Source organism: Mobula birostris, chromosome 30 (genome assembly GCF_030028105.1).
Source record: "Mobula birostris isolate sMobBir1 chromosome 30, sMobBir1.hap1, whole genome shotgun sequence".
Classification (NCBI taxonomy): Eukaryota; Metazoa; Chordata; class Chondrichthyes; order Myliobatiformes; family Myliobatidae; genus Mobula; species Mobula birostris.
Window position 1 is genome coordinate 8,352,578 of NC_092399.1, and position 144,179 is coordinate 8,496,756.

Genomic DNA, 144,179 nt, shown 5'->3' on the forward strand with positions numbered 1-144,179 from the left:
TTATAGACGGTGCACATTGTGCCGTGGCGGAGGAGCAAGTCAATGTTTGCGATTGTGGACCGTGTGACAATCACGCAGGCTGCAGGGGGCAGGTAGACCTGAGTGGACCAGTGGATTTAGAAAGGGTAAAGCAGGTTCATACTCGAGATTTTAATTGCCAGGGCAGGGTTCTATCATGACTGGAATAAACAATATGCAAAGAATGGGAGTAACAGAATAATTTTTAGGATGTCAGTCCAAGTCAGTGAGACTGTGTATTTATGAATAACTAGAGATCTATGTGATGTAGCATTTTATTGACAACTAATAGTTTAATTCAAATATATACAGTACAGATTTATATAAATTTACATTAAACCAAGCTATCTGTACAGCTTATTTGTAAGCTAGAGCAATACACCCTGTACAAACTCAGAATGGATAGATGTAAACATATTAAACAGTGGAAAAAGTTTGCTTGAATCCATTTACTGTATATCTGGACGTCAGTCTTATTCGGGCAATGTACTGCTTTCACATTTTAAAACTATGTACACTGTACACAAATATGGGATTTTTAAACCTGGAAATTTTTGTTATACAACACTGCAAAGTTCATTTCCATTTGCTCGAGAGTGTTGGTCATTATCTCTGCAAAAGAAGGTGAAACAGCCATTATTGCAAATGTTCACACAGTATCTACTGTAGCTAGAGAATCTTTTATTGCGTAACAGACTAAGAAATACAGATCTGCCATAGTGAAGGACCCTTTGGTTCTTGTGCAAATCCTGTCTCCCCCCTCTTTGCAGAAAAGTTTCGGGACTTGCCCTTCTACAGAAAACCAGGCCAGCTCTCAGCTGCTGAAGGGCGGGTCAGGGAAAGTGCGGGATATGAGGGACACACCAAGTGGGACTGCGGCTAGCCAAGTCAGTGCATCGTCCCTGTGTGGAACCCCTGACTCGAGACATCCATATGTGGCATCAGCTTGACCACTCGCTCTGCCTCAGCTAAAGTTGCTGTCCAGATGACCGATCTGTTCAGCGTTCTATGACCTTTGCCCCAGCTATATGGTGTGTCTGTGTAGCACGTCATGTCAAAATACTATGAAATATTATTCCATTTTACTGCTTTTAAAATCTGTGCTAATATCTGCTGGCATATTTAGTGGGTATCTAATGTGTATATAGTTGAGTGACAGGGTGAAGAAATGGCTCTACCAAAGGAGGTGTAAGGTGCTCCTTCCCTCCGCTATCCTGCAGGTCACCCTTGGGCAAGGTGTAGCACCTGCTTAGCCCCCACCACCCCCACCCCTGATTAAGGCCAAGTGAAGCCATGGGAGCAGGTCATATGAGCAGCTGGTGCATATCACAAGGCCTGGTTATGCGACCACTGACACCAGGCAGACAATCTCTGAAGAGTATTTACAATGGCTGGGGTCCCCCGTCTTCTAAAGACACTGCCCAGAAGAAGGCAATGGCAAAGTAGAAAAATTTGCCAAGAGCATTCATCGCCCACATCATACGATTTGGCACGTAATGAATGAATGAAATGTCACAACTTCACACCCCCTCAACGTGTTTTTAATGCCAAATCTTTTTGGTCAGTTCTCAAGTAACAGGGAAATTCCTACAGCAATTTCTCAAATGCTTTGTCTAACTCTTAGGTGCTAACATTGGAAGCTTCCACCCAATTTGCTTTTTTTATACTGGTGAATGCTGATGGCCCCAGTTATTTATACTGCAGAGACCTAGTCTTCATCTCATGGGCAATGGCACGGGTAAAACAAGGACTTTGCTGTCCTACGTTTAGGGGAGACTGAAGCCTTCAGTCAAGAAGGCTTAAAAGCAAGGGTGAAAATGAGCTGCCTTCATAAACTCACCGCAGATCTTCAAGTGCTTTCCTGTTCTTCATCCTGACTTCCTCATCGATTGGGTACAATTTAAAAAGAATCAGTCCAAATATAATTAGGGAAATAGGTGCTGGTGCAACCAACATCTTCAGGGTAAGGTGTACTGCATCAGGTTGAACACATCCCCGGGTCAGGTAACCTGCAAAACTGGAGGAGGAGAATTTAATGAGAAAACTATTCACTTAACTGCTGACGACAGCTGCAGGTCGAATATTGCAGGAAGCATCTTATTTGTAAAAATTGAGTGGATTTGCTGTTACAGAGTCATAGGCCCTTCAGTATGTCTGGTTTCTGCTGGTGTTCCATCAACCTGCACCCCTCCCATCCAAGAACTTATCCAAACTTCCCTTAAACGTTACAACTGAACCTGTGCCCACCACTTCCACCGCCCTCTGAGTGAAGCACCTTTCCCCTCATGTTTCCCTTCAACATTTCACCTTTCACCCATGACCTCTAGTTGTAGTCCCACCCAGCTTCAATGGCAAACACCTACTTGGATTTACCCTGTCTAAACCCCTCATGATTTTGTATACCTCTATCAAATCTCCCCTCATTCTCCTATGCACCAGGGAATAAAGTTCTAACCTATTCAATCTTTTGTTAAGCACCAATTTTCTGGAATAGCACAATCCAAGCAAAAGATTGTTGTAAAACGGTGGCGTCTGAAAAGAGGATGCTGTCCAAGTTGCATGCCATCTTGGACAATGTCTCCCATCCACTACATAATGTACTGGTTGGGCACAGGAGTACATTCAGCCAGAGACTCATTCCACCGAGATGCAGCACAGAGCGTCATAGGAAGTCATTCCTGCCTGTGGCCATCAAACTTTACAACTCCTCCCTTGGAGGGTCAGACACCCTGAGCCAATAGGCTGGTCCTGGACTTATTTCCTGGCATAATTTACATATTACTATTTAACTATTTATGGTTTTATTACTATTTAATTATTTATGGTGCAACTGTAACGAAAAACAATTTCCCCCGGGATCAATAAAGTATGACTAGGGACTAATCATATTCCATTTTAGGGTAGGGGTGGAGAATCTATTTCATGCAGATAGCACCAAGGGCAAAACAAAAAGCCCGACTCTATAGAATTTCTAGGCTGTAGAGCAGGGGTACCCAACCCTTTTTATGCCTTGGACCCCTACCATTAATCCAGGAGTGCAAGACCCCAGGTTGGGAACTGCTATTGTAGAATGAAATCAAGAAGACTTGTTCAATGTCAAGCCTTCCAGAGAAACTGAAATAAATGGGAATACAATTAAAAGGGTGATTCTGTTATATTGCTTAATTATATGATGGAACCAGAACTTGCCTGGAAACACATAGCTTTAACAAAGCTTTGTCTTTAAACCAGAACAAGTTAGAATAGGGCTAGGTTTTTCTTTATTGTGTAATTGGTTTTGCATAAATTAAAACACAAAATGCAGTGTCAAAGACAACGTATTCAAGGGTGATTAAAAATAAGTTAAATGAAATTATGTATCTGATTCTATATAGAACATTTACTTTAATGAGGAGGGGCTTTAAATTATCGTGAAGTGGCTAATTTCATCATCATATCCCCCACAGTGAATGGTACAATGACACAAGGGATATTGAAACATTATAAATACATTTCATAATGACTCATTTGCAATCTTTCCACAATACATTTCAGATTCTTCAGAATTACCCCCGGTAATATTAAATTCACCCAAGTCAGGCTCTAAATCGCACTTAACTGTATGTCCGTGTACTAACTATTATGTCAGTCTGCTATTTAAAAAAAATTTGGGGTGCAAGCACTGTTCCCTCTTAGCTGCGCAGGTGCGTGGCCACGCAGTTACTGAAGTGCTCCTGTGCACATAGCCTTCGTTGCCACGCACCTGACATTGTCTTTTAAATAATATTAATATAATTTTTAAATTATGGACGGTTTGCTCAGGGAACCACCCACACTATCCATTAAGCCTCTGTCCCACTGTGTCTGTAGGACAATTCATCTGAGCACTGCCTGATGGGCTTGTGGTATAAGGTGCTTGCATGGAAGAACTCTTCAACAAAGGACGGATGATGCAGCAACGTCCAAATTAGAGGGAACATTGGGTGCAAGTTAATCTAGCAGAACCTACATCCTCAGAGACTCATCTAATGCTGTTATCTAGTTTCCTTCATCTCCCCATCATATTCTTAATTAGGAAAGTAAATCAGAGCTACACACTCGAGGCTCAGCGTGGAGATTCCAAGGGACACCCCAGATGCAAATTTGGTGAAGAAGACATAGAAAGAATAAAATATCGCTTCATGTCCTACGGACTCTGGATTCTTCAGTTTGAAGTCATCAACAACATCAGGTAACATGGACCTGTTAAGAGAGCAAATAGGGAGTATTTACTGATACCACAGGTTTTCAATTCTGCAGGATATCATAGCATTTGTAGATGGTGAAATTCTTCTTGCTTGACTATGAATTGAAAAACAGACAATAAAAAAGGGCGGCACAGTAGAGTAGTGTTAGCACGACGTTTTACAGTACCAGCAACCCGGGTTCAATTCCCACCGCTGCCTGTAAGGTGTTTGTACGTTCTCCCCGTGACCGTGTGGGTTTCCTCCGGGTGCTCTGGTTTCCTCCCACAGTCCAAAGATGTATGGGTTGGGAGGTTAATTGATCATTGTAAATTGTCCCATCATTAGGTTAGGATTAAATTGGGGGGTTGCTGGGCAGCGGGGCTCGAAGGGCTGTATCTCAATTAGTCAATCAATAAATAAAAATGATATTTTGCACATTCACTTAATCAGATTTATCACATTGAAACATACAGTATCTTGTTAGTGCTAACAATCTACACACTCAAGTATGTGCTGGGGACAGCCCGCAGATGTTGCTACACATTCCAGGGCCAACCTAGAAGGTTTCCTCATTCATTTTCCAATATATATCACGAGGAGAGGCAGACACACATTAAACAATTAAGACTGATCAACGGCTGTTGCGTGTGTCTGTATTTTTTTTCCCAATTCCTGTGCAAGTAGACATCTTCCCAACGTGGAATGAAATCTGCACTTCTGATTGAGTGTTTGGTTACGGTCAGGCACAGTAACGATACTGTCCCGGAAGAAGACAGGAATCACTTGCATGAATCTGATACTTTGTGATTAGGCTAGGGTTAAATCAGGAGTTGCTGGCAGTGTGGCTCGAAGGACCAGAAGTCCTATTCCGCGCTGTATCTCGAAATAAAAATAAGAAAGTACATTTTTTAATTTGCCATTATGCATGAACTGTTAGGTTTTTTTTTAGAATTTATGTGGAGTATCCTCTAATTTCTCACCATAAATGTAGGGGCAAATTATTTTTTATATATATATATGAACTTAATTCATAATAAAAATATTCTATGCAAGGATAAACCACGCAATTCCTTTCACTCTTACATTCATAGTTAATGCGTTACATAATGTTCTATTACATTTCTGAAAACCAGTAAGATTGTTGCCACTTATGTGGCCCCCGGGGTGGTGAACTACTACAATAATTGAAGGGCTTCCTCCCCAGCAGGAGAAGGACCCCACACCGAGTCCTTGTGGGGGCTGCACCAAGCTAGAATGCGTCCCTTGGCACGTCCTCCTGCAGCCTGCAATGCGCCAATCGGCAGCCTTCCCTGACGGACACAGGGGAGAAACAGGAGCGGGAGTAGGTGATCCAGCCGGTCGGGCCTGCTGCACCATTCAATAAGATCGTGACTTGATCTGGCCATGGACTCATCTCCACCTACCTGCCTTTTCCCCCCATAATCCTTAACTCCCCTACTATGCAAACATCTATCCAAATCTATCTCGATGTGCTGGCAGACTAACAAGTCTGGGGCAGACCAAGGGCGTCTTTCCCCAAGTTTATGATCTGCTGGCAGCAGCTGATGTTTGGTCTCCGTAGATCGGAGAGCTGCTTTGGGTGAATCGTGGCACGGCTTCAGGCACCTTTCTCCACACCCTCTTCGAGAAAACAGTCTGCAGAGAGCAGATTGGCGAGAACTTGGAAGAGATTGCACTAAATGCTGTTTCCTAGGAGCGAAATTACTGCCACCTGCTCTCCCATGTACCCATTCTTCTGTGAGTCACTGTTAACAGCAGAATCCCCTTGAGAACAGAGAACGTGACAGCATCTGTTCTGTCACTGATCAAGAGCCTGCTAGTCATTGACAGAAAATGAATTAACCTCACATCCCATAACGCAGTCTGTTCCACCTGGTGTCTTCACTACTCAGCTCTGCCGCAATTCTTTCCCCCCTCACAGACTTCAATGTGGCAGGGCCCCTGCTTCCTGAAAAGCTGTGCAACCTGTTTCGCAAGACACTCAGAACTACAGAGCCGGCAAGGACGGTTGGGCGTTGTTGAGAAATCCTGACTTACCATGGCAACAGGAAAGCAGCGGCCACACTCATTCCAGAGGCAAACGACACAATGTAGGCCACAATTAGGTTCCCCTTCACCAGAACGTTCAAAATAAGAAACGGCACTGCTGACTGCAAAAAAAAAAGAGGGGGACAACATGCTCAAATTAAAATCCTGCTGGTGATTGAAACAATACAATGAAAATTAACTGAGATCACAGCCATAGAGCCAAGATCCCAAATCAACTGGAGTATACATGACGAGGTCCCACATGGGGAGGCTGATCAAGATGGTTCAGTCGCTGTGCATTCAGGATGAGGTAGTAAATTGGATTAGACATTGGCTTTGTGGAAGAAGCCAGAGAGTGGTAGTAGAGGGTTGCCTCTCTGACTGGGGGCCTGTGACTAGTGGAGTACCACAGGAATCGATGCTGGGTCCATTGTTGCTTGTTTATATATCAATGATCTGGATGATAATGTGGTTAAGCTTGCGGGTGACACTAAGATTCGGGGTGCAGTGGACAACGAGGAAGGCTATCATGGCTTGCAGAGAGATCTGCATCAGCTGGAAAAATGGCAGGTGGAATTTAATGCAGTCAAGTGCAAGGTTTTGCACTTCAGTAGGACCAACCAGGAAAGATCTTACACAGTGAACGGTAGGGCACTGAGAAGTGCTGTAGATCAAAGGCATCTGGGAATACAGATCCATAATTCATTGAAAGTGGCACCACAGGTAGATAGGGTCGTGCATTGGCCTTCATAAATCAAAGGATTTAGTACAGGAGATGGGGTGCTTTGTTGAAGTTGTACAAGATGTTGGTGAGGCCTAATTTGGAGCATCGTGTGCAGTTTTGGTCACCTATCTACGGGAAAGCTGTAAATAAGCTTGAAAGAATACAGGGAAAATTTACAATGATGTTGACGGGACCGGAAAACTTGAGGAAAAAGGAAAGATTGAAAAAGTTAGGACTTTATTCTTTAGAACAAGAAAATTGAGGGGAGGTTTGATAGAGGTATACAAAATTATGAGGGGTATAGATAGGCTAAATGCAAGCAGGCTTTTTCCACTGAGGTTGGGTGGGACTGCAACCAGAGGTCATGGGTTAAGGGTTAAGGGTGAAAGGTGAAAAGTTTAAGGGTTCATGAGGGGAAACTTCTTCACTCAGAGGGTCGTGGAATGAGCTACCAGGGCAAGTAAGTGGTTTATGCGAGCTCAATTTCAACATTTAAGAGAAGTTTGGATAGGTACATGGATAGTATGGAGGGCTATGGTCCAGGTGCAAGTTGTTGGGAGTAAGCAGTTTAAATGGTTTCGGCATAGACTAGATGGGCCTAGTGGCTGTCTCAAAGCTGTACTTCTCTTCCTTTTAGTCTTGAAAACAGACACAACTGCGCAAATTTTTAAAAATATTCATTAAGGGACATATTGGACAGGTTGAGGCAGCATTTAATTGCACATTCTCTAGTCGCCCTTAAGGTGGCAGTGAACTTTTTCCTTAACTTCTGCAATGGTAAAAATGCTACAATGCTGACTGTGTGTCCTTTACCATTCATCAAGGTGAACTGATCTGATTATCACCATCATGTGGCAAGCTTGGGCTGTTATCCTAGAGCCCAAATGAATTGTGCAATCAGAATATAAACAATTCGTCTTTCACAGTGATAAGAAAAAACGTTGATTCAGATCATTTCTGGGATTTGAAATTGAAAAAAAAGTTTGACCTGGCAGTTAAACACTGACTCAGTGACTGACCGGTTAAGGCTGGGGTCATAACATTGAAGAGTACAGCACAGAAACAGGCCATTCGGCCCACAACGTTCTACTGAACCAGCTAAAAAGTAAATCAAAAACACTCAAACACTAATCCCTCTGACCTACTCAATGCGCATATCCCTCCATCTTCCTCACATCCATGTGCCTATCCAAACGTCTCTTAAAAGCCTCTAATGTATTTGCCTCTACCACTATACCAGGCAGTGCAGGCTAGGGTTATAAGCTCTAGTTAAATTTAGCTACACTGCAGCTGGAAATGCTGGAGGAACTCAGCAGGTCAGGCAGCATCCATGGAGGGGAATAAGCGTTGACGCTTCCGGCTGAGTCCCTCTGTCAGGACACCGTCCCAGCTGGGTTATACACCTTTAAGGCAAAGTCACTACCAAGCCAATGAGGCAACTTCAAAACCAGCAAACTGATCTGATAAGATTTTGAAAGAGGGCTATGAGGAAAATCGATGCTTTCAGAACACTGACCGCCATGTGGGCAACCTTGAATTGCTGATGGAACAGAACACAATTCAGATCATTGACTGCAGAGTGCAATCACTCTGTGAAGACGATACATTTTTGGCTCTGTATTGCTGTTTATCTTGATGAATACCAGGGTCAATGGCCCTGTTATTGATACTTTGACCAATGTCACGATTGGGCAATTGTAGATTTGCTCAAAGTACATTAGAAAAGGGAGCTAATTTAATTTCTCATCGACGTCTCATCACTGTGCTTAACCCAAGAGTGAGAATAACAAAATTAGATAGGGCTTCAAAGGGGAATCACGTAACTCTTTTGCTACATGCAATGGCCACTGTTTCCCGGAGCAGCTCAAAGTTTAGAAGAAAAGAAAGATTCGAGTTGTTGCTTCGATCAGGTGTTGGATATTTATTATTTACTCTTTTAGGGAAACAGTTCGGAGTTGGCTCTTCTGGCCTTTCGAGCCGCACTGCTCCGACAACCCCTGACCAATTCGCTGAACCCTAACCTAGTCACGGGACAGTCTGCATCGACCAGTTAGCCTACCCCGTACATCTTTGGGCTGTGGGAGGAGACCGAACACCCAGGGGAAGCCTCACACACTCCACCGGGAGGACGTACAGAGACTCTCCACAGACGGCACCGGAACTGAACTCACAACTGTGGCGCAATATCTGTGTTGATAGCTCATAAAGAAATGTAATAGAATCCATAAATAGCAATGCAGAGCCAGAGATGTATTACTGTTGCCAAGTGGCTACTCTGTCAACACAGCTGGTATCTTGTGCTGTTGTTAAGCTCAGTAATCAAACATGCCAATTGCACTCTGTCAACATTTGATCAGACTTTTATCAGTAAACTATTCTGTTTCAGACTTATCAGATAACCTGCTTTCGGATGAAGGTTCAAGAGTGAGAACGATGGAAGGGACAGTCCTGAAAAGCAGCTTTCTATTGCCTTCAATGAGGGATGAAGGGAAACGGTGCCATCGGCTAGGTTGGGCTGAGGACAGAAGACAGCAGTAACTGGGAGACGGCACGACTGTGTGACCTTGAAAGGTGTTTTTTTTTCCGGGAAAAGGACGGGATGATAATCACCACATGAGAAGAAGAAATCCTGGGGCAAAATGAGAAGGCCCAAAACTGATCGGATAGTGGGTGTCTGAGCTCATATGACTGGCTGCTCGCTCACAGGGGTATAAGGGCACCATTACTGGCCATCCTCAGCTGGTCCTCTTTTGGGTCTGGTCAGTGAGAAACAATAGCCAATATGGTTTAGGCTTCGGGGCCTGCACTCACCGGAATTCAGAAGAATGAGGGGTGACCTCATTGAAACCTACGAGACAGTCTCAAAATAGAGAGGCGTCCTTTCAGAGATGAGGAGGAATTTCTTGAGCCAGAGAGTGGTGAATCTGTGGAATTCATTGCCACAGGTGGCTGTGGAGGCCAGGTCATTTGGTATATTTAAGGCAAAGCTTGGCAGGTTTTTGATTAGTCAGGGCATAAAGGGATATGGGGAAAGAGACTGGGGCTGAGAGGGAAAATGGATCAGCCATGATGAAATGGCCTGATGGCCTGATTCTGCTCCTATATCTTAAGGTTTTATATTAATTTAGCAGGAGGTGCAGGAGCCTTGGGTCCCACACCACCAGGCCCAGGGTCAGTTGCTGCCTAACAACCATCAGGCTTCTGGCCTGGTGTGGATGCCTTCACTTACCCTGCCTCAGTGCTGAAGTGACTCCATGGCCTGTGGACTCTGCAGTATTTTCTCAGTATTATTCATTTACATTTTTATTATCTGCACAATATGTCCTCTTTTGCATGTTGGATGTTTGTTTATGTTTGGCTTTTCATGGATTCTATTGTATTTCTTTATTTTTCTGTGGGTGCCTGAAAGAAAGTGAATCTCAAGAGGTGCACAGTACTGTGCCAAAGTCTTAGGCACATATAGGCAGCTAGGGTGCCTAACACATTTGCACAGTACTGTATTTGTCAACGTGGACTGGAGAGTGAATTTGTAAACCTGGTAGGAGCAAAGGATGTTGGGAAAGGCGAGGGTGTGGGACACGTGGCAGAGAAGGAGTGCCTGGGGCAGGGGTTGGCATGGTTGCAGACACACCCAGCCCTGAGACACTAGGCAAGATCATTTGTTTCCAAATAATTGGTTTATTGATCATTACAGAATGTCTCTCTGGTGCCTCCCGCTCCCTCCCCTCTCCCTTCCCTTTTCCCAACCATGATTTCCCTCTCCCTGCCCCTTTCCCCAACCATGATTCCCCTCTCCCTGCCCCTTTTCCCAACCATGATCCCCCCTCCCTGCCCCTTTTCCCAACCATGATCCCCTCTCCCTGCCCCTTTCCCCAACCATGATTCCCCTCTCCCTGTCCCCTTCCCACTTTCAGTCCACAATAGACACCCATATCAGAATCAGGTGTATCATCACTCACACGTCATGAAATTTGTTTTTTTTGCGGCAGTAGCAATACAGTGTAATACACAAAATCACCACAGTACTGTGCAAAAACCTTAGGCGTCTTAGCTATATATGTGTGGCTAAGTCTTTTGCACAGTACTGTAACTAGTATTCATACCTTGATAAAAATTTTACTTTGAACTTTTTCACCCAGCCTGATCTGGTTTATAGAAACACCTGCCAGCAGGGGGTGATAGTCAACAGTGCTGAGCAGGAAGATGGCTAACTTGTCCCACTTGATATACTGTTGCTGTCTGATGCAGCAGTCTTGACTATCTATACTTTCCCGTCTGGATTTTATTTTCCTTTGGATAACTATTTTGGGAAGAGACAATTGTCACCCAGGTTTTCAGCCAGTAGTCTAAACATCTCTCCCCTTACCAAATATGTTTACCCATTTTCTAATTTCAGCCGTTGTGGCTTTTATTAATAACCCTCATCTGAACCTGCAGAAGCAAACATACTGACATTTCTCACCAGCCCATTCCACATTAACCACCGTGGTTAAACTTACTGACATGCCGACATACACAGCAGTCTTCTTGCCAAATCTGGTCAAAAACCATTGCCAAAAAGGGATGGTCAAGGTCGCAGAAAGCTGAAAAAGAATGAAGTTATTTCTTATTGCATTGCAAGACTGGATACATGGACCCTGAAGCTGCTAGCCGGTCAAATGTAAAATAACTCAGCAGTCTTTAAATGACTAATTCAGTTGAAGAGCACATTCTTCAGAAAGTGCCAAAGTGCTTGCAAAAATGGCAAATGAATAGAGTTCTTTCTGCACTATTGTCTTGTATATTTTTGGATGTCATTGTGTTGCCTGTTATGGTGTTGTCTTGTGCTTTATGATTGGCACCGATCCACAATCGATTCTGGGAACTACGTCTGTGTGAGGTGCATCCAGCTGCAGCTCCTTGGAGACCGTGTTAGGGATCAAGAGCAGCAGCTGAATGACCTTCGGCCTGTACGGGACAGGAAGGAGATCATCGATCAGAGTTACAGGGAAGTAGTCGCCCCGAAGTTGCAGGAGGCGAGTAGTTGGGTGAGTGTCAGGAGAAATGGAAAAGTGAACAGGCAGCTGGCGCAGAGCACCCCTGTGGCCATTCCTCTCAATAATAAGCATACCATCTTGGATCATATTGTGGAGGTTGACCGCTCATGGGAATACCATGGAGATCAGGTTACTGGTATGGGTCCGTGGTGCGGAAGGAAAGATGGGGAAGAGGGGAGTGGTAGTGATAGGGGACTCAGTAGTCAGAGGAACAGATAGGAGATGCGGTGGATGGGATGCCCGAATGGTATGTTGCCTTCTGGATGCCAGGATCAGGAACATCTCAGATGGTGTTCACAGCATTTTGGAGGTGGAGGGAGAGCAGCTAGGTGTCTTGGTATATATTGGTACCAATAACATAGGAAGGACAAGCAATGAGGTCCTGAAAAGATAGTTTAGAGAACTAGGCAGAAAGCCGAGAAGTAGGACCTTCCGGGTAGTAATTTCTGGATTGCTGCCTGTGCCGCGCGCCAGGGAGCAGGGCTTCAGGTTGTTGGATCACTGCTGGGGGAGGTATGACCTGTTCAAAAGTGACGGGTTGCACCTGAACCCCAGGGGAACCAATATTCTCGTGGGCAGGTTTGTTAGAGCTGTTGGGGAGGGTTTAAACTAACTTGGCAGGGGAGTGGGAACTGGAGTGAAGGGACTCAAGATAGACAGATAACATGCAGTCAGACTGTCAGGACGGGCAGGCCGATGGTAGGACAAAATTGCCGCCGGAAAGGTAAGTATCAGTGCATTAGGGATGCCGAATCAAAAAAGGTAACAAATACAGTACTCAAAGTGTTATATCTCAATGCATGGAGTATACGAAATAAAGTGGTTGATCTTGTTGCACAATTATAGATTGTCAGGCATGATGGTGCAGCCATCACTAAATCACGGCTGAAGGATGGTTGTAGTTGGGATCCGAATGTCCAAGGTTACACGTTGTATCGGAGGGATGGGAAGGTAGGCAGAGGGGGTGGCATGCCTCTGCTGGTAAAGAATGGCATTAAATCAGTACAAAGGTGTGACATAGCATCGGAAGGTGTTGAATCCTTTTGGGTTGAGTTAAGAAACTGCAAGGGTAAAAGGACCCTGATGGCAGTTAAATACAGGTCCCCCAACAGCAGCTCGGATGTGGACCATAGATTACAACCGGAAATAGAAAAGGTGTGTCAAAAGGGCAATGTTACGATAGTCATGGGAGATTTCAACATGCAGTTCAGTTGGGAAAATCAGGTTGGTAATGGAGTTTGCTGAATGCCTACGAGATGGCTTTTTAGAACAGTTTGTCGTTGAGCCTACTAGGGGATCAGCTGTACTGAATTGGGTGTTACGTAATGAACCAAAGGTGATTATAGAGCTTGAGGTAAAAGAACCCTTAGGAGGCAGTGATTACAATATGAATGAGTTCAACATGAAATTTGATAGTGAGAAAGTAAAGTCTAACATAGCAGTATTTCAGTGAAGTAAAGGAAATTACAGTGGTATGAGAGAGGAGTTGGCCAGAGTAAATTGGAAGGAAATGTTGGCAGGGATGACAGCAGAGCAGCAATGGCATGAGTTTCTGGGAAAATTGAGGAAGGTGCAGGATGTATGTATTCCAAAAATGAAGAAATACTCAAAGCTAATGTAAAAGTCAAAGAGACGGCATACAACAAACCAAAAATTAGAGGGATTGGGAAGCTTTTAAAAACCTACAGAGAGCAACTAAAAGAATCATTAGAAGGGAAAAGATGAAATATGAAAGCAGGCTAGCAAACAATATCAAAGTGGATAGTAAAAGCTTTTTCAAGTATGTAAAAAATAAAAGAGAGATGAGAGTGGATATAGGACTGCTAGCAAATGAGGCGGAGAAATAATAATGGGGGGCAAGGAGATGGCAGATGAACTAAATGAGTATTTTGCATCAGACTTCACTGCAGAAGACACTAGCAGTGTGCCAGATGTTGAAGGGTGTGAGGGAAGAGAAGTGAGTGCAGTTACTATTACAAGGGAGAAGGTGCTCAAAAAGCTTAAAAGCCTAAGAGTACATAAGTCACCCGGACCAGATGAACTACACCCTAGGGTTTTGGAACAGATAGTGGTAGAGACCTTGGAGGCATTAGTAACGATCTTTCAAAAATCACTGGACTCAGGCATGGTGCCAGAGGACTGGAAAATTGTAAATGTCACTTCACTCTTTAAAAAAGGAAGAAGTCAGCAGAAAGGAAATTATAGACTAGGTAGCCTGACCTCAGTGGTTGGGAAGACGTTGGAGTCAATTTTTAAGGATGAGGTGATGGAGTACTTCGTGACACAGGACAAGATGGGACAAAGTCAGCATGGCTTCCTTAAAGGAAAATCTAGCCTGACGAACCTGTTGGAATTCTTTGAGGTTACACATAGGATGGATAAAGGGGATGTAGTGGATGTTGTATATTTGGACTTTCAGAAGGCCTTTGACAAGGTGCCACACATGAGGCTGCTTACCAAGTTAAGAGCCAATGGTATTACAGGAAAGTTACTGGCATGGTTAGAGCATTGGCGAATGGGAATAAAAGGATCCTTTTCTGGTTGGCTGTCAGTGACTAGTGGTGTTCTGCAGGAGTTGGTGTTGGAACCATTTCTTCTTTTTATACTGTATATCAATGATTTAAGATGATAGAATAGATGGCTTTGTTGCCAAGTTTGCATATGATTCAAGATTGGTGGAAGGGCAGGTAGTGTTGAGGAAACAGATAGGCTGCAGAAGGACTTAGACAGATTAGGAGAATGGGCAAGAAAATGGCAAATGAAATACAATATTGGAAAATGCATGGTCATGCACTTTGGTGGTAGAAATAAATATGCAGACTATTTTCTAAATGGGGAGAAATCAAAAAATCTGAGATGTAAAGGCCCACAACACGCTGGAGGAACTCAGCAGGTTGGGCAGCATCCGTGGAAACCATCAGTCAACGTTTCGGGCCAGAACCCTTCATCAGGACGGATGCTGCCCAGCCTGCTGAGTTCCTCCAGCGTGTTGTGAGTGTTGCTTTGACCACAGCATTTGCAGAGTATTTTGTGTCTGAGATGTAAAGGGACTTGGGAATCCTTGTGCAGAACACCCTAAAGGTTAACTTGCAAGTTGAGTCGGTGGTGAGGAAGGCAAATGTAATGTTAGCATTTATTTCAAGAGGTCTAGAATACAACAGAAGGGATGTGATGCTGAGATTTATAAGGCACTGGTGAGGCCTCTCCTTGAGTATTGTGAACAGTTCTGGGCTCCTTATCTAAGATGAGATAATCTGGCATTGGAGAGGGTCCAGAGGCGGTTCACAAGGATGATTCCAGGAATGAAAGGGTTATCATTCGAGGAACATTTGATGGCTCTGGGTCTATACTCGCTGGAATTTAGAAGGATGAGGAAACCTTTCAAATGTTGAAAGGCCAAGACAGAGTAGATATGGAAAAGATGTTTCCCATGATGGGAGGATCAAGGACAGGAGGGCACAGCCTCAGGATAGAAGGGCGACCATTTAAAACAGAGATGTGGAGAAATTTCTTCAGCCAGAGAGTGGTGAATTTGTAGAATTTATTACCACAAGCAGCTGTGGAGGCCAGGTCACTGGATGTATTTAAGGCAGAGATTGCACACGGCATCCAAGGTTACAGGGAGAAGGCCGGGGGATTGGGGCTGAGGAGGGGAAAAAAGGATCAGCCATGACTGAATGGTGGAGTGGACTTGATGGGCCCAGATGGCCTAATTCTGCTCCTGTGTCTGCTGGTCTTATGCTTCACATGCTGGCAGTAAAGTGACTCTGATTCTGATGTGCAAGAGCACTATTCTCACACTCAGCTCAAAAGTGAAATGGCTTTCTCCGAACAGATAAAGGGCTCTTTTATTTCTATTTTTGACCAAATTATCATTGGGGAAAACAAAATGTCAGGATGTATAAATGTAATGTGTCAATTCTGGCTTTTGAAAATAACACACTCCATTCAGGGCTATGATTATATTTAGTGGGAATACTTGACATTCTATATCATCTGAACCCGTCACATGCTGCCAACACAACCTCCAGTCAAGCTGTTTGTGTATTTGACAGAGTAACCATAACTGGATTATTTAAACTGTCCTTAGCACCGTTAGGAAAGATTGTGCCCATAATAACTTGCTATAAACCTATCTAAAAATGTAGAGGTCTCAGTAGTTTTAATATTCTGTGCCTGCTAATATGAAGAACTGATAAGCAAAGTTTTGGGCCCACTCTGGGGTTCGGACCGGAGGACTCAATTTTGGTTCGGAATGTTGTTGCCTGCCTCAATTTTTTGCATGATTTATATACATTTTTTTCTTCCTCTTAAGCATTGAGTAATTTTTTCTTTAATTGGGTTCTTTCAGGTTCCTTGCTTTGTGACTACCTGTGAGCAAGCAAACGTCAAGGCTGAGTAATTCATACATTCTTTGAAGATTAATGAATCTTGAATTGATTGAATAAATATGGCTCTGTTTAAAATAAAAACCTAATTTTCTCTTCAGCCTGGTGATCATTTGAACAGCAAAACCTCAATCAGTTCACTACAATTTCCTCCTCTTTCCCATGACCAATGTCTTTGCATCATGTCTTAGTACAATCACGGCCAGAATCACAATCCTTGGTTTCAGTGAAATGCGTTTTAAAAAGGGACAAACCCACTGTATTCAAAAAGGGGGCACAGCCTCCTCCCCACCAGTCTCCCAATCCTCCCACAACCCGCAGCAATCCTGGTCTGACAGTTATGTTGTGGGTTTAAGCAAATGCACACTTATCTGTAAAAGGCCCTTTGAGAAATAGCTTCCCTTTCCAAAATGCGTTGCGTGTGAACTGACCCATTATAAAACCTCTGCTTCTGAGAAATGATAATGAAGATTAGAATACTGGAGGAAGGCTGAAAAGGGAAGGTCTCCAATACTTTCCCCAAAGAGCACAGGCACTCCGAGGGCAAGCGACTCCCCCCGACTCAGTGTCCCTTGCTCTGAATTTGAATGAACTCCAGGGACCTTTTATTCAACTTGGAATTTCATCAGACACTTTTGAAACCTTTATGTTTACTGAAGAAAGTGTCTCTCGCTCAGTGGGGTTTGTATAACAAAATACATATGCATCTCTATATCACGCTGCCTGAGAAACAGCTGAACAAAGACATCACTGTTCAGCTCAAGAACACCCACATGCTCCCTACTATCTGCTAGGTACAGATGCTTCTAGTTTTGACCAAAAGGAATGGGTTTTGCCAATGCAAAGTTGCTCAGTATGATCTTATAGTACTCAAACACATTTAGTAATTACAGACATTTGCTTAGCCCTGTGGGTTAAAAGACTAATGAAGCAATACTTGGTGTCTGTGCATTTTTCTCTGCTATGCAAGTAACGGTGATGCAGTAGCTGGCAGCTGTTTTTAACAAAAAAAAACTGGATAAAGCACCTCTTGTGTTGAGGATATTTTTCTCCTTTCGATTCTGTGCATCAACCCTGGAGTAATTCATGTCCACAGGAAGGGGCTCCAAAAGCAGGGGCCAGGTTCCCTGAATGGAGCACCTCCTGCAGCCTTTCTTGGCCCTCCTACCATATAACTATATCACAATTACAGCACGGAAACAGGCCATCTCGGCCCTTCTAGTCCGTGTCGAACTCTTACTCTCACCTAGTCCCACCAACCTGCACTCAGCCCATAACCCTCCATTCCTTTCCTGTCCATATATCTATCCAATTTAACTTTAAATGACAACATTGAATCTGCCTCAACCACTTCTGCTGGAAGCTCCTTCCACACAGCTACCACTCCCTTATGTTACCCCTAAACTTTTGCTCTTTAACTCTCAACTCATGCCCTCTTGTTTGAATCTCCCCCACTCTCAATGGAAAAAGCCTATCCACGTCAACTCTATCTATCTCCCTCATAATTTTAAATACCTCTATCAAGTTCCCCCTCAACCTTCTATGCTCCAAAGAATAAAGACCCAACTTGTTCAACCTTTCTCTGTAACTTAGGAGATAAAACCCAGGCAACATTCTAGTAAATCTCCTCTGTACTCTCTCAATTTTATTGACATCTTTCCTATAATTCGGTGACCAGAACTGTACACAATACTTCAAATTTGGCCTTACCAATGCCTTATACAATTTCAACATTACATCCCAACTCCTATACTCAATGCTCTGATTACCATTTTGAACTTTTCTGATCTCACACCCTGCTTCCTCTGAGTTGCAGGGCCTGGCTCCAAATGAGTCAACGCTGGCCGTGTGCTCCCTACACCCTGTCCTAATGCTTCGATGAGTTTTCGTGCAGGGTTTGGAAGGAGGCATTCTTCCTACAGGAGATTCACCACCTCACACAACAAAAAACTGATGGAAGCACAGTATACCAAGGGACCCTTCAGAGAACAAATGCACAGATTGTTAAAGCCTTTCCAAACAATGTTGCTTGCCACATCTGAGGGACGGTTTCCACTTTAAACAATAACTCTAACAGGCGATTCCCTCCAGTGCAAACCACTCTCTGAAAAACATTTTATTATTTTTACTTACTTGATGGGCAAAGATCAGAATAAATCTGTTTCTCTTCCTTTATTTGGTGGGTGGGTGGGTGGGTGGGAGGGATGGGAAAGGGGCTGTTTTGTAGTTGTTGACTTGTTTTGTTTTTCTGTTGTTGCTCTGCTGAGCATTATGGGCATGCTCTGTTGTGTGGCCCCCAGCACATCGTCGTGTGTTCCGGTTGTCTGCCCAAACAACCATTTCACTACATCTTTCAATGCACAGTGGATTCTGGTTAATAGGGCCATCAGTTAATCAGGGGCAGCCACTTATTTGGGATGATTCTTAAGGAACAGCTTTTCGTTTATTTGGGATATTATGCCAATTAATTGGGGCAGCAGACTGTTGATGGACAGTTTCTAACTAGCATCAGTCGTGTGCGCTTGCAGGGCCATTAGACGCAACACCATGTTTACAGCAAAGTCAGTTGCATGAGTTTGTGTTCAAAAAGCAGCAATTTTTTTTGTCACGATAGTTGGTGAGAAATAAGCAGAAAGACAATTCAGTTTTGCTCACGCTGGTTTTGAGCGTTCCAGCTTGGAGATGCCAGAAGTGGCCGGGAGTGGAAATGAAATGATTTCACTACTTCAACAAGTTAGGAACTACAAAGAACTTGAAGGTTTTGATAATCATTTTGAATGTTACAATGAAAATGAAGATTTGGAGGATGCAATCATTGACAGCACTTTACAAAGGCAGTCTATTATCTACACTAGGTGTCTGCACTGATTTTGTTCATTTACAGTCAAAAGAATGCAATACGGATGAATTCCTCTGTTGATAACTATTAGGAACTAATACAGCAGTAGTATTGGTGGTGTTCTAATTAGTTCGTTATTTCATTAAATACATAATTTGCTATTCAGATTATCTTTTTTATACCTTTTTAACTATTTCCATGAAACCTCAGCTAATTGGAGCAGCTGCTTAATTGGGCCAAAATGTACTGGTCCCAACGTGTCCCAATTAACCGGAATCCACTGTACATTCGAATCGGAATCTTTCCTACAGGTGGCGCTGGTGAGCCGCTTTCCTGAAGCATTGCTGAGCCAAGATGGTCGCCGTGCCACGGGGTTGTGATTTTGACGCAGCAATGGAGGAGTAATGGAGATGCATTTCCAGCTGGGGATGGCATGAGAGCTTGGAGGGGAACCTGCATGCACAGTGGAAGGAGAAATCAATCTTCATGCCATTAGGTTAGAGGCTACCCAGACGAACATAAGGTGTGGCTCCCCTGCACAGAGGGTGTCCTCATCGTGGCACAAGAGGAGGCCACGGACCGACATGTCAGAGTGGGAATCGGATTTAATATGTGTGGCCACTGGGAAGTTATTTGTTCTTTTCATTTTGGTTCCAGCTAAGATATAATTTAGCTACCTTGTGATTTTCACTGACCACAAGTACTGCGGGATAGTCACCATCTATATTATGCTGAGGTGAGTGAAATTCCCTGGAGGAAAGAAGCTTGCTGTTGGATACAACTCAAAAAAAAATTGTGACGTGACTGTACCTCTGACATAGTTTCCATTAAAAAATTTGCATCTGGGATTAGTGTATTATAGTAGTTAACTGCTTACATTACATCATTCATTTCCTTCCTGCACATAACTGTAGGCTGTAACTCTTACCATGATAACCAGCAGAATATTCTGGAAGTCATTTGGGAATCCCAGCGTGTAGGAACAGTACAGCGCATAATTTCCTTCCAGCAACTAAAAGAAGAACATTTTCTGGTAAAACAATAGCTTGCTATAAATTACGATATAGAACATTAAAACAAGACTCTTAAGCAGTATATTCCTTTGAGGAGGATCAGACATTGGCAGAAACTGTAATTTAAAATCTCCCATTTTCCTCTCATTTTCCCTTCCGCAACGAAACACCACACCATCATTTGCCAGGCAAAACCTAGATATCCTTGCTTCTCGTACAGTTTTTGAGAGGATCTACCTCCTCATTTCAATGAAGAGTTATTGTGATTACAGATCAGTTAAAATTGAACAGCCAAGAATGGTCATAATTCATCTATATATAACAGTTTGTGCTACTGAAGATGGGTACTTACAGTTTCCGGAATATTCTACAAAATCAGAACAAATGGTGTGTCAAACTTATTGCCACTAATCCATCTGCATCTTCTGATCATTGAGGTTCTGGAACCAATTATCACAATAGTCCAAACTGGACATCTCTCCTAATGGGTGCCATGGTAGTGTAGCCGTTGGCACAACGTTATGACAGCTTAGAACATTCTGGAGTTTGGAGTTCAATTCCTGTGTCCTATGCAAGCAGTCTTGGTACATCCACCCCACGAAAAGCATGGATTTTCTCAGGGGCCTCTGGTTTCCTCCCACAGTCCAAAGACGTAAAGGGGTTGGCTAATTGGTTATTGTAAAATTGTCCCCTGATTAGGTTAGGGCAGTGGTCCCCAACCTCCGGGCCGTGGACCGATACCAGGCCGTGAAGCATGCAGGGGTGCAGCGGTAGCCGGAGCGCACCCAGCACATCTTTAAGCAAAAAGCCAAAATAAACAAGCTAATTAATTAGGTGCTGCCCAGAAGCCAGTCTTCATTAGAGGAACAGAGGTGGAGAGGGTCAATAACTTTAAATTCTTCGGCATTAAGTATTGACGTTTCTCTCTCTGAAAGGTGTCAGAGGATCTGTCCTGGGACCAGCACGTAACTGTCATTACAAAGAAAGCACGGCAGCGCCTATACTTTATTAGAAGTTTGTGTAGATTCAACATGTCACCTCGATCCTGACAGCCCTGCCTTCTCAGCCTGTCTGGGCTGGCGTTTAAATTGACCAAACAATGGAACAGCTAAAAGCTCCAGCACCCTGGAAAGAGAACACCGCGTAGAGCAAGTGAAATCGACAATCGCCTCTGATCTGGGCCAACATTTACGTGCCGGGCGGCACCTAATTAATTAGCCTGTTTATTTCGGCCTTTTTTCTTAAAGATGTACTGGGTGCACTCCGGCTACCGCTGCACCCCTGCATGCTTCGCAGCCCCGTATCAGTCCACGGCCTGAAGGTTGGGGACCGCTGGGTTAGGGGATGCTGGGGTGGTGTGCCTCAAAGGGCTGGAGGGGTCTATTCAGTGCTGCATTGCTAAGAAATAGTGAATCAAATTGCTAAAATTGTGTATCCACATGTCTGTTAAGGTTTGATATACAGTAAGTGATAGGCTGTTTGACTGTTGTGTTATCACAGCGCATCTTCAGACCAGTTTTTCCTCTCCCTCTCTCTTACTTGCCTCAAACCTACCAGACTCCTTGTGTGACATGGAGCCCTGGATGAGCTAAGCAGTAAGGAATCCTGATCTACAGTCTTTGCTTCTCCCTGCCCCCAGCCAGGAATAAATCCCACATCTGACTCCATTCCACTTCTCACATCTGACCGGGATATTTACAACCACTGTTCCCTCTAAGTTGTGTGGGTGCGTGGCCGCACAGCAACTGAGATGCTCCCGTGCACGTAGCCTTTGTTACAATGCAGCTGGAATTTTCTTTTATATCATTTTGAAATGATGCATTTAAAATTTTGAGATCAATGTTAATCTAATTGTGAAATATCCTTAATTAATTCTGTGTTAAAGAATATTATCCATACATTTTCTAAATAATAAACATACCATAACCTTTATTTTCAAACAATTTAGAGCTTCAATGTATTTACATTGCTAGTGTTTCAAGTTGCAACACTGCTTATCGTTAATAAACCGCTGGCCTGCTAGAAGCCAACGCCGTCTAGTCAAAACATTTTACTTTTGCCATTGTGACTGTCAGTTGTTCTGACTGCCTGACATTGTTTGCTTGTGTTGTGAGTTGCGTTTTGTGTTTGTTGGATGTGCATGTTACATATAAAAAAAATTTGCTGTGCCGTGTGATTTTCAGGTCGTGTAAAAATTTCCAGCTCAGAGCAATGGTTGGCCCATACAACTGTAAAAAAAATTAGAGGTAATATGGTTTACAACCCCTGCACTTGCTGAGCACAGAGCTCAGCTGTCAAACTCAAACGTGGCCTTCACTTAAAAAGGCCTAGATTTTGTTTATTACACATCTGAATACTGTTTCATAATGTAACGTCCAGCTGCCACTGAAAATTTATGACCTGAAGTCCAGTTCCTTAAGATTTTGATTTTCTTTATTGATTCATTGCTTAAATCTCTCCTTGGGTTTCACCCCAGGTTCCCTGGTTTCTTCCCACATTCCAAAGTTGTACAAATTAGTAAGGGCTAATAAGTTGCGGGCATGCTTTGTTGGTGCCGGAGGTGTGGTGACACCTGTCGGCTGCCCCCAGCACATACTTGGACCGTGTTGGTCACTGACACAAAATATTACACACTTCACTGTATATTTTGATGTTCTGATATACATACATGGGACAAATAAAGTTGATATTTTTAGATCAGGGGTTCCCAACTGGGGGTCCATGTACCCGTTGGTTAACGGTAAGGGTCCATGGCATTAAAAAAGGTTGGGATCTTTAAGGCTTTGGTCTGTACTGAGAGTGTTGAATACAATCTGTACTGAATGACATTAGAAAGACATTTGAGGACATTTCATTCAAAAATAATATTCTTACCATAAAAGCTAATGAGGTAAACAGGAAACCGATGATCAATTTCACATAAGGCCCATAGCTCATGACAAGTTTCAGTCCTTTCCAAAAGGAGAATGGTTTCTGTGCCTTTTTGTTATGCGGATCTGGGTACGATAGAAAAAAGTGAAAATGAGTCAGAACTAACTTGAGTGAACCATGTTCCTCCTTTATTCAGGCCCCACTACAACTTCACTTTCTTTACCTTACGCTCCAGATTCTCACTTGATCTAAAGTTTGGATTCCTCACTAACATGGCTTGCTCCTTTGTCTTTGCCATCTTCAACTCAGTGCTATCTATTTGACGGATCTTCAGAATATAACATTAAGGGTGTAATGTTGGGGCTTTTACAAGGCGCAGGTGAGGCCTCACTTGGGGTATTGTGAGCAGTTTTGGGCCCCTTATCTAAGAAAGGACTTTTACACTACCTATTTAATTTAACTATTTTATATATATACTTACTGTAATTCAGTTTTTCTGTATTATTATATATTGCATTGTACTGCTGCCACAAAGACAACAAATTTCATGACATACGCTGCTGATATTAAACCTGGTTCTGATTTTGATTTTGAATTAACCCATTACAAATCAGCCCCCCGAAAAATTTGGAACATATTCAAAGTGAAAAATTTAATTTCTTTCCTAATGCAAATTACTACCATATTTATTCTGATTAAAAAGTAATGCCTCAGGTCTATGAAACTATTCCAGAATATAGACAGCTTCCTGTTGGGCATTGACGTTACACAGAGAAAAGAGCTTGACATTCTGGAATGCCATCATTGGGATAAGAGCACAAGGCTTATGGAAATTAGCTGCTTGTTTCATCTCATCCTTTCCCCGGAAGAATGATTTGTTTATCTAAACAATAGCTGAAGCGATTGTAATCTGTGACATATGACGTGTTGTAAGAATCTTATTGACATGTTTCTCAGTAGCCCACCAACACACTTGGCTAACATGCTGTCATGAAGCCAGTGCCTGTCACTTGCCCTGCTACTATCCTGTACTTAGTCAGAGAGTGGTGAATCGGTGGAATTCACTGCCACAGATGGCTGCGGAGGCCACGTCATTGGGTATATTTAAAGTGCAGGTTGTTGGGTTATTGATCAGTGAGTTTAATTGTCATTCAGACATACATGAATACAGCCAAATGAAACAGCGTTACTACGGGGTCAAGGTACAAAACACAACACCAGCAGTCACACACAGTATCACAATCACGGAATAAAAGATACCCAACACGCGCCCCCCCCCCGCCCCCCACCAACAACCCTGCAGCTTGAGGCCCAGTCCTCGCACATACAAGACAACAAACCCATTCTGAATATCAGTAAAATACAATGACGCAGGATATGCATGAATATAGTCCAGACCCCACAGCCCACTGAGATTATCTGTTGGTCACAGCAGAGCGCACTGGTCCTACCCTCTGACAGGTGACACTGCAGCTTGAGGCCCAGTCCTCGTGCATACAGGCACATACAGAATATTAGTTAAAACACAACCACACAAATACATATGTATACAGTCCAGACCCTTTAGTCTGTGTGAAATCTTCAGTAGACCAAACTGCGCCATGTCTCCCCGCACCCCCCCCCCCCCCCAGTGGTGTGCACCGGCTCAGACGCCTCTTCCCTGGCGGCTGTAAAGCAGGAAACCCTGCAGCTTGAGGCCCTGAGTCCGTTGAGTGCAGCCAAAAAAAAAATTCTGCAGTCGCCCCCGATTGAAAGGCTGAGCAGACTAGATGGGCTGGATGATCTGATTCTGCTCCTATGTCCTGTTTGATGTTTTGACATTCAGTACAGGGCACAGAGGAAGTGGAACTATTTAACCATCTGCTGAGTCCTGTCTCGACAGCCAAAGTCAGTTGCGAGGGCAGAACAATGACATCATATTTTTGTTTCAGATAGAATTAGCAACAATCTGTACAGTAACAGTGCGGCAGTCATAACCTTCATTGACCGTGTTCTACAGTGTCACACTTTTAATAAATAATACATAGCCAAATAAGGTGTAGAATCTATGCTTTATTTGATTAGCTCTTCTTTATTAAAAGTATTAATATATGTGTTCCTGGAGCTGATCACGGCAAGTACTTTCTCAGATTAAATTATGCCATGGATACCAATTCAGGAACTGCCAGGTTGAGCCTAATGAATCACAGCATGGGCCCACAGGTTCTGCTGTGGGTCCCCATGCAGTGCCAATATCACTGAACTGAATCAGACCCCAAATAGCCACTCCAACCGCATCACCTGTTGCTGTGTCTGGTATGGAAACGCCAATGCCTTTGAATGGAAAATCCCACAGGAAAGTAGTGGATAGAGCCCAGTCTATCACGGGTAAAGTCCTTCCCAGCAAGGATCCCATCTACACGGAGCACTGTCACAGAAGAGTAGCATCCATTATCAGGGACTCCCATCACCCAGGCCATGCTCCCTCCTCGCTGCTGCCCTCAGGAAGAAGGTACAGAAGCCTCAGGACTCACACCACCAGATTTAGAAACAGTTAATACCCCACAACTATCGGGCTCCCGAACCAGAGGGGACAACTTCACTTGTCCCACCACTGGACGGTTCCCACAACCTATGGATCACTTTCAAGGACTCTTCATTTCATGTTCTTGATGTCTCCTGCTTATTTATTTACTACTGTTGCCCTTTTTTCTTTCCTTTTGCATTTGCACAGTTTGTTGATGTTTGCACACTGGTTGCCCACCCTGTTGGATGCGGTCTTTCGCCAATTTTACTATGGTTAATGGATTTGTTGAGTATGCCCGCAGGAAAGTGAATCTCAGGATTGTATATGGTGACATATATGTCCTTCGATAATAAATGTACTTTGAACTTTGTGCCAAATAAACAGTAGCAGCTACAGAAAAGTCTTTCATGAACTTGGATGTGAACAAACTATAAGGCAGGAAAAATAAACTGTCAGTGCTTTGGACCGAGACCCTTCATCAGTCCTCAAAAAGGGCCTCGGCCCAAAACGTCAGCTGTTTATTAACTTCCATAGATGCTATCTGACCTGAGTTCCTCCAACAATTTTGTGTGTGTTGTTCTAGGCTTCGGTAATCTGCAGAATCTCGTGTTCAGATTTTCCTCATGCCATTAACTCAGGAAATTGGGCCGTCTGGAAGCAATGCTGACAGGATCACGTCCAACAGCATCCATTTTGTTGTCAATAAAGAAGGGGAGCTTCTTTAGCTCAGTGTACATCCCAGACTTTGCAGTGGGTACCAAGACTCAATGGGCTTGCTCTCTTTCAGGAGTGGATCTGAATGCCGAAGAAGTTGTACTCTCTCTGCTTGTTCGATCTTTTGCACAAGACAGTGTCACATTTGTAATCAAACAGCTACCTTGCAATTTTCCTTGAAAGCCAAGTCTGTTGACGAATTGAAGTGAGAATTAAAGAGAACCCTGTAGGAGAAATGTTTTATGTTGCCTTGATCGACGCTGCTCAAGTCTCAGGAGGTGAACAGTCTGTGTTCATTTTGGAAGGAAATGGAACTCCATGTTCTTTACCAAAGAATTCAAAAGGACTGTCTTGTCCGGTCACACATTCAGGAACCAAAGTTACTGAATTAAAACTACTGCAGTCTCATTTTCAACCTTGCAGAATGTCACAGATGTCATTACACAAGGGTTGGATTCACTCCTGAAGTAGGAGGGGGAATAGCAAGTGACTGGGATGTTTCCAACCTCTTTCAAAGTACTAAAGTTCCAGGTAAGTCCTATTCTCAAAGATCACATTTGTCACCATATACAACACCAAGATTCATTTTCTTGTGGGTGTACTCAGAAAATCTATAGAATAGTAATTATAACAGGATCAATGAAAGGTCAACGAGAGTGCAGAAGGCAACAAACTGCAAATACAAATAGCAATAAATAATGAGAACATGAAATAATGAGATAAAGAGTCCTTGAAATGAGATCATTGATTGTGGGATCATTTCAGTGAGGGGAAAAGTGAGTGTAGTTATTGCCTTTTGCTTAAGAGCCTGCTGGTTGAGGGGTAGTAACCGTTCTTGAACCTGGTGGTTTAAGCATGATGTTCTAGCATGGACACGATGGGCTGAATGGTCCTATTCAGGAATGCATCCTTCACTGTCATCAGCCAGCAGCTGAGATCGGAGCACTCCACTCCAATTATCATGCTGACAGACCTAGAATTGGGAAGTTATGTTTGACCAATCCTTATTTTTACTCATCGTGAAAACAATTTCACCACAGGCTGCAGCTGGGCAGCAACGTCGGGCATGTTTGAAAATAATCCAAATCTTTCTATCTTAGCACCTCTGCGTTGGAGATACAAGAGACTGCAGACGCTGGAGCCCCCTCTACCCCGTGGGGTGGTACGGTAGTGTGGTGGCTGGCACCACACTTGACAGTGCCAGCTATAAGATCGGGATTCATTTCCTGCTGCTGTCTGTAAGGAGTGTCTCCCCGTGATCATGTGGGTTTCCTCTGGGTGATCTGGTTTCCTCCCACATTCCAGCAACTTGTGAGTTAGAGCTAGAAGGTTGTGGGCATGCTCTGTTGACACTGGGAGCATGGTGATGCTGGCGGGAAGTCCAGCAGGTCCTTGGCACTAAATGACACATCACTGTACCTTTTTCAATGTTTTGATGCCATCATCATCATCTTTATGTGACGCAGGTGAACATGTTCTCATAACCATGGCAGTTCTTGGCAAGTTTTACGACAGAAGTGCTTTGCCATTGCCTTCTTCTGGGCAGTGTCTTCACAATATGGGTGACCCCAACAATTATCAATATTCTTCAGAGATTATCTGCCTGGTGTCAGTGGTCACATAACCAGGACTTGTGATGTGCACCGGTTTCTCATACGACCTTCCACCACCTGCTTCTATGGCTTCACATGACCCTGATCGGGGGGCTAAGCAGGTGCTACACCTTGCCCAAGGGTGACCCGCAGGCTAGCGGAGGGAAGGACATATCTCCAAACTGTCACCCAGTTTTGACGTATGTGTGACAAATAAAATCAATCTTTGAGAAGATCTTTACCTTTACCTATTTTCTCTCTTCCTGAACCACCAAGTTTCTCCCCCAAGGGCCCCAGCTCTCATCACTCTGTCCCTTTCCCCTTCTTTGACCATCACCCACACTGGGGCCCATCCGCCCATGCCATCTCCAGTATTTGATTCCATGTTCCAGCTTCCTTCCTGTCAGATTCCATCATCTGCAGGTTTTGGTACGTCCACCTATCATCTCCCAGTCTCTGTCACCACCTCCAGTGTTCCTCCTCCATCTGTCTATCACATCCATTCATCCCTCCTCCATCAGCCTATCACATCGATTCATCCCTCTTCCATCTATCACATCCACTCTTCCCTCCTCCATCAGCCTATCACATCCATTCATCCCTCTTCCATCTGTCTATCATATCCATTCATCCCTCTTCCATCTATCACATCCACTCTTCCCTCCTCCATCAGCCTATCACATCCATTCATCCCTCTTCCATCTGTCTATCACATCCATTCATCCCTCCTCCATCAGCCTATCACATCCACTCTTCCCTCTTCCATCAGACTATCATATTCACTCTTCCCTCCTCCATCTGCCTATCACCTCCACTCGTTTCTTCTCCATCTGTCTATCACAGCCACTCTCCTTCCTCCATTTACCCATCACATCCACTCATCTCTCTTTCATCAGCCTATCACATCCACTCATCCCTCTTTCATCAGCTTATCATAACCACTCCTCTCTCCTCCATCTGTTTATCACATCCACTCTTTCTTCTTCCATCAGCCTGTCACATCCACTCTTCCCTCCTCCATTGGCCTATCAATTCCACTCTTCCCTCCTCTGTCAGCCCATCATCTCCATTCTTCCCTCCTCCATCAGCCTATCATCTCCACTCTTTGCTCCTCCATCTCCTTATCACATCCACTCTTCCCTCTTCCATTGGCCTATCACCTGCAGAGTCTTTCCAGCGATCCGCTTGTTGCTTTAACCTCATTGGGGATTTTCACTCTGAGGAGTGTTATGAGAGACAGAGTGAGAACTAGCTGCGGTGGCTCTCCGTGCCCAATGAACTGAACTCAAGATTCTTCTCCTGAATCATTGAAGTTTACAGCAATGGAGGCAGCCATATGGCAGGTCATGACTGCGTCAGGGGCAAGCCTACATGCTTATCATCCCTGTTACTTCTGCTAGCCATTCATTCCAACTGTCAATGAACCAGGAGTGTTAACACTGCACAGATGCAGCCAGCTTGTCTGAATATTTATCTTTCTTTGATGCACCTGCTACTTTTACGTTCTTGCACAAGAGGCCTCCGAAGCAGCATTTGCACATCTTTAATCATGTTCTGCTGACTTATACAAACGTGCCATGGAGATTTCAGAACACCTTTTCGATATTCTGGATTATGGTTGAACGAAGCCAGCAGGGCAGTGGCGGTGGAGCACGAATACCCAACAGAAGGGAGTTGATTGGTGAAGGGTGGTGGAGGGGAGAGAGGAGCGATTAACGGGGGCTGGGGGATGAGTAGGGGGGTGGTCAGAGGAGCGGACAGGCAGAAAGAAAGAAAAATCATAATTGCAAAGAATATTAGAAAGGAAGAAAAAAAAAGCAAGCCTTTAAATCAGGGGTTCCCAACCTTTTTTATGCCATGGACCAACACCATTACACAAGGAGTACATGGACCACAGGTTGGGAACTTCTGCTTTAAATAACCATTGGGTCCACCACCTATTCCTGGAAGCTTACAAATCTATAAATAGTTCATAAGAACACAAGAAATAGAAAGAGGAGTCGGCCTTCTGGCTCATCGAGCCTGCGCAGACATTGAATGACACCATGACTGGTCTGGCTGTGGACTCGAGTCCACCTACCTGCCTTTTCCCAGTCCCTGAACTTCCCTGCTATGTAACAATCTATCTAACCATGTCTTAAATATATTTAACAAGGAAGCCTCTAATGCTTCCTAGGGTAAAGAATTCCACAGATTCCCTACACTCTGGGAAAAGCAGTCTCCCCATCATCACTATCACCACCTCTCTTCCATTCACTAGTATTCTTCTATATAAGAGCACTAGACACTAGAATACTACAGCACAGTACAGACCCTTCGGCCCTCGATGTTGTGCTGACCCGTATATTCCTTAAAGTACTAAACCCACACTACCCCGTAACCCTCTATTTTTCTTTCATCCGTGTGCCTGTCCAAGAGGCTCTTAAATACCCCTAATGTTTTAGCCTCCACCACCATCCCTGGCAAATCATTCCAGGCACCCACAACTCTCTGTGTAAAAAACTTACCCCTGATGTCTCCCCTAAACTTCCCTACCTTGACTTTGTACATATGCCCTCTGGTGTTTGCAATTCGTTCCCTGGGAAACAGGTACTGGCTATCCACCGTATCTATGCCTCTCATAATCTTGTAGACCTCTATCAAGTCCCCTCCCATCCTTCTACGCTCCAAAGAGAAAAGTCCCAGCTCTGCTAACCTTGCCTCATAAGACTTGTTTTCCAATCCAGGCACAGTGATAGTGTAGCGTCTTTAACGACTGCAGCCCATTGTAAGCACCTTACAGTTAGTAAAATACTTTTGTAGTTGGTGTTGTGAGGTAGTTGGTCTTGCGGGCTGCCCACAGTGAGATTCCACACTAAATAGGAGGGCTGGAGATCTGAGATGATTACCCTGTCCTTGGTTAACACACACAAAATGCTGGAGGAACTCAGCAGCTCAGGCAGCATCTATGGAGAGGATTAAACAGTCGACATTTCAGGCCAAGACCATGCATCAGGGCTGGAAAGGATGGCAACTAAAGCCAGAGAGGACCCCCTTCCTTTCCAGTCCTGATGAAGGGTCTTGGCCTGAAATGTTGACTGTATACTCCCCTCCATAGATGCTCCTGACATGATGAAGGAAGCCCTGAACACCACCAGAGATGGAGGACCTTCATTGCTGCCCTAAAGGCCAGCTGTTGATAGATGCTGCCTGACCTGCTGAAATCTCCCAGCATTTTGTGTGTGTTGCTCAAGTTTTCCAGTATTTGCATAATCTCGTGTTTATCATTTCCAATCCTTTATTAAATTTGCATATGGGTTCCCTATTTGCATACGGAAATGAGCAGGGCTGCGGTCTAATGTCATCTGAAAATCGCAGCTCCAAGTGATTCACTCCACACGGCAGGCAGGAAAGTCCATCCAGAGCTTTGGTCAAATTCCCTGCAGTGCACTTAAACCCACAGCTGTTGATGGAATGTAAAGTGTGCATCACTGAGGGTAGTGGAATTTCACTTTGAAATACAAATGGAAAAATCTACTTCTTCTGTTTCACTATAGTGAGGATATGTTTATTATTTATAAACAGGCAATAATTACCATCTTTTTCCTGGACTCCAGCAAACAAGATAATGGCACACAGAACGTATGCACCACTAATGACTCCAGCTGCCATCATGTAGGCTCTTTTCTGCACAAGGGATAAAGTGTACACATCAGTCATGGAATATTCCAGAACGGTAATCAGAAACACAATTCAAATTTCTGCTTTCTGCACATACAAATTTGGAACGCAATGGCATCAACTTCAACTGGACTTTGAAAACCAAAACCCTGAGTACATACCAGTTGGGTGACAGAAGTGTTGGAGTTGTACTGAGTGCTGTTGATGTCAATTCTAGATATTGAGCTGTTAATATCATTTTTATGAATACATGGAGCATCTGCTCCGCCAACAATCTGGCCTTGTATTGCTGTTCCCAAGACCGTGCCCAGCACCTCCACTGTCATACCTGCAACATAAGATGCACCAATCACTAACTTTACAGCATCACCCTCCCACTCTGAATACAAGACCTAATCGGTTGCAAACTCACAATCAATTCTGTAGAGTACCCTGTCAGGTCATATTATAGAGTTAGGATATATAGCAAAATATTTACTTCAGCAACCAGTCTTTAGACCTGAATGTGGATTGTAGATTAAATTTAAAATGCAGCTCTGGACAATAGTTTCCTTAAGCTGTGCACATCAGTTAATTGACAATGCTGATTAACATTCATTTTGTGTTTCCGGAGAGTAAGGGTGAAGAAGGAGGTGTGAAAGTTATATGTGATTCAAAGGAAGCATTGTAGAAATATTGTAACTCTAGAATTGTCCTTCGATCTTCAGCATATAAAATGACATGTAATATTGGATTGATCAGGCCTCTACCTCCAAGAGTGCCTCATTGTGGTTGAATAAAACACTTCTGTATCCACTAGCTTTAGTGTCTCTCCAGTGACTTCGTTCACGTTACAACATTCACTATCGCCAGTTTGTTTGCAATGTATGATGTGGACGATCGTTCCACGACCGTGATTGTTCTTGGCAAATTTTTCCGCAAAAGTGGTTTGGCATTGCCTTTTTCTGGGCAATGTCTTACAAGACAGGTAATCCCAGCCATTATCAATACTCTTCAGAAATTGCCCGCCTGGTGTCAGTGGTCACATAACCAGGACTTGTGATGTGCACCAGCTGCTTGTACGACCATCCACCACCTGCTCCCATGACCCTGATCGGGGGGCTAAGCAGGTGCTACACCTTGCCCAAGGGTGACCTGCAGGTTAGCAGGGGGAAGGAGTGCCTTCCACCTCCTTTGGTAGAGACGTATCTCCACCTCACTACCCTTACCTCCACCATCAGCAACGGCCTTTAAAAACCCGGAACTGTACTTTAGCCTTAGAAATAAATGCATCACAAAAACCACTGAGCATTAAAACAGAAGAACTGAATGGAAAATGTTTCCACATCGCATGGAGGAAGTGAAAGCACTTCTACGAGAACAACCAGGATTTAAAAATAATTGGGTCACACCCTGGTGGAGTCTGCTGGCTTCTAATTTCTCCATTCTTACTTTTTCTGTGAAGTACATTGTTTTATTTAGCTGTTGAACTGGCAGGCTACTCAAAGTGATAGGAGACTGTATCCACATGGTTAGAGATAAAGGCAAACTACAGGAGTCCTCACACTACAGGCTACGGACTGAGTGTAGAACGGGGAACATGGGTGAATTACATTCTAGATTGTTTATTGTTATGTCCTGTTTACAAGTGTAAAGAGAACAAAATAAAATACAAAGATAAAGATCACAGTAACACACACAATAAATATAAATGCATAAAATGGTTTATATATATCAATTGATTGTATGTCCATAAAGTGAGGCTGGGCTGTACGCAAGGTGATTGATGGGAAATAATATAGTGGTTGAGTTAGTGGGTGGAGGTGTTGATCAGCCTTACTGCTTGGGGAAAGCAACTGTTTTTGAGTCTGGTGGTCCTGGCATGAATGCTACGTAGCCTCCTCCCTGATGGGAGTGGGACAGGCGGTTCATGAGCAGGGTGGGTGGGATCCTTCCTGATGTTATTGGCCCTTTTCCGGCACCTTTCTGTTTTTGTATGTCCTTGATGACGAAAGTAATTTATTTATCAACAGAACCTTTATAAACACCTGGTGACTTTTATCATTGGAATTTTGATGCTGAAATAGCATCTATGACCCAACGGACAAAAATACAAACAAAGATGAACTAACGTGACAGAGAGGTGGCACTGTAGTGCAGTGGTTAGCACAACGCTTTACAGTACTGGTAACGCAGGTTCAATTCCCGCCGCTGTCTGTATGGAGTTTGTATGCCTTCGTGGAATGCGTGGGTTTCCTCCCACAGTCCAAGGACGTACCAGTTAGTAGGTTAGTTGGTCATTGTAAATTGTCCCGTGATTAGTCCAAGATTAAATCGGGGAATTGTTGAGTGGTGTGAGTTGAAAGGCCAGAAAGGCCTATTCCATGCTGTATCTCAGTCAATCAATCAATTAAAAAACCAGGAGAACAATGTCATAGATCTTCAGGAAAATAACTGAGGTCTACAGTGCAGTGATAATTGTATCCTTATCTCAAAATTAACTATTAAGGATAAATATGTTCTGGAATAGTATATTTTTGCTAAAAATAATTACGAACATTGTTGGATTACAGACTCAAAATCAGAGGAAGTGTCATTTTGGTCAGAAAAAGATAAAAGGACAATATAGTCCACAGGATGAAATTCTAAAGAGGGTTCAGGTACCAAGAAAGTTGAGGATACGAGTCCTTGCAGAACAGGCTGAAAAAGTGGTTCATAATACAGGTGGGAATCTGATGTTGATATAGGGCACGTACAACCAGTTTTAGCCACAACTTATTTTCTCAATCAATTATGCAAAAAGCAACAGAGAGATTTACCACGAGGACCCCAGACAGAATGGTATCTGGTTAAATCAATACCATGAAGAGAATAAATACTGAGAGGAAGTTCGACAATATCATTCAAAATCATGGTTCAATAGTATGTAAGGTTAGGCTGTTCAAGTTGGTGGGAAGGTTTAGTGATCGACAAGAGCACCATCTATGTAAAAAAAAACAGGTTTTTCTTTACCTGTACAGCAGATTGGCTCATCCAGAACATACTATATACAAAGAGGAAATTAGATTAGATTAAAATGGAGTCTCTCAAAAAGGACCTGAAAATGATATTCAGTGAAAGGGTGCTAAACAGATGCAAAATTCAAAATTAATATATTATCAAATTACAGATAGGTCACTGTCTAAAACTCATTTTCTTGTGGGCATACTCTATAAATCTATGGAACAATAACCATAACAGAATCTATGAAAGACCGCACTGACTTGGGCAAAAGACAACAAACTTTACAAATACCCAAAAAGAAAGAAATCATAATAATCAATTCGAGTTCTTGAAAGTGAGTCCATTGGTTGTGGGAACATTTTAATGATGGGGCAAGTGAAGTTGAGTGAAGTTTTCCCCTTTGGTTCAAGAGCCTGATAGTTTGATAGTTCTAGTGAGGTTCGTGTGGAGGCTTGTGTGCTTTGAGGGCTCCATCAGGCGATGCCAACTCAGAGCCACCCATGTTGGAACAGCTGTGGACGAAGACTGAGCCAACTCTGGCTGACGGCATATGAAACAACAAAACTAAAAGACAGAATGGACTCAACGTACCAGATCCCTGCCTTCCACACTGTAATGATTCAGTGATTCCTAACTTGTCTTGTGGGTATTAATAGCTGCAGTTACAAACACATGCTCCAATGAATCAGGCTCCTGTTAGGAATGCCAGCAGGCGTCTGACTCAACAACCAAAAACCCACAGGAACGGTTTACTCACGATAGGCAGTTGCAGAATCCCTTTCCTTCTGGTCTGTGCTTATGAACATCGTAAGTGCAGAGTAGGGAACGTGGAAGCACTAGGAAAGAAAGTGAGTAACTTATTTGCAAGCAGAAGCCTATGATACATATGGTGATTTTTATCATTGGAATTTTGATGTCACATTTTGAAATACAGTGCAGAAAAGGGCCTTCTGGCCCTTTGAGATGCGTCGTCCAGCAATCACCTATTTAACTCTAGCCTAATCATGGGACCCTCCAAGAGAACCACAACCTTGTCATGGTTAGGAGGCTTGTGTGCCTCAATGACCTGGAGAGCTATGTTGGCTAGAGTCAGGGACTTATGCTTTGGCTCTTGGTAGGGTCGCCCATGCCAAACAGGTCAAAGGGTAGCGGCCAGACAAAGAGTGGTCAACTGGTCCTCCAGGTTCGGGGGTTCAGCTCAGGGCTAACGACCCTGACTGGTCAAGCAGAACTGCTACTGAAACAGCAATGAAGAATCCTTCTACGTCTGGATGGCCAAGGATGGGCAGAGATGGAGGACCTACATTGCTGCCCTAAATGCCCACAGCGTAATGGGCAGTAAGTAATCATGGGACAATTTACAAAGACCAATTAACCTTCGGAGTGTGGCAGGAAACCGGAGCACCCAGAGGAAACCCTCACATTCCACAGAGAGGGCGTACAGGCTCCTTCATAGATGACGTCACAATTGAACTCTGACACATTGAGCTGTAATAGCATCGTGCTACACTACTACGCACTACGCCACTGTGGCGCCCAAGTCATCAACAACCAGGAGACAAAAATACAAATAAAGATGAACTAAAGTGATAGAACCATGTCATGGGAAAACTGTCAACTGTCAGTGATTTTTATCACTGTCAAAAATACTTAGGAGAGCACTAACCTTCAGCATTCGCAAAAGGTGAAAGTTCAAAGTTCAAATTTATTATCGAAGTATGCATGTGTCATCGTGTGCTATCATGTGATTCATTTTCTTGCAGGCATTCACGGTCGATACAGAGAAATACAACAGAATCAATGAAAAACTGCAAACAATCTGCAGAAGACAAACAGTGCAAATATATAAAAAATATAATAATTAATATTGAGAACATGTGTTGTAGAGTCCTTGAAATTGAGTCCATAGGTTGTGAAATCTATTCAGTGTTGAAGTGAGTGAAGTTATCCACGCTGGTTCAGTTGCCTGATGATTGAAGGGTAATAACTGTTCCTGAACCCGGTGGTGTGGGATCTAAGGCCCTTCTTCCCGATGGCAACAGCAGGAAGAGAATGTGGCCGAGACTGGCACAGAGGGCACAGCCTCAGGATAGAGGGGTGTCCTTTTAGAAAGGAGATGAGGAGGAGTTTGGTCAACCAAAGAGTGGTGAACCTGTGGAATTCGTTGCCACAGGCGGCTGGCTGTATTGTGTACACTTAAAACAGAGGTTGATAGTTCCTTGATTAGTCAGGGCATGAAGTGATACGGGGAGCAGGCAGGAGACAGGGGGCTGAGAGAGAAAGTGATCAGCCACGATGAAATGGCAGAGCAGAATCAATGGGCCAAATTTTGCTCCTATGTCTTACGGTCTTATGGAGGGAGTCTGAAGCTGTGGTTTTGGGCTATGGGGGCAATCAAATGAGACTTGAACAATACTCATTAAAAGTCATAAATTATTTGAAGAGCGAACTTGCTACATGCAAAATACACTGCACTGCAGTTTATGTTTCTGCTGGTGAGGCGCCCTTCTAGCTGTTTTTAATTGGGGTGACTGTCTGTACTCAAGGTCAATGCATTCGGTATACAGTATAGAAAGACTGATATATGACCGAAAACTGCTGAGCTGGGCCCTGCCATCAGTGAGTCACTATACTAAATATCAAACAGAGGACCCACATGAAGTATCCAGAGGACATGCATGGAAGGTGAGAAGGGGTAGGATCATTTGCTAAGTACGCCTGCAGAAAAAGAATCTCAGGATTGTATGTGCTGTCATGTATGTACTCTGATAATAAATTTTACTACGAACTTGAACTTTGGATAAGTTTTTTTACTCAGAGAGTGTTGGATGCCTGGAACGTACGATGGTGGTAGAGGCAAATACATTAGAGGCTTATAAAAGACATTTGGATAGGTACATGGATGTAAGGAGGATGGAGGGATATGGACATGGTGTAGGCAGGAGGAATTAGTGTTTGGGTGTTTTTGATTTGTTTTTTACCTGGTTTAGTACAACACTGTGGGCCGAGTGGCCTGCTCCTGTGCTGTACTGATCCATGTCAGAAAGAAATTGAGCAGGGGGAGGGGTAATGCAAACAAAATTCTTGATAGCTGGGACAGGCACGAATTTTGCGCTTACTAAAGATGTTGCCGTTAAAGAACCAGTGAGACATTCCCGCAAATGAAACCAATGTGCCTAACCCACATAAAGAGAGCCATTTCTGGACAAGACACTCTAATAGGCTTTTTCACTGTCTGGACAAGGCTGTTTTCTTACAATAGGAAACGTTGTTCACACGGAAGCACCAAATCAGATGTTTTCCCATCAAAATGGGTGTAATTTTCCCAAAAGTTGCATGGTAGCGATCCAAGGATAATAAATGGCCAGCCAGACCAAGCAGCTGGGAAAATGAGGTCTGGAGACGTACCCATGTCAAAAATTATGATGCTGCACATTCTGAGTTTTCAGATCCAGACTGGCATTTCTGGAATTAGCCATGGAAGAACTCTGACGCTGAATGACGGATTAAACTGGATCGGTTTCAGCTTCATATATGCTTCATATATGGCACTGGTCACCCTGTCTGTCACCTCTCCCCCTTACTCCCCTAAATAACAGACACCAGTATATATCGAGTTACTTTTATGGATGAAAGCTGAGATTTTTTTTTCTTTTGCAGCGTGTTCTGCAGTTTAAGGAAAAACCTTACCCCAGCCTGATTATCAGAGGAGCTGCAATAATATTCCACTTGGGGTGCGTAGTGGCTAGCACGATGCTTTACAGTATTGGCGACAAGGGTTCAATTCCTGCCGCGACCCGCAAGGAGTGTGTACGTTCTCCCCGTGACCGTGTGGGTTTCTCCCCACAATGCAAAGATGTACCAGTTGCTAGGTTAGTTTGTCATTGTAAATTGTCCCGTGATTAGGTTAGGATTAAATCGGGGGCTTGCTGGGTGCAGCTCAAAGGCTGGAAGGGGCTATTTTGCACTGTATCTCAATAAATAAATCATGTTCAAATTAATAGTTTTGATTCATGTGTCACTGAATGATTGAGTTAAAGCAGCCTCCATAGTTAGGTACTTACTGTCTGCAGACTTTGGAACATGCAATAGAAGATCAAGAACCAAAAGATTTTTCCAACCTCTGTTACGTTTCCATCTGGCACATACCATAGCAGGAAGTAAGAGACTACTGCAAATGGTGTAGAGCAAACAATCCTGGAAAAAGAACAGTGGAAAAAAAAACAATTTTATTTAAATTAAAACTTAATTCCTGTTCTATTAAACTAATATTTTATGCTGGCTCAGGTCCTGAGTGGTACTTTTATCAATGTTTGTTCATTTTGTGCTGTGTCGTACGATGTGGGCGATCGTGGTCTTTCCATGACTGTGATTGTACTTGGCAAATTTTTCTGCAGAAGTGCTTTGCCATTGCCTTCTTCTGGGCAGTGTCTTTACAAGACGGGTGACCCCAGCCATTATCAGTACTCTTCAGAGATTCTGCCTGGAGTCAGTGGTCGCATAACCAGGACTTGTGACGTGCAGCAGCTGCTCGTAAGACCATCCACCACCTGCTCCCATGGCTCCAGGTGGCCCTGATATGATGGTGGGGTGGGGGTGCCCAAGGCAGACCTGCAGGCTAACGGGGGGAAGGAGCACCTTAATTCTCCTTTGGTAGAGACGTATCTCCACCCTGTCATCCTACAAAACAGCCACACTGCCTTCCATGACTATTGTAACTCTCTGCAGCAATAGTCAAGAGGAATTCATTGGTTAGGGGGGAACACACAAAAGTTACTCAAGTCAGCCTCTACAGTCAGTGGCCACTTTATTAGGAACACCTGCTTGCTAATGCAAATATCTAATCAGCCAATCAAGTGGCAGCAACTCAATGCCGAAAAGCACGCAGACATGGTCAAGAGGTTCAGTTGTTGTTCAGACCAAACACCAGAACAGGGAAGAAATGAGGCCTAAGTGACTTTGACTGTGGAATGACTGTTGATATCAGACAGAGTGGTTTGTGTATCTCAGAAACTGCAGATTTTCTGGGATTTTCACACACAACCGCCTCCAGAGTTTACACCCTCTATTCATTGCCCTCTCTGAGCTACCTTGCTCAAGTTACCATGTCACCAGGCATTTCACCCAGAAATATCTCTACTTGTAGCTAAACCCCAAAGTCCCACCTCCAACAGCATCACTTGTAGCTGAAGCCAAAAGTCTCACATCCAATCGCATTACTTGTAGCTGAAGCCTAAAGTCCCACATCCAATAGCATTACTTGTAGCTGAACATCCAAAGCCCCACATCCAATTGCATTACTTGTAGCTGAACATCCAAAGTCCCACATCCCACAGCATTACTTGTAGCTGAAGCCCAAAGTCCTACATCCAATCGCATTATTTGTAGCTGAACATCCAAAATGCTACACCAAGGTTCAAGAACAGCTATTTCCCTTCAAATGTTTGGTTCTTGAAAAAATCTGTACAAACTAATCATTAGTCTGTAAGACCACATGACAGAGGAGCAGAATTAGGCCCTTTGGCCCATCGAGTCTGTTCCACCACTTCATCATGGCTGATCTATTTCCCTCTCAGCCCCAATCTCCTGCCTTCTCCCCATTTCCCTTCATACCCTGATCAATCAAGAATCTATCAACCTGGAGATAAGTCAGAAAACGGGTTGTTGGTCACCATACAAGGAGACATCATCCCTCTGAATGCTTGGCCTTTATATATTTTCCAATCAGCTGATCGGTCATCATTACGGAAATGCAATTGTGATGAAGGGCGGGGTCTCATTGCTCATTGGTTGCGTGACAAACTGTGTGTGTTGTGGTCTGGAATTTTGCCTGCATTGGCTTATAAATAGGATCGAGGTTTACATGTCTGCTTGTGGAAAATCATGCTTCCAGGAATTCCCTTGCATGCTGCGCATGAACTGATGATGTCTCCTCGTATGGTGACGAAACGTTTGCAAATGGATGGCCAAGATTGGGGAACAATTCAGCCCAACTATCTACCAACCTCTGCCTTAAATACACCCGATGACTTGGCCTCTACAGGTGCCTGTTGCAATGAATTCCACAGAGTCGCTACTCTCTGGCCTAAAGAAATTCCTCCTCATCTCCATTCTAAATAGACGTCCTTCCATTCTGAGGGTGTGTCCTCTGGTCTTAGACTCCCCACTACAATTTCCCACTCTGTATCAATAAAGTACTTATTCTTCTTCTTAGGAAACATCCTCTCTACCTTCACTCTCTCTAGGGCTTTCAACATTCGATAGGTTTCAGTGAGACCCCCCCACGCCCCTCATTCTTCTGAATTCCAGTGAGTACAGGCCCAGAGTCATCAAACACTCAATAAGCAGCTCCGTGACCACTTTACACTACAATGGACTTGTTTATTTATTCTGATTGTGTTCTTTCTTGTAAAAATTATGCTTAATTCATGTTTTATCTTGTAGATGTTGTGTTCCTGATGCCAAGTGGTGGTGACGCTGCTGTAAGAAAGCTTTTTTTTGCACCTGTGCACACATCTAGCTGTGCATATGCCAATAAACTTAACTTTAATGGTACGAGTTACCAGCCGTATGTCAAATGCTCTGCTTCCCAGCAGGTGTGTAGAGACCGGTGACAGCATAACCAGTGGCCGGGCTGCAAGGAGCTGACTTTCCACTGAGTGAGACTCACAGCCACGACTGCCATGCTTAATCCAGTGCCAAATAGGGTTCGTGTTTTTAGCCAGTAGATCAGAGAAGGATCTTCAATTAATAATGCAAGAGGTTCTGCAGATGCTGGAAACCTAGAACAACCCACACAAAGTGCTGGAGGAACTCAGCAGCTCAGGCAGCATCTATACAGGGGAATAAGCAGTTGGTGGCTCAGGCATTGGTGTTTCCATACCAGGCCGTGATGCAACCAGGCAGTATACTCTCCAACATGCATCTATAGAAACTTGTCCATGTTTTAGATGACATGCTGAATCTTCGCAAACTTCTAAGAAAGTGGAGGCACTTCTTTGTAATTGCCTTACATGCTGAGCTCAGGACAGATCTTTGAAATGATAGCGCTGAGGAATTTTAAAGTTGCTGATCCTCTCCACCTCTGATCTCCCGATGAGGACTGGCTCATGGCCCTCTGGTTTCCTCCTCCAGTCTTCCTCCAAAGAGCGACAATCAGCTCTTAGGTTGAGTGAGAGGCTGTCAATGTGGCATCATTCAGCCAGATTTTTGATCCCCCTCTGATAAGAAAAAGAACAAATTTCTTTAGAATCCCCCGTCCTTTCTAGTCAGCTTGTCTGCATCGATGAAACATCCGGCACGGTGCTGGGACAGGAGTCTGGAGCTGACCACATGCCAGGTCTTGGTGGACTGGTATTCTGCATTCCAAAGATGAAGGAGCAGCATTGCACTGCTCTTCTTCCAACAAAGAGCTTCTTTGTTTTCACCCTTCTGCATCACCCTGTGACCAAAAGGATTTTGAAGGCACTCGAGAAAATTAATTGTGAAAGCAAGCGTCAAATCCAAAAAAATAAAAGCAGCTTTACTGGCAAGTTTCAGCTCAGCCACGTTGCCATCGCTGTTCACTGCTCTGCCAGGACTTGAGGGCCTGACTTACGAGTCAAAGTTGGTTAGGTTAAGTCTTTATTCCCTGGAGTGCGCAGTAGGAGAATGAGGGGAGCTGTTTTAGAGGTATACAGAATTATGAGGGGTATAGATAGGGTAAATGCAAGCAGACTTTTTCCACTGAGGCTGGGTAAGACTAGGACTAGAAGACTGAAAGGGGAAATACTCAAACGGAACCTGAGGAGGAACTTTTTCACTCAGAGGGTGCCGCTCGCTCGGATTGAGGTGTCAGCAGAAGTGAAGGATGCAGGTTTAACATTTGGATACGTACATGGATAGGAGGGGTATGGAGGGTTTATGGTCCCGGCGTTGGTCAATGGGACTAGGCAGGTTAATGGTTTGGCACAGACCAGATGGGCTGACGGGTCTGCTTCTCTGCTCCCGCACCAGCAGGCACAAGAAAAGCTTCTTCCCTGAGGCTGTGACATTGCTGAACCTCTCATCACAGCGCTAAGCAGTACTGCACCCGTATTGTACTGTCTCAGTACTTTTATATCTGTGTGCTGTAGCACTTTTTTTATTCGCAGTTATTTTGTAAATAACACTATTCTTTGCATTTCTGGTCAGATGCTAAATGCATTTCATTGGCTTTGTATCTGTACTCAGCACAATGACGATAAAGTTGAATCTAATCTAATCTTCTGCGCTTTAGTGCTCTACGTCTATCCATTTACAGATCTATAATGGTCAGCAATTGCTGCTCCACACGCTGCACATTCACAGCCTCTGCCAGGTTAATCGGTAGAAATCCGAGAACTCGAACCAAGTACAAATGACCCCTTTCTGGGGAGAAAAAAAACATTACCTTTGCTAGCTAAGGTGCAACTTAGATTTGAGTGATACAGTAAGCCATGTCACCTGACCCTGAATGACTTTAAGGGCGGTGCAAACCACACCTCAGTTTGCTCAGTCCACAGGTTCAACATTCTTCCTGTCAACAGCACTTCACTATGAACTCTGATCTGCCCCAGAATGCGGCTCTCAGTAACAAAAGACAGGACCTGGGTAAAACAGGCTTGGAGCAGCTGCTTGTGGAAGAACATCACCCAACAGATAAGAGTTGTGAAAAACAAAATGAGTGTGCAAGGCCAGGACTACTTTGTTCCTGCAAGGTTGAAAGGCAAGGATTAGGAACCCTTAATGACAATGGAAGTTGAGGTTTATTAAAAAAATAATAAATCAACATACGGGGATAGACCTTTCTAAGGCCTTCCAGCAATCCCCAATTTAACCCTAGCCTGATCACGGGACAATTTACACTGACCTATTAACCTACCAACCGGTACGTCTTTGGACCGTGGGAGGAAACCGGAGCACCCGGAGGAAGCCCACCCGATCACTGGGAGAACGCTCCAAGCTCTAATAGTTTTGTGCGAACTGCTACAGTACTGTAGCGCCTTGCACAATCATGAGGCTCCTCAGAGGCTAGCGAATCGCTGCAACTCTGTCTCCAAGGGTAGTGGATGCAGGTTATTGGGTAGATTTAAGGTGGAGAGAGACAAATATTTGAAAGGCTGAAGAACTAAAGGTTATTGGGAACAGGCACAAAAAAAGGAGTTGAGGTCAGTGTAGAATGAGTCATGGTCCAGATCTCAATGATAAAGACCGGCTAATGAAACATCCATGCCTCTGTCCCATCTCCAGCAGCTCAGTCCCTAGAATTGTGTAGATGGAGTGTTGATGAGTATTGATGCTGTGGAAGTGCAACTGCTGTAAAGGGAACAAAGTTACCAGAGAAATACTGAAGCTAATAGATATAGAAGTGTTTTATTCGACAAAATGAGACCCTGTTGGAGGAAGAGGCCTGTTCGGCCCAATATAGCGACAATGTATCTACAATGCTTCCTTTGAATTGCATATAGTTTTCACACCCACACTCCAGACACCCGAAATGAATGTTAATTAGCATTGTTTGGTTTTTAAATCAACTCCAGTTAAACTATTGTTCAGAGCTGCATTTTAAGTTTAATTTACAATCCACATTCAGGTCTGAAGAATGACTGCTGTTGAACTTAAATGTTTGTTATATACCCTAACTCCAGAATATGCCCTAAAATGTTCTGACAATGCAAAGTCATGATGGATTCCTTGATTCACCCACTAATCTTCCCACCCCAACCATTTTTAAACCAACAACCCAATAACTAACCATAAACAAGAGATTCTGCAGATGCTGGAAATCCAGAGCAACACACACAAGATGCTGGAGGAGCACAGCAGCATCTATGGAAATGAATTAACAGTTGACGTTTCAGGCCGAGACCCTTCTTCAAGACTGGAAAGGAAAGGGGAAGACACCAGGATAAGAAGGTAAGGAGGAAAGGCTAGAAGGTGATAGGTGAAGTCAGGTGGGTGGGAAAGGTACAGGGCTGGAGAGGAAGGAATCTGATAGGCGAGGAGAGTGGACTATAGGAGAAAAGGAAGAAGGAGGGGACCCACAGGGAGATGATGGGCAGGTGGGAAGTGTAAGAGGCCAGATTGGGGAATAGAAGAAGAAGGGAGAGGGGGGGAATAGAAGAAGAAGGGAGAGGGAGGGAAAACCAGATAACTAATCTCCCTCTGGTCAGTTTGATTAGAAGTCAATTTATTTTTCCATCACATTTGTAGGGTTCACGGCCACTACTTGCGCATTCTGTTACCATAGACGATGGCTCTTATCACAGTGTAGTGGTTAGCATGCTGCTTTACCGTTCCCTGCGATCAGGGTTCAATTCCCGCCACTGTCTGTAAACCATGACATGTTCTCACCGTGACCCTGTGGGTTTTCTCTGGGTGGTCTGGCTCCCTCCAACGTACATTCCAAAGGCGTGCAGGTAGCAAGTTGTGGGCATACTATGTTGGTGCTGGTAGAATGAAGACACTTGCGGGCTAACCTCAGCACCTCCTTGGAATGTGTTGGTCATTGACGGAAATGACAGATTTCACTGTGTGTTTTGGGGTACATGTGACAAATGGGGGGGGGAGGAGGGAACATTGACTCAGACCACGAGAGGCCTGCGTCGGGCATTTTCATGCCTTACAAAGCGCAGATTGGAAGTCTGTGTGGGGCGCCACTCCTCACACAGACACTAGATCAATGTGTGGTTAAGTGCCTTGCTCAAGGACACAAACATGCTGCCACAGCTGAGGCTCGAACTAGCGACCTTCAGATCACTAGACAAACGCCTTAACCACTTGGCCACGACAAATAAGGCTAACCTTTTCAGTAATCGATAAAACCAGTTTTGCAATGTCAATAAATTTCTCTCTTTTCCATGTGCAAAGCCCTTGTCCTGTGCTTAGTCCAGAGCCTCTGTTTCAGATTTTAAAGTAAGTTCTATCCCAATGATTAAAATCAGAGGCAGTAATAAAATTTAGCTTTTGTGTACACTGGCCCTTTCCCAGTCCCCTCCCATGCTGAAAATATGGCTCTTACTGTAAGTAGACGAATTTAAAAAAGAGCTGTACCACATGCATTGTAATATTTGTTCTGTGCACACTGCAATCTCATTGTCTTGAGCAATGATAAGTTATCATCCACTTATTGAGACACAGCACAGATTAGGCCCTTAGGCCCTTTGGCCCTTTGGCCCTTTGAGCCATGCTGTCCAGCAACACACCTACACTAACCACAGAACAATTCACCTACTAACCGGTACATTCTTGCACTGTGGGAGGAAACCAGAGCTCCAGGAGGAAACCCACACACTCACGGGGAGAACATACAAACGCCTTAAAGACAGCGGCGGGAATTGAATCCGGGTTGTTGGCTCTGTAAAGCGTCGTGCTAAGCACTACCTCACTGTTTCAATGATACTTGGAAAAAAAAAATCAAGATTTTTGAAAACAAAATCCCAAGCTTTTTTTTCCTGTTTACAATCTCAGTCTCACTGTGTTTCTGATATCACAATCTGCCACAAATTCACAGATTGCAAAATCTGAAGTTCTGATGGGCTCCAGGCAGAAGGAAAATGAGGAGGATGGGTGGGTGGGGATGGGGAGGCTGCGAGGGACACAGAAGGACAAGATATTTAGAACTGAGACAAGGAGAAATTACTTTACGGGGGGGGGGAAAGCGTAGCAATGTCAGTTCAAAGGTTCATTTATTATCAAAGTATACAAATCTGAAAGTCTTCAATCCTCCGGGTCGCCACGAAACCAAGAAAGAAAAGAAAGGCAGCACTATGATCAACCTCCAAATCCCCTCTCCCCCACAAGAAAAAAAATGAACAAAAATGGGACAGACACATTGACGCCCCCCCCACCAAATCCCTCCTCCCACACAAAAAAAAACCGGGATCAGGCACACCGAGCCCCAAATCCCTCCTCCCGCACAAAAAAAACCAGGGTCGGGCACACCGAGCCCCAAATCCCTCCTCCCGCACAAAAAAAAACCGGGATCGGGCACACCGAGCCCCAAATCCCTCCTCCCGCACAAAAAAAAACCGGGATCGGGCACACCGAGCCCCAAATCCCTCCTCCCGCACAAAAAAAAAACCGGGATCGGGCACACCGAGCCCCAAATCCCTCCTCCCGCACAAAAAAAAATGGGATCGGGCACACCGAGCCCCAAATCCCTCCTCCCGCACAAAAAAAAATGGGATCGGGCACACCGAGCCCCAAATCCCTCCTCCCGCACAAAAAAAAACCGGGATCGGGCACACCGAGCCCCAAATCCCTCCTCCCGCACAAAAAAAAATGGGATCGGGCACACCGAGCCCCAAATCCCTCCTCCCGCACAAAAAAAAATGGGATCGGGCACACCGAGCCCCAAATCCCTCCTCCCGCACAAAAAAAAACCGGGATCGGGCACACCGAGCCCCAAATCCCTCCTCCCGCACAAAAAAAAACCGGGATCGGGCACACCGAGCCCCAAATCCCTCCTCCCGCACAAAAAAAACCGGGATCGGGCACACCGAGCCCCAAATCCCTCCTCCCGCACAAAAAAAAATGGGATCGGGCACACCGAGCCCCAAATCCCTCCTCCCGCACAAAAAAAAACCGGGATCGGGCACACCGAGCCCCAAATCCCTCCTCCCGCACAAAAAAAAACCGGGATCGGGCACACCGAGCCCCAAATCCCTCCTCCCGCACAAAAAAAACCGGGATCGGGCACACCGAGCCCCAAATCCCTCCTCCCGCACAAAAAAAACCGGGATCGGGCACACCGAGCCCCAAATCCCTCCTCCCGCACAAACAAAACCGGGATCGGGCACACCGAGCCCCAAATCCCTCCTCCCGCACAAAAAAAAACCGGGATCGGGCACACCGAGCCCCAAATCCCTCCTCCCGCACAAAAAAAAATGGGATCGGGCACACCGAGCCCCAAATCCCTCCTCCCGCACAAAAAAAAATGGGATCGGGCACACCGAGCCCCAAATCCCTCCTCCCGCACAAAAAAAAACCGGGATCGGGCACACCGAGCCCCAAATCCCTCCTCCCGCACAAAAAAAAACCGGGATCGGGCACACCGAGCCCCAAATCCCTCCTCCCGCACAAAAAAAACCGGGATCGGGCACACCGAGCCCCAAATCCCTCCTCCCGCACAAAAAAAAATGGGATCGGGCACACCGAGCCCCAAATCCCTCCTCCCGCACAAAAAAAAACCGGGATCGGGCACACCGAGCCCCAAATCCCTCCTCCCGCACAAAAAAAAACCGGGATCGGGCACACCGAGCCCCAAATCCCTCCTCCCGCACAAAAAAAACCGGGATCGGGCACACCGAGCCCCAAATCCCTCCTCCCGCACAAAAAAAACCGGGATCGGGCACACCGAGCCCCAAATCCCTCCTCCCGCACAAACAAAACCGGGATCGGGCACACCGAGCCCCAAATCCCTCCTCCCGCACAAAAAAAAACCGGGATCGGGCACACCGAGCCCCAAATCCCTCCTCCCGCACAAAAAAAACCGGGATCGGGCACACCGAGCCCCAAATCCCTCCTCCCGCACAAAAAAAACCGGGATCGGGCACACCGAGCCCCAAATCCCTCCTCCTGTACAAAAAAACTGGGATCGGGCACACCGACCCCCCCCCAAGTTCCTTCTCTGGCACAAAAAAAATAGGATGAGGCACACCTAGCCCCAAATCCCTCCTCCCACACAAAAAACTGGGATCAGGCTCATCAAACCCCAATTCCCTCCTCCCACACAAAAACTGAACTAAAGAGAACACCCAAAAGCCCCAAACCCATTTTATCTGTACTCGTCAAAAGTATGTTTTTTTTCACTATACATAATCTGTTACTAAGCTGTGGTCACACCAAGAATATGCTTCTAAATTCACCCATACTTTGCATATCACAGCTATCGTCGTGTTTGACCAAAAGTAACCCCTGGCTGCTGCAGCACATTCTGTGAGCAGCCCACAGCTGGGACCACTTGCCGTTGGCCGAGACTGATAGCGTGTTGACACACCTCTCTTCTCCTCCTCCCCCACCCCACCCTTTCCCACTTTCCCTCTAACCAACCGTGCCAGAGACCAGACTCGAGGACAAAATCACGTGGAGAGAACTGGGCACTGCGGGGATTTGTTCCTCTCAAGAGATCCCGGTGAAGCAACACGTTTAGGAACACAGGCTGATTTAAATGGCTTCAAATGTGTGCTATGCTTTGCTAGTAAAACTCTCAGTCCTTATATCACTCTGAATTGCAGCAATAAAAAGCTGTAGACAGAGGAACAAAATGAACTGAAATCATGTTATGTTGTGTTACGTACCCCGTAAATGGGTTGCCAAACCAGCAGAAGTGGATCACTCAGTTGGAGTTTGGATTATTAGATCTAAGAAAGTTTTATTAAAGAAACAAGCAACACAGTAATCAAAAGGATAATGAATGCAACAGTTCAGCAATGATAAACACACATGTGCACAGAATTAAGATAACAGGATCAATCAAGCTCTATCGTTGTCTAGGGGTAAATGACCAGTTTCAAAGTGACACAAAGTCCAGTTCAGTTTAGTTCAGTTCGCAGTAATCGTTGCCATGGCGATGGACAATGTGGGGGGAAGGAGAGAGAGAACAAGAACGAATGATCATTCAAAACGGCTTCCACACACAGACCTGCGATATTGCTCACAAGCAGCTTTCGGGCGAGTCCTTTGTGATGTCACCTGAGGTCACCGACTGTGACCCCTCCTCCAGATGCGGTCGATCCTCTGCAGTGAACCTGGCACCCAAGCGAGGGTGGACACACACCGGGTTCCTGCTGATTGTACCTTTCCACCCTGTGCGTTTGTGGCCCGGTACTTCCCACCGACTCGTGAGAGGCGCACCGCTTCCAGGGTCTCGTTACCTCGAGTGTTGTGTGTGTTGTCTTAGCGAACCTGTCCCTTTTTATCCCCCTGCTGGGGTATCACCTGTCCATCACTTCAAACAGTTCAGGGTTCAAAGGGGGAGCCGATCTTGATAATACCCAGACTGATGGCTCCTTCATTAACATCTCCAAATGCTGCTTCATTGTGTTCCTTATCTCTCCCTCCCCTGAGGACAGGCGGCAGACCAACTGCTGATGCCACTGGTGCTAGCCCAGGCCAGCAAACATCTTAATTTATGTGTATTCTCGTCACAGTTGAAATACATGAATCATCTCTATGTAGCTATCAACTCATTTTGATGAAGTCAAAAGTTCAAAGTAAATTTATTATCTAAGTGCACATACTATCACCATATACAACCCTATGATTCATTTCCACGTAGGCATATTCAGTAAAAATGAAGAAACACTATAGAATGAATGATAGATCACACCCCAACAGGATGGACAACTAATGTGCACAAGACAACAAATTGTGCAATACAAAAATAAAATAATACTAATAATAAATAAGCAATAAATATCCAGAACATGAGACAAAGAGTCCTTGAAAGTGACTCCATGGGTTGTGGGAACAGTTCAGTGATGGGGTGAATGAAATTACCCTTCTGGTTCAAGAGCCTGATGGTTGAGGATTAATAATTGGTCCTGAACCTGGTGGTGTGGGTCCTGAAGCCCCTGCACCTTCTTCCTGATGGCAGCAGTGAGAAGAGAGCACGGCTGGGATGGTAGGGATCCTCAATGATAGATTCTGCTTTCCTGTATCTGCGCTCCATGTAGATGTGCTCAATGGTGGGAAGGTTTAACCCATGATGATCTGGGTGGTATCCACTACTTTTTGTAGGCTTTCCCATTCAAGGGCATTGGTGTTTCCATACCAGGCTGTGATTCAACCAGTCAATACACTCTCTACCACAAATCTATAGAAGTTTGTCAAAGTTTCAGGTGACATACTGAATCTTTGCAAACTTTTAAGAAAGTAGAGGTGCTACTGTACTTTCTTTGTAATGAACCCAGGACAGATCCTCTGAAATGAAAATACCGAGGAATTTAAAGTTGTTGATTTTCTCTCCACCTCTAATACTCTTATGAGGACTGACGACAGGAAATAAAAAGATAGAATATTTCCTAAATGGAGAGAAAATTCAAAAATATGAGTTGCAAAGGGACTTGGAAGTCCTCGTGCAGAATTCCCTAAAAGTAATTTGCAGGTTGAGTTGGTGGTGGGGAAGGCAAATGCAATGTTAGCATTCATTTTGAGAGAACTAGAATATAAAAAGCGAGGATGTAATGTTGAGGCTTTATAAGGCACTGGTGAGGCCTCACGAGCAGCTTTGGGCCCCTTTATCTAAGAAGGGATGTGCTGACATTGGAGACGGGTCAAAGGAGGCTCGTGAAAATGATTCCAGGATTGAAAGGAGTGTTTGATGGCTCTGGGCCTGTACTCACAGGAATTCAGAAGAATGAGGGGGTGGGGAATCTTTCAGAAACCTATCCAGTTTGAAAGGCCTTCTAGAGTAGATGTGGAGAGGATGTTTCCTATGGTGGGAGGACTAAGACCAGAGGACACAGCCTCAGAATAGAGGGACGTCCATCTGGAATGGGGATGAGGAGGAATTTCTTCAGCCAGAGAGTGGTGAATCTGTGGAATTTGTTGCCACAGGCATCTGTGTCATTGGGTATATTTACGGCAGAAGTTGATAGATTCTTGGTTTGTCAGAGAATGAAGGGATATGGAGAGAAGGCAGGAGATTGTGGCTGAGAGGGAAAATGGATCAGCCATGATGAAATAGTGGAGCAGACTCGATGGGCCAAATGGCCCAATTCTGCTTCTATATCTTATGGTCTTATAGGTGACTGGTACTGATGTAAACAAAAATCTCCCCGTTTACAGTGTAGGCAATCAGATCCCCAGGTGCACGGCATTTGTGATGCACATTTGACCTCGAAATCCAATGAACAAAATTCTGACAGGGCAAGACATACTAGACGCAGGGAGCATATTTCTCTTGGCTGTGAGGGTGAGGATCTAGACCAAGGGTTCCCAACTTTTTTTTATGCCATGGAGCCTTACCATTAACCAAGGGGTCATGGAGCCCAGGTTGGGAAGGGGATGGGACGGTGTTACAGGAATCAGGGTAAGACATTTAGGGCTGAGATGGAGAGATTTTCTTCACTCTGAAGCTGGTGAAGCTGTGGAATTCTCTAATAAGGAAAGGCATAAAGGTCAAATTGCTGAATATACTTAATAAGGAGGTAGATAAACTTCCAGGCACAAAAGGCATTAGGTATGTGGGCAAAAGAGGTGGATTACAATGAAGAGACAGATGATCGGCCATGATCACATGGAGTAGTGCAGTAGACTCAGAGGGCAGAATGGCCTTATTTTGCTGCCATTTTCTATGTTTCTAACAGCTGGAGTGAATTTTGAATATAACAATGATTGTTCCATTGTGGAGGCTGTCATTTTTCTAGCAACACACAGCAAAGTTGCTGGTGAACGCAGTAGGCCAGGCAGCATCTCTAGGAAGAGGTACGGTCGACGTTTCCGTCGCGTTCACCAGCAACTTTGGTGCGTGTGGCTTGAATTTCCAGCATCTGCAGATTTCCTTGTGTTTGCGCTGTCATTTTTCTATCCTGTTTGCTGGACTGCAAAGAAGAAAGTTGGGAATTTTGCCTGCTGCTCCCTAAGCACACTGACCAACACAATGGATTGCAGAGCAATTAGTCGCCGAGGAATTTTAATTCTTACGTCCACTGCAATCGAGCCAGGTGTGCGAATGGAGGCTGAACATCACAGCATTGTCAAGGAACTCAAGTTTAGTAAATTCCAAAACTTCAATTAAAAAAATTAAAAATTGCAACTTGTTACTTCGCTTACTTGAGCCTCCTTTAATCTACTTGGCTGGAGTTTTCGCAATGTGCCAAGTAACTTTTAACTGACTAATTCCACATTTGAGTGCATTTTGGAGCCACAGTCCTTCCTCTGCCTTGCTTTGCAAAATTAAAAGCTAAACAAAAATTTTTAAAACTGCACCAAAACGTGAATCCAAAGATACTTACAATACTCTGAAGACCTACGAGATAAGAAGGTTGTGCTTAGTCAGTACTTAAAACAAAGATTAGAGCTCTGACTTTGATCTGCTCCTTGCTCCTAGAAACAGACAGCATTTTGGCTTTCTTATACTTAATCTCAAATGCACCGTGGTAATTATCTTCTGTAGTTATAATTGGTTTCAGTTCTAAGACCACGCCAGGCTGTTAGGCCACGTTTACATTTGCAGAAGGTGCAGTTAGATTCTAATCTTGCCGGCTGCAGTCCACTCCTCACTGCCACATCGACTGAAATGTACACAGAAACATGACTGCAACTTGCTAATTAGGCATCGAGTTTCCTTTCGAATTGCATTCACTGAGTTTATTTAGAGATACCGCACGGTAACAGACCCTTCTGGCACAATGAGCCCCCGCTGCCTAATTGTACACGTGACCAATTAAACTATTAACTATTTGGATGGAGAGAGGAAATCCACGCGGTCACCGGGAGAACGTACAAACTCCTTTCGGACAGTGGCAGGAATTGAAGCCGGATCTCTAGCACTGTGATAGCTTTACGCTAACCACCCAGCTGCCATGAATTCACAGTCAGATTTATTTATTACGTGTGCATTGAAACCTACAGTGACATGCGTTGCTTGCGCTAACAACCAGTACACCTAAGGATGCGCCGGGGGCAGCCCGCAAGTATCGCCACAGACTGCAGCGCCACGTAGCATGCCCGCAATGGTCAACACAAAACAGAACAACAACAGCGACAACAACAACAGAGCAACGGCAGGACAAGAAACCCTTCGGGCCTCGACCGACCCAACTTCATTGACACAACTGAGGATTTGGCACCAGATTTGAAACATATTGATGATATTTATCTCCGGTCCAAGCATTCCTAAATGGAGCCCCGTTAAGAATTAATTGGTCCATTTGAATAGGACTGGATGTGAGAGTGCTTTTCCCCTGAGGAACTGGAGCCTCAGCTACACACATTTGGAATTGTTGGAGACAGTAGGCCTCACCCCCAAAATTTACCTCAAAACTATTTCAAATTTAAATAAAGCAATTTTTTTTGGAATTCAATGAGAAATATTCAGTGATTGCTTATTATCAGTATATGAATACAATGATGCTCTATTTTTGTTCTCCAACTCAGACAGTATTTCCAGAACAGAAAACCGTCTCAGGATTTTGCAGAATTGATGATAAGGAATCCAGAATCAAGTTCCAATTCATACATTTCATCAGTAAGCACAAATCACTGATTCTGAAATAACTGAAGCAAAAGACCTATGGTAGCCAAAATACAGTTGCTAGATTGTATTCCTTGCTGTTCAGAATCAGAATCAGGTTTAATATCACTGGCAGCTGTCGTGCATGAAATTTGTTGTTTTGCAGAAGCAGTACATTGCAATACATAATAAAAAACTATAAATAAATATAATTATACACACATACATTAAACAAGTTGTGTGAACTGAGAGCAAATAAAAAAGAAAAAGGATAGTGAGGTAGTGTTCATGGGTTTATTGTCCATTCAGAAATCTGATGGCTCAGGGGAAGTTGTTCCAAAAAAATGTTCAATGTACGTCTTCAGGCTCCTGCACCGCTTCCCCGATGGTAGCAATGAGAAGGAGGCATGTCCTGGGTGATGAGGGTGGGGGGATGTCCTTAATGACGGATGCTGCCTTTTTGATGCATTATCTTTTGATGCTCGATGTTGGGAAGTTATAATTTGCCTTTGGAGAAACACCGAAAGGAAATACCCAGCACACATTGCACATCTGATCAAAAAGCCAAAAACAAATCAGCTATTTCAATTCCAACCAAGTCCTCAAAACTAAACCCGTTTAAAGCGAAAGTCCAGACAACAAGACCATCAGATGTGCTGAGAAAACAAGTCACGCAAACTGTAAAACGTGAACAAATAATGCACAAAACTAGTTGTTTAATATTTTAAATGGAAATTACTGTATAGCATTAAGAGCCAGTTCCAGCGACCCAGAAATTGGGTTAATTTTGATCCTGCATTGAGTTGTGAAATGTTTACATATTAAGATTGTTTTCTGTGAAACAGAGGCTTCTACAATGCACAAGAACGGAACCACAACAGCCTCTCTTTAAGCTCTCTGGATGGAGGGAATACAGCGCTGGTTTTGTTGTTAATCTCAGTCAGTGACTGTCATTTCACACCAAATGCCTGGAGCATGTCAACAATCAAGTCAGCAGTGAGATTGGTCTGTCTTCTTCCTATCTAATTGTGAGGTAGGGAGAGAGATTAGAGTTTCCATAAATACATATTTGATTGTTTCAAGTTCTACCTTGATCTGGGCTATCATGAACTGTTGTAGCATCCTTGAATTCAATTTTTAAATTGCATGGCTAAATGAAGTAGCAACATTCATTCTAATTGGCTCAAGGTCTGCAAATTGGACAGAACTTCAACACATATTTAAAGTTAAAATTAAATTTATTATCAAAGTATATGTTAACATATACTACCTTGAGATTCGTTTTCTTACAGGCATTTACAGAAAAATAAAGAAATACAACTGAATTTACAAACTCTGACAAAGACCACTGTGCAAAAGACAAATTGTACAAATAAATAAATACTGAGAACACGTGTTTTAGAGCGCCTTTGAAAGCAGTTCTGTAGGTGGTAGAATCAGTTCAGAGTTGAGATAAGTGACGTACACTCACCTTAGTTTCAGGAGCCTAATGGTGGTAGGGTAATAAATGTTCCTGAACCTGGTGGTGTGGAACCCAAGGCTCCTGTACCTCCTGCCCAATGGTAATAGTAAGAAGACCATGGCCTGGATGGTGGGGTCTTCGATGATGGATGCTGCTTTCCTCTGGCAGCGCTTCATGCAAGTGTGCTCAATGGTGGCGAGGGCTTTGCCTATGATGGACTGGGCTGCACCCCCCACTTTCTAAAGCCTTTTCTGTTCCTGGGCACTGGTGTTTCCATAGCAGACCATTTGGTGTATAGGTCCAAGTGTATATACGGAGGAAGGAACTTTTCCACAGACGCTGCCTGGCCTGCTGAGTTCCTCCAGGTGTGTGTGTGTGTGTGTGTGTGTGTGTGTGTGTGTGTGTGTGTGTGTGTGTGTGTATATATATGTGTGTGTGCGTGCGCTTGTCTACCAAAGCCAAGGCTCCCTATAAATCACCCCACTCTATATAATATTAATAGAATATAATATTAATGGTAAGACTCTTGGCAGTGTGGAGGATCAGTGAAACCTTGGGGTCCACGTCCATTGGACACTCAAAGCTGCTGTGCAGGTTGACAGTGTTATTAAGAAGGTGTATGGTGTATTGGCATTCATCAACCGTGGGACTGAGTTCAAGAGATGTGAGGTAATGTTACAGATATATAAGACCTTGGTCAGACCCCACTTGGAGTACTGTGTTCAGTTCTGGTCACCTCACTACAGGAAGGATGTGAATACTATAGAAAGAGTACAGAGGAGATTTATAAGGATGTTGCCTGGATTGGAGAGCATGCCCTATGAGAATAGGTTGAGTGAAGTTGGCCTTTTTCCCTTGGAGTGACAGAGGATGAGAGGTGACCCTATAGAGGTGTATAAGATGATGAGAGGTATTGATTGTGTGGATAGTCAGAGGCTTTTTCCCAGGGCTGAAATGGCTAACACGAGGGGGCATAGTTTTAAGATGCTTAGAAGTAGGTACAAGGGGAATGTCAGAGGTAAATTGTTCACACAGTGCGTGGAATGCACTGCCAGCGACAGTGGTGGAGGTGGATACAATAGGGTCTTTTAAGAGACTCTTAGGTAGGTACATGGAGCTTAGAAAAATAGAGGGCTATGCGCGAGGGAAATTCTAGGCAGCTTCTAGACTAGGTTACATAGTCGGTGCGACATTGTAATGTAATGTGCTGTGGATTCCTATGTTTCTACAGTTAGCCGAGAATGCCCAACATCAACTGACCTTCAGAAGCACGTGGTCCAAATTACCCTGACAACGTATAAGCATCAGGATATAATCACAAGTATGTCCAATGCAGAAGCTATGTCAATGATGCACTTATGATCTGCAACTGAAGCTATCCAGCTGAGTTCAAGTGGTGCAGTTGAACTGTCATCGCACCCCACACAAAAAAGAATAGATGCAACACAGTGAAGAACTACTCAAATCAAATTTCTAAACTTGTGATTGATAATGGATGTGGCCAATCCACATGGAATTCTAGGAGAAAAATTAACCCAGTAGGAAGTAGTTGATTATAAAATGAAACAGTTGTACATCCTAATTATAAAATAAACTTTCACATCATAAACAAATAAAAACAGTTTGCCCAAGGGAAATTCCCCTGAAGTGTTTCCAACTAAAGATTGTCAGGAGGAAAGCCTCTATTACACTATCAGTACAATACTGAGTTTCTGAAGCAGTAGAATTTTATTCAGGGAAGAGGTGAAGTAGGAGGGGGACTATTTCAACATGGGATAGATCTTTTTTTTCCAGAATCTGCTGTATCTACTTGGAGATTTAGTACAGCTTCATTTTCACCTTCCATCCTACCAGCCTCCTCAACGTGAAGTCACCATCAGAAATATCTTTCCTTCCACGTTTTGAAGATTCGGAAGGACCATTTCCTCCTTATCATTGAGGGCCACCCCTCCACCTCCAACACTCAATCCCCTTTGCACATCAACAGCTGGGGTATGCAACTCTTGCCCAGGTATCGTCCCCTTTCTTGTAGCCCAGGACTCCAAACATTCCTTCCAGATGAGGCAGTTATGAATCTACAATTCACCCCATGTTGTGCAGTGCCTTCAGTTCTCACCGGGTGATCTGAGCTACACTTGTGGCCACTTTGAAGAACGCCTCCATTCACCTACACCAACTTCCAGTGACTCTGATTCTCAGATCTACTCCAATTCCAGCCTCTGCCTTTGGCTCCCTATCTGTTCCAGGGAATCTCAATCACAAGCAGTAGGACCTGCACCTCATCTTCTGACTCAGACCACAAGACATAGAACAGAATTAGGCCAATCAGCTTATCGAGTCTTCTCCCACCATTTCATTACGGCTGATTATTAACCCGCGAAGTGGTGGCGGTGAGTCACTTTCTTGAATCATTGTAGGCACTTTGATGAAAGCATTCACACGGTCCGTTTAGATCAAGTGACAACAAAGGAACGAGAAGATTTTTCCAAGTCAGGTTGGTGTGTGATCTGGAGGAGAACTTGCAAAAGTTGAAAGTACATTTATTATCAGAGTTATGTATACAGTATAGAGTCTTGAGATCATCTTCTTGCAGGCAGCCACAAGAGAAGCACCGTAGAACCCATTTAAAGAAAAAGCCCACACAACAGGACCATCAGGCATGCTAAAGAAAACAAATCACACAAACAGCAAAATGTGAACAAATAATGCACAAAATATTAAAACATCAAGCTGCAGAATCACCAAAAGTGAGTCCACAGCCATGAGCTGCTGAGGGGAGTGGAGATGGCCCAGGAGCCGATGGCCACGGCCACAGCCGCAGATATAGCTCCACGCTGAAGCGCCTCGAACAAATCGCGCAAATAGTAGAGCGCGATTGAACTTTGCAGCACGGGATCCAAGACTCCGGTACATTCTGCCATGCCTGATCCCATGTGCCTGAGGACCTCATCCTTTGTTGCTGCTAGAGGTCGCAGGGTTTGGGGGAGATGCTGTTGGAAGACGCCTTGGTGAGTAACCACACTTACGTTAGGCGAAGCCGCATCTTATGGACAACTACCAATCAACCCAAGCAAAGGCAAAAAAGAAATTGACTCTGAATACTTTATGGTCTAGGAGCAGAGAGATGGCCCTTCTGCCCATAATCTCTGTTCTGCTTTGTTTCTGTTCTATTCTTCAAGGGCTGGGTATCTGCGGATTGAAAGAAATCTTGCAGGCAACATTGGCCAGTGGATACAATAGTTCTAGTGTTTCAGCAGCTGCTGCTTCGCTGCCCTGGTCTGTTACCAGTACCCAACGGCACTGAAACGTTTCCAGTTTAACATTCCAATTATAGAATTTCGTAAAGAATAAAATACATACGTGATTTCGGCAGTATACAAATGAACTGGGGAAAAGCTAGCTTTATGGACAGAACTAGCACGCGAATGGCTTGCTGGCAGAGGTTCAATTACTTTCAGCATATCAAACAGCCTGCCGCACATTTCAAATAAACCATGGTATTTCCTTGGGGATACAAATCTTTGAGCTGCTGCATGATCACTTAATTCTGTAATGATTTGCCACTTCAAAAATAAATGATCGTGTCAAGCAGGAAAGCAAAAGGGGTGGGGGAAAATAGTGAACAGTGTTCTCTCTGGTGAAGTTCCTTTATTTAGCAGGGAAGCACTTATTTTTGCCTTTGACGCAATTCGGTGAGATTCAACCCCAACTTTAGAACCTTGCAGTCCATCATTGTAGCGAACTGTAAGCACCCAGGAAAGATCTTGCACCTCCATCCTAATACATGCTCATGTAATGCTTCCTCACGAAGATCCAAGAGCATTTTACCATGGTAACAGAGGGTGAGTTGATCAAGTACAACCTGAAGGGACTTATTTGGAGGTGGAAGAACGTTTCAAAGATTAGCCCCTTGTTGGGTTTCAACAAGTAGAAGGAAAGACAGCAAGGCACAATGACATTGAAGCGATATTCCTGAGTAGTAATATTATTCCTCAGGTTTTTTACTCAGAGAGTGGTTGGTGCGTGGAATACACTGCCTGAGTCAGTGGTGGAGGCAGATACACTAGTGAAGTTTAAGAGACTACTAGACAGGTATATGGAAGAATCTAAGGTGGGGGCTTATTGGGAGGCGGGGTTTGAGGGTCAGCACAACATTGTGGGCCGAAGGGCCTGTACTGTGCTGTACTATTCTATGTTCTATGTAATCCATCTGCAACAGTGTAAGAATAAGTTTGAGCAGTGAAAAAGAAAATGACAACTCAGAGGCAGAGCAAAGGATGTTGCCCCTAAGGTCATTTGGAAAGCAATTTCAACAGGTAGCCTGATGTTTAAAGGGTGCTGAACTTTACTCAATGTTGGAATAGGTTTGGGCGGATAGATCAGAATCTGAAAGCTCTTCAAGTTAGTGAAAGACGGAGGTGAGGAAATAGACTGGACATCTTGGAGAATACAGACACTCAATGTTTACTACCCCCTCCGCCATCACATTTCTGAATGGACAGTGAACCAACCCATGGCACGTTGGCGTGGTGGTTAGCACAATGCTTTACGGTACCGGTGGACCCGGGTTCAATTCCCGTCACTGCCTGGAAGGAGTTTGTACGTTCTCCCCGTGGCCGCTTGGGTTTCCTCCAGGTGCTCCGGTTTCCTCCCACAGTCCACAGACTAACTGATTGGTAGGTTAATTGGTCATTGTAAATTGTCCCGTGATCAGGCCAGTGTTAAATTGGGGGGGGGGGGGGGGCTCGCAGGGCCAGAAGGGCCTTTGTCACATTGCATCTCAATGAAAAATAAAAGACTACTACTTTTGCACTTTTTAATTAAATATTTCTTATTGTAATTTCCAATATTGTTTACGTATTGCACTGTACTGCCGCCACAAAACAACAGATTTCACGATGTACGTCAGTGTTAAATGAATGAGGATTTTAAGCAGACAGGGAAACCTTAGAACATCACATAAGCCAAGAGATCCTTTGGGCCATCAGACCTGTGCTAGCTCCCTGCAGAACAACCTGTTCAGTCCTTGCAACCAATTCTCACTAGTGCCCATCAAGTTCTCTTTTCAGAGCCAAGATTGACTCAGCTTCCAGCACCCCTACAAGCACCAGGTTCCTGAATGGCAAGGCCAAGATTGACTCAGCTTCCAGCACCCCTACAAGCACCAGGTTCCTGAATGGCAAGGCCAAGATTGACTCAGCTTCCAGCACCCCTACAAGCACCAGGTTCCTGAATGTCATCATTCCTTGCCTAGAAGCATGAACATAAACGAGCAATGTTTCTGGTGAGTAGATAGAGACTGGAACCTCATTCAAGGTAGAACAGAAAGCATGGGTGGTGTGAATTTTGCCTCGACTTGATTTAAATGCACAAATTCCCAATAAGATACAGGGGAAGCCTTTGTGCTTCCGAGCCTCTGTCACTCAAGCATACAATCTTTTATTACCATATCTACGGCCAATATACTTCCTGGCTCCTCCAATCTCCAGCATCTCTGATAACTTACAGAAGATATGTCACCAAATATAATCATGATATTACATTCAGTGCTTTAAGGGCAAATGTACCCAACAGTGGAATGGTAAACAAGGGACAGAAAAAGATTCACAGTTTGGAAATGAGGCTGTAATATTTTAATAGATGTAAAAGGTAGATACAGCATGCCTCAGTGACCACTTCCTTAGGTACACCTGTTTGTTAATGCAAATATCTGATCAACCAATCATATGGGAGCAACTCAATGCTTCTAAGCCTGAAGGTATAGTCAAGAGGTTCAGTTGTTGCTCAGATCAAACGTCAAAATGAGGAAGAAATATAGTCTAAGTGACTTTGACTGTGGAATGACTGTTGGTGCCAGATGGGGTGGTTTGAGTATCTCAGAAATCACTCATCTTTTCACACGTTACAGATTTTACAGGGAATTGTGTGATTTAAAAAAAACATCCAGTGACCGGCAGTTCTGTGGGTGAAAACACCTAGTTAATGCAAGAAGGCCAGAGGAGTCTGGTTCAAGCTGACGGGAGGAGGCTGACTAACTCAAGTAACCATGTGCTACAACAGCGGTGTGCAGATGAGGATCTCTGACTGCGCAACACGTCGAACCTTGAGGTGGATGGTCTGCAGCAGAAGACCATGAACATAAACTCATCCAACACACACAAAATGCTGGTGGAACGCAGCAGGCCAGGCAGCATCTAGAGGAAGAGGTACAGTCGACGTTTCGGGCCAGGACCCTTCAGTGGCCACTTTATTAGGTACGAGAGGTACCTGCAGTGGCCCACTAGGTGTATGTTTACTTACGTACAACTGCTGCTGTTTTACCAGGACGGAGGAAAGGTGAACGAGCTGAGCACGTTTCACAGCGAGGCAGCCAGGACAGCCACTGACATAAATCAAAAGCTGCAGTTTCCAATATACGCAAGGAGAGAAGGCCCGGTCCCAACACCTCTGAAAGGATCACATTGGAGGCACCATAACTGCACCACATGACCCATCTTTTACAAATGGACAACTCAAATTAAAAGCAAACACGGAAGGGAAAGTGCTGGTTGTTAGATCCTGTCGTCAAACGTGCCAAGATTCCACTGGCTGCATTAGCAACGGCTGATAAAGCTTTTACTTTATTCAGTCCAGCAAACCTAATTGGGCAGAATAAACAGCGGCTTTAATGTTCTGGCAGGATTTAAAGTTCATTCCTTGATATCAAGAGTATCAGGAAGAATATGGGAATGAGTGTTCATTTAATCTTCAGCCAGCACAGCACTGAAAGGCTGCTTTTGCTGCCCTCATACCGAGTTGCTATTGGCAGCAGTTACAAAGCCACCAGCCAGGATGTGAGATGGGTACAATTATCCTTTAATTATTTTTGTCAGGAAGCGGAAACCGGGAGCGCTGTGCCCTCCCACAAACATTGATGGATGAACCCGATAGAAGAGCCTGGAAAACGGCTCTCATGTGGGCACCGCTTCACAGCTGGCCAGTCAGAACCTGGCCCTCCCTCAGAAGCTCTGCAAGGCTCTCTACGCCGTAGGAAGCCTCTGCATGCTGCAACCAAGCCCATTTGTACCGGAGGAATCCGATGCAGACTGGGGGATTTCCCTAGCTACACATACACAAGAAAATCTGCATGTGTGGGAAATCCAAAGCTGTTGACTCTTTTCCATAGATGCTGCCTGGCCTGTTGAGTTCCTCCAGCATTTTGTGTGTGTGTGTGTGTGTGGCTTAAATGAAAAACGAAGATGGCGGCCAGCGGCCAACGGTGACATCCTGCAGACAGCTCACAAAACTTCTTTTAAATAGGCTTCTTCTCCTCAACTGCTTTTGATTGCAGCCTGTAAATTTCCACCTGGGACTTTGTATTTTTCGGCCGACTGAGTGACCGGCCGCTTCTGCTACCTGCTGGGAAATTGGGTGAGGTGGAGAGCGGCCATTGCTTCCCAAGGGCAGGGCGTGAGGCCGCGGGTGGCTCCACTGCTCCTCGCTGATTGAAGTCGACGGGGATGAGCGGGTGTTCAGCACCGTCATCCTGTGTTTGACCGGTTACCCTCTCGCTGCTGCGGGAGGAAGGGGCAGTCTCGATCACCTCAGCGTGGCTCGTGGCTGTGGGACTCTTTGGTTTGACGTTTACTATCCTCAGCGCAGAATGAGCTCCACAGCCGGGGGACTCTGCGGTTCACGTTCCAGGTATTTCTGGTTACTTTTGTTTTGCTATTTCCGCAATTTGATTGAGGCACTTCGGTGCGGAACTGCCTCTCCGCGGCCGAGGCCTGTGGTCATCGACACGGCGCTACAGTGAACTGACTCTCCGCGGCCGAGGCCTGCGGTCATCGACACGGCGCTACAGTGAACTGACTCTCCGCGGCCGAGGCCTGCGGTCATCGACACGGCGCTACAGTGAACTGACTCTCCGCGGCCGAGGCCTGCGGTCATCGACACGGCGCTACAGTGAACGGACTCTCCGCGGCCGAGGCCTGCGGTCATCGACACAGCGCGAAAGTGAACTGACTCTCCGCGGCCGAGGCCCGCGGTCATCGACACAGCGCTGCAGTGAACTGTCTCCGCGGCCGAGGCCTGCGGTCATCGACACGGCGCTACAGTGAACTGACTCTCCGCGGCCGAGGCCTGCGGTCATCGACACGGCGCTACAGTGAACGGACTCTCCGCGGCCGAGGCCTGCGGTCATCGACACAGCGCGAAAGTGAACTGACTCTCCGCGGCCGAGGCCCGCGGTCATCAACGCAGCGCTACAGTGAACTGTCTCCGCGGCCGAGGCCTGCATTCATCAACACAGCGCGAAAATGAACTGACTCTCCGCGGCCGAGGCCTGCGGTCATCGACACAGCGCGAAAGTGAACTGACTCTCCGCGACCGAGGCCTGCGGTCATCGACACGGCGCTACAGTGAACTGACTCTCCGCGGCTGAGGCCTGCGGTCATTGACACGGCGCTACAGTGAACTGACTCTCCGCGGCCGAGGCCTGCGGTCATCGACACGGCGCTACAGTGAACTGACTCTCCGCGGCCAAGGCCTGCGGTCATCGACATGGCGCTACAGTGAACTGACTCTCCGCGGCCGAGGCCTGCGGTCATCGACACAGCGCGAAAGTGAACTGTCTCCACGGCCGAGGCCTGCAGGTCATCGACACAGCGCGAAAGTGAACAGACTCTCCGCGGCCGAGGCCTGCGGTCATCGACACAGCGCTAAAGTGAACTGTCTCCGCGGCCGAGGCCTGCGGTCATCGACACAGCGCGAAAGTGAACTGACTCTCCGCGGCCCAGGCCTGCGGCCATCGACACAGCGCGAAAGTGAACGGACTCTCTGCGGCCGAGGCCTGCGGTCATCGACACAGCGCGAAAGTGAACTGACTCTCCGTGGCCGAGGCCCGCGGTCATCGACACAGCGCTACAGTGAACTGTTTCCGCGGCCGAGGCCTGCATTCATCGACACAGCGCGAAAATGAACTGACTCTCCGCGGCCGAGGCCTGCGGTCATCGACACAGCGTGAAAGTGAACTGACTCTCCGCGGCCGAGGCCTGCGGTCATCGACACAGCGCGAAAGTGAACTGACTCTCCGCGGCCGAGGCCTGCGGTCATCGACACAGCGCTACAGTGAACTGACTCTCCGCGGCCGAGGCCTGCGGTCATCGACACAGCGCGAAAGTGAACTGACTCTCCGCGGCCGAGGCCTGCGGTCATCGACACGGCGCGAAAGTGAACGGACTCTCCGCGGCCGAGGCCTGCGGTCATCGACACGGCGCTACAGTGAACTGCCTCTCCGCGGCCGAGGCCTGCGGTCATCGACACAGCGCTACAGTGAACTGCCTCTCCGCGGCCGAGGCCTGCGGTCATCGACACAGCGCGAAAGCGAACTGACTCTCCGCGGCCGAGGCCTGCGGTCATCGACACAGCGCGAAAGTGAACGGACTCTCCGCGGCCGAGGCCTGCGGTCATCGACACAGCGTGAAAGTGAACTGACTCTCCGCGGCCGAGGCCTGCGGTCATCGACACAGCGCGAAAGTGAACGGACTCTCCGCGGCCGAGGCCTGCGGTCATCGACACAGCGTGAAAGTGAACTGACTCTCCGCGGCCGAGGCCTGCGGTCATCGACACAGCCCTACAGTGAACTGTCTCCGCGGCCGAGGCCTGCGGTCATCGACACAGCGTGAAAGTGAACTGACTCTCCGCGGCCGAGGCCTGCGGTCATCGACACAGCGCTACAGTGAACTGTCTCCGCGGCCGAGGCCTGCGGTCATCGACACAGCGCTACAGTGAACTGACTCTCCGCGGCCGAGGCCTGCGGTCATCGACACAGAGCGAAAGTGAACTGACTCTCCGCGGCTGAGGCCTGCGGTCATCGACACAGCGCGAAAGTGAACGGACTCTCCGCGGCCGAGGCCTGCAGTCATCGACATGGCGCTACAGTGAACTGACTCTCCGCGGCCGAGGCCTGCGGTCATCGACACGGCGCTACAGTGAACTGCCTCTCCGCGGCCGAGGCCTGCGGTCATCGACACAGCGCTACAGTGAACTGCCTCTCCGCGGCCGAGGCCTGCGGTCATCGACACAGCGCGAAAGTGAACTGCCTCTCCGCGGCCGAGGCCTGCGGTCATCGACACAGCGCTGAAGTGAACTGACTCTCCGCGGCCGAGGCCTGCGGTCATCGACACAGCGCTACAGTGAACTGACTCTCCACGGCCGAGGCCTGCGGTCATCGACACAGCGCTACAGTGAACTGCCTCTCCGCGGCCGAGGCCTGCGGTCATCGACACAGCGCTACAGTGAACTGCCTCTCCGCGGCCGAGGCCTGCGGTCATCGACACAGCGCTACAGTGAACTGACTCTCCGCGGCCGAGGCCTGCGGTCATCGACACAGCGCTAAAGTGAACTGACTCTCCGCGGCCGAGGCCTGCGGTCATCGACACAGCGCTACAGTGAACTGACTCTCCGCGGCCGAGGCCTGCGGTCATCGACACAGCGCGAAAGTGAACTGACTCTCCTCGGCCGAGGCCTGCGGTCATCGACACAGCGCGAAAGTGAACTGACTCTCCGCGGCCGAGGCCTGCGGTCATCGACACAGCGCGAAAGTGAACTGACTCGATGGCTGTGGCTCCTGGACCAGTTTGGGGATTCTGCGGTTTGATGTGTATAATTTTTGCTTTTTGCACGATTTGTTCTTTTTTTCCCCATATATTGGGTATTTGCTCATCATATCCTAAGGGACCTCTCCTCGTCCAAGCAGGTCTGGAGGTCACAGCTAGATGCGATCAGTACAGTGTGTGATCACACTAAGAGTTCACCAGGAAACGTTGAATTCTTAACCAATTCCCCCCGGGATCAAGTATGACTATAACTATGACTTCCTTCCACACGCAAATTTCTACAGATGTACTGTGGACGTACCATGCATGTCCAAAGACATACCAGGTAGGTTAACTGGTCATTGTAAATTGTCCTGTGATTAAGTTAGGGTTAAAGAGGGGTTGTTGGGGTTTGCTGAAATGGCTGGGGAGGGTGTCAAGGGGCTGGAAAGGCCTATTCTGCACTGTATCGCCAAATTAAAAATAAATCTAAGTAAGAATAACTCTGGGATTTCTCTTCACGTATATGCAAACGCAGAATCCAACTGTCATTTTCAGTACAAACACCAGAAGATCTGCAAATGTCGGACACACACACACACACACACACACACACACACACACACACACACTCACACACAATGCTCAGCAGGTCAGGCAGCATCTGTGGAACGGAATAAGCAGCCGATGTTTTGGGCCCAGACCCTTCTCCACATAAATCTGCCTTGCAACTACCCCGAGTATAGTGTATCATATCTGAAGGGACACAAAGGGATGTTCCCTCAGCTTGTACAGAGGGAGTGGCTTCTAGAACATTGGGTGAGAGTTTGCTAGTTTAATCAAATGAATACTTAAAAGTGAGTCCTTAAAAGAAAGAGCTTGGAAATATTTTAAAAATATTTGAAAAATATAAGAAATTTTTTGTTCTTTTTAAGTTTGGTTAACTTTTATTTACCAAATTTTTTTTGGAATTTTGTTTTAGTATCTGGGAAAATGTTCAGTGTCATGGAATGATCTAAGTATTGAACAGCTCTGGTTAATTCTGTGGGCAGGACTTAGCTGTTGTCAAATTGTTAATTATTTGAGGCCTGGCACATCCTGCACCTCCTCGATGCAAAGTAATGAAAATAAGTTTCTTTTGCTGAGCAGATCCATGCTAGAGAGAACCCTGCTAGTGGTGTCTTGCAAAGTGTTACAGGGATGGTTACCAGCAGGTTTTTTATATACTGAAAGAAACCAAGGTCACTGGCAGACAGCAAAATTTACTTCTTTGAATGCATTTTAACTGACCCAGGATTAGAATGGTAGTAAAATTTGTTGCTTTGTGTAGCGTAAATATGGGAAAATATTGGCGAGGGAATGACCAGCTGGTCTATCAACCTTCCCTCTCTAGGTCACGGTGACTAAGCATCCTGATACAGAACACTTGGACTATAAACTCACACCATTAGATCACCTGCGAAGGATGGTTAAAAAGACATTCTACAATCACGAAAGAGGGTCTCTCGTAATCAGTGGCAAGGCTCAAACATTGAAGAAAATGCTGGATGTCACAGCTTTGTCAGTTTTTACATGAATTTAAGCCACACTTAAGATATTTATTATTTCCCATTAGTCACCTTATGCACTGCCTGGCGTCTCTACCAAAGGAGGTGTAAGGTGCTGCTTCCATCCGCTGGCCTGCAGGTCACCCTTGGGCAAGGTGTACCACTGGCTTAGCTCCCCACTTGATCATGGGAGCAGGTGGTGGATGGTCATATGAGCAGCCGGTGCATATCACAAGTCCCAGTTATGCGACCACTGACAGTAAGCAGTCAATCTCTGAAGAGTATTGATAATGGCTGAGGGGGTCACCCGTCTTGTAAAGACACTGCCCAGAAGGCGGCAATGTCAAACCATTTCTGTGGAGAAAATTGCCAAGAACAATCATAGTCATGAGACCACGATCGCCCACGTCACATGACATGGCACATAATGATGATGTCATAGAACATGGCAATTAATGATGATGATGATGTGTCACTCTGAACATACAATCAATGTTTATATATCTAAAATATTTATATTTGTTGTATTTGTTTTATTATTATGTTCTTTATCTTTTGTGTTTTTTCGTGCTGCATCATATCCAGAGTAACAATTATTTTGTCCTCTTTATACTTCTGTACAGGAAATGACAGTAAACAATCTAAAATCTTGAAATCATCCTATTTTGTTATAACGTGTGATTATTGAGACAATTCTACATAAAAATGCAAAGTTTAGGCATACACGCAGGCTTTAATAGTTCTCTCGCTTTTGATATAGTGAATAACGTTTCACAGGTAAAGTTTTTACCTGCCTGGCTGGTTCACAAGAGAAAAGTACAAGTGAAGCAGTGAATCCCAGAGAGAAAAAAAACTTCTTACCATGGCAGCAGCCTTCCAAACTTCGTCCATTTGCTTCTGCTTATGAAAAACCCGACAGCTGGGTCAGTGATTGCATCCCAGGCTCGGCCAATGAAAAGGATGAGGGACGCGGATGACGGGTCAAGCTGTGATGGAGGGAAATGTAGGTACATGATTATCCAAAAAGGACTATATTAAAGGACTCAAACTGCACCAGAGGAAGTTCAGCTTAATGTACTGCTTGCCTTAACTCTAGAGTTTGTGCTCTGGACCTTTGAACACTATCCAAATGTACCTAGTTCAAAAGTAAATTTATTATCAAGGCACGTATACATCATACGACCTTGAGCTTTGTCTCCTTACAGGCAGCCACAATACAAGAAGCCCAAAAGAACCCATTTAAAAAAAATCCAACTAACACCCAAAGAGGGGGAGGGGGAGGGGGAGGGGGAGGGGGAGGGGGAGGGAGAGGGGGAGGGGGAGGGGGAGGGGGAGGGGGAGGGGGAGGGGGAGGGGGAGGGGGAGGGGGAGGGGGAGGGGGAGGGGGAGGGGGAGGGGGAGGGGGAGGGGGGGAGGGAGGGGGGGAGGGAGGGAGAGAGAGAGGGAGGGAGAGAGGGAGGGAGAGGGAGGGAGAGGGAGGGAGAGGGAGGGAGAGGGAGGGAGAGAGAGAGAGAGAGAGAACAAATTGTGCAAACAATAAAAGCGGGCAAACAGCATTCAGAACGAAAGCGAGCCCATGGTCAGGGAATTGGAGCAGCTGAAGGAAACCCACGCGTAAATGGGAAGCAGTGTGCAAACTTGTTGTTGGAGGATTCCGGAACTGAACTCTGAACTCCGATGTTCCGTGCTGTAATAGTGTTGCACTAACTGCTAGGCTACCATGGCGCCTGACGAACGGGTCTTGCCTGAAACGTTGACTTTTACCCCTTTCCGCAGATGCTGCCTGACCTGCTGAGCTCCTCCAGTATTTTTGTATGTGCTCCTCACCGTAAAGTTAACTTGACACTTTTCTCTACTTCTCTTCACTAATATTTTCTAATGCAATTTTCTTTTGTCGGGCATCCTCTGATGAGGTTTGTTTATCTGAATTCCTTGAAACCAAGTGTCAAGAAGCTGTTACTAGCAAGCCCCAGCCAGTCTCAGCCTGTTTCGACTTGGCTAAGTGTGCCTCCAGCAGAGATTCCTGGACAGTAATCAGGAAAAACCTGCTCTTTAGAACGGACCATTCGCGAATGACCGTAACACTCCCAGTAAGTGGCCAGTTATAACTAGTACGACCTGAAGATTAAACTTGGCACCTTCTTCATTGGGTGACGTGGCTGCTTAGTGTGGCAGAGGTGTGAGGGGAGTGGCATTGAGTGGCAGGAGGAGAAAATCTAGATCACATGGCTGACACATGGAAAAGACTGGAAACGCTCAGCAAGTCAGCAATATCTATACAGAGAAAAATGGTTAATCTTCCCGGCCTGAGATCCTTCTTCAGAACTAGGAAATTGGGGGAAAAAGGTTAATACAGTAGATTTATTATCAAAGTACATACATGTCACCACATACAACCCCGAGATTCATTTAAGGCGGTAGCACCTTAACACCAGCTTCAACACACCCACACACACACACAGACACACAAAGTGCTAGAGGAACTCAGCAGGCCAGGCAGCACCTACAGAGGGAAATGAATAGTCAGTGTTTCGGGCTGCCACCCTTCGTCAGCACGATTACTGATGCAGGAGATTCTGACGCTGTCCCATTGAAAACATACGGAGGAAGAGAATAGATAAACATTTATGATAATTAGAGATCAGGGAAGGCGTTAGGTGGCCATCTCCTATATTAACTATATTAGCTACATCCTGGCTGTCAATATCTCAGAAAATCTATCCTGGGCCCAACATATCAATGCAGCTACAAAGAAGGCACGACAGTGGCTACACTTCATTAGCGGTTTGAGGAGATTTGATATGCCATCAAAGACACTCGCAAATTTCTACACATGTAACATGCATCACCGTCTGGCATGGGGTGGGGTGGGCTACTGCACGGGATCGAAAGAAACTGCAGAGGGTTGTAAAGTTAGCTCCATCATGGGCACTAGCCTCCGTAGTATCCTCGGCATCTTCAAGGAGCGATGTCTCAAAAAGGTGGCATCCATCATTAAGGACCCCCAGCACCCAGGACATGCCCTCTCCTCATCGCTACCATCAGGGAGGAGGTACAGAAGACTGAAGGCACACACTCAATGATTCAGGACCAGCTTCTTCCCCTCTGCCATCAGGTTTCTGAATGGACATTGATCCATGAACACAACCTCACTACTTTTTAAATTTCTATTTTTGCTCTACTTATTTAATGTAACTACCTAATACAGATATACTTACTGCAATTCAGAGATTTTCTCCCCCTCTATTATCAGGTATTTCATTGTACTGCTGCCACAAAGACAACAAATTTCACGACATATGCTGGTGATATCAAACCTAATTCTGATTCTAAATGAACTATTCAGATCAGGTCTGTTTTGCCATTTAGTACCCTGGCTAGCTGGACAATCATTTCCCTCCATAGACGCTGCCTGATCTGCTGGATTCCTGCAGCGGTTTCTGTGTGTTAATCCAGTTTTCCAGCATCTGCAAAATCTCTTGTCTCGGTTAAAAAGCAAATCTGTCGTCCTGCTTTTCCAGTTCCGACCTGAGACGTTAACTATTACTCTCTTCAGAAACACTGGCTGAGTTTTGCTGGTGAGCTCTGGATTTCAGATTATCAGCATCTGCAGTTTGTTTTTGATTTTCAGATACATACTGAGTGGCCAAGAGCCAATGAGTCTTGATAATTACTCCTTTCACTGAAATACCTTTAAATTTTCCAATGTGGAAGTATTCAGTTGGAGGTAAGTATTTCTTAATTGTAGAGTTCTTTGTAACATGATAAACTCATGGGAATAGGTCACACAGGCAACTTTACTCTGCACGACCTGCAATACCTTTTCAGTACAAGCATCTCAGAATTTTGCACATTAACGTTACAAGTACTGGATATAATGAATTCCATATGAGTCCCAAAATCCAGCACAATCCGTCCAGTATTTACCAGCAGCTCATTTTCCATTTCCTTAGCGGTGAAGAATACTGGAAGAGGAAGCCCTTAAAAACTGTGTATGTGGAGCAAATCTTGCGAGGAAAATAACATCCGTTAAAAACTCTTGCCACCGGCGATCCCAAAGCCCAGCTGCAAAAGGAGATGCATTGGGCGCAGGGCTAGCAACTCCATCTCGTAAAAACCCAGTGCTACAGAAGTGCCAACAGGAGCTCCAAAGACCCCAGTCCTGGGAGAGGAAGGATCTACACCTAGAGGGTGTATGAAGTCCTATGGTGAAAACAGAAGCCACAGGGTCAAGCAACCTGCAGCTCACGACTGAGGTCTCCCAGAAGCTGCTGTTGGTGGCCTATGCCACAGAAGGGTGAGGGGCATGACAAGAACATACATACATTAATTAATTAATATATTATTGAATGGGCTGGTCTCACCTGTGCGACATCCAACAGGTAAATTTGTAGGAAAAATCCAATGGCACATCCCGTTATCTGGTAGGGTGCTCCACCAATAGCATAACACAACTTACTGCACACCGAGAGGTCCTTTTTCATTTCTCTCTGAAAACAAACAGTGAAATACCTTAGAACAACAATTTTAGCTGACGTGTATTGTCCGCTCTGTAATAGTAGGCAGCCTTCAACTCGTTCGCTGACAATATCAGAAACTAACTTATTTCTTTCTTTTCAAATCTTTTTATTAGAAACTAACTTATTTCAACACCCGGGTCAGAATCAGGTTTAATATCACTGGCATACGTGGTGAAATTTATTGTTTTGCAGCTGTAGTACAAAGCAATACATAATAATACAAACTATAAATTACAGTAAGAAAATTATATAATCAAATTAAATGAACAGTGCATAAAGTGAGCAAAAAATGAAAATAGTGGAGGAAGTGTAGATGGATTCATTGTCCATTCAGAAATCTGCTAGGGGCGGAAGGAGCTGGTCCAGAAGTATTGAGTATGTGTCTTCAGGCTCCTGTACCACCTCCTTGCTGTTAGCAATGAGAAAGGGGCACGTCCTGGGCGATGGGGGTCCTTAATGATGGACGCCCCCTTTTTGAGGCATTGCCTTTTGAAGGTGTCCTCATTGCTTACAACTTCCTGCAGCTTTTTCCGATCCTGCGCAGCGACCCCTCTGTACCAGCTGGTGACGCAACCAGTTAGAATGGTCTGCACAGCACAGCTGTTCAAATCTTTGAGAGTCTTTGGTGACATACCAAGTCTCCTCAAAATCATAATGAAATATAGTTAATGTTGTAGTTTCTTTCTAATTGCATCGATACGTTGGGCCCAGGATAGATCTTCAGAGATGTTGACAACTAGGAACTTGAAGCTGCTTACCCCTCGATGAGGACTGGTATGTGCTCCCTCGACTACCCTTCCTGAAGTCCTCAATCGGTTTCCGGGCTGTTGTTGCGACACCACTTGACCAGCTGATCTAGCTATTTCCTGTACGCCTCCATGTCACTATCTGAAATTCTGCTAACAATAGTTGAGTCATCAGCAAATTTATGGATGTTGTCTGAGCTGTGCCTAGCCACGCAATTGTGGGCGTAGAGTTAGAACAGAGCAATGGGCTGAGCACACATCCTCAACATGAGTCAGAGAGGAGGAGATGTTATTTCTGATTCACACTGACTGTGGTCCCTGGTGACGAAGGCAAGGACACTGTTGCAGAGAGGAGGTACAGAGGCCCAAGTTTTGGAGCTTGTTGATTGGAACCGAGGGCATAATTGTGTTGAATGCTGAGATGTAATCAATAAACAGCAACCTGATGTAGGTAATGCTTTTGTCCAGGTGATCAAAGGCTGAGTGGAGATTGCATCTGCTGTAGACCTATTGAGGCCATAGGCAAATTGCATCCAGTCCAGGTACTCGCTTAGGCCGAAGTTGAATCTGGCCATGATTAACCTCTCAAAGCACTTCATCACAGAAGATGAGAGTGCCACTGGGCGGTAGTCTTTGAAGCAGCTCACCTGCTCTTCTAGGGCACTGGTATGTTTTGAAGCAGATGGGAGCCTCCGACTGCAACAGTGAGAGATTAAAAATGGCCTTGAACATTCCTGCCGGTGGGTTGGCACAGATTTTCAGTGCCCTACCAGGTTCACCATCAGGGCCTGTCACCTTGCAGGGGCTCATCCTTGAAAGATATTCTGACATCGGCCTCTGAGGCAAAGGTCACAGGGTCATCAGATGTTGCAGGGATACGCACAGGTGGAGTTTTATTTTCCCTTTCAAAGCGTGCATGAAACCTTCGAACCTTTTTGTTTAAAAAAGGCATTGAGCTCATCTGGGAGTGAAGCATTGCAACCATTCATGACGCTAGGTTATGCTTCATAGGAAGTAATGGCCTGAACTGCCAGAAGTGACATGCATCCGATTCTATCTTTAACCTCTATCAGAATTGTTTTTTGTTTTTAAAATAGCCTTCCATAGGTTGTATCTGGACTTTATGTCTGTTTGAAATAACCATAATCTTTTCATATTTTAACAGAATATACACAAGAACAATTACTGCTAAAAAATGCCCAGTTCTAGCCTCTACTCCCCAAAGCAATTCATGCTTTACTATTTAAGGGCAACCAGGAATTAGTTTCACCCGTCATCAATGATGCCCTCACCCGCGTCTCCTCCATTTCCCGCACTTTGGCTCTCACCCCATCCTCCGCAACCACAACGGGGACAGAGTTCCCCTTGTCCTCACCTACCACCCCATCAGCCTCTGGATCCAGCACATTATCCTCCGCATCTTCCGCCACCTTCAACAGGACCCCACCACTAAGCACATCTTTCCCTCTCCCACCCCTCTCCGCTTTCCGTAGGGATCGTTCCCTCCATGACTCCCTGGTCCACACGTCCCTCCCCATGGATCTTCCACCCGGCACTTATCCCTGTAAGCGTAAGTGCTACACCTGTCCCTACACCTCCTCTCTTGCCACCATTCAGGGCCCCAAACAGTCCTTCCAGGTGAGGCAACACTTCACTTGTGAGTCTGTTGGGGTCATCTATTGCATCCAGTGCTCCGGTGCGGCCTCCTCTACATCGGTGAAACCCGACGCAGATTGGGGGACCGCTTCGTCGAGCACCTCCGCTCCGTCTGCCACAACAGACAGATCTCCCGGTTGCCACCCACTTCCCTCTACTTCACATTCTGATTTGGATATATCCATACATGGCCTCCTCTACTGCCATGATGAGGCTAAACTCAGGTTGGAGGAGCAACACCTCATCTACTGTCTAGGTAGTCTCCAGGCCCTTGGTATGAACATAGAATTCTCCAACTTCCGGTAATTCCCTCCCCCTCCCTTCCCCTATCCCTATTTCACTCTGCCTCCCCCAGCTGCCTATCACCTCCCTCATGTTCTGCCTCCTTCTCCTACCCATTGTGCTTTCCCCTATTCCTTCTTCACCTTTCCTGCCTATCCCCTCCCCCACCCCTTTATCTTTCCCCTTACTGGTTTTTCACCTGGAACCTACCAGCCTTCTCCTTCCCACCCTCCCCCCCACCTTCTTTATAGGGCTCTGCCCCTTCCCCCTACAGTCCTGACGAAGGGTTCCGGCCCGAAACGTTGACTGACCATTTCCACAGATGCTGCCTGGCCTGCTGAGTTCCTCCAGCGTGTTTTGAGTGCTGCTTTGGCCCCAGCATCTGCAGGTTATTTTGTGTTCAGGAATTAGTTTAATAATCCAATAACGAACTGTTAAAATGAAGTATTTCCTTGTAATGTGTTGATAATGGTCCTGTGCAGTGGGACCACATGGATCATGAGGTTCTCTGGGTTTGATTCTCATTGTGTTCCAAGCCAGGACAGCAGTGCTGGATTGACTATTGATCTCAGCAGCCACATAGAGAATCGGATAGAGAACTATTGACACAAGAAATTCTGCAGATACTGGAAGTCCAAAGTAACACACACAAAATGCTGGAGGAACTCAGCAGGTCAGGCAGCATCAATACATATATATGCTGCCTGTTACACCACTTGCGTTTAGGAGAGCGATGAATGTCCTCCATCTCTGGTGGTGATCAGGGCTTCCTTCATCGGGTCAGTAGGCTTCCTCTTGGTTTTCACTACTGTAAGTCATACAAGTCTCCAGTGGAGACTCAGGAATACCATCACACTCAGTTGTAGAAGAATTCTTCATTGCTGTTTCTGTAACAATTACCGGCCAGGTTTGTTAGCCCTGAGTTGAACCCCTGAGCCTGGAGGACCGGTGGACCACTCTTAGTCTGACCTCTTCCCTTTGACCTGTTTGGCATGGGGGACCCTACCAATAGCCAAAGCAAAAAGCCCTGACCCCAGCCAACATAGCTCTCTGGGTCATTGAGGCACGCAAGCCTCTAAACCATGACTAGGTTGTGGGCCTCCTCGAGGAGGCAGCGTCTATGGAAATGAATAAACAGTTGACATTTCAGGCCGAGACCCTGCTTCCCGAAACTTCGACCGTTTATTCTCTTGCATAGACGGTGCTTACCCTGCTGAGTTCCTCTAACATTTTGTGTGCGTTGCTTTGGATGGAGAACTAGCTTTGTTGGTGAGGGGAGTGGGGACTGGGTGGAGGAAAGCTTTCTGCTCCCAGCCACCATTTAATCATCCGTCTAGGCATGTTTACTTGGATGAATGAGTTTGACGTCTACAATGAGGTTCCCGTGACTGAGTAGCTTGCTAACATATATATAAAAAAAATTGGCAGAGGTGAAGTATTAGAGGGTGTATGGATTTGGCAAAGTGCTTTTGGAAGACACAAATAATACAAGTACCAAGTGGCATTCTCTCTCTCTCTCTCTCTCTCTCTCTCACACACACACACACACACACACACACAGAAAATTGTCAGCATCCTAGTATCAGACAGAACTACCACTCAGTGAGATGGACAAATCACTTACGTTGATGAACTTTCCATTTTTAAGAGAAATGCTCCAGGAAAAGAAATATGTAAAAAGAGGGATTACGCAACTCAAAATAGTCACATGAAAAATATGCAATCCTCACTCACAGTAAATGACATAGCCAATGAATTTTGAAAACGTGTAACTTTAAATTTGGAATTGAATGGTCTTTTGGAATATCATAGGCAATATTGGCCTCACACACAGCATTAATTAGAAAATATTCTAATCATAGTCTAATGCTCTCACTAAAGTTCATGATTATGTATATCTTCAGATCACAATACATGCCCTCTTCTCACTGCTATCATTAAGGAGGTGATACAGGAGCCTGAAGGCACACACTCAACATTCAACACCCTCATCACTTCAGATTCTGCATGGAGAACGAATACATGACCACTACCTCACTACTTTTGTTTTGTTCTCTTTTTTGCACTAATTTATCTTCTCCATACTTAGTTTTTATGATTATGTATTGCAATGTATTGCTGCTGCAAATTTCACAACGTGCGCCAGTGATATTAAACCTGATTCTGAATGACCTGAAGATTGCCGACTCAATTCTCAGTTTGTTTTTCTTATAATAAAAAAAATTGTATCAGTGAGTCTGGATAGCAAGATTTACAGGCACTTGATCTAGAACTTGTAATGGAATGCAGAAAAATAGGAGAATTTCAGCACCAATTTGGTAGCACTTGCTGAAAAAACACATCTCCCACTATTCACAGACTCCATTTCATGATCAAATGATCAAAGCACTGTATCAAGTCAAGTTAATTATTGTCACTTACATGCATACTGTCAAATGAGACAACGTTTCTCCGGGCCAGGATGTAAAGCACAGTGATACACATAACACACAATAATTTAGGAAAGTAAGCTTTAAATCTGCAAATGAATTACGCAGAGATACACAAAGTAATGTGCATAAATGAAATACTGTAGGGTACAGTACAAGCTATCCGGTGACACTTTCAAATGCGGTGCGGCAGGGGGTTCAGAAGCGTTATGGCCCGAGGGAAGAAGCTGTTTCCCACCCCGACTGCGGGAGTCTTAAGGCTCAGCGATCAACGTCACAGTAATGCGCCACAGCACAGAGCAATCGATGGACCGAATGGCCTATGTTTTATGACCCAATCCAGCACAATGACGGTGAATTATGAAGTGAACAAAAATAACAGGGATCCCGTCCCTCGCCTCGTTAAATTGCACTGAGGCTAGAATCCTACAGTTGTACTTCCGTGAACCCTCGCTGCAGGAGGCAGACTAAAACTTTCTGAATTTAGGCAGTCATATTGTAAATTATTTTTTTTTAAAAAAGGTGCATACAGAACATTCCAGGAAACGAAATGGTATAACTGCCTTGGGGGTTTAACCACAAATACAACTTTGTGCTCTGGTTCTGATCAACGCGAGTCTCCAACAGTGGTAGCCTGAACTACTGAAAGTAAATAATGAGTTACTCCAAGGCGTTGAATTCCAAATTGCCCAGACTCTGGAATAGACAGACCCCCCCCCCCCAACCTGCCCATAGCCAATAGACTGGAAGGAAGTGCCTGCCTTGAAGCCAACAACATTATACTGTCGGTGAAAATCCCTTTTTGCTACCTCCGATCCGGAAACAAAACAATCGCTGATTTATAGCGTTTCCCGGAGCTTTTCAATAACTTCGCAACTTTTAAGTTTTGAAGGGCTCAGAGAATCTGTATCCGGTTCTGAAGACGTGTCTCTATTGCATTCTGCGCAGCTGTTTCTACTTAAGGCTGACAATTTCACTCACACTTCCCTCGCGCGGGTTGATACCACTCGCCAGTTCCTTTCTAAATCATACACGAGCGAGAGGGGCGAGTGAAGTGTCCTGGATGGTTACACAAGGTGAGGGTGACCTTGGTGGGCAAGTTGGAGGGAGGGGGTAGGTATCCCAGCTCGGTGGTTTGGGGGGGGGGCAAGTGAGGGAGATGTGGAGGGTGTTCTCAGCTTGTGTCTGAGGGGAGAGCGGAGGGGCAGACTGCAGAAAGAGGACAGGTGCGTGAACTGAGGGTATTCTGACACAGATTCGGGAGAGGAGGGCGAGATAGGGGTGGGGGCAAGAGAGTCAGGGGTAGACCTCGGTGGGTTGGCGAAGATCTGGGAACGAGAAGGGGGGGGGGTTGTCCAGGCTGGGTGAGGATCGCGCTAGAGGGTGCCCCCGGCTGTCCCGGTGGGTGAGAGTTGGCGTGGGGTGGGGTTGTGGGGAACCCTGGGTGGGTGATGAACGGGGTCGAGACGTCCCCACTCCGACCTCAAGCGACCGGTTAGTGAGCAGTCAGCCCTTGGCCGGGCAATCTCTCTATGGGCATTTCCTCAAGTGGGTCAATTAAAGAACCAGATCCCGAGACTTCCGCCAGCAGCCGGGTGTGTGGGGGAGACTTTGGACAAACAGAGCCAAAGAAACGCAGCTCAGGCTGCCGTGAGGTGTTCAACCACTCAGCTCGGCCTCCCTAACCCGCTCCGTCTGTCTCTCTTCTCCCGCAGCCCCGCTCTGCGATCACAATCCCCACCGGACAAACTCTGTGACGGGTACTCGGAGAGGAAACCATTCCGCGTGGACGCGGACCAAATGACACTCCCCTTATTTTCAATGCAAATCTATCAAGAGAAAAGTTATTCTCAGCACGGTTTTTTTTTGGTTTTAAATGGGGAATTGGCCTCACGCTGCGGGTCAGCGATTAAAGACTGCCTACGTTGTGGTCTATTGTGGATAAAGTCGGCTCCAGTTACCTGTTTCAGCGTCCGGTCTTCGGGCGTTATTGCCCGGGGCTGGAGGAAGCCCGCCGCCGTGCTGTAAGTGTCGCCGCCTTCTCCCCTGGCCATAGTCAGCGTGTCTAACTCCTCCTGGTAAACTCGGTGAATGAACGAGTTATGACTTTCCCTTTCCCGCCCATCGATTTCGTGGAGAGGCCGCGTAGCAATGTGGGTGTGACCATCACCCGTCGGTTGCTCGGGAGCTGAGATGGCAGCATTTTGCTGGGTGGGGGAAATGCGTGTCTGGCTAGAGATAGAGTTTTGTTCGTAGCCGATAAACGTGGTAAAGTCGTAAACGGCAGTCCCGAGGGACAATTGCGATGGCTGGGAGCCGGTGACCCGATTTCAAAACGATTTTAAAAATGAGTCGGTGTGGGAAGAGAGTGAACTTGTGAATGCGGCTGGAGATAATCCAGTCTCATCTTGTGGTCTAGCATTTTTTCCCCTAGAATTTCACAAGGCTGCCTGACGCAGAAGATTGTTTGGCAACGGCTCGTTTTAAACAACGTTGCCGTAAAGGCAAGAAGCTAAAATTTGAATTGGAACACATGCTGTCGATGTTCAGCAGCAGCTGTGAAACGGCTCGGGCCGATCACCCCTTGCTTTGCACAAGGAATTATCAATGAGTAGGGTCTTGGGGTTCAAAGTCTATTGTTCCCTAAACATGACATCACGGGTCAACAAGGTGTCCGACAAGGCATATGGCATTGATCAGAGCACAGAATAGAAAGTACTGGCTTAGCGCTTGTTATATTGTGTACGACTCTTAAACTAGGAAGGAGGTGATTGCACTGGAGAGAGTGCAGAAGAGATTAATTCGGGCACTGTCTGGCCTGATAGACTTTAGTTATGGGGAGAAATTGGCTAGGCTCCCCCCCCCCCCCGGGAAAAGGAGGTTGAAAGGTGACCTCGAACACAAGGAAGTCTGCAGAAGCTGGAAATCCGAAGCAACACACAGAAAACGCTGGAGGAAATCACCAAGTCGGGCAGCATCTATGGAAAAGAGTAATCAGTCAACGTTTTGGGTTGAGACCCTTCTTCAGGATTGAGAAGGGGGAAGATGCCAGAATAAAAAAAGGTTGGGAGGGGGAGGATGCTAACTGGAAGGTGATGGGGTAGGGAGGGTAAAGGGCTGGAGAAAATGGGTATTTAGGCGGGCACTGAAATGGGCAAAGCATAGAAGGACATGGGAAAATGTGATTAGTGTGGGTGAGGGTAAAGGTCAGCATGGAAACTGTGGGCCGAAGGGCCTGTTTGTGTTCTGTACAATTCTGTGACTGATTCTAGCCTCTATAATGGTGCAACTCTATACACCAGAACACAGTACAGGCTCTATAGCTCACAGTGTTGTGCTGACCTTTTAACCCACACTAAGATCAAATCCAACCCTACCCTCCTACATAGCCCCCCATTTTGCTATCATTCATGTGCCTAACCAAGAGTTTCTTAAATGTCCTTAATGTGTCTTCAAGACATCTTCAAACAGTGGTGGTGTCCATCATTAAGGACCCCCATCACCCAGGTCATGCCTTGTTCTCATTGCTACCATCAGGAAGGAGGTACAGGAGCCTGAAGGCACACACTCAATGATTCAGGAACAGCTTCTCCCCCTCTGCCATCTGATTAGGCATTTCTACTCCAGGAAAAACTCTCTGGCTAGCCACTCAATCTATGCATCTTACCTTGTCCACCTCTTTCAAGTCGCCCGTCATCCTCCTTCACTCCAAAGGAAAAGCCCTAACTCACTCATCCCATCCTCATAAGATATGCCCCCCTAATCTAGGCAGCATCCTGGTAAATCTCCTCTACACCCCCTCCAAAGCTTCTACATCTTTCCTATAATGAGGCGGCCAGAACCGAAAGCAATGCTCAAAGTGCGGTCTAACCAGGGTTTTATAGAACAATTTATGGTGTTTACACAGCAAAGTCTGCACAAACAGCAGGACAGGTCAGAACTAAAGGTGGGTCACTGGAGCATTACCTAGTGGCTCTTGACTTCAACCTGAAGTTCTGAAACATTTATTGACCTCCTGAATGATTCCAGCATTTTCTCTTCTATAAATCATGTTCATCTGTATTTAAGTAGAAATACCAAGTTTTTCAAAATTAGAAGTTTGCAAAGAATCACAGACATTCGTGCTTGCCTTATTTGTTCTGGATTCAAGGCCAATTTTTATGGCTTGCATAAAATTACATGTTATAAATGAAGAAAAATCAACTGTTTGTCTAATAGCTTATAAAGACCATAGAAAATAAGTTTAATTTTGTAGTCTGGATGAGCACACCAGAAACATTGCTTAAGTAGAAAAAACTTACCAATTTTACTTGGTTAATGGAAACAAACCTGTATATGTCATTTTGGCCAGCATATTAATAAATATTATTTTGATGCTTACAGATTCTATAAGCTTAAGGTTTATAGGCATAGCATTTAAAAAAATACTGGATGCCCTTCAGAAAGAAATGCACAAACTTTAGATCCGATCGATCAAAAATGATTAATTATGATTGAATGTGTTGAGTCACAGATATAAGGAGGGGACAGAGTCAGGTAAAAGGATTTAAGCAAAAGGCATGCAGGGACAATGAGCCCAAATAATGACTCCTGCAACATATTTCCAATTCTGGTGAATTTGGAAAGCTATTGTAGGTCATGAATTTTGATGTAGTTTACTCCCTCTTTTTTTAAACAATGCACTAAAACTTTAAAAATCTCAGCAGAAAATAGTTATGCAAATTATATAGTGCAGCTATTGGAGATGCTGCCTCAAAGCTCCAGCAACCCACGTTTAATTCTGACCTCTCCTCCTGTTTGTGCAGATTTTGCACATTTTTGCTGAGACTCCATACATTTTCCTTGGGTGCTCCAGTTACATCCCGCTTCCCAAAATCATGTAGATTATCAGGTTAAATGGCCTCTAAATTATCCCTAGCACAGTGGTGAGTGGTGGAATCTGGGAGAGACTTGATGGGATTCTGGGAAGGATAGGATGTTGTGAAAATTAGAGGGGATTGGGATTGCTGTGTAAACAGCATAAATTGTTCTGTGCTGTTAGGAAATACAGAACCATAGGCCTTTTTTAAAAGAAATACTCTCAAATGAAGGTTGTTCTGATCTAGCAACACACATCAAAGTTGCTGGTGAACGCAGCAGGCCAGGCAGCATCTCTAGGAAGAGGTACAGTCGCCGTTTCAGGCTGAGACCCTTCGTCAGGACTAACTGAAGGAAGAGTTAGTAAGAGATTTGCTGTCTTACTAACTCTTCCTTCAATTAGTCCTGACGAAGGGTCTCGGCCTGAAACGGCGACTGTACCTCTTCCTAGAGATGCTGCCTGGCCTGCTGCGTTCACCAGCAACTTTGATGTGTGTTGCTTGAATTTCCAGCATCTGCAGTATTCCTGTTGTTTTTGTTCTGATCTATACAGAATTCAAATGTATTTCTTAATATTTTGTTACTAATCAAGTCTGACCTGAATAAAGTGCATTTTTTATTAGAATTGTCTTCTACACCCAAAATGCTGCTAAACTTAGTAGGTTTTTATATACATAGTGGGTGGGTTCCCTGTGCAAACTGTCCAGATCATCTGGCAGAATGTCGCATTGCCTGAACCTGCCAACAGGCCACCAAGACCTCGCTTGGCTGGTGGTGATTCTTGATTCAGGTTCTTCCTGTACAGAGGAAATATCATCCCTGATGCATGCTGCCCTTGGGATGGCTGTGGAGGAGAAGAGATGGTTGTCCACCAATTTACAGACCAACCTTCCCCCCGAATCTTTTTTCCACAGTTGTGCAGACCAAACATGAAATCTTTACATGGCTCAAAAACTGTGAGGCACTTTAAATGTTCTTTTTTTGGTAATATGCATACTATGAATATTTAAAATGAAAATGGTGTCAGTGTTCAATGGACGAGCAGTTTATTAACACTGAGCTACCGACTTTCATGCTATGTTTATTGTTACAAATTGTAACAGCATTGTAACTTGAAACATTGACAATGTAAATACATTGAAGTTCTAAATGTTTCAAGGTAAAAGTTGTATGTTTTTATTTAGAAAATTTATGGATTATATTCATCAATACAATTAATTATGGCATATTTCATAATTATATAACATAGATTTAAAAATTATACCAGCATAATTTCAAAATTATATTAACATTATAAAAAATAAAATTCCATTTCCATGGCAACAAAGGCTATGTGCGTGGGAGCATTTCAGTAACTGCATGGCTGTGCACCCGCGCAGCTTAGAGGGAACAGCGTTGCAGACTGGATTTGCTGAAAGAGTATGAAGAAGGAGGCAAGAATCCTTGTCTCGGTTCACCTCCAGCAACTGTATGGTAGAGGGCTCTCTGATCTATGAGCTGTCGCCAGGGGCGCGATCCAGTCTGTAGGAGTACGTGCTGAGGGTTGGTGCAGCCAATGCAAAGCCTCTGTGGGGAAGGTCCACAGTGTTGTTTCCTTCAGCTACTAGTGTGGAGGTGCTGAGTTAGGTGGGAAAGCCTCCTGATTGTTCAAATGGTGTATCATCCCTGGGGGTGGGGGTTGGCACATATGTAGCAATAGTGCTATGTTTTTTTTAAATAAATGTTCTATGGATTTTAATTAGCACAATCTTGTCTTTGCTGGAGGATAATCAAGACTTGCCTCCTAAATTGCTGCATTTCTTAAATATATGTGTGGTCTTGCATTCATCATCAGGAAAGGTTGCATATATTGTATGGTCTTGTATTGACACATTTTCCTTGGTCTCTTTGGGACAATAAAAGAAAATTAAGGGGGGGGGGAGCGAATAGTTATTGCAGATGGTTTCCAGTTGGAGAACATTGTGTAGTGTAGTGGTTAGTGCCATTGCATTACAGTGAATGGGCTTCAATTCCCACCACTGATGAGCTTGTACAATCTCCCCGTCACTGCATGGGTTTCCTCCGGGTGCTCTGGTTTCCTCCCACATTCCAAAGATGTACTGGTTAGGGTTAGTGAGTTACATGCATGCCATATGGGTGCTGGTAGCTGGCAATACTGCCAGACTTGCCCCAGATTTCTCGGACTTACTGTGGTGGTTGTTGACACAAGATGATGCGTTTCACTGTATATTTCAATGTAGATATGACAAATCTCTGTATTGTTTAATTATATCCATTGTAGCTGATCTACAATCATGGGTAATGCAAGGATGACAGACATAGCTTGTGCTGCCGATTAATCTCTGGACAAGGTATTCAACATTGGCTGCCTCCTTTTTTTTGACATCTTCAAATCAAATCAAATTCAGGTTTAATTATCATTCAACCATACACGAATTCAGCCGAACAAACAGTGTTCCCTCTGGGGCCAAGGAGTAAAAATAAACACAGCACCTGAATCAAAATAGCAAGCCAAAAAAAAACAAAACACATAGTCACACAAAAAAAGGTAACATAAAAACATTACTGGTTTTCTCCAAATGAATTATTGTCTTGTGCCTTTGTCACTGAGAGGTATTAGTGTCATTTACATTTGAACAGGAATAAGAAGGGTTACGTTATCCAGATTTCCATTTTTTCTCCAGAATGAGCCAGAAAGTTCAAGTTCAAACTCGTTTAATTGTCAGTCAACTATACGTGAATACCCATGAATAACAGCTAAATGAAACAGTGTTTCTCTTGGGACAAGATGCAAAACACAGTACCAACAGTCTTACACAGCACAGGGCACATCGAGTATATAATACCAGCAAAATACAGTCACACAACAAAATATAATCTAAGACCCTGAGTCCAGCAGTCTGGTTGAAGTCTGAAATTGTACTGGGAGGTTCCCAGTGCCAAGATGTACGTGGATGCATTTTGTAGGAATATGGAAGTCTCACTCACTGGAGTTCAACATCTTGTGTACCTGGATTTCCGAGTGAGGGTCTGACTAATCCTCATTCTGCCTATTTTATGCCCCTTCTGATTGTTTCGAATGTGCTGCGGTTGATGTAAGGTGCTTCTGGTTGTGATAGATAAACTGTAAATAAGCAAGAAACTGGTAAGTCAAGTCAAGTTTATTGTCATTTAACTATTTACATGTATACCATCAATCAAGGCAATGTTTCTCCGACCCAGGTGTAAAACAGTAGTACACATAACACGCAATAACTTAGGAAAGTAAGAGTTAAATCTACAAATGTATTATGCATAGATACACAAAGTAAAGTGCAGAAATTAAATCTTGTAGGGTACAGTACAATTATCTGGTGTCACCTTGGATGCGATGTGTCAGGGAGTTCAGAAGACTGATGGCCCAGGGAAAGAAACTGTTTCCCATCCTGACTGTTCTTGTCTTTATGCATCAGAGTCACCTGTCTGATGGTAGAAAGTCAAAGAGGATGCTGGATGGATGGGTAGGATCCTTGATAATGCCGAGGGCCCTGCATATGCAGCTCTCCTGGTGTATGTTCCTGATGGTTGGAAGGGAGACTTCTTTGATCCTCTCGGTCGCTCTCACAGTCCTTTGTTGGGACTTCCCGTCCGATGCTCGGCTGCTCCCGTACCCGATGGAGATGCAGCCTGTCAGGACACTCTCAATGTTGCTCCTGTAAAATCCAGTTAAGATGAGCGGGGAAGAGAGCCTCGTGCACCTCAATCTCCTCAGGAAGTGAAGGCACTGCTGTGCCTTCTTTTTCAGGGAGGAGATACTGAAGGACCAGGTGAGGTCATCTTGTTACGTCAGACAGTGACTGAATCCACAGATGTGTTATTTCAATCCTGGCCTCACCAAACATCTTAAGGCTGCTTTTTGAATTAGTTCCCATGGTCCTGTTAGAGACCATTGGTTCGGAATTCTGTCACTTGGAAAAATGACTGCAGCATTTGTACCCGCAAATTTGAATTGGTTTCATCATCTGTCTTAAAGTTATTGATCAGGAGGAATATCTAACATTTTTCACAGAGGGATTTTCATTTTTATTAGTTCATAACTTCCAATAACTCTTCTAAACTTTTGGTTAAAAATGGACTTCTGGGTGGCCTGACAAGGCAGAGTGAATGTCTATGATGCTTGTTAGAACATAGAAACATGGAACACAGCACAGTACAGTCCCTTTGGCCCAGGATGTTGTGCCGATCTTTTAACCTACTCTAAGATCAATCTAATACTTCCCTCCTACATAGCTCTCTTGGGGTGTCTAGGAAGAGGTAGCACCTCTGGTAAAGGGGCTTGTCATGTCCATTCCAGATCAGTTCACTCACCTTTGGTCCCCACGGGACACCTAGCTCTCACCTGTGTCTGCAAGTAGCTGTTTGCACACCACAGAGGCCACACCCCATAATACCGCTTCGACGGGTGAGGGTAGCTGGTGAGTTAAGGGCAAGCCTAAGTCAATGTGCGAAGTCGGCTTTGGCGGGCTAGGCAGATGAGGACTACAGCGAGATCCAACGGCCAGGTGGGCAGCACTGCAGCGCCTTGTGGAGAGCGAAGGGCATGACAGGGCACAGAAGATGTCATGGTCATCCACTGCCACCAGGGAAGACCCTGGTTTGTTATGCATGTTCATACCCCTGGACCCGGACTTCTGAGGTTGAGAGAGAGGAACTGCCCCAGGGCAACAGCTTTTCCACTTTAAAAACTCTCCCACACAGGTATCCTGTCATCGTCAGACACAATGGACGACCACCACATAGCCCGCCATTTTTAAACAATCATTGATGTGCCAAATAAACCTGATTAAGATCCAGTTAAGTGAGAAGTTAACAAATTTCATGTCACATGCCAGTGATAATAAACCTGATTCTGAGAACTTGTCCATTGACCGAAGTCATTTGAATTATCTCAGGCTCCACACACGCACACAAATACAGACAGACAGACATGCACACACACACACAGGGGCACACACACACACACACACACACACACAGACACAGAGACACAAATACACACACAGAGACAGACACACACACACACAGATGTACACACACACACAGACAGACACACAAGCACACACACACACAAACACACACAAGCACACACACACACGCACAATCATTTAAGGGAAGTTATCATGTTCACCTGGGCAAAGATTCAAACTTCCCTCAATTACTTCACTATATCAGAATCAGGTTTTATATCATTGGCATACGTTGTGAAATTTGTCAACTTAGCTGCAGCAGTACAATGCAAAAATGATAATAGAGAAAAAACATTTTGGATTACTAAGTATATATATGTACACTAAAAAGTTAAATACGTAGTGCAAAAACAGAAATTTTTAAAAAAGTGGTGAGGTTGTGTTCATGGGTTTGATGTCCATTTAGGAACCGGATGGCAGAGGGGAAGAAGCTGTTCCTGAATCACTGAGTGTGTGCCTTCAGGCTTCTGTACCTCCTCCCTGATGGTAACAATGAGAAGAGGGCTTGTCCTGGGTGGTGGGGGTCCTTAATAATGGATGCCGCCTTCTTGAGGCATCACTGCTTGACGACGTCTTGGATAGTACCCATGACTAATTTTACAAGCTTCTGCTGCTTTCTTCAACTCTGGTCAGCAATGACCCTTCAGTATGAGTCCAATTCTTCACCAAGAAGCATTGACTCGGCTCTTCTCAGGAGACGACCCACAGTTAATAAATCCCTCAATGTAACCTTCACCTCCACTCAGTCCACCACCAAACCCTCCGTCCCACTGAGTTTTGTGCATTCTATAATATCCAGGCCATTTTATTGTGAAGTGGAGAAACTCGGCAGGTCAGGCAGCATCTGCGGAGATGAATAAATAGTCGATGTTTCTTCAAGACTGGGAAGGTAGGGGGAAAATCCCAGAATAAAAAGGCGGGGAGAGGGGAAAGAGACTAGCTGGAAAGTGGTATTTGAAACCTGATGGGTGGGAATGGTCAAGGGCTGGAGAAGAAGGATGCTGATAGGGGAGGAGAGTGGACCATAGGAGACAGAGAAGGAGGAGGGGACCCAGGGGGAAGTAATAAGCAGGGGAGAAGAGGTAAAAGGTTAGAGTGGGGAATGGGGGTGGGAGGAATTTGTTTATTGGAAGGAGAAATCAATATTCATACCATCAGGTTGGAGGTTAATTAGCAGGAATATAGGGTGTTGCTCCTCCATCCTGAAGATGGCCTCATCTTGGCTCAAGTCAGAATGGGAATTGGAATTAGAATTAAAATGTTTAGCCACTGGGAAAGTGTGAAGTTAGAAGTGTAAACTTTTTTGTTTAGGCTGGCAGGATTATCGTTATCTTAAAGAACTATATCACATGATTAGCCATTGCAACACTTCTATGTGCCTCGTTTCATTCTCAATTAAATGTGAATTAACACTAAAGTATGTTTCACTTGGTAATTATGGTTCAATGAGTAATGTAATAGATTTACTGGAATGTAACCTGGGTTTCATCACCTAAGTTACAGAGAAAGGTTGAACAAGTTGGGTCTTTATTCTTTGGAACGTAGAAGGTTGAGGGGGGACTTGATAGTGGTATTTAAAATTATGAGGGGGATAGATAGAGTTGACGTGAATAGCCTTTTTCCATTGAGAATGGGGGAGATTCAACCAAGAGGATATGAGTCGAGAGTTAAAGGGCAAAAGTTTAGGGGTAACATGAGGGGGAACTTTACTCAGAGAGTGGTAGCTGTGTGGAACGAGCTTCCAGCAGAAGTGGTTGAGGCAGGATCGATGTTGTCATTTAAAGTTAAATTGGATAGATATATGGACAGGAAAGGAATGGGGGATTATGGGCTGAGTGCAGGTCGGTGGGACTAGGTGAGAGTAAGCGTTTGGCATGGACTAGAAGGGCCGAGATGGCCTGTTTCTGTGCTGTAATTGTAATATGATTACTCCGCAATACAATACAAAGTAAACCTGAAGTCATACAATGCTGTACTCAGTAAGCAATGCCTTGTTAGTCTTCCCTAAACAGCCTGGAATTACAATACAGTAAAGGTCAGTAGAATAAATGAGAAGCAAATAATGGCATAGCTGGGCTGGTGGTGTAGTGGCATCTGCACCAGACTTTGAGGTGAGGGGTCCCAGGTTCGAATCCGGCCGGCTCCCTGTGCTGGGTTGAGCATCGAGCTAGCCACTCTGCCGCATAAAAAACAGACAAAAATGCTAAAGAGACATCAAGATTGCTGCTTGATGCACCACCGGGCGTGGAGAGGAACAGCAACAACAACAAATAACAAGGTAAAATGAAAAGACAAAATGCTGTAGATGGCTTAAAATATCAACCTCTTGTATCAAAGGGGATAACTTCACTTGCCCCATCATTGAAACGTTCCCACAGCCAATGGGCTCATTTTCAAGGACTCTTCCTCTTATGTTCTCCATATTTATTTCTTATTATTATTTCTTTCTTTTTGTATTTGCATAGTTTGTTGTCTTCTGCACAATGGTTGAACATCCAAGTTGGGCGGTCTTTCTTTGACTCTATTGTGGTTATTATTCTATTATACATCTAATGAGTATGCCCACAAAAAAAAGGAATCTCAGGGTTGCGCATTGTGGCTTATACTGTATGTACTTTGACAATAACTTTGAATGTGGGTAGGAAGTATAGGAAAAACAACAGAAGATAAGTGGGACAAGAATAATACGACCTGTAGGTATTGGTGGTCAGATCTTTGAGGGTTAGCAAACCTATTAATAACGCATTAACCGGAGTTCCAAAGGCTAAGACTTTGTGCAACCACTTCAGCCCCCCGTGGAATATTGCCACCAGTTCAGGGCAATGTACTTGCAGAAGGTTTTGGTATCCTTTTGCAGAGGATACAAGAATGATTCCAGTGTTAGAAGTTTCAATTATGTAGTTAAACTGGAGAAGCTGGAACGTTATCTGTAAAAACAAATGTAACTTCAGTTCTCAAACTAGACAATGATACTCCCATTCTCACAGTGATATGGTACTGAGCCATAATTATACTGCAGAATTGAGATAAAGGTTTTTTTTTCCCTCTTTATAAAAATTCAGCATATTTGGTAGTTGTTTTCAAACAAGGAAAATATACTCTGGTTCTCATAAATGCTGAAAAATAATTATCATTGATGATTTGGAGAAAGCTTTAATTCGTCTTTGCACAATAATTCGAATGTTTCACCTGTGCAGTTCTGTGCACAGCTGAATCGAGATGTCGGAGAGGTCATGAGCTGGCTTTGGGTTGAACAACCTCATTTGCAAGCTTGGGAACCAGGGCTGGTGTTTACTTCCAGTGGCACACATCCAGGTTATTTGAAGAATTTGTTCCTTTTTTTGATTCTTCAAGTGACAACATCTCTTTGTTCTGAAAATGTTGATTTAGGTTTGCCTTTGTACTTTCTTGTTTTAATCTCAACTCATATCAGATATATTGGGCCCTTGATATTAACCCTCTGATAAACATGTATAATTGCAATATCTCAAAGGTGAGCCATGTAAGGGGAACACAAGAGGAAACTTCTTCAATCAGAGGGTGGTGAGAGTGTGGAACGAGCTGCTAGTGTAAGTGGTGCATGCAAGTTCGATTTTAGCATTTAAGAGAAGTTTGGATAGCTTCATGGAGGGTAGGGGTATGCAGGGCTATGGTCCTGGTGCAGGTTGATGGGAGTAGACAGTTTAAATGGCTGAGTATGGATTAGATGGGCCGAAGGGGCTGTTTCTGTGTTGCACTCTTCTATGACTTAACAAACCACTAAAACCCAATAGTGCCTTGAATGTGTGTCCTCTGATATCCAGTTCAGAGTACTCATTTTTCACATTTCACCCAGCCAAGTGAGCTGTCTTGTTGCAACAACCATTTGCTTTGAACAGTAAAATTTATAGACCGTAAACAGCTACAAAGTGAATAATGCGTGTTCTTAACAAGATGTCTCAAGGCGTGAGATTTGGACAGTAGGCTAACAAGAGATGTTACAGCAGCTTCCGCGTTATTCAAACTCAATGAAGTTTGCAGTCGATTGTTTAATGGTTCTTATTTCATATATCTGATTAAGTAACAGTAAATTACTTGTCTGAGGCAATTAGTTCCTGGTAGAGGAAAAACACTAAACTGTAAACTGTAACGGGAAAGAGAGTCTCAGTTGCACATTGTTCAAAGTTCAAGGTACATTTATTAACAAAGTACGTATATACCACCTGATACGATCCTGAGACCCATTTTCTTGCAGACATTCACAGTAGAACATATAAGTGGAATAGAATCAATGAAAAACTAACCTTGATCATATGAGTTATAGATTATTATTTACTCATAAAGTGCGGTCTCCGTATTCACTAAGCAAAGTTTTATAATTGCCCTTTGAGTTAATGACTGGATGTGAAATATGAACAAGTAATTAGACTTTACAAACTGATAGTTAGGAATGGTGGTAAAATATAACTTAAATGGATATAAATGTTAATTCCAAGGTGATATTATACCTTCTTATTTTATGGCACAAGTGGGTGGAGGATTGATGCTTCCACTGTTGCTTGTACTTGGGAGTGGGGAGGGAGGCTTTTGAGTTCAGATGTATCTATCATTCATACTTCGGGGTTTCTTGTTTTGTGGATATCTGTGAAGAGTAAGGAATGCAGGTTGCATACTGTATACATTCTCTGATATTAAATTGAACCATTTGAATGAATTGAAGAACAAAGTGATTTATTTTTAAGCCTTTCCCATGTTTGAGTCCTTATGTTTTTAATCAACATTCCCTCCAATCTATTTTACAGCTGAACGGATCAATGATTGCTCTGAACAGGAAATCTTTAAACGGCCAGAAAACTATGCGGCATTTTGTATGTTTTATTTTGCATATGAATTCTATTAATATTTAGAATGAAAATTGAAAAATCACATACTATTGATTTTATTTATTAATTGAACGGTGTAATTAAACACAGTACGACAAAGTCAATCTTCCATGTTTTGCAAACTTTTTCTCGTCTGTCTTTATTCCAGCTGCACGGGAGCATTTCAGTTACTGTGAGGCCACACACCCGAACGGTTTAGGGGAACAGAGTTTCTAATAGTACCTACTTCAACCTCCTTGTTATTTATAATATGTGTTTATGTTCTATCTTTTGCTTCTGAAAGGCAGGATTGAAGTTGTGGAGGATGACACACTTATGTTGACCAACTATCAGGAAAAGAGACTTTCAGGTTCAATGCTCTGAACTGCAGGTGTGACTTAAAACTCCAGTTATGCTCAATGCATTTTAATTTTTATTGAGATAAGTATTACATCAGCCTGAATACTTCCATTTTCTTATGAAATTACCAAAGCTCAGTAAAAGCTGTCCGAGCCAGATTTTCATTTTCCTGGACTGTTTCTGCTCAGCTAAATCCCCATATATCCAACGCCAGGGACCCGCACCATTCGGGACATGTTCTCTTCTCACTGCTGCCATCAGGCAGAAAGCACAGGAGCCTCAGAACCAACACCACCGGGTTCAGAAACAGTTTTAACCCATAACCATCAGGCTCTTGAACTGGAAGGGATAACTTCACTCAACTTCACTTACCCCAATCACTGAACTCTTCCCACAACCTATGGACTTACTTTTGAGGATTCTTCATTTCATGTTCCCAACATTATTGCTTTTTTATTTATTATTATTATTCCTTTCTTTTTGTATTTGAATGGTTTGTTGTTGTTTCCACACTGGTTGAACACCCAAGTCAGTGTGGTCTTTCATTGATTATATTATGGTTTATTCCATTTTGGATTTATTGAGTATGCCTGCAAGAAAATGAATCTCAGGGTTGTGCATCATGACATATATCTGCATTGATAACAAATTTACTTTGAGCTTTGAACTTTAAAAGCTGCTTGAGCTAGATTTTCATTTTCCTGAACTGTTTTCTTCTTAGCTCATCATCATTACTATCATCATCACCCTCATCATCATCATCACTATCATCACCACCATCATCATCGTTGTCGTTATCTGCCGTGTCATATGACATGGGTGATCATGATCTTGTGACCATGATTGTTCTTGGCAAATTTTTCAACAGAAGTGCTTTGCCATTGCCTTCTTCTGGGCAGCGTCTTTACAAGATGAATAACCCCAGCCGTTATCAATGCACTTCAGATGCAATGGAAAAACCTAGCCGGAAGCAAAAGATGTACTGGGAAACTAAACCTTCAGATCAGACTTCAGATCAATGCACTGCCTGGCGTCAGTTGTCGAATAATCAGGACTTGTGATCTGCACCAATGCTCACATGAACCATCCACCACCTGCTCCCATGGCTTCACGTGACCCTGATCGGGGGGGCTAAGCAGGTGCCGCACTTTTTTTAAAAACAGAACCATAAAAGTTGATTTACACAACAAATACAAAAAGTACAAACATTAAGTATGTACAAGACAGTGAATAAGTTCAAATTAAAATATGATTACTGCTGCCTATAAAACAGTCAGCTCCCTGGGTGCCCACCGCTCCCGGAACTCCCCCTCTGTACCCATTGTGACCGCAAGCTCCCTCTTCAAGGCATGAATGTATCCTCAGAAGAGGGGCAGGCAGTCGGCCCTGACAGAACCCTCGACCTCCTGCTGCCTAGACCTGTGAATAACTATCTTGGCCAGGCTCAGGAGCAAGCCCACCAGTAGATCCTCCTTGCCACCTACCCCATTCTGTACTGGGTGTCCGTATACGAGGAGCACGGGGCTGAAGTGTAACCAGAACCCGAGCAGCAGCCCCTTCAGATACTCAAACAGGGGCTGCAACCTCTCACACTCCATATAAACATAATACAATAACTCCTCCTGGCCACAGGTGCTTAAAAACCTGTTGCACGGTACTGCTCTAAGCAACACCTCCTAGCGCAGGTCCCCAGTGTATGGGGGAAAGACCCCTGTATAAAGAGATTTCCACTGGGGACCTCCTCCGCTGCCAGATGGTAAAACAGATCGCCAAGGTGAGTCTGGTCAGCAGACGAAGGCAAGGGAGTGAAAGGTGTGCAAGCACAGCCTGTGACCTGCAGGCTAGCGGAAGGAGGAGCTTCTTACACATCCCCCTTGCTAGAGACAGAACACCACCCTGACACCCAATTTCTCAGCTAGATCCCCATGTATAGAATTCCCCATACCTTTACTCAACTGAAAAATTTGCAATTAAAATAATTTTTGGAATTGGCCCTAGATTTAATGCCCATAATTCAGAAAGTAAAATTTTCAGCTCTAACAATGATAACCAATACAATTCCAATGAAGATTTAATACTTTCAAATTAGATTTCTGATAGCTGTATTTTCATAGAAAATTAATACATTTTCATTAGGATAGTGCAGTGTGGGTTTTCATATGTATAGGAAGCATGTTTTTCAAGGCATCGGTGATGTTATTCTTCACCTTAAGGATTCAAAATTGTTTAATGTCATGTCCTGTACACAATTGTATGGAGAATGAAATAATTGTTACTCTGGATCTGATGCAGCACAAAAAAAAGATGAGGAACACAATAATAATACTTAAAAATACTTAATAAATGTAAATACATAAGATAGCTTGCAGTATATATTAATATTTCATCAGCAGAAAGTGTCAACATGTTGAAACATAGCTTTGTCACATCAGAGTTGGAATTGACTATTTTCTGCCATTCTAGATATTGTTCTCGATATAGTTCCAGTGTGTTTAACCGCATTTAGCAGTTTGCCCACCTTATGTATATCTGTTGTCTTTTATATTCATAACCTGAACATTTGACCTCTCCAAAATATCGGCAACAGTAAATCCAGTTAGAAAAGTTTGTAGTTAACTTGTTTGCAGTAGATAAAATTCAAATGGCATGAAGGAGATAACTTTTATCATACTCTGTTGTGTTGTATTGCAAATCTTGCAAATACAGATCAGATAAACACAACTGTGCACTTGGGGTTTAGTTTCCCAATATATCTTTTGCTTCTGGCTAGGTTTTTCCGTTGCTTAGAAACTGGCAGGCGGGAACTTATCTTCTTCACGTCAAACAAAATCATAACTTGTCCTCCTTGGATAGATATCTGTGATTGTAGCATAAACAGAGACTGGTAAAATCTATCCTCTGTAGATTCAAAGTATGATGCGTTATTGCTTTTGATGTCACTGATTCTTGGCAATATGACATTTCTTGTTATTTAAGCGGAAGGACCTCAGTGGTGCTTCTTCTTTTCGCACTGAAGTGACGTATTACAAATCTTGAGTTAGTTGGTTAGTTGCACCCTGTTATGCCACTTGCTTTTAGGGCAGCAATGAAGGTCCCCCGTCTCTGTCTGTTCCTGGCCATCTTACAAATCTTGAGTGCTTCTAGTAAAGTCCGTGAATGGAGAAACAAAATGGGATGAGCATGCAACTTGTCATCATCAGATATACATTGTATGTTCCTTTGAAATTAGAATTTGACTATTGTGGCTTGAATCTCCTTACGGTTTTAATGCACAGGTGGCAGATACAGCCAGCAAATGCAAGAAGAGTTTGTTGGATCCAAATGCTTTTGCAATCCGAAGGTTCTTCAGAAGTCAAGAATGACGCATAAAACTTGTTGCTTATGGTGGTTTTATTAAATGTTACAAGAACAGAAAAAAAAATACGAAAGAAGAAAAGACAGTGGAAAAAGCTGTCATCTCACACTCGGACTCAAGATAACAAAAATTTCGTAGCCAGATTGAAGTAGTGTGACACTTGCTACTGAAAAATGAAGCAATTGTACCTTAATTATGGGGAAATTCACATGTTCGGTGATTATATAAAAATACAAGCATTTTAAAGTTAAACTACAAGAAAAGTAGAATTCTACACCCTAATCGAACAGATCCTTTTTGGTCATCTACCTATCGAAAAGATGTAAATAAGGTTGAAAGAGGACACAGAAAATTTACAAGGATGTTGCCGGGTCTGGAGGACTTGAGTTATGAGTATGAGTTATGAATAGGCTAGACTTTATTCCTTGGAATGTAGAAGATAGAGAGAAGATTTGATAGAGGTATACAAAATTATGAAGGGTATAGACAGGATAAATACAAGCAGGGTTTTTCCACTGCGGTTGGGTGGTCCTGTGACTGGAGGTCATGGGTTAAGGATGAAAGGTGAAAAGTTTAAGAGGGACATGAGGAGAAATTTCTTCATTCAGATTTGTTGTGAGAGTGTAGAACAAGCTGCTGGCTCAAGTGATGCATGCGAGATCCATTCCAACATTTAAGAGAAGTTTGGGTAAGTACATGGATGGTAGAGGTATGGAGGGCTACGATCCCAGTGCAGGTCGAAGGGAGCAGACAGTTTAAATGGTTCGGAACAGACTAGATGGGCCAAAGGGCCAGCTCTTTGCTGTACTTTTCTATGACTCTAAAATCAAGATGGGCTCCAGTCATCTGATTGCCTTTTTACCTGAGCAAGGAAACTGATGTGGCCAGGAATTCCATTGAAAACCAGGAGTGGTTTCCTTGTTAGTCATTATGGGGGGACCTAAGCTTTTGATTCCTATAAAGAGACATCGGGGTGGTCTTTCTATCCTGAACCAAGTAGCAGTTTTCTTTCTTAACTCAAATTCATTGGCGGTGACAGGTTGCTTTGAGAGCTCTGGAATAATTAAAGTTGGAGGTAATAATAATGAATAAGTGTTCTTGGCAGTGGATGAGTTCAACAGGGTTGGAGTTGGGCCATGCTTCATGAAGTACACATGTCAGCTCTGATGGTGGGAGGCATACACAAATTACAAGCAGAGGTAGATAGCCAGATCTGCTCTGCCATTTAATATGATTACTGATTTGATCACAGTCTCAACTACACAGCACCGCCTGCTTGCAGTGATTTTTTTTTACCCCCTTGTTTGCCAAAAATCTATCTCTGCTGAAAAGTTATTAAAGAACCAGGTTGTACTCCCCTTTGAGGAAGAGTTGGAAATGCTTACAATCCTCTGAAAGGAATAATGTGGCCTCACCTCTATTGTAACTGGGTGACACCTTTAATGTTAAATATTGGTTGTCCATTTTTATGGACATCCATAAGCTGATTTTGTCCATAAAGTGAAAAATACACATTTGATATGATAACCACATCTCCATCATTTTGAAGTCAATTGCATCAAAAGCATGTCAGACCAATAAAAAAAAATGCAACTACAAAATGTGGGGAGAGATGGAGGAGACTAGTAGGAATGAATTTGTCAGATTTTAGATTTAATAATATTATTGTAAGTATTTAATATTTAATATTTGAGTAATCTTGTGTGTACACATATATAGTCTGAATAAGCATTTTTGTTCATTTAAATAATTCATTATGGGTTATATGTATAAATATGTGAATTTCATACATCACCACGCTACCATGTGATACGTGTGCACCTCACATAAAGTAAACTCAAAGTTAGACAAGCATTTCAGGACTCCTGTGTCTTCCTTTGAATTGGTTTAATGCTTTGAAGTTGCAAGCATAACAGTTATGGGGGCCTGTTGACGTGCAGGGATATCCAGGCTTTGTAACCCGAGGACATCCTGTAGAGAGAAATGGTAGTGAGGAAGTCTTTCTGCGTGATCTTTTAAAATAATTCCCATGAATACAGGTTGAGTATTTATTACCTGAGGTCTGGACAGCAAAGCCCAGCTGTTTGACTGGTGACCTTCTGATCATTTTGATTCAACACTACCCTCGCTTGGTTCCTGCCCAGAAGATAACGCCTTTGTGCTCTTTTACAAATCCAGTCTGTCAGCTATGTTTAAAAAGAGGGGCAGTATGTGAAAGAACACCACCGTGATTTCTGAGACTTTAAACTAACTTTTTAAAAAATCTTAATTGGCTGGTCTTGGTTGGAATTAAGTATCAGGAGGTTTAGCAGGAGTCCTGAATTTACCACTGCATTTGGTTGGCTAGCTCACCTTTGGTAATTGTGGTTGGATTGCAAATATTTGCTGTCCATCTCTGAGCTCAAAGCACACTGTCTCCAAAGCCAGGCAAACTTCAGTCAGTCTGTGTCAGCAGTTGGATGTCAGGGAGAACGTGACATCTTTCTCTACTTGGCCTCAAACTGACAAGCAACTCCTGTATTCTCAGGGCAATGATCATCTGGGTGCCTGTGTGTACACTTAAAAATAAATATGATATACCAATGCCATTGATTGCTATTTTCAGTCTCAAACTCCACAGAATATCAACAATATCACATTTATTCATTGGTAGCATTGTCCTTACATATTCTGAAGCAGGGATCTGCCCAGTATGGCTAATTATCAGTGTCCCAGCTGATGAAGTTCTTCAATCTGTTTTGAAAGCTTGACAACACTGTCTATACTCAGCTGTTTTATGTAAGTAAACATACACCCAATGGCCACTTCCGGTACCTCCTGTACCTAATAAAGTGGCCACTGAGTTTATGGTCATGGTTTTCTGCTGCTGTAGCCCATCCACTTCAAATTTCGACATTATCTGCATTCAGAGATGCTCTTTGCGCACCACTGTTCTAATGCATGAGTTACTGTCACCCTCCCGTCAGCTTGAACCAGTCTAGCCACTTTCCTCTGACCTCGCTCATTGACAAGGCATTTTTTTTTAGATTATGAGGACACTCAGTCCTCGTTTATTGTCATTTAGTAATGCATGCATTAAAAAATGATACAATGTTCCTCCGGTATGATATCACAGAAACACAAGACAGACCAAGACTAAAACTGACAAAGACCACATAATTATAACATATAGTTACAACAGTGCAAAGCAATACCGTAATTTGATAAGAGCAGACCATGGGCACGGTAAAAAAATGTCTCAAAGTCCCGATAGCCCCAACATCTCACGCGGACGGTAGAAGGAAGAAACTCTCCATGAGCTTCCAGCACCGCAAACTTGCCAAATGCAGCACCCGACCACAGTCTGACTCTGAGTCCGTCTGAAAACTCCGAGCCTCCGACCAGCTCTCCAACACCGAGCACCATCTCTGCCAAGCGCTTTGACCCCGGCCCCGGCCGCCAAGCAACAGGCAAAGCCGAGGATTCGGGGCCTTCCCCTCCGGAGATTTTGAATCATACAGTAGCAGCGGCAGCGAAGCAGGCATTTCAGAAATTTCACCAGATATTCCTCTGTTCTCTCACGTCTGCCTCCATCAAATCAGGATTGTGCACGGCCTCCTACTTGACAGATTATAGATATTCATCACCGGAGAGGCCGTGCATGCTGCGTCGCACCGCCATCTTCTCCTTCTCCTTCACCCACAGAACTGACACTCACTGGTGGATGTTCTTTTATTGTATTTAACACCATTCTCTGTAAACTCCAAAGACTGTTGTGCATGAAAATCCCAGGAGATCAACAGTTTCTCAGCTACTCAAACTACCCTCTCTGGCACCAACAATCATTCCAGAGTCAAAGTCACTTAGAGGAGAGCTAAGGTACCGTTGACCCCTGTATCCATCCAGGGGGTCAGGGTGGACATGGTGGAGGATTACAAATACCTGGGAATACGAATTGACAATAAACTGGACTGGTCAAAGAACACTGAGCCTGTCTACAAGAAGGGTCAGAGCAGTCTCTATTTCCTGAGGAGACTGAGGTCCTCTAACACCTGCCGGATGATGCTGAGGATGTTCTACGAGTCTGTGGTGGCCAGTGCTATTATGTTTGCTCTTGTGTGCTGGGGCAGCAGGCTGAGGGTAGCAGACACCAACAGAATCAACAAACTCATTCGTAAGGCCAGTGATGTTGTGGGGATGAAACTGGACTCTATCACGGTGGTGTCTGAAAAGAGTTGCATGCCATCTTTGTCAATGTCTCCCATCCACTACATAATGTATTGGTTGGGCACAGGAGTACATTCAGCCAGAGACTCATTCCACCGAGATGCAGCACAGAGTGTCATAGGAAGTCATTCCTGCCTGTGGCCATCAAACTTTACAACTCCTCCCTTGGGGGGTCAGACACCCTGAGCCAATAGGCTGGTCCTGGACTTATTTCATAACTTACAGGCTTAATTTACATATTACTATTTAACTGTTTATGGTTTTGTTACTATTTATTATTTATGGTGCAACTGTAACATAAACCAATTTCCCCCAGGATCAATAAAGGATGACTATGACTACGATTATTACACTTTTCCCCATTGTGACATTTTGTTTGGACAACAAGTGAACCTCTTGGCCATGCCTGCATGCTTTTGTGCATTGAATCATGACCACATGATTGGCTAATTAGATATGTGCATTAATGAGCAGGTGTACATGTGTAACTAATAAAGTGGCTCCTGATTCTATTAATACTGGCAATGCAGCGGGTTTTCTCAAAAGTAGCTACAAAAACTTTTAACAGAATCAGAACCAGGTTTATGATTACCAATATATGAAGTGAAATTTGATGTTTTGCAGCAGTGTAATGCATAAAATAGTTACTATAAGTTACAATAAGAAATGTTAAAAATTAAGTAGTGCAAAACGAGAGTAAAACAATCAGATGCTGTTCGTGGACTGTTCAGAAATCTGTTTGGGAGAGGAAGAAGCTGTTCTGAAAGCATTGAGTGGGTGTCTTCAGGCTCTGTACCTCCTCGCTGATGGCAGTACTGAGAAGAGAGCAGGTTCTGGATGGTGGGATCCCCAAGGTCAGATGCAGCCTTCCTGAGGCATTGACTTTTGAAGGTTTCCTCGATAGTGGGGGGGGGGGCCCATGACAGAGCTTACAAACACCTAGAGCAGGGGTTCCTAAGCCAGGGTCAGCAGACCCCTCGGTTAATGGTAAGGCTCCACGGCAGTAGGAAGGTTGGCAACCCCTGGTCTTTAGGTTTTTCTGATCCTTTGCTTTGGTGCCTCCATTCCTGATGGTGAAGTAACCAGTCAGGATGCTCTTCATGGTACATCCGTAGAAATTTACCGGAGTCTTTGGTGACATACTGAGTCTCAGAATCAGAATTAGGTTTAATATCACCGGCATATGTAGTGAAATTTGTTCACTTAATGTCAGCAGTTCAATGCAATTAATGACAAATAGAGAAAAAAGATCAATTACAGCAAGTATATACAGTATACTCCCCCTCCCTTCCCCTATCCCTATTTCACTCTGCCCTTCCCCCAGCTGCCTATCACCTCCCTCATGTTTCCACCTCCTTCTACTACCCAGTGTGCTTTCCCCTATTCCTTCTTCACCCTTCCTACCTATCACCTCCCTGCTTCCCCTCCCCCACCCCTTTACCTTTCCCCTTACTGGTTTTTCACCTGGAACCTACCAGCCTTCTCCTTCCCACCCTCCCCCCACCTTCTTTATAGGGCCTCTGCCCTTTCCCCCTACAGTCCTGACGAAGGGTTCCGGCCCGAAACGTGGACTCATCGTTTCCACGGATGCTGCCCGACCTGCTGAGTTCCTCCAGCGTGTTGTAAGTGTTTACAGTACAGTGTATGTATATTAAATAGTTAAATTAAAAATAGTGCAAAACGGAAAAAAGTGGGATAGTGTTCATGGCTTCAATGTCCATTTAGAAATTTAGGAATAGGATAGCAGAGGGGAAGAAGCTGTTCCTGAATCACTGAGTGTGTGCCTTCAGGCTTCTGTACCTCCTTCCTGATGGTAGCAATGGGAAGAGGGCCTGTCCTGGGTGAAGAGGGTCTTTAGTAATCGACACTGCCTTTCTGAGGCACTGCTCCTTGAGGATTTCTTGGATACTACAGAGGTTAGTACACACGATGGAGCTGATTAATTTTACAACTTTCTGTCGCTTCTTTGGATCCTGTGTAGTAGCGACCCCCGCCCCCCCAATACTAGACAGTGATGCAATGTGTTAGAATGTTCTCCACGGTACATCTGTAGAGATTTTCCAGAGTTTTAGGTGACAATCCAAATCTCCTCAAACTCCTGATGAAATATAGCTGCTGTCTTGCTTTCTTTATAGCTGCATCAGTATATTGGGACCAGGTTAGGCCCTCAGAGATCCAGGAATTTGAAATTGCTCATTCTCTCCACTATTGATTCACTCCTGTACTCAGTGCTAATCTGCCCAAACTCTTACAAAATATAATTTCTGGCACACTTTCTTCATAACTGCATCAGTATGTTGGGCCCAGGATAGATCTTCAGAGACGTTGACACCCAGGAACTTGAAATTGCTCACGCTTTCCACTGCTGATTCATCGATGAGGACTGGTGCGTGTTCCTTCGATTTCTCCTTCCAGAAGTCCACAATCAATTTCTTGGTCTTACTGAGATTGAGCACAAGGTTGTTGCTGGACCAGCTGATCTCACTTCTGTACACCCCCTCGTCACCATCTGAGATCCAGCCAGCAACTGCTCTGTCATCAGCGAACTTAGAGATGGTGTTTGAGCTGAGCTTCGCCACACAGTCTTTGATATAGAAAGAGCAGCGGGCTAAGCACGCACCCTGACGTGCACCAGTGTTGATTGCTAGCAGAGAGGAGATGCTATTTCTGATCTACACCACTGTGGTCTCCCAATGAGGAAGTCAAATATGCAGATGTAGAAAGAGGTACAGAGGTCCAGGTTCTGAAGCTTGTTGTTTAGCACTGAGGGGATGATGGTGTTGAATGCTGGTCTGTTAACAGTGAACAGCAGCCTGACACAGGTATTGCAGAGTTAATGAGGCACAGATTTTACATATGGTGTTACAAAAATAATTTACTTTGTGTACAATTATTGAGAACCTATGGAATTCGATGCCACAGTTGTGGAGGCCAAGTCACTGCGTAGATTTAAAACAGACGTTGATAGGTTCTTGATTTGTAACAGCATGAAAGGTTACAGGGAGAAGGCAGGAAAATGGCGTTGAGAGGGAAATTAGCCATGATTGAATGGCGAAGCAGACTTGGTAGGCCGACAGGTCTAATTCTGTCTTATAATGTATTCGGCAAATAACCTGATATAGTTAAGTAAGTTTAGATTGCAAAGAGTTGGTGATCTTCTTATGTGTCCTCTCTGTTTCATGATTTATTGCAAGCCAATATGTAAACTATTATAGGACAGACGGTGTTATATTTGAACACACATAGTATATGGAATAAGGTAGATGACTTTGTAGCGCAGTTAGAGATTGGCCAGTGTGACATTGTGGGCATCACTGAGGTGTGGCTGAAATAAGATTATTGTTGGGAGCATAACACCCAAGGATACACATTATATTAAAAAGACAGGCAGGTAAGCCAAAGGGGTGGTGTGGTTCTGTTGGTAAAATAATGAAATCAAATCTTTAGAAAGAGGTGACAAAGGGCTTTATCGCTATAATAGGCTTATTTTTGTAGCAACACCTGCACCTGCACTCTGGCTGAAAGCTATGGACCAGCAGCTGCAAGTATGTCCAGACCCTCAGCTTTAGCTGGATGACATCATTGTTACTGGTAAGGATGACAAGGAACATCTTCAAAATCGCAAGACAGTGTTAAAAAGATTAGATGAATTGGGCTTGGTGTACAACGCAATGTGTAAGATCTTTAAACCAAGCATGAAATGAAAATGAAATATCTTTATTGTCATTGCATAGTACAATTTGTCAGGCACCAGTACAGCGAAAATGAGTTTGCAACTCTCATACTCAATGCTATAAAACAACAAATAAAATAAATAAACAATAAATAAAATCAAGTAACCAGCCAGTATAAGCAACGTCCAGCAGAACAAAAGCACAACTCAGTTGCATGACAGCCATAAAACCAGTATTAAAGTAGCAATATAGCAATTTATGGATGATGCTTGATCGATTGGTTCAGAGCAATTATAGCTCTGGGGAAAAAGCTATTTTTCAGCCTGGAAGTGCGGGCATAGAAAATCTTATAACGTCTGCCAGATGGAAGAAGTTCAAACAGATGATTGCATGGGTGTGTGTTGTCCTTACAGATGCTTGTAGCTTTCCTTAGGCAGCGAGAGCTGTGGGTGTCCTCCAGGGCTGGGAGCTGTATCCCGATGATCTTCTGTGCGCTAGAGACAACCCGCTGAAGAGCTTTCCTATCAGCTGCTGTACAACTGAGACACCACACAGTGATGCAGTATGGTAAGATGCTCTCTATGGTGCAGCGGTAAAAGGTCACCTGCATCTGTTCAGGTAGACCAGCTCTCTTCAGCGTCCTGAGGACAAACAAGCGTTGTTGTGCTTTCTTAACTATTGTAGTGGTGTTAGTGGACCGTGTAAGGTTCTGAGATATGTATTCCCAGAAACCTGAAACTGGACACTCTCTTCATTATGTCTCCGTTAATGTAGACTGGAGCGTACTCGTCATCCCGTGACTTTCCGAAATTGATAATTAGATCCTTAGTCTTTGCTGTATTAAGAGACAGGTTGTTCTCTGAGCACCAGCTCACTAAGTTCGGTACCTCCACTCTGTACACTGATCCGTCTCTGTTGGAGATCAACCCGATCACTGTTGTGTTGTCTGCGAATCTGACAATGGTATTGGTGTTAAATGCAGGTACACAGTCGTAAGTGAAGAGGGAGTAGAGTATGGGACTCAATACACGACCCTGTGGTGTACCTGTGTCTCACTGTGGTCACACCCGTCTTAACGTAATGCACGTTGAAAGTCTCCCAGTTACAGTAGAGGTGATCCAAAGGGAAACCAAGAAAGACCCCACACTATCTGGTCTACATGGCACCTCAATAGCTGAAATGCGCAGCAGAAATTTGCCTTTTTTTTTACCAGAGCCGAGATGAACTTGCCCTTGACGGAGGTTGCTTTTGTGGGGATTGAGAGCTGTTGTACCTTACAAGCTGTGAGCCTAAGTGCTGGAGAAGCTACATCCAGGCATTGTCAAAATGAAAGCATTGGCTTGAAGCTTTGTCTGGTGGCCTGCGATAGATCAGCAGATCGAGCAGTTTGCTGCACACTGTTTTAGGTGGCAACACTTCCGGAAGGTGCCAAGAGCAGTGACTTTCCATCTCTTGGAACGGTCTGCATTGCCCTGGCAGAGGATTCCTGTGGAATTTGACAGACCATTCATGGGCCCAAATTTCTTGGTGGTAGTGGAGGCAACTACAAAGTGGCCAAAAGGGCTCATAATAGGAAGGAGGCAGAAGAAGGAAAATTATTGCCAGTTAGCCTGTCCTCAGTGGTTGGGAAGACGCTGGAGTCGACTGGTAAGGAGGAAGTCTCGAGGTACTTGGAGGCAAATGATAAAACAGGCCAAAGCCGTAATGGTTTCTTTAAGGGAAAATCTTGCGTTACAAACCTGTTGGAATTCTTTGAGGAAATAACAAACAGTATAGACCAAGAAGAATTGGTGGATGTTGTGTACTTGGATTTTCAGAAGGACTTTGACAAGGTGCCACACATGAGGTTGCTAAACAAGATAAGAGTCCATTGCATTACAGGAAAGACACTAGCATGGACAGAGGAGTGGCTGATTGGCAGGAGGCAAAGAGTGGGAATAATGTTTTCTGGTTGGCTGCCAGTGACTAGTGGTATTCTGCAAGAGTCAGTGTCAGGACCTCATCTTTTTGCATTATATGTCAATGATTTGGATGGCAAGATTGATGGCTTTGTGGCCAGGTTTGCAGATGATATGAAGATAGCTGGAGGGCAAATAGTGTTGAGGAGGCAGGATGGATGCAGAACAACAGACAAATCAGGAGAATGGGCAAACAAATGGCAGATGGAATACAGCGTTAGGAAGTGTACGGTCATGCAATTTGGTAGAAGGAATGAAAGCATTGATTATTTTCTAAACAGGGAGAAAACTGAAAATTTTGAGGTGCAAAGGGACTCTCGTACAAGACTCCCTAAAGGTTACCTTGCAGGCTGAGTCAGTGGGGAGATTAGATTATGAGAACACTCAGTCCTCTTTTATTGTCATTTAGAAATGCATACATGCATTAGGAAATGATACAATGTTTCTCCGGAGTGATATCACAGAAAACAAGACAGACCAAAGATTAACACTGACAGAACCACATAATTATAACATATAGTTACAGCAATGCAAAGCAATACCTTAATTTGATGAAGAACAGTCCATAGGCACAGTAAAAACAAGTCTCCAAGTCCCAAGTTGATCAACTCCCGAGTCCCCAATAGCAGGCGGCAAAAGGGAGAAACTCCCTGCCATAAACCTCCAGGCACTGTCAACTTGCCGATACCTTGAAAGCAGCCGACCACAGCCGACACTGAGTCCATCCATCTGAAAACTCTGAGCTTCCGAGCAGCCTCTCCGATACAGCCTCCTGAGAACCATCCTCTGCCGAGCGCCTTCGACCTCTCCTCGGCCGCTGAAACACGCAAAGCCGGGGATTTTGAGGCCTTCAGCTCCAGAGATTCCGGTTACCACACAGTAGCAGCGGTAGCAAAGCAGAAGTTTTCCAGATGTTCGGCTGTGCTCTCACATCTGTCTCCATCAAATCAAGATTGTGCACGATCCCCTACTTGACAAATAACAGATATTCATCACTGAAGTCGCACCACCATCTTCTCCCCCCTCCCGGGAGGAAGGTAATTGTAATGTTAGCATACATTTCAAGAGAACGAGAATATAAAAGCAAGGATGTAATGCTGAGGCTTTATAAGGCACAGATGAGGCCTCACTTTGAGAACTGTGTGCCACTTATCTAAGGAAGGATATACTGACATGGGTGACATTGGAGAGGGGTCGGATAAGGTTCACGAGAATGATTTTGGGAATGAAAGGGTTATCGTACGAGGAGCTTCTGATGATTTTGCGTCAGTACTTGAAGAATGGGGGGGGGCAGGATTTTGTTGAAACCTATCAAATATTGAAAGACCCAGATAGAGTGGATATGGAAAGGATGTTTCCTATATGGCTGTGGAGGTGAGGACATTGGGTGTATTTAAGGCTGAAGTTAATGGGTTCTTGATTAGTCAGGGCATGGAAAATTACAGGGAGAAGAGGGAAATGGATCAGCCATGATGAAATAGCAGGGCAGACTCGATGGGCCAAATGGCCTAATTCTGCTTCTATGTCTTATAGTCTAATGAAATGGCATGGAGAAAAGCTATTTCCTGTGGTTGGAGTGATATGGAATAGGAGTATGGTTTAAAGATTAAAACCAGACCTTTCAAAACTATTTTCAGACAATCTTTATGTATACAGAGAGTGTAGAAATTTGGAAAACTTCTGGTTTATTGGCAAGATTGATGGCAGGGGAGCTGTGTGGATGCGGCTGTAGTGAGCACTAGGCCTCACGCTCCGGGCTTGCCCATGCAGCAGTCCAGGAGGGGAGATGCCGGAGGCGGTGTGGTACGTCGTCCATGTTGGATTGGGGCTGGTGCTCCTGCGTTTGCTTGGTAGAAGACAAGCTGGATTGCATGTGTGCGTTCCTTCATCTGCAGACTGTTGAGAACAGCTTTTCTTTGCAGAAAGCACCCATGCGCCATCAATCTGCAGGTCATGTCACTCAGAGTATTGGGCTAAATTATATAGATTTTGTGTGTGTGATTGTATGTTTACTGCTGTCTTATACGTGCTATATGTGCCTTGTGCTGTGTATGACTGTTAGTACTGTGTTTTGTACCTTGGCCCCAGTGAAACACTGTTTTATTTGGCTGTATTCATGGGTATTCGTAACCAACTTCAACTTGACTTGACGTACAAGCAGCAAGTGGTTCTGGATTAATGATTAATCTTAAATTTGGAATACTTTGATTGAATTTTGTTAAGGAAAAGAAGTAGAAAAAATTTAAACGGAGTTTGTTAATGACTAAGCTGGCAGATCAAACCCTAAATGATCTGTTTTGTTCCTATCTCCTTATGTTCTATAATATTTGCCTTTTGGGATGTTAATTGATACTTGTTGAACTTTGATTGGTTAACTCCCAAAATGTATCATGACGAAGGATCTCAGCTCGATAAATCAACTGTTTATTCCCTTGCATTGACACTCCTGGACCTACAGGGTTCCTCCAGCATTTTGTTTTGTGTAATCCCAAAATTCCTATTTTTTTGCTCTTTCTATTTTCAAATTTCTGTTTGTTTTTGAAACAGGTATTAATGAGCTCAAGGCTGATGCATTCCCAATGAACAGAGTTGAGAGTTACAGCAGATAACAACCCTGTTTGCTTTGATTGCATTATTCAATTTGGCAAAATGTCAGTTTACTGCTGTTCAAAATTACACAGCAGATGAAAAGCCTTAAATTACCCTTCACTAGATTCCTCTATTCATCCTTTTAGTTGGAAAATGTCACCTAAGTTAAGAATTTGTTTGTTGATCAAAGATTTATACTTTGTTGGTGTTCAAACCTTTAATTTCAATCTTTCTTATTACATCATAAACTCCTTACATCGATTAAATACTTGACATAGAAGTTGTACAGTGTTGAAATATAATTAAAAAGAGCTAAGAGGACGATGTTTTAAAATAGACATGCAATGTGAACTGGTTAGGATTCAAAATGGAGAAAATATACCTTATTGTCGCCAAACAATTGATACTAGAGCGTACAATCATCACAGCGATATTTGATTCTGCTCTTCGTGCTCCCTGGAGTACAAATTGATAGTAAATATTAAAAAATTAAATTATAAATCATAAACAGAAAATAGAAAAGGGAAAGTAAGGTAGTGCGAAAAAACTGAGAGGCAGGTCCGGATATTTGGAGGTTACGGCCCAGATCCGGGTCAGGATCCGTTCAGCAGTTTTATCACAGTTGGAAAGAAGCTGTTCCCAAATCTGGCCGTACGAGTCTTCAAGCTCCTGAGCCTTCTCCCAGAGGGAAGAGGGACGAAAAGTGTGTTGGCTGGGTGGATCGTGTCCTTGATTATCCTGGCAGCACTGCTCCGACAGCGTGTGGTGTAAAGTGAGTCCAAGGACGGAAGATTGGTTTGTGTGATGTGCTGGGCTGTGTTCACTATCTTCTGCAGTTTCTTCCGGTCTTGGACAGGACAACTTAAAAACCAGGTTGTGATGCACCCCAGAAGAATGCTTTCTACGGTGCATCTATAAAAATTAGTGAGGGTTTTAGGGGACAGGCCAAATTTCCTTAGCTTCCTCAGGATGTAAAGGTGCTGGTGGGCCTTCTTGGCAGTGGACTCTGCTTGGTTGGACCAAGTCAGGTCATTTGTGATATTGACCCCGAGGAACTTAAAGCTTTTGACCTGTTCCACTTGCGCACCACCGATGTAAATGGGGTCGTGCGGTCTGCTACTCCTTCTGAAGTCAACAACCAATTCCTTCACCTTGTTGACATTGAGGGATAGGTTATTGTCTTCGCACCATGCCACCAGGTTCTTAATTTCCTCTCTGTACTCAAACTCATCATTACCCGGGATACGGCCTACAATTGTTGTGTCATCAGCAAACTTATATATTGAGTTTGATGGAAACTTGGCTACACAATCATGGTTATACAGTGAGTACAGCAGGGGGTTGAGTACACAGCCTTGTGGGGCACCGGTGTTCAGGGAGATTGTAGAGGTGAGCTTGTCCCCTATTTTAACAGCCTGGGTCCTGTCTGTGAGGAAGTTGAAGATCCAGCTTCCTGTTCTGACTCAGTCCAGCTATCATTGGGATTAGTGCACCTCTTCCCTCAAAATATTCACTGATGCAAGTTGAGTACCCCTTATTTGAAATGCTTGGGGCCAGAAGTGCTTTGGATTTCAGATTTTTTTTGGATTTTGGAATATATAATGAGATGGGTTGGGATTGTCATAATTTCTGACACTGAATTTATGTGCTACCGGTAAGCAGTCTTTGTCTTACCCTCGTTCATCACACATCTGTACTGATGTAGCCGTTCAGTGTGTTAGATTTTCATCAGCGACAGTCTTGGCAAACTCAACAATGAATTTCTCTGCTGCTTGAGATCAGCAGATGCTTTATCACCACTAATCTTTAAACATTTAATACCGTGCCTTTTCTTAAATTTCTGCAACCAGCCTGCTGAATACTCACAACTACCTTCAATTTTCAGTTTGTCGTGATAAATCTTTGCCTGTTTCATGATCAGCACACCGTTAAGCAGCAGATGTTCACTCTGAAGCTGACGAATCCACTCTTCCAGTACAATATCGAGATCTTCATTTTTGGCTTTATTCAGTCTTTTTTCTATTTTTCATGAACTTCTGTTCATTACATAAGTGAGGTCACTCCTCCGAACTGCCTGTGGTGTTCAGAGACCTGTGTATCGTCTGGGAACCTTCCCACTGCGTTGTGGGATTTTCCATTAGTGACATCATGCCAGCGCTCAAAAACTCTTCAGATTTGGGATTTTGGAATTTTGGATACTGCAGCTTAGCCTACTGGAGCCTTTTCAACTTTCGCTATTGAGTACCTGAGCTCCTTGGGCATCAGGTTCACCGCGGCACTGTGGTTATTTCTCACACCACACTTAGAATACTCCTTAAAATCTAACCCTTCAACCAAGTTTTCGATTTAATACCTTTTCATCAGTTTTGTTTGTCAATGCTCTTTTTTAAGCACCTTGGAATGTTTTGCTATGTGCAAGACACTGTGTAAATAGAAGTTGTTGATGTTGCTGTGGAAGCCAGGAAAGAAAGCAAAACCCTGTCGATTATCATTAAACATTAGTGCTGGTCCTGCCTGTTCATTCAGAAGGGAGCTGATAATCTTACTGGAAAATTCAAAGGATATAATCAAATTCTTCCTCTGTTCTGGCCAATGTAATTTTGCAGAAGCCACCACAAACTGGCTAAGTCTGATTCAGATTTATGTATCGCATGTACATGGAAATACACAGTGAAATGCACCATTTGTGTTAACAGCTGACACACCCAAGGATGTGCCGGGGGCAGACCACAAGCGTTGGAACACTTCCAGGTGCCAAGGTAGCACACCGAGAATGTTCAGCAGAAAGCAGTACAAAGCAACACGAGAACCTAGAATACCAATAAATCAAAACAAGACCACAACAGGAAAGAAACACACACACACACATGCACTTTTAACTCTAGGAAAGGCTACCTCCACACCTCCAGTCCTTAGTCGCAGACTCTCAGGCTCACGGACATCAGGTCTCTAACTTCCAGCTGGACCCCCACTGGGCCAGATAACACCAGCGACCAACGCAACTAATGGCGACGTCCTGCAGACAGTTTGCAAAACTACTTTTTCTTTTAAATATACTTCTGCTTCTTCATTCGTAAGGCCAGTGATGTTGTGGGGATGGAACTGGACTCTCTGACGGTAGTGTCTGAAAAGAGGATGCTGTCCAAGTTGCATGCCATCTTGGACAATGTCTCCCATCCACTACATAATGTACTGGGTGGGCACAGGAGTACATTCAGCCAGAGACTCATTCCACCGAGATGCAACACTGAGCATCATAGGAAGTCATTCCTGCCTGTGGCCATCAAACTTTACAACTCCTCCCTTGGAGGGTCAGACACCCTGAGCCAATAGGCTGGTCCTGGACTTATTTCCATCTGGCATAATTTACATATTATTATTTAATTATTTATGGTTTTATATTGCCATATTTATACTCTATTCTTGGTTGGTGCAACTGTAACAAAGCCCAATTTCCCTCGGGATCAATAAAGTATGACTATGACTATGACTATGACTATACTAATCTGTGTGTGATTGGAGTCTGCAATTCACATTTTAGGGCTGAGTGGGCTTTTGCTATCCACGTGGTTGATAGCGACGTTGAGAACGGAGTGTGCGGCCTCATGGCAGAGCGCGAACCCACGATCAGCTCCAATTCTTGACCAGTTGAAGCATCGAGCAAGATGGACATCAGCGAGGATGAGAGTGCCTACATTTGGCTGGTCCCCCCTCTCCCTCTTGCTAACTGCTACTGGAGGAAGAGGCAGGAGTCTTGATTCTTAGATGTGGGGCAAGGTTTGATCACTGTGGTTTGTGGATTGGACTCAGTTTTAGAGGACTTCGCAGTTTCTGGTTCCTCCTTTCTTTATTGCTATTTCATGTGATTGGGGCGGACTGGCTCTGCGGCCGGCAGTCAACGAACAGCACGGCGCAAAATTGAACTGAGCTGATCTAAACTGAACATTCCTAGACAGTTTCGAGGACTCTGTGGTTTGATGTTTTATATCTGTGTGTTGTTCGCTGGTTTTCTGCCGTTTATGCAACTTGTTCTTTTTTTTTGCTAGTTGGGTGTTTGATGTTTTCTTTGAACGGTGTTTCTTTGTTTTGCGGCTGTCTGTGGGAAGACAGATCTCAGGGTTTATACTGCATACATACACTGGATGGCATCCGTTAGTCTCGCGAGACCATGGATCTGCGCCTGGAAAGTCTTGCTTCAGTCTCTCCAGGGTGCAAAGGTTGTATGGAAGACCGGCAGTTGCCCATGCAGCAAGTCTCCCCTCTCCACGCCACCGATGTTGTCCAAGGGAAGGGCAAGGGCCGATACAGCTTGGCACCAGTGTCGTCGCAGGAGTTGCCAGAACGAGGTTGAAGGCAATGTCGGACTGTCTTAAGGACTCCAGCTCCGGATTTGTCCTCAGGGTTTACTCCCGAAGCCTTTCCCATCAGTGAGTATGGCTGCAAGGCAGCGGAGGTTTGAAATCAGAGTTTTCCCTCTCTTAGATGGACTGCTTTCCCGGGCTGACGAGCTCCATCTATCTGAAGCACTGGTCTTAAGGCACCAGGACCCGCCTTCGCCCCTTCTCCTGTCAGTAGAAACAGTTCCGCCGGGCTGAGAGGCTAAACCACACGAGAAGGCCAGGAGTTGGACTTGGTTGTCAGGGGCTATTTGAGGCGTATGCCGTGAGGAGCACTTTTAGTAGTGGGAGCTTGTCCCCACTACCACTCCTCAGCTTGACAACCTTGGAACAAATGTACTTTGAGCTTTGAACTTTGACTCACAGACTTAACCTCTGGAATCACCAACTTGGGTCTTCAATCTTTCTAGCTTTCTACCTCTGGACCTGCTGAGCTCTGAACTTCAATCTTTAGCTTTACGCCCCACCCCCCACCAGACTTTGCTAACCTCTGGTTATTAACCCTAGAACTTGCTGATCACGGGTTTGACTTTCGAGACTCGACCCCAGGACTTGCCAAACATGGATGCTTACATGTTGTGTATGGGATTTTTTTAAACAGTTGCTGGAATAATATAGTTACTCTACCTTAATGTGCTACATTAACTGCCTACTCCCACCGACCAGCTCTGGGACCGTAGCCCTCCATATCCCTACCATCCATGTACCAATGCAAACTTCTCTTAAATGTTGAAATTGAGTTTCCATGCACCACTTGCATTGGCAGCTTGTTCCACACTCTCACGACTTTCTGAGTGAAGAAGTTTCCCCGCATGTTCTCCTTAAAACTTTTCACCTTGCACCCTTAACCCATGACCTCTAGATATAGTTTCACCCAACCTCAGTGGAAAAAGCCCGCTTGCACTTACCCGATCGATACCCCGAGAAAACTAGAGGGCTATGGGTAACCCTAGTTAATTTCTGAAGTAAATACATGTTTGGCACAGCATTGTAGGCCAAAGGGCCTGTATTGTGCTGTAGGTTTTCTATGTTCTATGTTTCTATAATTTTGTATATCTCTATTAAATCTCTCCTCAATTTTCTACGTTCCAAGGAATAAAGTCCTAACCGACTCTACCTTTCCTTGTAACTCAGGTCCTTCAGACCCAGTAACATCCTTGTAAATTTTCTCTGTACTCTTTCAACCTTGTTTACATCTTTCCTGTAGGTAGGTGAACAAGACTGCACACAACACTCCAAATTAGGCCTCACCAATGTCTTATACAACTTCAACATAACATCCCATCTCCTGTACTCAATACTTTAATTTATGTAGGCCAATGTGTCATTTTGTTCTGGATGCAGAGCAGATTTAGATGTGGAGGTGGATACAATAGGGTCTTTTAAGAGACTCTTGGACAGGTACATGGAGCTTAGAAAAATAGAGGGCTATGGGTAACCGTAGGTAACTTCTAAGGTAAGGACATGTTTGGCGCAGTATGTGGGCCGAAGGGCCTGTATCGTGCTGCAGGTTTTCTATATTTCTATATTGCCTTTAAATATGCTTTTTAACAATTTTCTGTGCTCAGGCCCTGTTTGCTCTTGGCTTCGTTTCATGTTTTGTTCATTTCATCAAGGGTTTTATTCATCATCTACGTTTACATGTGTTAGGAATTTGCTGTTGGCAGGACATGCATTGAAAAAAGACCCAACATTCAACAATTATAAAGAATAAATAATTAAATAAAAATAATGTTAGAAGTATGGATATGGAATAAAATGTGTATCAGTGTATAAATGCCAGAATATAGTATATTTACAATGTAAACTATAATGAAAAGTGGTTGGAAATGAATAGAGTGCTGTGCAGTGACTGAGGCAATAAAGGGGGTGGGGCAAAGGGCTAACTAGAATGGTTGATCATACTGTTTGCACAGGGGAAGAAACTTTTAAGATAGTGTGAATTTTTTGCTTAAGTAGCCCTATAGTGCTTTCCCGAAGGGAGCTTTCGGAAAAGGCAGTTTGCTGGTTGGATAGTGTCTGCAATGACTTTTTTTAAAATGCCACTCACACTAACCTTTAACTTTCTGCTTTGTTTCCCTCCTGATTTGGGACAAACCATCAATAAACTTTCATGACGAAATATAAATTTTCCAAAGCTGACTCTAATCAGATACTTACAAGTAAAAGAAGTGTGTTTGAGTGTTTTATTTTTAATTGATGTTGACTATCAAAGAACCTTGCAATTCTTTAGATTACAGAACAACCTAAATACTGAACGATCACCAAATGCCAGTGTTGATAATACTTCAATGGTTGTCCTTGCTAGCCAATATCAGTAATTCAGTCACTGGACAGTAATCTGGCTGTTGCAAGCCTCTAGTGAACCAGTGATATCTTGCTCAGATAGCTGGGTGATAACTGTCATTACAAACAATGGCGATTGCTTATCTGAACTGCAGAACTGCAAAGTATTTAGGTTATAGTAGGGTAGTACTTTCTTCAAATAGAAAGAATTGTAGAATGCTTTAAAGTTTCCCTTTATACAGTGGATTCCAGTTAATTGGGCCATTGGTTAATCAGGACAGTCACTTATATGAGAAAAAAATTAAAGAACAAAAACTAATCAAGAAAATTGCCAGGATTCCCTTTGTTTAGTTAGGGTACTATGCTGCTTAACTGGGACAGGAGACTGCTGCTGAACAAGTTCTGACTAGTGTCAGTGGTGTGCACTTGTGTGGCCAGTAGTCACGACACCCTGCTTAGAGTGAACAGCTTTTTAAAACAGCATCAGTTGCGTGTGTTTGTATTCAAAAAGCAGTGATTTTTGTCATTGATAGTTGGCGAGAAATAAGCAGTAAGACAACCTGGAACTGTTTTGCTCACTGCGGTTTCAAGCATTCAGGCTTAGAGATGCCAGAAATGACCGGGAGTGAAAATGAAATGATTTCACTACTTCAACAAGTCAGAAACTACAAAGAATTTGATGGTATTGACAGTCATTTTGAATGAAAATGAAGGTTTAGAGGATGCAAATATTGATAGCATTGTATGAAGATACCAGGTGTCCATGTTGATTTTGTTCATTGGATTAATTCCTCTGTCGATAACTATTAGGAACTAATACACAGTTTTATAGTTTTGTAGTAGTATTGGTAGTGTTCTAATTTGTTCTGTATTTCACTTAAATACATTATTTGTTACTCATTTTGTCTTTTTCACTCTATATCTTTTAACTATTTCCATGAAACTTCAGCTAAATGGGGCAGCTGCTTAATTGGGCCAAAATGTACCCAATGTGTCCCGATTAACTCAAATCCATTGTATTTCTCAGACACTGAATGAGCACAAGTTTGGAAAATATTGATGGGTCATTTTGTGCTCTTATTCCACTTGCTCAATGTCCATTCAAAACCCTTGACAGTAGAAAACAAGACTGGAGACTTGGAAACTATTTTAAATCAGAAGTGCCAGGTCTTGATCTATTCCTAAGAGCTTATAATCCTTTTGGTAATTAATTTCACTGTACAGTACGTGATGTCAGGAAATGCGGAAGTTATGAAACCTGATGAAGTATCACATGCAGTATGCTGGACCAATGCTGCAGAGTTCATCTTGCCTCTGGCCAGACTGCTCCAGCTCAGTTGCAGAATGACAATATCTCGTCAAAGCCAGCCGGAGGTGTAGTGGCATCCGCACCGGACTTCGAAGTGAGTGGTCCCTGGTTCGAATCCGGCCGGCTCCTTGCACGCTTTCCATCCGTGCTGGGTTGAGCATCGAGCTAGTGACTCAGCCTCGTTAAAAACAGACAAATGCTAAAGAAACGGCCAGTAGCCGCCCGATGCGCCACAAGGCATGGAGAGGAACGAAAAGAAATATATCGTCAGGGTGAAAATTAGCTCAGGTGCATCCAGCACAAATAAACATTATTTTATTTGATAATTACATTTTATCATTTGTCAATAAACTGATGTAAAATGGGATTGACAGTGCTTTCTATCGGGATTGGTTTGCCAATATTGGCACGGTGGCACATTACCGAAACGCTATTATGGCGCCAGTGATCACCAATTGGCGTTCAATTCTCACCACTGGCTGTAAGAAACTTGCATGCTCTTCCCGTGAGTGCGTAGTTTTCCACTGGCTGGTCTCATGGTTTCCTCTCACCTTCCAACGATATACGGATAGGGCTGGTGAGCTGAGGGCATACCATGTTGGCACCGGAGCCTGGCGTCACTTGCTCAATACCCGTTTATTTGGTTTGAAGCAAATGACACCTTTCTCTCTATGTTTTGATGTCTTCATTGTCATGTGACAAATAAAACTACTTTTTTAAAAAAAAGCTGGTCACTAATGCTGTGTGTAGATTCTGCCGGGAACACTTAGCCCAGGGCTCGTGATGGGCTTAGTCCAAACTGAACATCAAGAGAGCTGCATTCCAGGTGCAGAGAGAGGGTGACCACCATAGTTGGCATGGTAACAGTCAAGTCAATAGGAAACATGGTGGAAAAGCTCCTCAGATACTCAATCTTCTGTCTTAGATGCACTGAGACCCAAATAACATTCAGGGATGCTCTTAAATAGCAAACGATCCACAGACTAAAAATTATCATAATCTCCAACAAAAAAAAAGAGTCCAATCACCAATTCTTGACATTCCACAGCCTCCGCCAAAGGTCAAAGGTACACAGGAGCACCTCGCGGAAATTCCTCACCAGGTTACTCTGACATTTGCACTAGAGGCTATATTGTCATTTCATTGCTGTTGCTTGGTTACAATCCTCAAATTTTCTCTTCAGAATCAGAATCAGGTTTAATATTATTGGCACATGTCATGAAATTTGTTGTTATGTGAAAGCAGTACATTGCAATACATAATAATAAAAACAGTAAATTACAGTAAGAAGTATATATATATATCCATATCTACATCTATACAGTTAAATTAACTAGGTAGTGCAAAATGAGGGAAAAAAAGCAGTGAGGTAGTGACATGGGTTCAATGTCCATTCAGAAATCTGAAGGCAGAAGGAAAGAAGCTTTGTCAATGGCATGTCGTGCCTTACGAACCTGATTGAATTCTTTGAGGGTGTAACAAAACACATTGATGAAGGTAGAGCAGTGGATGTAGTGTATATGAATTTCAGTAAGGCAATGCAAGGCTCATTCAGAAAGTAAGGAGGCATGGGATCCAAGGAGACCTTGCTTTGTGGATCCAGAATTGGCTTGCCCACAGTAGGCAAAGAGTGGTTGTAGATGGTTCGTATTCTGCAGGAAGGTCAGTGACCAGTGATGTTCCGCAGGGATCTGTTCTGGGACCCCTCCTCTTTGTGATTTTTATAAATGACCTAGATGAGGAAGTAGAACAGTGGGTTAGTAAGTTTGCTGATGACACAAAAGTTGGGGGTGTTGTGGATAGTCTGGAGGGTTGTCAGAGGTTTCAGAGGGACATTGGTAGGATGCAGAACTGGGCTGAGAAGTGGCAGATGGAGTTCAACCCAGATAAGTGTAAAGTTGTTCATTTCAATAGGTCAAATCTGAAGACAGAAGATAATATTAATGGTAAGACTCTTGACAGTGTGGAGGATCAGAAAGATCTTGAGGTCCATGTCCATAGGACACTCAAAGCTGCTGCACAGGTTGACAGTGTTGTTAAGACGGTATATGGTGCGTTGGCCTTCAATAACCGTGAGATTGAGTTCAAGAGCCGTGAGGTAATGTTACAGCTATATAAGACCTTGGTCAGACCCCACTTGGTGTACTGTGTTCAGTTCTGGTCACCTCATTACAGGAAGGATGTGGATAGTATAGAGAGAGTGCAGAGGAGATTTACAAGAATGTTGCCTGGATTGGAGAGCATGCCCTATGAGAATAGGTTGAATGAACTTGGCCTTTTCTTGTTGGAGTGACAGAGGATGAGAGGTGACCCTATAGAGGTGTATAAGATGATGAGAGGCATTGAACGTGTGGATAGTCAGAGGCTTTTTCCCAGGGCTGAAATGGCTAACACGATGGGTCATAGTTTTAAGGTGCTTGGAAGCAGGTACAAGGGAGATATCAGGGGTAAGTTTTTCACAGAGAGTGTGGTGGCACTGCCAGTGATGGTGGTAGAGATGGATACAATAGGGTCTTTTAAGAGACTCTTAGATAGGTACATGAAGCTTAGAAAAATAGTGGGTTATGCAGTAGGAAAATTTTAGGCAGTTTCTAGAATGGGTTATATGGCCAAAGGGCCTGTAATGTGCTGTAGATTTCTGTGTAAGCTATTCCTGAAGTGTTGAGTGTGCGCCTTCAATCTCCTGTACCTCCTTCATGATGGTAGCAATGAGAAGAGGACACGTCCCGGCTGATGGGAATCCTTAATGATGGATGCCACCTTTTTGAGTCATCACTCCTTGAAAGTGTCCTGGATGCTGGGGAGGCTAGCACCCATGATGGAGCTGACTGAGTTCACAACTTTCTGCAGATTACTTCAATCCTGTGCATTGCCTCCCCCCCCCCCCCACCCCGATACCGGATGGTGATGCAGCCAGTTAGAATGCTCTGAACAGTACATCTGCAGAAATTTGTGAGCGTCCTTGGTGACGTACAAAATCTCCTCAAACTGTTGTGCCTTCTTTGTAACTGCATCAATGTATGGGGCCCAGGATAGATCCTAAAAGATGTTGACACTCAGAAGCTTTAGACCACCTGGGCAACACAAACACCTACGTCAGGATGCTGTTCATCGACTATAGCTCAGCAGTTAATACCGTCATTCCCACAATCCTGATGGAGAAGTTGCAGGACCTGGGGCTCTGTACCCGCCTCTGCACTTGGATCCTGGACTTCCCAAACAGAAGACCACAATCTGTGCAGATTGGTGATAACATATCCTTGTCGCTGACGATCAACACTGGTGCACCTCAGGTGTGTGTGCTTAGCTCACTGCTCTACTCTCTCTATACACATAACTGTGTGGCTAGGCATACCTCAAATACCATCTATAAATTTGCTGAGGATACAACTATTGTTGGTAGAATCTCAGGTGGTGACAAGAGGGCGTACAGGAGTGAGATATGCCAACTAGTGGAATGGTGCTGCAGCAACAACCTGGCACAACGCCAGTAAGACAAAAGAGCTGATTGTGGACTTCAGGAAGAGTAAGATGAAGGAACACATACCAATCCTCATAGAGGGATCAGAAGTGGAGAGTGAGCAGCTTCAAGTTCCTGGGTGTCAAGATCTCTGAGGATCTAACCTGATCCCAACATATCAATGTAGTTATGAAGAAAGCAAGACAGCAGCTATACTTCATTAGGAGTTTGAAGAGATTTGGCATGTCAACAAATACACTCAAAAACTTCTATAGATGTACCATGGAGAGCATTCTGACAGGCTGCATCACTGTTTGGTATGGGGGGGCTACTGCACAGGACCGAAAGAAGCTGCAGAGGGTTGTAAATCTAGTCAGCTCCATCTTGGGCATTAGCCTACCAAGTACCCAGGACAACTTCAGGGAGCAGTGTCTCAGAAAGGCAGCGTCCATTATTAAGGACCCCCAGCACCCAGGGAATGCCCTTTTCTCACTGTTACCATCAGGTAGGAGGTTGTTGTGGATAACTACATGACAGGAGCAGCAGACAGAATAGATCAGGCCGACTCAGAGAGTTGTTTCAGACTGAAGAGTTTTATTACATGATATCATGGAGAGTTCAGACTCCTAAAGCGGCGTTCCGCAGCTCTGCTCAACAATGGATTACACTCTTATTTATAGTCAAAATACAGGTGACGAAAAGCACTTTCTCACACAAAACAGAATAGAGACGTTTCACAGCACGTTCTAGATGATAACCCGAAAGACCGATCAGTTTAAAAGTTACCCTGCTTACCGTGTTAGGGCAGATTACGGAACAATGATTCCTGAGAGAAACAAGTTACCACTTCTTTCTCAAAGTACAAGCAAGTATGCGAGTCAGTTACTTGTAGCTAGGTATGGTTAGTTCTCAGGACAGTCTATCAGGCTTTCCCAAGTGCAGATGTGTGATGATTCTTAGAACAAGGAAGAACAGACATAGTTATTTTCCCACCCCATCTACAAAGCACATTTGACTCACACAGTGTACATTAGCTGCAGATAAGTGACTACAGCCTTCGAATTCACATCTAGAAGAAGGTCATTAACCCCTTAACGTTTGTCACAATGTCTTACTATTTTTCTTCCACAGAGGTACAGGAGCCTGAAGACACACACTCAGCGATTCAGGAACAGTTTCTTCCCCTCTGCCATCCAATTCCTAAATGGACTTTGAACCCTTGGACACTACCTCACTTTTTTAATATACAGTATTTCTGTTTTTTGTGCATTTAAAAAAAACTATTCAATATATGTATACTGTAATTGATTTACTTACTTATTATTATTATTTTATTTTATCTATTTTTTTTTCTCTTCTGTATTATGTTAACTGCTGCTGCTGAGTTAACAAATTTCACGACACATGCCGGTGATAATAAACCTGATTCTGATTCTGAAATTACTTAGCATTTCCACTTCTGATCTTTCGATGAGGACTGGTGTGTGTAACTATGAATCGAGGGATAGCTTGAATGCACAAACCGCAGTGGTTAAAGACCTGCAACCATCTTTCCAAAGGTAATTTTGCCAATAATGGCCAGATTTGTAAATAATAGAAACACGTTATCAATGTACGTACATTACACAGTGAACAGAGAAGTCCTTTGACTGGACGGTGAGTTAGTCTTGACTTTTCTGTTGAAATATACAGTTTATTTTCATTCTCCCATATTGCAAAAAGATATATGTATATAATTCTAAGAAGGTAAGAATGTAATACTGCCACTGTAACCATTTTTAAACCTATCTTCATTGGTGTGTGCCTCTTTGTAGTGAGTAATTTGACATTGAAAGAAGAGCTCTTTATTTCTGGTGATATGTCAGTAGTCAGATAAATGATGATGAAATTTGCCCACACATTGAGTTTCATTCAACCAAGAAAATACCTGGGAGGATGAATTTGTTATCTAAACATTAAATGCATTTATACTCTTGAGGATTTCCTATGTTGGAAAGCTGTTCCTCTTTACCTTACTGGAAGGTGCAGGTCCATGCAGGTAAGTGCATCATTAGATCAAAACATATTGCAGAACTTGGGAGGTAGAAACGCCAAGCCGTTCGATAAAGGGCTACACCCTCCAGATAGGCACCAGATGTTAGATTTTATATGTAGCCTGCAATCCAAATACTTCACTTATACAAAAAAGATCACTGAATGCAGTGGCACGGTAGCGTAGTGGTTAGCACAACACTTTACACTACAGGTGACACGGGTTCAATTCCCGCCATTACTCTCCCTGTGACCGCGAGGGTTTCCACCGGGTGCTCCGGTTTCCTCCCACAGTCCAAAGACATACCGGGGTGGTAGGTTAGTTGGTCATTGTAAACCGTCTTGTGATTTGGATTAAGTCAGGGGGTTGCTGGGTGGCGTGGCTGGAAGGGCTGGAAGGGCCTATTCCACTTTGTTTCCTAATAAATAAATAAAAGTAAGACTGGTTTTATCCACTCGGTGCATTCAGGGTCTTGCAAATGGTTGTCACGTTTCTCAAGGTTTCTCTCTGTTGATAGACTAGTTTAGTGAGGAAACTTACTTACTGCCTGTTATGCCACTGTTGCTTAGGACAGCATTGAAGGTCTTCCGTCTCTGTCCATACCGTCGCACACAGATGTAGAAGAATTCTTCATTGCTGTTTCCATATCAATTTTGTTTGACCAGTCAGAGTTGTCAAGCCGCAGCTGAACCCCCGAACCTGGAGGACCGGTGGACCACTCTTAGTCTGACCTCTACCCTGTGACTTGTTTGTCATGGGTGACCCCACCAAGAGCCAAAGCATGAAGACCCTGACTCCAGCCAACACAGCTCTCCGGGTCATCGAGGCACACAGGCCTCCAAACCACAACAAGGTTGTGGTCCTCTTGGAGGTTAATGAGGAAAACTTTAAAGATAATTCATGATGTTAAGAGAAAAAGAGGCTGTTCTCCATTTCTATCCTACATCAAAACCTCATCACTCTTTGACACTTCCTCTACTAGTCTGGGGATTGAACATCCAATGAGTTAATTGATCTGAGGTCAGAAGGATATTTGCCATGTTCTTCACAGGACAGGTATAACTTAAAACTATTACTCACCTGAAAAAACAAATATTAGAAGGTAGGTAAATTGAAAGAAAAAAATCCAGGAAGCTGGGAAACCAGGGCATTGGAAGCTTTGTCCATTGTAAGCAATGTGAGTTTACTAGTGGAAGAGTGAGTTTTTCCATTAGAATAAGCTTCATTAGAATAGGGATGGTCCAGTGTCCAAGTAAATTGGCTATCTTTTGGGGAAGCAAATCATAAACACAAGGAAGACTGCAGATGCTGGAAATCCAAAACAACACAAACAAAATGCTGGAGGAACTCGGCAGGTCAGGCAGCATCTATGGAAATAAACAGTCGACGTTTCGGACCGAGATCATTCTTCAGGGCTGGAAGAAGATGCTGCCCGACCTGCTGAGTTCTTCCAGCAGCTTTAGGTGTAGGTACGGTTTCAACTAAATAATTGTGGGGAGGTTGGGGGTAGATTGTACCAAGGAGGGGAAAGTTAAAGTGAAAGGGCTAAGCAATAGTGTAGGGTGAAAAATGGATAATAACAGTGAGAGTCTGTCTGGGGGTGGGGGGGAACTGTGCGTACACATACGAGCATTTATGTTTTGTTAGGAGACACGTCCTTTATCTGAATGTACAAGACAGACTAGGTGAATTAGCAAGGTAGGTTGAAATAAATGAATGTAATCTAGTTGCCATTTCAGAAAAGTGGTTTCAGTGTGAGCAAGTGTGGGATTGAAATATTCCAGGACACTTAACTTTTACAAGATGTAGGCAAAATGGAGAAGAAGCTGGGGTGGTATTGATATTAATGAATGGGACAGAAGGAGGATCTTATAAAATACAGAATTAGTTTGAGTGGATCTAAGAAACAGTAAGAGGAAAATAAATATATGTGGGAATCTAACAGGCCTCCAAACACTAGTGCCATTATAGGGAAAGTAGATATAATTATACATAAATTCCAATTATGGGTGATATTAATCTATACATTGACTGGGTAAAACAAGATCAACAGCAATGGAGTGGAGGCTGAATTTACAGAGTACTGTATATAGGAGATGGTTTCCCAGATCAATGAGGAATCTGGGTATTTTAATGAATTTTTGTATAATGAAAGAAGTTAACTGAGGTCTAATAGTCAAGAAGATTTAGAGAATTTTCATCATTGTAGGAGCCATGTATCTATTTTCTGTCCGTTGGAGTCATGTATTGATTTTCTGTCTGTATTTTAGTTTGTGATGCGTTTATTATGGTAATTTGTCACGTGGGTTGGGGCACGACAGTAGCAAATGAGTATAGCTACATATTCACACTTAGTTGTTTAGTGGAGAGGGGTTGAGCTATGGAAAACTATATTTTTTTTGTTGACTGCTAATTTAGTTTGATTGCTTACTATGCTAATTGGGTTGTTATTGGGATACTTAAATACTCTGATTTGAACGCTAAGATCAGTATATCGCTAACTTAGTTTTGTTAGTTTTTTTATCACTACTGCCTCGTTTGTCTTTGCTGGTTTTGTAATAAAGGATTGAAAATACCTTGTTTGACTTTGGAACTTGGTTATTTTGGAAGCCCGTCATACAGGGTTGATCTCCTGGCTTAGTCTTTCAAAGGTTTTCGTTAGTTTTCAAGTAACCGCTATAATTATATTACTGTAACTTCGGAACAGCAAGCTGCTGCTCTCCGGCCTCGTTGTTGCAGGAGTGACCTCCCTCTCCCTCACTGGTGAGAGAGTCTGTCTGAGATACCGAAGTGCTGGGTTATGGACTGTAGTTTTGATGGACTCTGGATCAAGGTCTCTATGGGTGGCTTTCTGTTATTGCTTGCAAGGTGGAGGCGTAGGGGGGGGGGGTCAATTCTTTTGATGCTGCTTGTGCAAAGGGTGGGGGGGAAGGTGGGCTTTGGGGCTTTGATATTTCTATCATTCATTCCATGTGGTTTCTAGTTTCTTGGATGTCTGTGAAGAGTAAGAATTTCAGGTTGTATACTGTATACTACATTCTCTGATATTCATGGATGTCTGTGAAGAGCAAGAATTTCAGGTTGTATACTGTATACATTCTCTGATATTAAATTAAAGTTTGAAAGAGTTTTACATAATGATGGAATTGCTCAGTTCAATATGAAACCAAGGGTCTAAAATCTGAATAAGGAAAACTACAAAGGGAAGAGGCATGGATTTCCAGCATCTAAGGTCAGGTGTGAGTTTGCTATAATACATTGGGAAATTGCAACATGTCAGAACACCAGAAATGGTTAAACTTTAAATAATTAATGCAAAGTTTACAAGAAATATATACAGCACGTACCCCATTGTGGCAAAATAAAACGAACAGCTGAAGTGGCGATCAGAAGTTACAGGTCATTTTAAATCAAAGGAAAAGCTTTATTGTCAATAAAGCAGTATGCTTGAGGATTCAAAAATGTCAGAATTTGGGAATGGAGAACGAAGGCACTGATAAGGAAATGGAAAGTAAAATATGGAAGAAAACAGACTGCAATAGTTTCTTCAGAAATGCAGAAAAAGACAGGATTAGCAACGGCTAATTTCAGTCCAGAGGCAGGCAAACTTATATTGCCCTTCATGGGACACAGCACAGTCTCATGATAATTTCAGTCCATCCAGATGATTCATTGTGTTGCCTTTCCTGTCAAAGTGACCTAGAGTCATGAAGTCATCTCCCTGTGACTGCGAGGGTTTCTTCTGGGTACTTTTGTTTCCTGCCTTGGTCTGAGGATGTACCAATTGGTCGGTTAATTAGTCATTGTAAATTGTCCCGTGATTAGGCCAGGACTAAAACAAGGGTTGCTGGGCAGTGCGGCTTGAAGGGCTGGAAGAGCCTATTCTGCACCGTCATCATCGTCGTGGCTATCCCTCGAGGTCGAGGATGATGGTCTTCGTTCTGAAGAAGTGGCCCACAGAGTGAAGACACCTGTGCGTGTATTTGTTTAACGTGTACTTGACGTTGCACTCCAAGAAGCACACGATACTTCAGAAATCAACCAACTGATTCCATTGGCATGGAAACCACGATGATTGGAGCTGATAGATTTGTTGCAGCCTTTATCTGCCTTCACAGCCGTTGGGTTCGAAGTAACTTCATCCGCCTGTTCCACCGTTGAGGTCGTGGTTGGATTGTTCTTTGTCAGGGACCTCACCCTCGACCTTACCGCCATGGGTGACCATACCAGGAGCATAGCTCCAGACGGCATCGCTCTCAGGATCTCAGGACCACACAAGCTTCTCCACCGCGACAAGGTGACAATCCACAGAGAAGTCTGCACTGTATCTCAATAAACAAACAAACAAACAAATAATTAAATAAAATACGTTCCTGGACTGCTCTCCGCGATGCCTCAAGGGCAGAGCAACAGTTTCACTGACTCCTGAAGGCCACGTTCTCTCAGGAAATTGATGACCTTTAGGACAGAAGATGGGTAGAAAGTGCAGGAGGTCCTTCAGCTTAATGACAGTCACGACACTTGTAGACTCTTCAGTGAGGCCAAGACGATCGATAGCCCAAAGCATCCAGTGGTCAGCTTCACTTTCTGATGTGAGCATCCTGCACCCATTGGAACCGGTTGACATCCATCTCTAATTGGGTTCCAATTTTAACTAACTCCACCTCTGCCACGATGAGGCCACTTTAAGGCTGGTGGAGCAATACTTCATATTCTGTCTTGGTAGTCTCCAACCTAATGACATGAGCATTGATTTCTCTAACTTCTGGTAATTTCTTCCCTCCTCCCTGTGCACCAGTGGGGGAATAAACATCTTTCTCTGTGTGATTGTTGTTATTAACTATGACAATGTGACACAATGAGATATAGTAGGCTTGAGATAGATCTGATACAGTAAGTTGGGTGATGTAATGCTTCTTGAAGACAGGAAAGTTTCACCATGCATTTTGTTTTCCCTGGTACGTTTGCGTTGTCTAGCTTTAGAGTTACAAAGTCCAATTGTCCAAATCAAGACTAATCCACTGCGGTTGAAAAATAAATCTTTATGTAATAGCTAGTCTTTCTTTTCCCTGAATGCCAGTGTAAGCAAGACAAGGATTTGGTGCTGTAATCATTTAGCTCTTTCTGACTGGCCCTAAACTAGCTTCTCAAAGAGAAGCACACGATAATTCTTTCCCTGTGAATGACCCTAAAACTTATCCTTGAGCATGTTTTCAGAGTATTGTTGAAAAATGATTTGGATTTGTAACTGAGCATTCCAGAGTATAGAATCTTCCGTTGTGATACTGGCAGGGTGTGAATTTCAAGGTTCAAATTTCAAAATAAATTTATCATCAAAGTACATATATGTCACCATATACAGCACTGAGATTCATTTTCTTGTGGGCATTCACAGTAAATGCTAGAAACACAACAGAACCAGTGAAAGACAGCCCCCAACAGGGCGGGCAGATCATCAATGAGCAAAAGACAACCAACTGTGCAAATACAAAAAAAAAGACACAATAATAATAATATTAAATAGATGAGAAATGAATATTGAGAACATGAGATGAATAGTCCTTGAAAGTGAGTCCATAGGATATGGGAACAGTTCAGTGATGGGGCAATAGTAGTTAACTGAAGTTACTTATTTATTATTATTATTTTATGTTTTTCTTCTAGATTATGTATTGCATTGAACTGCTGCTGCTAAGTTAACACATTTCACGACACATGTGGGCGATGATAAACCTGATTCTGATTTTGATTATCCTCTTTGGTCAAAGAGCCTGAAGGTTGAGGGGTAGTAACTGTCCCTGAACCGGGTGGTGTGAGTCCTGAGGCTTTCTGAAGGCATGAGCTGGTTGGTGGACGTCCCTGATGATGGATCAACCAGGGTGTTGAATGTTTGGATGGTAACAGCAGGAACAGAGCACGGCCCGGACGGTGGGTGACCTTGATGATGGATGCTGCTTTCCTGCAATAGCGCTTTAAAAGAGGACATTGAATTGCGATATTGATGATGTCATTCATCACAGCAGTAATGAGGGGGGATATTCAAGAAGGCTCTTCAACTGAAACCATATGGGTAGAACACTGGTACAAAGAGAGGGCAATTAGCTTTATAGAGAAATACTGCAGAGCCCTAATAGTCAGCAGAAGACAGAGATATGTAGGCAAACCACACAGATGTGTAAGAGTAATAGGGTTACTCTGGCAAGCAGTTTCGACTTCCTTTGGATAAACTGTTATTTTTTAGCATGAAAAGTTCAGAGCGGGTGGAAGTTTTAAACACACAAAATCATGCAGAGTCTATGGACGGAAATGAGCAGCCAAGTTCGACTTCATGGCCATCTGACTGTACATAGAAAAACTGAACAAAGCAGCGTGCCTCTGGACCACGGTGCATGCACAGAGCAACTATCACGCACAGCACATAAAACAAAATATCATCATAAATACAGTAGGTTAATAAAATATAGTTCAAAAGGCATGTCGTGGACACCACAGATAAAGAGTAAACCGTAAGCAGCTGTCTGTCGTAGTGATGAGACCTTGGCGGTGGCAGGGTATTCATTAGTCTCACAGCCTGGGGGAAGAAGCTGTTACCCAGTCTGACAGTCCTAGTTCTGGTGCTCCTGTACCTCCTTCCTGACAGTAGTGGGTCAAGAAGATTGTGGGATGGGTGGTAGGGATCCTCAACAGTGCTTCAGGCCGTTCATCTGCAACGCTCCCGGTAAATGTCACAAATTGTGGGGGAGGGAGATCCTTTTGGCAGTTTTTACTGTCCTCTCGCTGTCTGATGCCTTGAAGCTCCTGTACCACACAATGATGAGAGTGTCCAGACAGGACACTCTCGACGGCATGCCCGTAGAAAGTTGTTGGAATGGGGGTGGGGAGCCTTGCATACCTCAATTTCCTCAGAAAGTATAGATGTTGCTGTGCCTACTTGACTAATGAGGGGGTGTTGAGGGAACAGATCACTGTTATGTGCACACCAAGGGTCTTAGTTGGCTTCACTCTCTCCTCAGCAGAGCCATTGGTGTGCAATGGAGAGTGGTCGACCTGTGCCTTCCTGAAGCCCACAATGACCTCTTCAGTCTTGTCCCTGCTGCAAGGCTCAGTTGTTGTTCTCACACCTTTTGACAAGCCTCTCTCTCTCTTCTCTGTATGCCACAGTTGTATTATCAGTGAACTTGATGACACGGTTTGAGCTGGATCTGCAGTCGTGAGACAGCAGTGTGAACGCCAGTCCTGGGCGGCACCGGTGCTCAGCCCGATGGAGCTTGAGATGTTGCTGCCACCTCGGACTGACTGGGGTCTTTCCATCAAGAAGTCCAAGGTCCAGTTACAGAGAATAGTGTTGAGTCACAGAGAGGGCAGACTTCCCCACTCGTCTCTGAGGACGATTGCGCCGAGCTGAAGTTGATGGACAACATTGTGGCGTATAAGGCAATATTTTCTAGGTGGGATTGGACAGAATGGAAGACTGAAAATGGAGCATGAGAGCGATTTATTGGTTCATGTTGAAGTCCACTAAAACTGGTCTGGATGCAAAAGACACTTGAAAATTTACAAACTGGAACTGCTAATTTTTTGTTAGTCGAGAAATCTTTGTTAATTTGTGTGTCAATCTGTTACCTGCCATGATTCCATATTGTTAATGGGATATGGAACCATGGTGGGTAACAGTTTGACGCACAGATTAACCAAGAACTAACTGAGAGACAGAAGGACAATATGTCCTATCCCAGTGACTATGCATCCTAAGCGTATCTGACAGGTTTACATTGGAGGGTTGTGCCCGCTGTGAAGTGCATCCATATCAGAAACCTGACTCTCATATTCTGCTCTTATTTGTTATAAAATCAGAGGACAAGTTGTAACATTGTTTATCAGAAGGAGAGGTTTTAATGCTCTGCATGTTAAAAAAAACTGACCAAAACCTGAAACCTAAGGAATAATTGAGAAGAGGAAATGAAGAAAGAATACTTCCTCAGGAGTTTGCAAAGATTCAGCATAACCATATAACAGTTACAGCACGGAAACAGGCCATCTCGACCCTTCTAGTCCGTGCCGAACGCTTACTCTCACCTAGTTCCATCTACCTGCACCCAGCCCATAACCCTCCATTCCTTTCCTGTCCATGTACCTATCCAATTTTTTTTTTAATGACAAAATCATGATGCCTAAAACTTCTACAAACTTCTATAGGTGCGTAGTGGAGAGTATATTGTCTGCTTGTATCATGGCCTGATATGAAAACACCAATGACCTTGAATAGAAAGTCCTACAAAAATATTGGATACGGCCCAGTTCATCACGGGTAAAGCCCACCCCATCGTTGAGCACATCTACATGAAATGCTGTCATGGGAAAGCAGCATCCATCATCATGAACCCCTGCCACACCATGACACACTCTCTTCTCACTGGTGCCGTCAGAAAGAAGGTACAGGAGCCTCAGGACTCTCACCACCAGGCTCAGGAACAGTTATTACCCCTCAAGAATCTTGCTCTTGAATCAAACTTCACTCAGTTTCATTTGTCCCATCATTGAAATGTTCCCACAACATACAGACTCACTTTCAAGGACTCTTCACCTCATGTTCTCGATATTTATTGCTTATTTATGTATTATTATTATTTCTTTCTGTGTTTGCATGTTGTGTTGTGTTTTGTACACGGTTGGATGCTCAGATATAGTCTCTCTTTGTCCAGTTATGGTTATTATACTATGAATTTATTGAGTATGCACACAAGAAAATGCATCTCAGGGTTGTATAAGGTGACCTATAAGTACTTTGATAATAAACTTGCTTTGAACTTTTAATAATAGACAGACCATGAGGAAAATAGAGAGGGCTGAATTCTGAATGGAGCCTTTCTTTATTAAAAGGCAAGAGTTGGACAATAAGAACCAAACATATCACTTTCTAATGCAGCTATAAAGATAGTTTTGAGGTTGATACTTTGTATTTACTGGAACCTGTCTTACAGGGAAGATATATAATTTAGTTGTAGACCTTGGGGGAAGATAAGCAAAATAAAAGGCAAATACCTTGGCTGATCGCCTAGTGTCATGCAAATGTTTCAGAAATAATCTCTGACCATGAATGCACATTTCTGTTCACATCCAGAATATTATTATATTACAGTAGATATAATTCACAATGTATTCTCCTGAAAATTTGTGCTTTGAAAATTATGATCCTTCACTGCCTGAGCAAAATGAAATATAATGCTGATAACAACATCTCAGGCTTGGTATCATTTGTTCTATAAAACCTTAAAATATTACCATCTTAGTGCAGATTTTCCATAACATGCATGGCTACTGCAACAAATTTGAAAAGTTTAATCATGAATTATGAAACATATTTGCAAATCCCACTTTGCTGTTGCCATCCATAGAGTTGGAATTTTACCTCAAATAACTTATTGAGTATGTTTGTAAGAAAATGAAAATGAACCTATAATGGTTATTATTCTATTAAATATTTATTGAGTATATCCTATTATAGATAGAACAATATTCTGTTATTCTATTATGAATTTATTGAGTATGATTGCAAGTAAATGAATCTCAGGGTTGTATATGTTGACATATACTGTACGTACTTTGATAATAAATTTACTTTTGGAGTTTGAAATGTAGTAAGAATGGAGGTCATCTGATAGCACACACAGGAAGAGCTTTTCTGTCTCGGGTGTTATCAGATGAAACATAGAACATTAGAGCACACTACAGATCCTTCAGCCCACAATGTTGTGCCAACATTTCAACCTGTTCTAAGATCAATCGAATCCATCTCTTTTACATAGCCGTCCATTTTTCTACCATCCACATGCCTATCTAAGAGTTTTCTAAATGTCCCTAATGTATCTGCCTCTACCACCACTCTAGCAGTGTGTCCTATAATTTACCCATCTCTGTGAAAAAAACCTACTTCTGAGACACTTAAATCACCCCCCTCTGACAACTAAAATCATTCAACAATTGATGTCACTTAGATCACATTCCTTCCCTATTCTATGTTTGGTCTGAACAATAAATGAACCCCTTGGTCACGTCCACATGCTTTTATGTATTGAGTTGCTGCCACCTGATTGGCTGATGAGATATTTGCATTAACGTGTACAGGTGTACCTAATAAAGTGGCCACACAGTGTGTACTTAACATGCTACAAGACCCAGCTGGATAGTATGGCAGTTGTGTTTGGTCAGGGCTTTGTTACACTGAAGAAACTGAAACTGAACAACAGTGCATTGAGATTTAGGTTTGGTCCTTCTGAAGTTATTAGGCTCCGGCTAATGGATTATCATGGGGCACAAACCCGAATATTCACAATCCTTATAGCCTGGGGTAACCACTTCGTCTGGAATCTTTACTCTGTCCACTACAAAAGGTGAGGTTTCCTGCTGGCCACTTGTTTTAATTCAACTTACCTTTCCCATTCTGACAGGTCAGTCGACGGCCTCCTCTCTGGTCGTGATGAGGCCACCCTCGGGCTGGAGGAGCAGACAATCATATTTCGACTGGGTAGCCCCCAACCTAATGGTGTGGGCACCAATTTCTCAAACTTCTGGTAGTTTCTCCCCTTCTTATACCCCTCCTCCCTCCCTTTCACCCGTGGTGAACGGTCCTATTTGATCAGGTTCCTCTCTTTACCTCTAACAGGAAATGTAGAGGAGGCTTGACCCAAACACAGAGCAATGGGATGATCTAGCTGTGGTTGATCATTTTAATAATAAACTGCAAAGTAACAAGTCACGAGGGGCCACGAGAGAACAGATACTTAACACAACGAGGCAATAAGGTAACTGAAGGCGAGGAGCAATTGGCTGAGTGGTTCATGAGTGAACGAGGACTGTGAGTAAGAGCTGGGTTTAAATAGGCTGCAGGTGGTGAGTTGGATACAAGTGGCAGGTGGCTCCTGTTAGCTGGGTGGAGACTGAGAAGGCCTGTCAATCTCCTCCCAGCTTTTCACCTCATCCTCCCTCTCCTACCCATCCACCTTCCTCCTCACTTGATTTCACTTATCGCCTGCCAGGTTGTATTCCTTCTCCTCTGCCCCCACCTTCTTATTCTGGTTTATTCCCCTTTCCTCTCCAGTCCTGTTGAGAGGTCTCAGCCTGAAATGTTGACTGTGTATTCCCCTGCATAGATGATGCCTGACTTGCTGAGTTCCTCCAGCATAAACGCTGCCTGGGGTGAAAAGCATTATCAGGGATGCATCTCGCCCTAACCATGGACTTTTTACTCTCCTCCCATCCGGTAGGCACTACAGGAGCCTCTGCTCCCGCACCAGCAGGCACAGGAAAAGCTTCCTCCCCAAGGCTGTGACACTGCTGAACCTCTCATCACAGCGCTAAGCAGTATTGCACCCATATTGTACTGTCTCAGTACTTTCATATTAGTGTGCTGTAGCACTTACTTTTTATTCACAGTTATTTTGTAAATAACACCATTCTTTGCATTTCTGGTTAGATGCTAACTGCATTTCATTGGCTTTGTATCTGTACTCGGCACAATGACAATAAAGTTGAATCTAATCTAATCTAATCTAATGTTGTGTGTGTCTCACAATCCATAATAATGTCTTGACTGAGGGCACCAAAAGTTTGCTGAATTGTGGGAATGAGAGAGCAGTGATGAAGATACAAAGAGGAATCAAAGGGACATGGGCGAGCTAAGTAGATGAGCGACTATGTGTCAAATATGTAGCAAATATGTGAGGTTATAAACTTTGATGGAGAAAAGAGAAGTGGTGAGTTTTTTTAATGGTGGGGGATTGAGAAATATTAATGTCTTATAGGAACTTGGTGTCCTTGCAGACACGTCACTGAAAACTAACACATATATGTAAAAGGGCATGAGGAAGGTAAGTGGTTTGATGGCTTTCAGTGCTAGAGGATTTGACTACTGCAGTATAGCCATCTTACTACAGTTATATGAGGCCCCGGTGAGACACATCTGGGGAATGTGACCAACTTTGTCTCCTTACTTTAGAAAGGAGTATATGAGATCCCCTGGGAAGGGCAACACCCTGGTAAAGGGGCTTGGTGTGTCCGTAATGGGGCCGTTTACTCACCTTTGCTCCCTACTGGACTCTCTCAGCAGCGCCCACACCCTGGTACACTGCTTCGACAGGCGGGCGAAACCAGCTGAGGGCAGACGACAGGCCTCGCATCCCGGTGAGACAGGGACGTGCCTGTCCCCGGCACGTGACGTCAGTTCTGTCGGACCAGGTGGATGAGATCAACAGTGAGAGCCAACGGCCGGAAAGGTGCTCCTCGGAGGGCGAAGGTCACGACAAGGCACAGAAAGAAGTCATGGTCACCCACTCCAAGCAATCAAGACCCCAGTTGTGATGACTACTCTTAGCACTGGGCCCAAAGTTCTGAGGTAAAGAGAGTGGAACTGTCCCAGAGTCATGGCTTATCCATTTTAAAAAACTTTCCTACACAGATTTCACCATCATTGTCCGATATGATGGACAGCCAATCACAATCACTTAAAAAAGGACATACCTTCTTTAGGGAGTGTATGTCCTTTCATTTTTTTTTTTGGCGTGTGCCTGCGTGTGTGCGCGTCTGCGTGTCCGTGCGTGCGTCCGTGATGATGGATTTTTCATGGCTTTTTCCAAGGCGCAGATCGAGAGAGAGACCGTGTGGCGCGCCACTCCTCACACAGGCGTTTTCGCAGTATTTTCCCTTTGTTTTACGAGGTCGAGCTGCGGTCTCGACACTCAACCTGTCACGTATGGAAAGCGTACTCGGGAGTGGACCCGACTGGTTTTGAAGCTGGGAACCTCCGCTCCCGGGTCCGGCGCCGATGTCGTTGCGCCACCAGCCGGCCCATGTGTATGTCCTTTCAAGGACGGTTTGAACAGACCAGACCTCTGTTCTCCAGAGTTCTGAAGAATGGAAGTTGATCAATGTTGAAAATTCTAAGAGGGCTCAATGGAAATTGGTCCCTTGACTAATGATTGTGAAAATGAGGTCCAATCTCATAACAACAAGTCAGTCATTTAGGACAAAGATGAGGATTTCTTCATGAGGAGGTTGGAGGATGTTTGGAATGCTCTGCCTTAGAGGGCATTACCTGGGGCACAGTCAACTACCACATTGCCCTTCCTCTCCAGGCCTGAGGAAGGGTTTCGGCCCGAAATGCCAGCTGTTTATTCCTCTCCATAGATGCTGTCTGACCTGCTAAGTTCCTCCAGTTCTAAATATTTACAGCATCTGTGTCTATGATTACACTTGTACATTTGCTTTATTTATTTAGCATGACTGTGGGGTGGGGGGTTGTTTCTCTATTGGGGAGCAGCATAGGACAGATGGGTGGAATGGCCTCCTTATTTATTATAGCACAGCAGGACATTCTGGCCATCCCATTCCCTCTGCAGATTTATCTGTCAGCCTGTAGCTTATTCTCCTTCACAAACCCTGATGATCTTATCCAAAGCTAATTAATCAACCGCGTCTTTCGGGCATACAATAAAATCCATGCTGTTGTAGGGAGAGCATGCAAACTCCACTTAGACAGCACTCAAGGTGAACCCGGCTTCCTTGAGCTGTGAGGGAGCAATGCATATATGGATCATCATCATCATCATCATTATGTGCCGGGCCATATGACATAGGCGATCGTGGTCTTTCCATGACCATGAGTGTACTTGGCAAATGTTTGCGCAGAAGTGGTTTGCCATTGCCTTCTTCTGGGCGGTGTCTTTACAAGATGGGTGACCCCAGCCATTATCAATACTCTTCAGAGATTGTCTGCCTGGCGTCAGTGGTCACATAACCAGGACTTGTGATCTGCACTGGCTGCTCATACGACCATCCACCACCTGTTCCCATGGCTTCCCATGACCCTGATCGGTGGGGCTAAGCAGGTGTTACACCTTGCCCAAGGGTGACCTGCAGGTGAGTGGAGGGAAGGATCGTCTTACACCCCCTTTTGGTAGAAACATATCTCCGCCCCACCACCCAAACAGGAATAGGGCTGATAAATAGAGCTGAGGCAGAAGATCGGCCATGATCTTACTGGATGGCGGAGAATGCTGAAGGAGCCAAATGGCCTTCTCCTCCTCTTGTTTCCTACATCCTAGACTTCCTTTTTAAAATGGCCCACATTGATAATGACATCCCGGATATTTTTACCTCCGTCTCATGAGAGGGTTTGGCGGCTATCGCTAGAACAAAATGACTTAATTTTGACCATCAGACATGTTCCATTTATACATAAATGTCCCAGCATAGCATGCCTAGCAGGGACCATGTGACTTACCTTCAAGGCTTATGACACCAGGCTAGTGGAGTTCTCCGAAACCCAGCTAGAAATACTACTTGCAGTCAAATTGGAAATAAACATGCGTCACATTTATTTTAGACAAATCCTGAACTTTGTCTTAATAACAGATAAAACAAATTATTTGTTAGTTTAACTTCCTGTATTCCCCACCTTCCCCTTCTCCTGTTGTCCATTCTCCTCTCCTTTCAGATTCTTTCTTCTCCACCCCTTGACATTTCCCACCCGCCTGGCTTCACCTGCCACCTTCTAGCAAGCCTCCTTCCCTTCCCCCACCTTTTTATTCGGGCATCTTCTCCCTTCCTTCTCAAAATGGGCGCTGGCCTGAGATGTCGACTGTTTATTCATTTCCATAGATGCCGCCTGGCCTGCTGGGTTCCTTCAGCATCTTGCGCGTGCTGCTTTGGATTTCCAGCATCTGCAGAATCTCTTCTGCTTTTATCCCAGTTGTTTGTGGTGGTCCAAACTTTGGTGATACCTTTGGGGTTAATTAATAGGTCTGGAGAACATAAAGAAATACAGAAGTTCTGTCAAATGTCGTTAATGAATTAGTCATGTTTTGTTAAAATACATGGCCTGTTTTGAAGCAAGGCTCTTTTCCTAATACAACCACTTTCCATAACTGAAAGAGGTTGTGAAAGACTGAGAGGAAGGTACTCCAGTGTAATATATCGACAACCAAAGTGATGTTGCTTGAACTCAAATCTCCAACACCACATTCCGGAGGAGCGTGTCAATGCTCAAGGTGACTTCATCCACTCTGCGCTCTTCCTCATTTTACTGGACTTTGGCCTGTCTCTTGATGTGGTGCAATGAGATTGCAAGAAAGGGAAGTGAATAAAAACTAACTGAAACAGAGAAAAATAATTTCCTTTACAGGCACATCACCCTCCGAGAGAGAGAATTATGAAAGGACTATGCTGGAACCTCGCCTTAGAGAGAAATTCAAAGTTCAAAGTAAATATGTTATCGAAGTACACATATGTCACCATATACAACCCTGAGATTCAATTACTTGCGGGCATTCACAGTAAATATAAAGAAACACAACAGAACTGGAATGAGCTGCCGGCAACGGTGGTGGAGGCGGATATGATAGGGTCTTTTAAGAGACTTTTGGATAGGTACATGGAACTTAAAAAAAAAAGACGGCTATGGGTAACCCTAGTAATTTCTAAGGTAGGAACATGTTCGGCACAATTTTGTGGGCCAAAGGGCCTGTATTGTGCTGTAGGTTTTGAATATTTCTATGTTTCTAGAACCAGTGAAAAACTGCACACAACAAGGATGGGAAAACAATCAGTGTGCAAAAGACAACAAATAGTGCAAATAAAAAAAGAGAAATAAAATGATAATAGTAATAAATATTGAGAATAGGAGTTGTAGAGTTCTTGAAAGTGAGTCCATAGAGTCCTTGAAGTGAGTTCAGTGTTGGGGTGAGTGAAGTTATCCACACTGGTTCAGGAGCCTGATGGTTGAGGGGTAATAACTGTTCCTGAACCTGGTGGGGTGGGACCCGAGGCTCCTGTACCTCCTTCCGGATGGCAGCAGTGAGAAGAGGGCATGGCCTGGATGGTGGGGGTCCTTGATGATGGATGCTGCCTTTCTGAGATGGCGCTCCGTGTAGATGTGCTCAATGGTGGGGAGGGTTGTACCAGTGACGGACTGGGCTGTATCCATCACTTTTTGTAGGCTTTTCCATTCGTGGGCTTTGGCGTTTTCATACCAGGCTGTGATGCAACCAAGCTGATGTGAATCACGGGATAATGATAAATCTCCATCTGAAATAATAGTTTCACTGCTAATAATGAAGCAAATTTGGAGCATGGTAAATGTTAAGGGCCATTAAAAAGAGAAATTCATTTGCATCAGAATGTTTGGAAAACCAGGAAGCAATCTGGAAATCAAAAATATTAAAGTATACTTTATTGTCACCAAACAATTAGTACTAGAATGTACAATCATCACAGTGATATTTAAATCTGTGCTTCACACTCCCTGGATTACAAATATTAAATATTAAAAATATTTAAAATTAGTAAATATTAAAACTTTAAATTATAAATCATAAGTAGAAAATAGAAAAATGGGAAGTAAGGTAGTGCAAAAAAACCGAGAGGCAGGTCCGGATATTTGGAGGGTACGGCCCAGATCCAGGTCAGGATCCGTCCAGCAGTCTTATCACAGTTGGAAAGAAGCTGTTCCCAAATCTGGCTGTATGAGTCTTCAAGCTCCTGAACCTTCTCCTGGAGGGAAGAGGGACAAAAAGTCTGTTGGCTGGGTGGGTCGTGGATTCAAGGAATTACTAGATTCCCAATAGACAAAGAAAGTTCAGGAAATACTCAGCATATAAGGTAGCATTTCACTACTGAGAATTTTCATCATTTTCGACTTTAATTATAGATTACCAGCATGTTAGCATGGCAGATAGTGTTAACAATGTGAGACGGGGTTCAATACCCAATGTTGTCTGTAAGGGGTTTGTACCTTCTCCCACGTAAGTTTGTGGGTTTCCTCTGGGAGCTCTGGTTTCCTCCCACATTCCAAAAACATACGAGTTAGAATTAGTAAGTTGTAGGCATACTCTGTTGCACTGGAAGCTTGGTGACACTTGCCCCCGACACACCCTCAATGGGAACGCTGCATTTCGCTTTATGTTTCTATTAGACCATAAGATAATTAGGCCATTTGGCCCATCGAGTCTGCTCCGCCATTTCATCCTGGTTGATCCATTTTCCCTCTCAGCCCCAATCTCCTGCCTTCTCTCCGTATCCTTTCATGCCCTGACTAATCAAGAATCTATCAACTTCTGCCTTAAATATACCCAATGATATGGCCTCCACAGCCACCTGTGGCAACAAATTCTACAGATTCAGCTCTCTCTGGCTAAAGAAATTCCTCCTCATCTTCATTCTAAAAAGCTGTCCCTCTCTTTGAGGCTGTGTTCTCTGGTCTTAGACTCCTCCACCATAGAATCTATTGTCTCCACATCCACTCTATCAAGGCCTTTCAACATTCAATAGGTTTCAATGAGGTCACCCCTCATTCTTCTGAATTCCAGTGAGTAAAGGCCCAGAGCCATCAAACGCTCCTCATATGACAAGCCTTTCAATCCCAGAATTATTTTAGTGAGCCTCCTTTGAATCCTCTTCAATGTCAGCACATCCTTTCTGAGATAAGGGACCCAACACTGCTCACAATACCCCAAGTGAGGCGTCACAGTGTATTATAAAGTCTCAACATTACATCCTTCCTTTTATATTTTATTCCTCTCAAAATGATTGCTAATGTTGCATTTGCCTTCCCCACCACATGCTCAACCTGCAAATTAACCTTTAGGGAATCCTGCACAAGAACTCCCAAGTCTCTTTGCCCCACGGATTTTTGAACTTACTCTCCATTTAGAAAATAGTCAACTGTTTTATTTCTGTATTCCATCTGCCAGCTCTTTGCTCATTCTCCTAATCTGTGTAAGTCCTTCTGTAGCCTGTCTGTTTCCTCAAAACTGCTGCCTCTCCACCTGCCTTCGTATCATCTGCAAACTTGGCCACAAAACCATGATATTCCATCGTCCAAATCATTGACCTACAACGTAAAAAGAAGCAGTCCCAACACGGACCCTAAAGTTTTGATGTTTCGATGTACTTGTGACAAATAGACCTAATCTTACAGCAACACACTCAAAACGCTGGAGGAAGCATCTACGGAAAAGAATAAAGAGTCGATGTTGTTGGCCAAGACCCTGCTTCAGGACTGGATAGGAAAAGGAGAAGTCAGTGTAAGGAGGCGGGGGGGGGGGGGCAGAAAACTAATCTTACAGTTTTGTTTGCAGTGATTTTATTTTATTTATTCCTTGCATTATTGACAGGAGATAAAGAAATTGCGATGAAAGTGGAAGCAACCAGACTGCAAGGTGATCTAATCAATCCGGTCAACGATGAGCAAGCGTGAAAATGATTTTGCATCAGAGTTTGCCGTCAGTTCTGATGTTGACATTTGTTAGCGTGAAGGGTCACTGACTTGAACCATTGACTCTATTTCTCTATTTCTCTTGATGACGTCAGATGTTCCGGATACCTTCAACACTTCCTGTTTTTTTTGCTCTCAATCTTCGGCACCTCTGCTTTTTCAATCCAATGAAAATTTTTCTCATCAACAGCATATGGATATAACTTACTGTTACTGGGGGAATTGGTGGTAACAGAACACTGCATTCGCAATGGCTATTGGATTGACTTCAACCGCACAGGTCTACAGTGCCACGCCAATGGTTCTTGGGACCCACCTGGGAAAAGAAGCCATTGAAATAAAACTAGAGGAAAAGAATTTTTACAAAGATGAAGGTCTCACTCTCAGTAAGAACTGGAATTCAATGGTAAGGAGGAGGGAGGAGAAGATGGCAACGCAATGCAGTGCACACTGCCATTCCGAATGATATCGATATGTATTAACTAGAGGGCCGTACACAATCCTGATTTGATGGAGACAGCCGTGAGAAGCACAGAGGAACACCTGGAGAAACTTCTGAAATGCCCGCTTCGCTGCCACTGCTAATGCGCGATCGAGAATCTCTGGAGGGGAAGGCCCCAAATCCTTGGCCTGTTGCTGGGGCCGGGGTCGAAGCACTCGGCAGAGATGGTGCTCGGTGCTCGGTGTCGGAGAGTTGGTCGGAGGCTCGGAGTTTTCAGACGGACTTGGAGTCGGACTGTGGTCGGATGCTTCCAGGGTGCTGCATCGGCGAGTTTGCGTCGCTGGAGGTTTACCGTCTGCGTGAGATGATGGGACTTTCGAGAGACTTTGAGACTTTTTACTGTGCCATGGTCTGTTCTTTATCAAATTATGGTATTGCTTTGCACTGTTGTAACTATATGTTATAATTATGTGGTTTTTTGTCAGTTTTTCAGTCGGTTTGTCATGTGTTTCTGTGATATCATTCTGGAAAAACATTGTATCATTTCTTAATGCACGCATTACTAAATGACAATAAAAGAGGACTGCGTGTCCTCATAATCTAAAAAAAAAGGGTGGGAGAGCAGAAACCTGATTGGATGAGGACTAACCAATCAGGAGTGACAGACTACGGGGGTATAAATACCACAGGACCAGACATGCCCAGGCATCATCCCTGATGAAGATGGCAGAGTTCGTCATTGAAGCATTGGTTATAATTGATACCTCTACCCAGCTGGAAGCCCAAGAAGAGTTTATTATATTTAGTCCCTCTATCTTGTAAAGTTGATGAAAACAGAAACAGTATTCAAAATATGGCAAACTATTAAAAATAAATAAAAAATGAAAAAAAAACAGTATAAGTTTTTAAAAGCAATACACGCACAATGCGGGAGGAATTCAACAGGTCAGGTAGCTTCTATGGAAATGAATGAACAGTTAACGTTTTGGGCTGAGACTCTTCATATTTACTGGTACTTACTTTTGACGTGGGCTTGTTCTTCCACTAAACAACCCTGGCAAAACTCAGAAGGGCTGCACGTGAAATTAACCAGGATTTACCTCTCTAGCACACTAGTACTGCACTGCTGGGTTCAAGTGAGTCCAGTGGCAGAACGAGAGGTTCACCCCTGACCTTTGCATTTGATCACAAACACGAGATGGTCTGAAACACGCCAAGCTGGCTCTGTATGAGCTGTCAGTCAGCCCAGTTTAGTCCATTTCGTTCTCCCCAAGAGGGGACCTCTTGGTGGGCCAGGGAGGCGGAGATCAGCAAGTTTCTGCAGAGATACTGGAATAGGAGTCACCTAGTTTCTGCAAAGCCCGTACTAATGATGCATTTTAAACCCATGATACTCTAGATCACAGCGACGAAGACTGAAAATGAAGGTACCTCTACAGTGGCAACTACAAGAGGTCAAGTGGATATTATCCCCAGGATCTCATTATCTGCATTTCAGAGTATTAAACGAGACACCCATGGAAAGTTGTCACAAAGAAGAAAGAAATACAGACATGCAAACTGAAAGTGGGCAACAAAACAATTAAACAAAGGTGGGAGTTCAATTACTTAGGGGGCATGATAATGTCTGACAGTAGGACCAATGGTAAAATTAGAAGAAAGATTCGGATTGCTAGATACATGTATGAGTGTTTGAGCAAGATACTGAAGAATAACGTCATTTCTCTGGGTACAAAACTCAGTGCTGCTACGTTCATTCCACACTAACACATGGAAGCAAACGTTGGACAATATCAAGGCAAAGTGAGGGAAGACCCGAAGCTGCAGAAATGTCGTTTTTGAGAAGAATGATGAAAATATCGTGGAAGGACAGAGTGACAAATGAAGTGTGGTGAAAAGCCAGAATGAGAAGAGAGCTGGTATCGTCAATCAGGAAACAACAGCTGGAATTTCTGGGACATGGACTGAGGAAAGAGAAGCTCAAACATCTTACAGTGACAGGAAAAATCGACGGAAGAAGGAGTCGAGGTCGACAATGCATGATATTCATGACTTACATCAAGGGATAGACAGGCACAAGTTTTGAAGATCTTATTGGAACTTCTCAGATTTAAGACCATGATCGCCTCCATCTATGATCCAGCTGCCTCCCAACTCCATTCCAACCTCGCCTTGCTCCAACTATCATTCTTCACACACGCTCATCAGCCCACCATTTACCTCTAGCTCCTCTATCAGGGTCCTGGTGGAGGACTTCAACCCCAAACACCGACAATTCCTCTCTCCCATAGAAGCTGCTCAACCTGCTGAGTTCCTCTAGCAGATTGCTTGTTGTTCTCGATTCCAGCGGCTACCGTCTCTTCTGCCTTCTATGAAATCCTGCACCAGAGAAGCTGGTGGAAGTCAATTCTTTGGATATATTTAAGAAGTAGATACATTCTAAACACTAAAAGCATGCAGGAAAAAGTGGTGAAGTAATATATGTTCGAAGGACCAAACGAGCTAGTCTGTTTCTATATTGATGTTTTTATGCAACATATATTTCATAGGAACAAAATAAAATCTTGTTCAGATTGCTGATCCCATTTTTTAATGTATTAAAATATATTCTAATGCCGAGCTAGTAGGGTTCAGTTGAATGACGCTGAAACCCTTTCCTCTCATTCCCACTCAAGACCCAGGCTCTTGTTCTAATTAATCTCATGTGACTATTAAAGGCTTTCTGAAAGTCCGTGTGCATCAGAATCAACTGGTTTACCTAATCTATTCTGCTTGTTACCGTTAAAAAAAATCCGAGCCTGTCAAACCCAATTTCATAAATCCTTGCCTCCTCTGCCCAAACCTATCACTACTTCCTTACTTCTGATGCAGAGGTCAATGTGCTAACACCAATTCATAGATTCCTCCTGTTGGATTGGGGTGTAGATTTATTATTTATCTTGTAGTTGTGTTTTTATATAGTCACCTATTTACATGGAATTGTTCAGTGAATTTTGCAGTAAGTACAGTATAGTTTGTTATGTCTTGTAACTTCCAAACATTAAACTCATTCAAAGAAAGACATGGGAGTCTAAAATGCGAGTCTAAATTTGTGTTCACTTTAAATGAATCATATGGATCATATTCATGTATCACATGGTAGTGTGATGATGTAGGCAATTTACATCATTTATACATATAACCCATAATGAATTATTGAAAGGAACAAGAATGAACAAGAATGCTTAATCACATACACACACACACACACACACACAAGATTATGCAAATGCCACTGAAATATCAAATACACAATGCAGTTACTTCTGTTTTTTTCTGGGAGATTGTTAGTTTTCAGTAAATGTCATGCCACATGAATCTGGCTATTTTATAGGTTAATCTCTAGTCTGAATATGAGACGACCACAACTACTTTTTAGTCTGGTCTTTGCTCTCTCGACACTTCTTCAAGTCAAGTTTATTGTTACCCATATTTACTGTATACATGTAAAAGTAAAGGCATCCGTTAGTCTTGCGAGACCATGGGTCTGCGCCTGGAAAGTCTTCACTCTCCAGGGCGCAGGCCTGGGCAAGGTTGTATGGAAGACCGGCAGTTGCCCATGCTGCAAGTCTCCCCTCTCCACGACACCAATGTTGTCCAAGGGAAGGGCATTAGGACCGATACAGCTTGGCACCGGTATCATCGCAGAGCATTGTGTGATTAAGTGCCTTGCTCAAGGACACAACAAGCTGGCTCGGCTAGGGCTCGAACTCACGACCTTCAGGTCGCTAATCGAACGCCTTAACCACTTGGCCACTTGCCCACACAGTATACATGTGTATGTCATATAATGTATATAAAAATGAGACGTTTCTCTGAACCAGGATGTAAAGCATAGTAGTACACATAACCCACATTACTCACGATTACTTATGAAGGTGAGGATAAAATCTGCAGATGGATCGCACATAAATAACAAAATATAATTGTAATGTATGGAACAGATTAAGCAGTGACACTTCCAATATGACGCAGCAGGGAGTTCAGAAGCCTAATGGCCTGAGGGATGAAACTGTTTCCCATCCTGGCCGTTCTTGTTTTTATGCATCAGAGCCTCCTGCCTGATGGTAGAAAGTCCAAGAGGATACAGGATGGATCGGAGGG

The 144,179-nt window shown here is 44.1% G+C and overlaps 1 protein-coding gene across 3 annotated transcripts; it reads right to left on the reverse strand.

The window, feature by feature from the left end:
* Positions 1-279: 279 nt before the first annotated feature.
* mfsd2ab (MFSD2 lysolipid transporter A, lysophospholipid b) lies at positions 280-79,386 on the reverse strand. 3 transcript variants are annotated; one of them, XM_072247251.1, is made up of 14 exons: positions 78,958-79,385; positions 71,728-71,853; positions 68,225-68,349; positions 38,662-38,794; positions 35,355-35,433; positions 31,777-31,943; positions 31,531-31,621; positions 23,147-23,268; positions 20,188-20,271; positions 11,496-11,579; positions 6,282-6,394; positions 4,096-4,239; positions 1,859-2,035; positions 280-630 (listed from the first exon to the last, which is right to left on the reverse strand). In XM_072247251.1, the coding sequence occupies exons 1-14, from the start codon at positions 79,048-79,050 to the stop codon at positions 576-578; spliced, it is 1,593 nt and encodes a 530-aa protein (XP_072103352.1). In that variant the 5' UTR covers positions 79,051-79,385; the 3' UTR covers positions 280-575. The 3 variants fall into 3 exon arrangements, with proteins under 3 accessions (XP_072103352.1, XP_072103354.1, XP_072103355.1); XM_072247253.1 differs by lacking the exon at positions 11,496-11,579 and having other exon boundaries at positions 78,958-79,386; XM_072247254.1 differs by lacking the exons at positions 38,662-38,794; positions 68,225-68,349; positions 71,728-71,853; positions 78,958-79,385 and adding an exon at positions 36,264-36,353.
* Between the last annotated feature and the right edge of the window lie 64,793 nt (positions 79,387-144,179).

Coding starts and splice junctions, on each gene's coding strand:
- mfsd2ab (XM_072247251.1), bottom strand. CDS start 79,050: ATGGCCAGGGGAGAAGGCGGCGACACTTACAGCACGGCGGCGGGCTTC. Junction 6,395..11,495: donor CTGTGTATGTCGGCATGTCA/GTAAGTTTAACC, acceptor TTTTTTTTGCAG/TCAGCAGTGCCGTTTCTTAT. Junction 631..1,858: donor AAAGCACTTGAAGATCTGCG/GTGAGTTTATGA, acceptor CTTCTTTTGCAG/AGATAATGACCAACACTCTC.